Raw genomic sequence first — 120,168 nt, forward strand, 5'->3', positions numbered from 1 at the left:
TAGATAGATAGATAGATAGATAAATAGATAGATAAATAGATAGATACAGACAGACAGACAGACAGATAGATAGATTCCATGAGATTTCAAGCTCAGGTATACAAGAGATTTTGTGATGGGTTGGTTCAGGGATTGGTGGTTATGGAAGAGTGTGTGTGTGTGTGTGTGTGTGTGTGTGTGTGTGTGTGTGTGTGTGTGTGTGTGTGTGTGTGTGTGTGTGTGTGTGTGTGTGTGTGTGTTGGTGGGGTGGTAGGCCAAAATGTGTTGCCCCATGGGACCAAAGTGGAACCTCACACCAGCCCCCACAGAAAAGGATAAGACCATCTGCCCTCCTCAGTCCCACCTAGAACACACACACACACACACACACACACACTGACTGCAGGGCAGCAGTATGGACAGGCTTTGGACACCGTGTTTGATCTGCCTTTCATCCAGTCAGTAGCATGCAGGCCGCTGAGCCTCTCTGTGTGCCTCCCAGTATTACTGTCCACTGTCCCAGTGGAAATCACTGACCCACAATAACAGCTCCAACCTGAGGCATGAATGGCAGGACACAAGCTGATCTGCCTCATCTCTTGACTGGGGGGAAAGGGGTGGGGGGGCACATTTAAGAGGATCCATTGAGACTAAATCACTTAACTCAACTGTTTCTTTAAAGGCAGAAGTCACACCGATATCAAGCTATGATCACGGGAGGAACGTGAAACTGAAAATCAGGAGACGGAACTCATGCCTACTAAAACTGCACATAAATTCTAAAGTAAACAAGACAAGGCAAATTTATTTGTATATTTAATTCTGGAGAATAAAGCATTAGAACGACATTAAAGGAGAAAAGGTATCATCACTACTGGGCTCAGGAAAGTCCTTATAACCATTTAAATTGCAAAGATTAGGCTGTTTCTGAATTCTTAAACAAATTAAAAGCTGCTACTTTGGTTTCCAGAAAAACAAGACACACAAAAAATAGTACAAAGTTTTAGAATTCTCCTTTATCTTCATCACCACTAAGGTTTCATGTGGTTTGAGGGCGACTGAGGCTCAGATTGACAAAGAGCTGGGGCGGTCACGGTTTATGAGTCCACTCAGCTCCAGAGTCTGAGGCCCGTCTTAAACAGGAGCTTACCTCAACATCAGCCAGACTACAGCACGCACACACACCACACACACACACCACACACACACCACACACACACACACACACACACACACGTACACACACACAGGCACTCACGCACACTGCATTACATTGACAGCTATTAGGTAATCAATAGAGGCTAATACATCAGAGCATTTGACCACTCAGCTCCACTGGCTTAGCAGACTGAGAGGAAGAGAAGAGAAGAGAAGAGAAGATCATACTGTATGATGCATGATGAAATGCATTTCACAACCCTGATGCTCACACCTGGCCTCAAGCGTAAGAATATCCCTGCAAGAGCAATGTCTTCTTTATATCAATAAATATAATAAATTAATTACAACATAGAATTCAGTCGTGGGCACATTTATGAGATGGATTTGAGTGTGCATCATACGTTGTTTTGGAGAGAGTTATGGCCCCTTGCTTCAGCCTCAGAGGGAATTAACCTCAGCAAACCTAAGCCATAAAACTTTAATGCTCCTATCATTAATATCACATTAATATAGATATTAATCTGATAGATAGTCCTCCAGAGGCCCCTGTTAACCTGCCTGGAGGTTAAGTGTGAAATCAATCCATATAAACAGCCTAGATACAAATTCTTCCATGCTGGAGGGTCGAGCCCTAAATCAGCCAATCAGAGAGGTGCTAATAAAACCAGTCTTTTAGCACGACTCGCTAACAATCTCAGTATTTCAGCTCTGGCAGCTCATTCTCCCTTTTCTCCTTCTGTCTTTCTTTTTGTCTTTGTTTCTTGTCCCATCCTTCTCCTCCACCCCTCTGCTCCTGGAGGACCACAAAAGGGAGTATCCTCCCTTTTCACAGCAGGCCCCTTCATGGAGGCTCGGGGGTTGTAAACATGGGAGGGGCAGGTCCAATGAAGGTTGATCTACACTTGTTCAAGCATCCATATTTTGGCTATTTGAAGGGAGAGGGAGGCTGTTAAACATTCAGAGAGGAGGTGACCCCTGACCCTGAAGCCTGCTGTCCATCCGTTACAGAAAATAAACAGAGAGCCTGGGCTGAGTGGTGCTTACCTTGCTGCTCTTCTCCCTGCAGACAGCCCAAGAAAGAACAGCGTGAAGTCTAATCTTCAGCACTTTATCTCTGTGATCTGGTGGGAAAACAGGAAGATGTCACATGTACAGAATATGTGCAGGTTGAAAAAAAATGCAGTATGGAAAAATGAAAAACTTTTTTCAGCTTTTTCAGTCACTTCATTTCTCTTCTTTTTTTTTTTTACTTTATGTTTCTTTCCCCTCTGCTTGAATCTGTGCTGCAGCACTGGACACTGTAGCACTGTGTTGTTATGTCTGATAACATGTCTTTATTGTGAAGCGTGGCGACCCAGAGGTTAAAGGTGACATAACAGAGCATCAAAACAAAGGGTGGACACTGTGTCATCTGTCAGACCTCATGCTGCTGCCACCACCGCAGTACCAATTGGGGCTTTCCTCAAATTAACCCCAACACAGTGACACACACTGACACATACAATTCGCTCTATCGAACTATCATCAATCTATCAGTCTATCAATCTATCTATCTATGTATCTATCTCTCTATCTATCTATCTGATCTCAGGAGAACATGTGGGACAGTTGGTGACAGTGTGAGGACAGATGTCAGTCATGGAGCTCCTTTGTGTCTGGAGCAATAGACCACCTTACGGCCGCACTCCATTGTCATTCATTTGGTCCAGTGGGGTTTGTTCATTTTTACTGTGGGCATGCAGCTTCCAATTCATCACCCGGCTAAAACACACCAGACAGTGGGGAGGGGGGGGGGGGGGACATGTGGATTGACTGATGCACTGACTGGACCGGTGCAGAGGTGGAAAAATGGATCACAACCCATTCCAAAAAGGACAACAACACACAAATGTGCACACACACACACACATGCAGCTGTCTAAACATTCACCCAGATCCCATCAACCATCGTGGTGCAGAATTTGAATAGTTTAAGAACTTTATACTTGCATTTTAATGTGACTGGTGGACCTTAATTATGACCCTTGTGGAGAGAGGACACAAAAATAAAAATAAATATATATCTCACAAAAATAAATAGCTCACCTGAAAAAAAAAACCCCATCTGATTTATTTAAACTGCTGTGGTAAAAATAATCCATGTTCCACTTTGTTTCCTCTTGCATTTAAAAACATGTTATTGTCACATTTCAGACAAAAAAATAACCAAAACAAAACATGAGGTTTTCTCTCAAAATGTACAATTATAAATTAGGTTCTAACCCTTTTATTCATTCTCTCTGTCTGTGACTGTAAGAGTAAAACTGCTCATTTCAGACATAAACCAGGACCAGCAATCTTGTTTCCATGCTCCGATTTTTTTTTAATTTGTTAATCATGAAAAAGCCACCGCTCACAGAGAACAAAGACACTTTGGATTGCTTTTGCAGCCTTACATAACAGTAAAAAATATTATCATACATCATAAATAAAAAGAGCGTATAACATTTATTTTATACACAAATAGGCTCAAATCTACAATGATAAAAATAGCTTTGCTTTTCAAGCCTGAATCGATGCACGGAAACCCAACGTATAATAATAATAATAATAATAATAATAATAATAATAATAACCAACGTTATTATTATTATGTCATCACACTGAGCTCACAAAACCATTGCAGAGTGAAAGCTTTAAGCCACAAAACAACACACAACATAATTGAACATATTATAAATAGATTTAGACACTTTTTTGCCAACAATTTAAATTATGATGAGCATATTTAAATAGGCCTGTTATAGAACAACAACTTTTTTTTGGTCTTAAGCAGCATTACCTTAAAGAAAAACTACCGGCTCCTACTTTATTGTAGGCCTTATTTCATTAATTAATTAATTTATTTATTTATTAATCAATCTCTCATGTTATTACCGCATTTATATCGTTTTGAATCCCCTAAAATAACACACACGATTAGAGCGGTTTTCCTCTGTCAGGAGTCACTGAGTGTAGTTCAGCTCACATGGCCTAGTTCCAGGGCCGATACTCCTGGTTTAAAACGGTGTACGGAAAGTTTTGTCCGGCTTTTGCCTGCACTGTCGGCTTGTCCTTCACTGGAATCACGGAGTCCTCCTGTAATCCGCTCCCCGGAGAAGACGGAAGAACTGTGCTGTCTGAGATTTGTCTTTCTGTAGAGACAGACAATAGAATAGAAATAAATAAATAAATAAACTGCTTTCAAGGCGGAATATTACAGCCTATAATATGTTTTTTTTAATTGGCTAAAGATAAAGAAGAAACCAACACCACAATCTGTAACCAGCTGATTTTTAAAAATAATATCATTAATTCCTATGCATTTATATTTATATGGTACATCTGCTATTAAAATATTCACATTTTAATTCTCACATTTATGGCAGTAATGTACTTGTTAGGAATCATTCATTTATTACTATGGGATAATAACCGATGCCAATTTAATGTAACCTTTTGCTTAAATTACGTGCATTATTTTCTTGCATTATATTGTTTTCATGTCTTATTTCACCCTGGATGAGCAACTTCGAATTGAATCCACAAAATAAAAGGTCAAAAGAAGCTTGAAATTAATCTGCCTTTAATGCTAAATACGAGAAGGAGGCCTATAACTGTTAGGCCTTTAACTGATAGTTAAAAATCCCTTTCTTACTTTTGTGACTTTTCATGTGAAATTTCAGCTCCTGCTCCTCTTGGAAAGAAGCTCCGCACAGGTCGCAGGGGTACGGCTTGTCCCTGGCGTGTGTCCGCCGGACGTGGCTGTCGTGGGCGGCATGGGAGGCGAAGGCCTTCCCGCAGTGCTTGCACTTGAAGGGCCGCTCTCCGGAGTGCTGGCGGATGTGTGTGCGCAGAATACTGGAGGCAGTGAAGGCCTGGAAGAGAGGAATTTCAAATATAAAGTATAATATCATAATATATTCGCTTTTTCCCCCCATACAATTTCACTATTGATAATCATGGCTGGTGCAAAGACTGTTTTCATTAAAGGCCGGAAATCAGGAAAAGGGTTTTAGCTTAAGTCTGTAAAATAAAAGTCTTAAAATGTCAAAATAAATAAATAAATAAATAAAATCAAAGCCCATTATTATTAACCCATTAATATAGAATATCTTTAAATTAAGTATCACTTTATCAGCGACGTTTAATACGTTCATGATTATTGGTTAAAAAAAATGAAGACATTTTTGATTCTCATTTTCTCTTCAGCATTATTATTGAAGCCAGTGACTGTAAACCTCTGGTCTCGAGGCCAAAGTGTCCAGATAAGCAGGAAGGGAATTATTCAGTTAAACAAACCCTTCTTCGGGTGCATTTAAAAAAAAGAGGGAGGATATCGAGAACCAAAAAAAAAAAAAAACAAAAAAAAAAAAAAACTTCTGCTCATTCCGGGGTCGTAAATTAAAAGTATATAATCTCGGCGGACAAAAGGGTGGGTGTACATCTGGCGATAATTAGCATGTAAGTGTCTCCGCGGAACGTGCCCGTCGAGAGAGACAATAATGAGGGGGCTCGCGCCAAATGCACCATGAAACGAGGCAGAGCTAAATGGATCCAAATACAGCGGCTTTAGAAAAAGAAAAAAAAAAGTGTGTGGAAGAAGAGAAGTGAGGAGGAGCAGAAAGAAGGCCTGCTGCTCCTGTACTTCCAGAACCATGCGGGGCAATAAAAAACATTGTTATCATGGAAGATAAAAGCCTTAAACACTTCCATTAGGGGGAAAGTTCCCCGGCAGGAAACAAGGTGACTATTGCTGAAAATGAGTCTTTATTTTGTTTCCTTAAATTAAACTGTCTAAAGTTTTTTTTTTGGAAGCTTAGCCACTAAACTCATGGGCCAACTTTTGATAATTATGGTACTAACGTCTCCATAACTTTTAAATACAAAACATTTCATAGGTTCAGCTTATACTATTACTAGACCCGTTATGTAGAAGTAGTAGTCTATTAGTACAGATAGAAAGGAAAAGGAAAAAAAAAAAGCTTCTTACCTTATTACAGTAGACGCACTTGTATGGCCTTTCTCCAGAGTGCACACGCATGTGTTTGTTGAGACTGGACGACTGTGAGAAACTCTTTCCACACACCGAGCACTGCAGATCAAACCAACATGGTACATCAGCATGAAGGAAATGTTATTTAATCATAATAATAATAATATATCATTTGGGGTTTTTTTTGTTTTGTTTGTTTTTTACCTAAAGAAATATCCTGCAAGATAAACTAAACCTAATTTACATTTCAGTGGAGTTTACCTGTTTACAATGAGAGTGTATATAATAATTGGCTTCTAAGGGAAAAAATAATGTATAGGTTTTTATAATAAGTAATTTTATCTGTATTGTCTCGTTGTGATTCTGTAGGCTGTATGGTTAACATCAAATACAGCTCTTACATGAATTTTCCTTTTAAAGAGGGCTAATAAAAATCTGAAGTATCCGGTTGTGAGTGTCGCTGCAGGGAGCTGTTCTTTCAGCACCACGCATCTATCGACCCTACTGCGTGATTGCATTGATGTAATGCTCTGCAGCGTTGTTTACCCTTAGAGTGAATCCAGACAGACGTACGCACCTTGTGGGGCCTGTGTTTCTCGTGAACGTGTAAGATGTGGATCCTTAATCTGTCTCTCTTCTCGAAAGATCTGTTGCAGAGGTGGCAGGGGAACTTTCTGTCGCCCTGGTCCACGCAGCGCGTGTACTTCAGATGTTTGTCTCTGTAGTATTTGTATGCGAACACCTTCCCACATCTGTCACACTTGAAGCCCTCTCCAGCATCTGGGGGATAATACAGGAAATAAATATTTAGAGTGGTAGTGAGATAAATCAAGCGGGTTAAAGCTGGGTAAAGCAAGATAATCTAAGCAACATAAGGTTAAAGTCTGACCTTCAGTGGGGGGAACCGCGCTGTTGTCCTCTCTGGGGTCTTTCAGGGTAAGTGGGATGCCGAGGAACTGCATGTAGCAGTCTCCATACCAAACCAGCAGCTCCTGGCCCGGCCTGATCTCCTTGCAGGCCTCATAGAAAATCTGACCCTGGACCTGAACAGCAATCAGGTTCTGCTCCTCTGGGAAACGAGCACACTTCACCAAGGACATCCAGTTCCCTGATCCTCCTCTGCCATCCACAAAATGACTCAACCGGCCGTTCTCAAAGACCTGCAGGAGGAAAAATAGATGAGAGAGGAAACAGATTATTATTATTATTATTATTATTATTATTATTATTATTATTATTTTAGACGGGATCAGGGATTTGGGATCAAATTCAACACACACCTCCCACATCAAGGTGTTGTCATCGTATGTCTTAATCTCACTGGTGTTGACCAGTCTTCCTTGGAAAGGACCGAAGCGCGTCCCTTTAGGGATGCTGCTTTTGTCTGTGAAAACTCCACAGTGGGACACGTTTCCCCAAGCAGCCTGGAGGATAGTTAAACCTGCAACACGGAGTCAAAAACACCGTCAGACTTCAGCACTTCAACATGCGTCCAAACGCACAGTTAAATGTGATTTACGCAGTTTTGCGCACATACCCTCTGGAAGTTCGAGCGTTTCTTTGTCCAGTGGGAGAGTGTGAGAGTCAGAAACTACATGAAAAAAAAAAAAAAAAACAAGTACAAATGAGCAAATCGGGAATGAATTTAATAGTTAACTCACAACATACCAAAGCCTAATTAAATATTATCATCTGACCTATTGTGACCAAAAAGATGTTAATCTATTTTCTGGAGATTTCTCTTACAGGATATAAATGAAACCAAAACTGTAGCTCAAATTAAACAGTTGTATATTTTCATACAAAACTAAATTAACATCTAGTTATTTTATTATTCTATAAGCAGAAGTCTCACCTGAGTTTTCGGGCAGGGCCACTCCTGATATGGCGTGACCCACGCTGCGCTCCTGGCTGCCAGAGTAACCGTAGAGCACCATGAACAAGTCGTCCTCGCTAAAATTATAAGACGTGCGGGTTTTTTCTGGCGACAGGTCCGCGCCTCTGAGGCGAAACAAACTCTCCTTGGGTGGTGAAGTGGAGGAGGAAGAGGCGGAGGAGGATCGCTCACTGTTGGACGGGCTGCTGAAGTCTGAGGACAGCGGACCGGCGGCGTGCTCGGTCACCACAGCAGCCAGCTCCTCTGGTTTGGAGTACAGAGGGTGTCCGGGCAACATCTGGCTCAGATAGGGGAGGCCGGAGGCACTCAACATGTGTTCGTGCAGGACCGAGGCGTGGTGGCCGCCCTGGCCAAGGAACGGAGGGGTTCCACCTTGCAGGCTAAGCGGCAGAGACGCCTGGGTGTCCGACACCAGGCGACCGAGGGACTTGAGCGGATGGAGGAGGCTGTGCGTCTGCGGGAAGAAGTCCATGAAGTGATGGGGGCCGGGGAGAGGGGCATGGTAGAAGCCCCGAGCGGGGCTACCCTTCAGCATGCTGGCTTGGTAGCTCTTGTCCTTCAGCACTACGGGGATGCTGGACAGGGACACCGACATGACAGCACGGAGGTGAAACAGAGGTGCAATGAAGACGGTGGTGGATCCTTCAGTGGGTGAGAGATTGAGAGAGAGAGAGAGATAGAGAGAGAGAGAGAGAGAGAGAGAGAGAGAGAGAGAGAGGAGGGGGGTGGGAAAGGAAGTGGGGGGGTGAGTTATAAAAGTTTAATGGAAGGAAACTAAAAAAGGAAACATGACATCAAAAGAAGTTGACCACACCTGAATTGATTATTTTAATTTCAGCAACCTTTTGCTTTAGAACTTCAACAAGTATTAAACAGAGCTAACAAATGTAAACTTTAATAAGATGAGCAGAATTCAAATAAGCTACTACATACGGATCTCTACAGGAAATAAGGACATAAAAATGTCATGAACAGAATCATAGTCCGTAAACCGTTACATGTTAGACAGATTATTTATCCAGTTGTGAAGATCACAATAATAATAATAAAAAAAGATCTACAACTTATCCTGAGTTTTTTTTTTAATGAACAATTTCATTTTTAAAATTAAACTTGCAGAAACTTGCAAATTAAGCTGCAGATGAGAATATTGGACAATTACTGAACAAAACATAATTATTGCATAATAAGGAAAAGCAATCCGCAGTGAAAGCGGACAGCCGATTTTGCAATATTTCCAGCTGAGAGGACACAAGGCAGACACACATCAAATGCTCATCAGCGGCTTTAAATGACCGGCTGGAACATGGAGCATGTGTATGTGTGTGTGCGTGTGTTTTTTTTAGGAACCGTTTACCAATCAGCCAGTAAATAGAAAGACAAATCAGGGTCATGACACTAATTAAAGGACAGTCGGCTCGAGCAGAGGTCAACATTAATGAAGCTTTAAATGGACTTTGAAATGACCGTGCAATCATTAAAAAGCAGAGCAGAGAGCTGGAGCAAAATCAAGGCGTGAAAAAACTGTAAACCTATGTAAATGTGCAGCGATTTTTTTTTCCAGGTGGAAAATGAGCTTACCTTTTCAAACGAAGCGGAGATGATTCACAGTGAAGTTGTCTCTGTCATGTCCTCGGGCTTCAGTTTCAAAAAACCCTCCCGTTGAGTGAGATTATGAACAAATCTGCTTGTTCTGCAGGTCCTAAACTTCAAGAGTGCGTTTGTGTTCTGCAGGAACCGCTCTCTCTCTCTCTCTCTCTCTCTCTCTCTCTCTGTGTCTGTGGTCATCTGAGGGCATCTCTACTGTATACAGTCAGGTCTGCTGGAGAAGCTTCTGAGCACCTTCTTCCTATTGGCCAGGAATCAGCTCCAGTTCATGCATCTCAATGCCCCACAGGAATACATTTTCTCAGGGACAGCCCACCCCGCTGTAACTTCTCCACACCGGTCTGTTTTCTCTGCTACAAAGGAGCCTGTTTGAGAGACGTTCCCCAGACATTTCCATATGAAGATCGTCCCCCCACCCCATTACAAACGCTTGATAAGATTTTATCTGAGGGGCCCCCCAGTGGAGTAAAGATATTTACTGTTATGACTTGGATGTGGTGAATTAGGAAGAGCGCAAACAAAGGACGAAATAGACATTTATCTGCTGCGTCTTTCTCTCTCTGCTCCAAACTCCACTGACAAAATTAGCTAAACTATCAGTGCTTCGTTCTGAAAGGTTCGTTATTGGGTTTTGTAACAATTTAATTTTACTGAAACCTTAATTGCTCTTCTACGCACGAGTATTGCAAACTAACTTAAGCCAAATTATATAACTAAATTCTGTTCTGTGTCAATCTGAAAAATACTGAAACAACAATCAGGTCGTGGGCCTTTAAAATCTTTAAAATGCTTCATTTTTGGGGGGGTATTAAATTGCATTAAATTACATAATAACCTGTGCCCAAAACTTAAGCTGGATAAAAATATTTCTGAAGAAATTTGCATTAAATCTGTTGTGATTTTTGACTCAGATAATCATTAATGCTATTTCTAATGCATTATTATTGTCTAAAAATGTTTATTATTTGAACAGGGCTTCTTTCTTGAATTTACAGTTTCTCAATGGGAAAACTAATTAAAAAGCTGCCAGTGGCAAAATTATAATGTTTCAGTCAAAGCTAAACATTTTGCTTCTCAGTGAAAAACACAAAGACAGATACAGGGATACCTTAAACCTCCTCCTCCTCTCTTCACTTTCAGCCACCTGGAATGAGAGTCACTTGATTAAATATTGCAATAACAGAATTCTTTATTTACAAGGCAAATAGCATCAGCGAAGCCATATTAGTTCACAACTTGCATAACTGTGGTTTTTAACTTCTCTTGTATATCTAATTTTGCATAAAACGCTCACACACTAGGGGTACAAAGGTGGATGCGGGTGTACAGTGTGATTCCTGTGAACAATGCAGAAAAAAAAAATATCTCGGGGAAAACACAACAGTAAGCTTTCTGCTGAAAGTCCATATAGTATATTACATATTGCTTCAATATCCCTATGTATCATCTTTTCCATACAAACAGTGAGGGGGGGGAGGTGAAATAACAGAGTGTTCAACCCAACACAGAACAGAGAGCAATGATGAGGGACAGTCCAACTGCGACTGAGTCTCCAGTAACTGAGAAGAGTTGAACGATGATGCACCCATTCAATATTGTACACAGTCATTATACGAATTTATACAGACAGCGGTGTAATGTACAACAACGAGAACGGACGAAATCTAAGGCATTATGCTAGGGTTTTTAGCATTTCAAGGTTGCATTTTAGCTCTAAGAAATTGGCAGACAATACAAAAGGGCATTTAAAGTTCTTCAAAACCATAAGTTAAAGAGAAAAAATATTTCGTTTAGTGGGTCCAAAGCCTGGATATTTGTAAGGGGCAAAATCATTTCTTTGCACCTGTCCTCATTATAAATGCTAAAAAATGCATTGCTACCACATGGCTTTAAGTCTTCAAAATCTTGACAATCTTTGGAAATTTGCAAAGGGCTCTGAATCATTCTTTAAAATGGCTCAAAAAGGCTTGTTCTGCACGGCTGTATTTTACAATCAAAACAGCATTTATCAAAGAAGTGTGATCTCCTGTAGGCCTACAGCAAAAAAACAACTGCACGACGTCTGCAACGATGACAACCGAAACGATAACGCAGACTTCCTTTGTCCCAAAGTTGACTTGCTACAGCTTCAAATTTCATAGAACTTTAAAATAAAAACAAAACAAACCAAAAAAAACCCCCAAAAAACAGAAGCAACAATGGGCAACTTCCTCCGTAAATGCTGAGAAATGCACGGTGCAACTGTACAACACCACGTCGTCAAAGTGTTGACAAGAAACACCATCAGTCACATCCTTAGGCCTTTAATGACAATACATTCAGAATGATTGTTTTCCTGTTTTATGCTGCAACATCTACATTAGACCCTGTTAAGTGACATCATCATAGATTTCATGTTTTCTGTGGGCCTCAGAGCCTGTTTTAACCAACAGGTTGTCTCTCGCTATGAAAATAAAAGCTGGTAGAATTCAGAAATCCAATTGAAAGGTGAGGATTATTTGGCTTTGCTCCAAGACCGTCCTGGGTTACATAGCTGATATAAAAAGTTTTTGTTTCTTTGAAGAAAATGTACTTTTGAGGTTAGAGAAGATGACTTGCTTTAGATCTTGTGAAGGTCAAACCAAACCCCTACCGGGGCACAAGAATAGCTCGTCATTACTGAACACTTTATAGTTGAACTAACTGCCTGAGGTCATAAAATATGGCTAAGTGTCTGTCAGAGCAGCTCTCGTGAACCGTGCAGTCTTAACTCTGACCTCTGCTATAGAAGAATGGCTGGAGGCAGAGAGGGCGTGTGTCAACAGGGGGGATCACAAACTACCTCCCTCTCCTTGGCCTCAGCCAATGCTGCATAATCTAATAGGAACGCTGTGTGTGGATGTAGACTTTCTTGGTACAAACTGCAATAAAAAACTGTGTTTAATACTGCATCCAAACATGGAGCAAAAATGTGTCCTTTTTTTTTTCTTCAGGAAACTGTACAAAAATTACAAAAACAAAAACACAAAAAAACCCCAAGAGATTCTCAAGTAATCGTTATTGCTTGTTTACATCACACCAGAACAGTTTGCACCTAGCAGCTTGTATGAAGCATTTTTCACTCCAGACAACATAGAAAGCACACTTCTGTTATTTTTTCTTTTTTGAGTTATTGTATGGCTGTGTTGAATTTGTCCTGTTTTTTTTTTTTCTTTTTTTTTCTTTTTTGTGTTCTATGCTAAAGGCAGAGAAGCAAGCGATAATCTGTACACTGTATACACAGCACACCCCCTTACAACCCTTCCCGGCTTCCCACCCCAAAACCCCTGTCTGCATCGTACCAGAACATCAGAACACGAAGGCTCCCGCTCCACTTCCCAAAAACCAAAACAAAAATGGAAAAAAAAAAAATTGAAATAATTAAAGAAAAACAAAACAAAACAAAACAAAAAAAAAACCTGCTCTGCCTCACGAGGCAGTTGTGACCAGACAGGGGGAACCAAAACCTTAAGGAATAAAATAAATAGGAAAGAAAATGTTTTACTTACTGGTATGTACAATCTCTGTAATTCATTTTTAAACCATATCTGACTTTGACTTTGAAATTACAGGACCAAAGTATAATCCATTATTCAGGTTAATAGAAGAATCTTCTCAGAAAGAATACAACCATTACTGTTAAAATTATATAAAAAAAAAAAGTGCCTCTGTCACACTTTTAGAAATATTTTTTCTTGTCTTGCTACTAGGATAAAGAATCATCTACAATAATTAAAATGAATCTATACAGAAAAATAAAACTTAATTTAATACACTATAGAAACCTCTTGACTAAATTAGTCTAATCATACAAATCACCATTCCACTCAAACCATTCTTCTGCAGTGTTTTTTCAAGATTAGTTTTTTTCAACCATATCTTCAATCTACATCTTATTTCTCACAAGAAGAAAAAAAAAACCTAAAATAAAAATAATTAAAATAAAGAACAGCAAAAAGGCAAAACCGGCTAAGTGTTTGAGCTCCATCCATAATTCTGAGCGTAACTTGGAGTCTTTGCTGCCATTTTGGAAACTATGTGGAAATGTCACAAACGTGTGAGAAAAGTAGGACAAAAAAGAAAAAAAAAAATCAGTGTACATCATTTTTTTTTTTTGAGATGAGATTGTAAATGGCCGCTGTCCACTGAGAGGAATACATTCATCAGAACGAGGGATCCCACCCACTGCTGCCCCCTTAAGTCAGTGTCCCCCACCAGGAGGCCTACAGTAAGTCACACTACGGTGAATGCAGCTGGACAGGCAGACAGACTGGCTCATCGCGAGGCTCTCCTCCAGGAGGGATAGGCATGTTGGACAGAGATCCACGATCCCTCCCCAGCCCTTTTTCACACTCCCCGTGTCTGTTCTGGGCCGGGCGCCTCCAGGGCCGCTGCAGAGGCCCAGCCGGGACAGACGGCAAATTCTGGGCTGGGGAGACGGGGTCAGGGCATGGCCTGGCTGGTTCAAGGGGCCGTCGGTTGGTTTTTATGTGTTTGTACAATTTTTAAAGGGCCGACGCGCTCCTTGCACCAGCTGATCACTGAGGTTCAGGTTAAGAACTCCATGAGGGTCAACAGTATTTCTGCAGAGAGATTACAGACATGAAGTCACAGTTTGAGGAGTATTCAGTAAACACACAATTCAACAGCAGAGGTGACTGGTTAACTTGAACTTGCAGAGCTTAAACTTACCTGGGGTAAATCAGCCACTTACACAAAAGACTATAAACAATTATAAAACATCTTAGAACACTCCATCAAGGCTAAAACAAGTCAGTAAATCACAAAAGGCTGCACTAATGGCCAAACGGTAAATAATTGAAATAATCTAAGTGCCAATATATTTCTATAATCCTGGAAGGGGGATAAATCAAGTGACAGATATACTGGTATGTTACAACTGTCTGAAGTGCAGACAATCAAACAGCAGCACCGTGGTTAAATATTCATGGCCCTTTATTGGGCTTAAAAGCATCATGGACAACAACAGCGCGTTCCACATACTGAGCTAACAATACCAGGGAGACAAAGGAAGAAGGATTAACTTGGTTGACATTAAATGAACGATAATCACCATAAGCGGAGTTACAGCAAAGTGAAAATATTTTTACGTTTACTGGAATTTCTGTAACATCAGTTGTCCATGAGCAAAATGAATATTTGCCGTGTCATCTTGCCAAATCAATTAAATCTAAAAGTACAGATTTCACAGCCGTAAGGAGTCAAGTTTTCCGTGTTGAGGGACCCTTGCTGATGAGTCCACGGTCCAGACAGGCCGGCCTTTGACCATCATACGGTAACGTCTATATGGTCTAAATGGTCTGGCTCTGAAGTGCCTGCTGCTAATTACATCATTGTCCTCTAAGTTCAAGTCAAGTACCAGAACTCTGGCTAGAAGAGTTACGTAAACTGCTGAGTAAATTATTCACTAGCGCGGCTGTTCAATAAGTGTACCCAAACACTTAGGGTCTTACGATAAGACAAACACATATATAAGCAGCCTGGAGTGGAAAGAAAGTAAGATGAACCTTTTAGTTTTTTTCTTGGTCCCCTGATTACTGTGTAAAACTGCAAGGGGTCCATTTTGTTAACCTCTAAGGCTTAAACTTTCAAAAGTGTCTGACTTATATTACTAAAATGGGCTGATGTAAAGGGACACCCTATATTATCGGGCCCAGGTTTAATGGTGCCCAGCTGAAAAACACATTTCTCTAAAACTAAATTTTGGGTAATTCTTTATTCTTCCAATTCTTAAAGATTCCTAATTTTGGACCCCATTATTTACCTGTTCCTGCCCCATGGAGGGCAAGCCGGGTGAGGGCCCTGAGGCCATGGACGTGACACTCATCTGTCCAGCCATCTGGCCCATGCTGCTCATGCTGCTGGTTGCCATGTTGGTGGCCATGGAGACATTGTTGAGGTTCATACCATTGCCATTGTACATGTTGCTGTTATTCTGCTGGGTGAACTGTGGTGATGCCTGCTGCTGTGAGAACATACTGGAGGAGAAAGGAGGGAAAAAAAACTCATGTGTAAGGTGACAAGTGAGCTCAAACATTTATGCAGCATGGAACAGGAAAGTAGAAAAGAAGAAAAGGAACTTTCAGCCATATTTACCTGTTGCCTCCCATGTTGCCCTGTGGCCAGCCGTTTATATCGGCGGAGGCCTGGAAAGCAGCGCTTCCCTGGCCCTGCTGCATCATCGGGGACTGTGTGTGGGCCATGCGGGGTGAAAGCAGGGGGCTCTGTGGCGTGCCGGGACCTCCGAAGCCTCCGTCTGCCTGTTGGCTCATACCTGTGGTGGATGCATCGAAAGAGGTCAACCACACCGGACCTGCAGAGACTCAACTGCAAATCAGTGTGCTGAGTATTGTTAACGTTAGCATTCCATGCGATTTACACAAACATGCCACATGAGGACAAACATTTTGACAGACAATTGCAGAGAATGATGCAGGATTGATGGTTAGTGTGAACGGGGACAGTACATTCCAGTGAGCATCTGGGATTACTGACAGGCAGCTAATGTTTCCTACATGCACGCAATTAGAGAACGGGCAAGCAACTAGGAAGTAAGGGAATAAGGAGATGGCTTAGGAGAAAAAGGGAAAGAGAGGAGTAATGTGTAGCTGAGGCTGTCGCTCTGTACGAACCCCTGGACCAGAATCAGATTAAGGAGTGAAGGATAAATCAAACATGTCATTAGACAAAGGAGTATTATCCTAGATTACAAGCTCAGACAGACAGGTAGAGGCCTGATTATTGCTCTGCCTGGTCACAATCTTAATCGTGTGTGCTGAGTTGAGCTTTCGATTATTGTGTCTTGGTGCCCTCTGGAGGAGAGAGGAGTGTATAGCCAGGACACCATTTTGGACAGAGCACGTAATGATAAGTACAAAGATAACACTTTCTGATCACTACTCATATGTTATAAAGTAACAGTAAACTATGCAGCATGATTTGGATCATTCAATGGCAGCTGATTAATGCGGTCATCAGTGCAAACCATTACGAATCAGATGATTGCCTCTATTAAAAAGCATGTGATGCTGTGCTGCTATTGTCACATCACAACACAACAGACACAATGGCGTACACAGACACACACACACACATACACACACAGGTTGTAGGGTAAAGTGTGTGGCAGGCTGGGGGTCTGGGAGCAGTACCTGAGTTGGGAAACTGAAAGGCACTGTGCTGCATTTGGGGGCTGAGTACGGCCCCGTACTGTCCGCCCATCATGTTTGTGTTTCCCATCATCATCTGTGAGGAGGAGGAGGAGGTGGAGGTGGAGGAAGAGGAGGTGGTGCCATGCAGGTGTAGCTGAGGGTTGGGGGGGAGAGAGGGCAGGCTGGGGGAAAGAGGGGAGGAGAAGGGGCTGGTAGGGGGAGGTGGCGAGGCCAGGCCTGTACTGGTACCGTAGCTGGGCGGGTAGGGGAACTGCTGGGGGTTGGCCTGGGGGATCCGGGGGTTACTCATGCCTCCAGCGGCCATGTTGGGAGGCAGGTTGAGGCCCGGGCCCCTCATGGCCATGCTCCTTTGCTGCTGGACCTGCTGGGCCTGCTGGACCTGCTGCTGCTGCTGCTGCCTCTGTCTCAGGTGATTACTCAGCAGCTCCCGCTGACGCTGCGCCAACATCTGAGCATTGATGGTCCCCTGGAAGTGAGAGGGCAAGGACACAGGAAAAGACAAAAATATATATTATAGATCCACATCAGGCATATTCACTCTATATCTGTGTATCTACTAACACTGAAAGCCAACAACAAAACCAAACACTACCTACAGTGATAGGAACATGTTGGTGCGGACTGATTACATGATGTCAGCGGTGACTTACCTGGTTTGGAGCACTGGCTCTAAGAGGTAGGTTCACATTTGACACACTACTCATCTGACTCATCATTGGCTGACGGTTCTGAGGGCGACAGAAGAAGAAATTAAAACAAACGCTATCTGCTAATGAATTGAAATTTCTTTAAAACCCATCATACCTGCACATTTTCATTGATTTTTTAAGACATACTGCGTAATTCCAGCTAATAGGCAATCAAAGAAATAAAAAACTATCAATAAAACAATATCCTACATGATGGCTGGATTTGAATGATATTAAAGATGAAAAAAAAAAAAACAATTACACTAATGAATCAAAATCATCTTTTCAGTGGTGGAATGTCACTGCAATGATGATGAATATTATTCCAGTAAATGGTAAATGCATCAAAAGATCAACAGGTGGCAGGCAGACCTACATGTCCTGACCATTTCCTGAGTGCACTGACGATGTGCTGCAATGTCAACCTCAAAGATAATCATACAGCCCACATCTGTGTGTTCAATCACACAGCTGCTGATCAAACAGTGTGGTAATTTCATAATGAAATGGACAGTATTTACTTCCAGCACTGATAGGGCAGTGTAGATGCAAGCGTACCTGCTGTGACTGTAGCCGGTGCTGAAGCTGCAGCCGTAGTGTGTTGGGTTGGTTAGGGACGACCCCAGTGGGCCTGAGTCCGGGCCGTGCCTGCATCCTCATCATGGGGTAACCCGGCCGCGGACCCATCTGGCCAGACATGGGGTGGAAGCCTGGCTCTTGTATGGGAGCACTAGGGTAGCCCCTCTGGGCCATGTGGGATGCTGGGGGACCGAATTGCTGCGTGTACATGGGGGGCTTCTGGTCTAACATCATCGAGGGGTCCTGGGGGAACTGGTCCGGCTGGTCCAGGGATTGGCTCTGAAACAGGCAGGCACAGAAACAGATCAAAAAACAATGTAAAGACATGAAAGATGCTAAAGAAAAGGAACACAAAACCAACAAATGTGTGTGTGACTGTGGATTGTGAAGGATGGATCTCACTTGTTCTACCAGAGCAGGGATCCCGAGGGCACGATCAATCTCTTCCAAACCATCAAAATCTTTTAGTGCGGTGTACAGTTGGGACATCAGGGCCCCCTCGTCTACTGAACTGCCATCACCAGAGCTGAGCCCTGTACTGCACAACAAGTCATCCTGGGGCGCTGAGTGCACCGGCCTGGGCAGAGAGGAGACAGAGGAGGTGTTTGATTAATGTACTCGATGAGAAAGCTTTCCAGTGTAAAGTCAGCCAATGACAATACTCAGAAAGGACCTTTGATTAGAACAGTAAGTTTTTTTTTGCATTATGAACAACATGTAATGGTAATTTGAAAGTAAGTGCCTTACCTGTTCTGATTAACAAATGCCTGGTCAATGGGCATCATGCTGTCTGGCCATGGGGCTGTCTGGTTGGGTGGAGCTTGCTGCTGGGAGAAATGGTGGCCAACCATCCCAATATCCATGTCAGGTTGGGCTAAACGGGGAAAACAAAAATACATTCAATGCAGAAATTTTGGTTATTATGAAAAAAAATTAAAAAAAACAAACAGGCAAACAGGAAACAGGTCCATTTTCTCTTAAACCCAGTTAGATATTATTCACAAACTGAGTGCTATACTACTGTAAACCACAAGATGGCAGCCTTTAAAATTCAAAGAGGCAGTTATAAAGTATACTATATGTGTGAGATGAGGTCTTTCCATCTGTGCCTGCACTGTAGGTTTTAGATGGACCACAGCTAGTAAGCTAGATCAATTCACTAAAGCTGATTTCATAAAAGTCCATTCTTACGGCTGGTTTCTATATTAAAATGCTTTAGAACTTGTTGTATTCTTAGGGAGACTGGCTCTATTGTATCTGGTCAAGCTCAAATCTTCTGTGTAGATTTGAAAACCGGTGCAGCTTATGTTTCTAGGCTAAACCACTCTCTCACCATTGTTTATCATTGGGGACTGGAGCATCTGCCGGGGTCCTGGCTGGCTGTTGGGCCTCATGGGAACACCGTTCGGCCCCATCCTGCCCTGCATGGCACCTTGCTGCCCAGGGCCGGATGCTCCCAGAGGAGGGGCAGAGGCTGAACCCACCCAGCCCTCCTGCGGCTGCATGCCCGGCCGTGGACCACCTGGAGCCATGAGTCCTAAGAGGAGGAGGAGCAAATACACACACACACATAGGGAGACAAGAAACTGTGAGAGATGCCTCAAGACAGAACTCAGTGGATGTTCTCTATCACCATGATGCAACGGTGCAATATCAAGGGAGGATGTTTGACAACTGCTTATATGTGGGAGTGACAGTGAGAAAAACTTTGTGCCAGTGCAGGCGGCTGACTATTTCCTGTGACAGGAAGTGAGTCATTATACCATTAAATGACATATTATAGTCTGAGAGTGACACTGATAAAGGGAAAGAGGTCTTTCCCCAGAATTCGGAAAGCAGCACTTGTGTCAAAACCGTCATTCAAACTGATGCCACTGTGCTTCATCTACCGGAGGGCTGCCGCGGTGAGACCGAAATAGAAACCACACATCAGTAAAACCTGACATAAAGAGCAAAAAGGTGATTTACATTTGATAGCGAGCCAAAACTGAAACGGGGCCATTGAACAACTATGCTTCTATGTTAAAATGAATACAGTTGTAGTTAAATGGCTGGTTAAATGGCTTTTCTAAGATTTGCACGAGATCACTGTATGTTTTCTAATACTCGTGTTCACAAATTCCTAGGGATATTTTGTGTAGGAAGTCCAAGGAAGTTAGTCACTCTGTGGGCAGGTCATTTTTATTCATGATAAACAACTAAATCAGAGCATGTGTCACAGTTTGACCACAAACAGGTTCAACAGTTCATTAAAAAAAAAAAAAAAAATCATCAATGATAACAACACACACACATTCAGACAATAACATTACAAACCGCCACTATAAAAACATGACCATTACACCTACCTGTGTTGACCATACCGGCCTGGTTAGCCATCATGCCATGATTTCCCACCATGCCTTGCTGCTGCTGTTGCTGCTGCATAAGAGTGTATGGGCTTGTGGCTCTTATGGGGTACTGTAATGAGGGCTGCTGGGGGGACACATTCATGTCCAGAGACACGCTCCTCACAGGCAGACCCCTGGCTGGCTGGCCTGGTCGGACACCCCCAAAGTCTGAAGACAGGAATACATGGGTTTCAGCCAAATGCACAACAGTGGAAAAGTCAATAAATAAAACTTCATAGCTACATATTTACAACATTATCACCTTATGATTAGAGTATTTTATGAACCCTGTAAAGTTTTAATATAATGTCCACTACGAGGAAACCCTTGTGTTCACGTCTTTTCCAAAAGGGACTCACTATTTGGGCCCATGCCAGGGCCGATGGCCCTGTGTTGCTGCTGCGCCACCATGGCGGGATTGGTCTCAGACATCTGCAGGATGTCATTGATGATGTTCTGTTTGTCCATGGGACTGGGCAGCGACACAGGCCGCGGCTCACAGAAGAGCTGCGGCTGAGCATTCTGCAGGTCGTTCAGGATGTCATCCAGCTCCGACGACTGGAGGGAGGACAGAGAAAGGGAAAAAGGGAAAAGCGTGAAAACGAGAAACAGATGGACCACTTAGGCCTTTCCATTTAGAAACCAATTGCTGCTTCACCTGCAGACGCAAATATACACGTGGCGGGCATACACACTTACTGAGTGCAAAACTGGTGTGTAAACACTATAACACTTGTGTGAGGAGTCTTTATCTGGGAGATGAGAACAGCAGGCCTGGCCTTGTTTATAATAACAGCAGTAACCCCGGGATAAAATGGACCACTTTCCACCAAATCTAGGCCACACTTCACTTTAACTTAGCTTATCAGACTCACATACCACTCCTTGCTTACCGGCCGCTATTGTCAGATGAGAAACACTTCAGCTGCTCCCCTTTTTATAGTCCCCAATTCTTAAGCACGCAATCAAGGATGAAATACTATTATAAATAATATTTTCTACACACAGTAAGTTGAGGAAAGAGTAAAGATGGAAAACATGTGGCTACTGAAACTGCCTTCTGCTGAGCAACATGGGAGAGCAGCATGAGGCGGCAGGAGTTTGGCTGGTGCCAAACTTTGAACTGCTCTCTGCCCCCCTACTGTAAACAGCTGGACTGAGCCAGCCCAGTACAGCCTCAGGGCTGCATTTTTATACAGCTGGGCTTTGGACTTTCTGGCCAGTTTTTGTTTAGTTTTTCACACAACTATCTTAAACAAAGACGAAGCCATGCTGGGATCTGGTTTCACTTGCTGAACTGAAAAACTGCTAGGACTACGAAAGATGAATCTCTTGGAAACAGATTTTTGTTTTAGGGCACTGGCACTGTCTCCTCTGTCTTTCGCTTCTTTTCTATGACACATAGGGGGTGGACAAAATAACAGGAACACCTAAGTGATGCAGTCAAATACACCCCAACAACCTAAAGCCTAAAAAAAAAAAAAAAAAAAGGCAGAACATAATCAGCAAACACCAATCTGACACAATTTCACCAAAAGTGAAACATTTTTAAATTAACAAAAGACAACACAACCTGCAGCATTGTTGTACTGAAATTCACTGTACTGATAGACACAAAAAACGTAGGGTAAGGTCACAACTGAACTGAAACATCAACATGGGTAATTGTAGGGCTTCCGAGAGGGGCCTGAGGGACTTAAGGTAAATAAGTTGCACTGGCTGCAAGTGGCCACCAGAGAGCAGCACACTTGGAATCCCTGACATCTCCTGATTGTGACATACTGTACAGCAGGAAAACAGCACACCAACCACTGTTTCACTGCTGTACTTCAATGTTCTAGACAATGACATGTATTTTAGGTATGTAAATGCTACTAAAAATAACTACGCTGCTGAAAATGCCTGACAGAACAGTTATCTGCTGCAGCCAAGGACTAAAGCCTCGGTCATGCCTGCAAGCACTTCTTATTGTTAGGTCTCTTGCTCCTCCACCTTGGAAGATCCTGTTTACAAAAAAACGTCTCCATATACACAGAAGCAACACAATGATGATCACTGTACACAGAAGACAAGCATACAGGATATGTGGGAGCGCTAAAGAGAGTAGCAGAGTGAGGGGTTGGGGGGGGGGGGCAGTGGTGGGAGAGAGAAAAGCCCTAATGAGGTCAGGAATGATGTAATGCTCCTGTACGCTCTCGGTTTGCTCTCTTCCTCCTCCTCTCCAATTCTCTCTCCTCCCACTTTCTATTCTCTCGACTTCTCTAGTTGCTTTTATCCTTAATGGGTCCTATTTCTATCAATCCCTGTTACTCTTTGCTTTCAATGCATGTCCGTGCGTGTAATGCAATCCACGTCCTTCTTTCCTGCATCTCAGACCAGTATACAGTATTTGTTTAAACCAGCAAGGATTTGCAAGACCAAATGACCATTATTAAATATTTAGTTTGAAGCCATGTTCCATTTATACATCACAGTTTAACATCTTGACGCCAGAACTCACTCTGGAAGAGCAGCTGCAAACACATACATTACAAGATAAAGTTTGTTTAAGGTTTCACATGCATATTTAAGAATCCTGTATGCTTTTCGCATCGGGGTTGATCTGTTTATTCATCTCCACACCCAATGCACAAACAAGCATCGCTACCTAGTTGAAACACTGTGTGGTGATAAGGGACAGAAAGGAAAACTTAACCTGAATCGATCCTTATCGTAATAAATTAAAATACAGATCGAACTCTCGGCAACACTCATGTGCTTTTGATTGCAGAAACGAACTGTACAGAGTGAAACAACTGACGACGCATCATACATTTCAAGCGTGCTTGATACAGAAGGCACAGTTGCGTGCTTAGCAACAGCAGAGGCCGACTCTCTCACAGCAGGGTGGTGATGAGGCCCTGCCAAATCTGTATTCTTACAATTTGACTTGCGTCCATCTGGAACTCAACTTAAACCAATCACGTCTGTAAATGAGCAGTGTGTAATTTAGTCATTTATTTCAAATCTGTCCATAACATGTACAGTATGTGTCCTAATGTCAGTACAGACTTCAGGGCAATAGGTCTGTTGTGTCCTTATGACCCAGTCCATGCCATTTTATAAAGAAAGGGAACTGAGACACGGGGTGGGTAAAGCAGAAGTGCCAGTGTCAAATGAGGCTAAAGGAAAAGTCATTTCACCCCAGAACTGGGTTGGCCTTTGGTGAGCAAAAAAAAAAAAAAAAAAAAAAAAAAAATTAAAATTCAACATGCCAAAAATCTATTCACTGTCTGAAAGAACTGAAGTGGCAATTATTAAAATCACAAGGGTGGCAGTCCTTCTGTACTGCAATTTGAAGGTTAACTGCCATGTCGGTAATGTTTCTAGTGAGTATTTTTTATTTATTTATTTTTTTTGCGGCTGATATATTTTATGAGATAAATGCCATTACATAATTTGAAATAACTGATCTCTTCGCTTTGTGACATTTTGAGCTCTGAACCAGAAAAAGTGTCCACAAAAAAGGGAAGTTAAACACAGCGAAGTTGCAGATAAGCTGCAACAACAAAATTCTAGGAACCAGATTTTTGTATGTTCACATATCCACCAACACGTTCAGCGTAACATGCCCTCATTCTTTTCTGACGGCAGTGTCTAGTCTTTGAGTAATGATGACTAATGAGTAAATAATATTAGTGATAACTACTGAAGTACTCCCTCCGTGTCTTCCTTTTTTGATTACTGGGTTCGTCCGTTGTTTTTTTTTTTTTAAAAACCTTTCACATTTACTGTACAAAGGCACCCATGTATGTCTGGTAAAGTAGGTACATTTGCCTGCAAGTAAGCACCTATTGAAATTGCATGTTTTTGCATGCAGCTTGACTTGATATTCTGCCTTACACTGAAAGAAGGAAGGAAAACTGAAGTACTAGGGCCAGCGGAAACTACTGGAGGACGTATTAAAATATAATATCAGACTGTGTTGGCTCTTATGAATTCATTCATTTATTTTCTTTACCCGCTCACTCATATCAAGGCTCAGTCAGGGCCTATGGCTTTTGTGACCTACATCTGTCACACTTTAAAAAACAAAAAACAAAAAAAGGAAACACTCAAAACTGAGCGGAGCTTAAGTGATTTCACATGCCAAAGCAATGAACAACTCATGCTACCACAGTGGAATTTAGGTTCTTTTCTACAACTCTAATATTTCTGATAATTATTTGCTTAATTTGACAGATTTGATAGATGTGATACTGAAGGTTTGGTGTTCGGTTTAGATTTGGGAGACAGTTACGTGACTGTTTGCAATAGCCCTGGGAACACACATGCATATAAAAAAAAACGCACAGTTAATCCTGCCTCCCGTAGGCCACATGGGACAAGTGAACCATACCTATACTTCCTTTAGCCATCAGCTAAGCCACTATTGCTGCTCTCTGCTCTGATTTCCCATCTCACACTGCTCCAGCCATCAATCAAAGCCATGAATTATTCAGCCCTCAAACAATCAAGAGGAGGAAAGTGGCAGAGAGAGAGAGAGAGAGAGAGAGAGAGAGAGAGAGAGAGAGAGAGAGAGAGAGAGAGAGAGAGAGAGAGAGAGAGAGAGAGAGAGAGAGAGAGAGACAGCGAGCAAACAGTGGGTGAGGTTAGCAGAGAGAAGGATGAGTGGACTTTTTGACTAGTACAGTCAGCCTTCACACATGACCAAGCAGCACTTCACCAGTAAGGAAGAGAAACCCACTGACACACGAAATGGCTCTAATGAAGCCATGGCTTAGTTCGTGTCTAACAAATGCCCTTTTTGTAGTTAGCAGAATCCATTAAACTGGAATGAACGGCCACAGTCACTGTTTGAAGCAATGAACACTTTGATCGCCATCTAAATGCGAAAACCCAGAATTCGCCCGTTTCATTTGTTGCCGCCAACACACGGCAGAAATGAACCAATTTATGTTATTTCATTTTTGCCACTTACAACAAACAAAAGCCTCGGCATCAAGACGTACATATTAAACCTCTACTTCTCTCCATTTCTGTCTCCTCCTATTGTTTTTTCGTATGTTTCTTGCTCTACAAACACACCACTCCCTCTCCCCTCTATCTCCATGGTAGCAGAGAGGACATGCAGGAGCATATGGCTCATCATTTTCACTCTGCCTGCCGAGGCTGGGCTCTCCTGGGGGTATCTACACCTCTCTCATCTCTCCGTCTTTGTTCAGTTCAACAGCAGCTCTTATTATCCATCCAATCACCTCTTCCTCTTCTTCGTATGTACCCGAGCGGCCAAGCACATACTGTACATACACAGCTAGCGGGCACAGCTAGCTGACATTCTGCACCACTGTCCCTCTGTGCGAATAGGAACAACAGTGCTTTCTACAGGATATGCCACAAAGAAGGAGGGAGATAATAAGACGGCAACACAGTGATTAAAAAGAAAAAAAAAAAAAACGGGTTTTCCCATTATCTTGGTTAAACCCACACTGGTGCACGTTATGAATGGGCCAATGAATACTTTGTACACAATGTGTTTTCACACCCTTCTCCAGACCAGGATCAAGATCGGTTTGGGCACTGCTTTGCTGTTTTATGAAAGGGTGAGCATGCATTTCTCAAAAAAACTTTTGTTCAGTGTAAGTGACATGTAAACAGCATCTACATAACTTGATTACTCAACTGGTGTAAGAAGAGGAAGGTAAAGAGAGAAACAGAAACAGCAAATAGTGGAAGGGAATTTGTGTAATTTTGTGTAATTCTCTGTAATTCTGTGGTTTAGCAGCAATGTGCGTGATACAGCTACACTCGCAGACTCATGTCTTGAACGTGTGTTGAGTAGAGTCGTACACAGGTTTCCTGTATGAAAGGTTATGAGTCTCACCAAACACTGGTTTTCTTTCCTGCGTTAGAGAATCAAAAAGCGTGCTTCACAGAAATGTTGAGTTCTACCAGCAATACTCTCCCTGCTCACTCCGTTCTACTCTTTTCTCCTCTTCTCTCTTTCTGTGCCAGGTCTGACCTGAGCTCGGTGCCAAACCTGAGGATTCTGGCCAAACGCAAACAGGATCAAATGGATGGAGAACCACAGGGGCTCCTTCCAAATGTCACAGTTGTTTGAAGCTGGCGGATAGCTTCCCTCAGCTTGTACTGCCAACACATAGGCAGTGAAAGGACCAGATGTGTTTATATATATGTGAATAAAAATCATGTGTGGTGCCTTCAGTGCATATGACAGGACCGTATAGTTGAATGGGACTGTAGGTAGGCCACAAATGCTGTTTGACCTCTACACTGCCAGACCATTTGTGTGTTTAGCTGTAACATACTGTGTGGACATGGGACTTGGAGAAGCCAACATCTGCTACCTAACCCAGATTAACGCTCAGACAGAGAGAGGAGGCAAGTGGAGCAGTACAGGGCAGAAAGTTTGGGTTTTTGCAATGGGCTGAATAGAAGGAGGTTACAGAAACACTTGTAGGGCAGCTCTTGTACATTTAATACTTTCAAAGACAGAAATGATGGAGCTATTTTTCGATCAGGAAGACAAAATGTTTCTAAAACTGAATTGCTGTGCACACAGTGAAGAGTGTGCTGAAAACTGACCTGCTCAGCCCGGTCGTATCCTGCGTCTTGTTTCTCTGCCTTGACGTGGGTGTTTTTGGCCCCTTCGACCTTCACCTCGCCAGGCTCCAGTTTAGCGACCTTGTCCTTCAGTACAGTGTCATCCTTATCCAGTAAGTAGCGTAGAAGGGCATTGTCCTTCTTCTTGGGGCTCAAGGGCTCCTGCTTAGGAGTAATTTCTGCCCCAGAAGCTGTACTACCAGCACCCTGGGTTTGGTCTTGGCCCAGCTCCTTGCCTGTAGCCTCCGCAGTGAGTTTGGCCAGATCTACAGGAGACGTACTGTTCTGAAGCAGTTGGTGGAGGATCTTGTGTTTTTCTTTGAGGGATGTAGCATGAGCGTTCCCTCCCGTGTGGCCGCCCCGGACCCCTGTCCCAGCCAGGTCCTTGCCCTCAACTCCTGCGCCAGGGGACAGGGGCGTTTCAAGAGGCTCTGGCTTGGTGGTGAGCAGTTGCAGTAGCTTGGTGTGACCCTTGTTGTCATGAAGACGGTTGTGAGTGTCATGGCCCTCAGAGGGTCCTTCCCTCTCCTCCTTGGGCTCAGCTACATTGCTCTCTGTCTGGCCCTGGGTGTGCCCCTGACCCACCTCTGTGTGAGGGCCAAATGAGTCTCCTGTACCTCCAGCAGTACCACTGCCTCCGCCAATTTTTGACATCAGATGAGAGTTTACTCCTGACCCTTGTGTGACCCCAGCAGGGGAGCCTATCTTCCGGTCTGGAGACCCCAGTGTATGTGCATGAGGGGGTCCATGCCCGTGTCCTACACCATGGCACTCACTTAGGGCCTGCAGAGCTGACAAAGAACTGCTAGTGTAGCTGTTAGCATGGGCACTAGTTGTGCTACTACTGCCTGCTCCTCCAGGTCCTCCACCACACATCCCCACTGGGGAAGGTGAGTGCAGGCCTCCTGCTACACGAGGGCTGCCTGCCCCACCAGGACTTCCTCGGTGCCTGGGCGACAGCATAGAGTTCTGTTGAGGTGGATGGGGCCCTCCGGCCGGGCTGGGGCTGGCACGAGAGGGGCTGTTCATTCTCCAGTTTGGGCCCTGCTGAGGTGGCTGCATGCCCCCAGTGTGGTTGTGTGGTGGGGGACAGCCAAAACGGTAGCCCTGCATATGACCCATGGCTGCTGGTTCTCTGGGGCCAGCGGGGCCTGGAGGGGAAAAAGGCGTGCTGTTGCTGCTGATGGTAGTGTCTTGGCCCTGAGGCCCCGAACCTGGCAAACTGCCTGGGGTTGGAGGAGTCATGGAGGGAGTGGAGGAGTTCATCGGTTTTGGAGCCATCCCTGTGGCCTGATTGCCAGGACCCATATCCTGGCCCATTGCACATACTGCCTGCTCCCTAGAGATTCAAGACAACACAGATAATACAGCCGATTAATTCTTAAGTCTTGGGGTTTACTTTGAGTAAGTGCAACACTGTTTTTAGAAAACTTGATGCTGATTTTTTTCTAAATATCATTTTGCTGTTCTTTGAGCACAACAAACTAAAGCTGGTTGTTTAAAATCAACACTGTACTAGTGACAGACGTTTCAGTAGAAACTGGGTAAATATAGCCACAAACAAATATCTGCATGTGCCACAGGAAAAAAGGTGGAAAAATGTGTTTTATTTTTCTTTTTGGACAAACTAACCTTTATGTCTGATTTCATTGCAATCCCTGAGACCCAGACCACTGGCAAGCATGAATTACACATTATCCCATCCACTCAGAATACAAGAAGCCATGAGGTTGTGCTGCGGGGCGTTAACAGGCTAAAACATGTAAGCAAGTTCATGCTGCAGATTTGTGTCTCTGGTTCTGACACAGCTGTAGGTAGTAAGGCATACCTCTGTAGAATGTGCAGGGACATGTAAAGCTGGGGTTCGTTGGTGGAGGGCGAGCGCACCAGTTTGCTCTTGGTGTGGGCTGAAACGATGGTTCCATCAGAGAGGGAGAACCGGTAGATGGGGCTGAACGCTTGGCCATGGCGGAGCACTGACGACACATATGCACTTACATCAGAAGATGCACACACAAAACATGAGGATCTAAAAGCAGAAGCCTGCAATTTTACCATTAGCTTTGGTTAGAAGAGATCCATGGTTTGACCCAGGATCAAATCACCATTATATGCCCGTGCAGTTGTCTGACAATGGCATCAAAAAAGACTGAAGGGAATAATTAACAAAAGCCAAGAATTAAACAGCACAGTCCTTGCAGTTAACAGTATTACCTTCCTGCTGATGTCTCTTGGCAAAAGACATCTCTCCATCATTCTGTAAGTGGAACCTCTGGATGCAGCGCCTCACCAGATCCTCCCAGCCTGGTTTCATGGATGCCCGCAGCAGACTGGTATCCAGGGACGTTATCTTACCTAAACACAAAGGACCGGATTAGGAAGGCCTTAGTCAGACATGGAAGCAGGGATTTCTATACACATGCACAAATCCACACTAACTGAGCTAATGGAGATTTAATGTGTCCCTGAAACATAAATATGTAGAGCCGCTTGTTGACCAGAAGATGTTCTCCACTTGGCCACTCTGCAGCACAACAGTATTGTGGTGTGATGTTGGTTGAAGAAATACAGAGGATTTATGCTTTTTACATTTTAATTATAACTTGTCAAAAAGTTTTAGCTAGAAATTTCTTCTGTGGTAGTAAATATGTCCTGGCTACAAAAGATGAGACAGACAGACTTAAGTACAAATACTGTCAGTATAAATTAAGGACGATAGCCATCTAGACACTTGATACTACAGGTAGAGGGACTAATTTTAAAAGTCACCAGGGCAGCTTAGGCTCAACTATCTTTAGAACTCGACAAATACACCCATGCTATGTGTGTGAACACACACACAAACACTCATTTGTAGCGGTGTAACAGTTGTCCCTCACCGGATTGCACTTTAAATGGAGGTAGTGATGCATTTAAAGGGCTGGCAAGCAGACTGCTGTGTGAATGACAGCCATAGGGACTGAGTAAAGGCTTGTCACACAATCACAACAGGAACTTTTCACAATATTATACCATATTCAGTCAGGCAAAAGAATATTTCAGAGATAAGATTTTTTTTTTGAGAAAAATGTTTTCCAAATAACCATGAGAGACAAATCATGCTCACAATCTTAAATAAGAAAACTATGATCACTATCTGGAACCAAACTAACAGACAGGAAAACAAACACAGACATGCACACGTGCACAGCTACAGAAAGTCTGGGTGTGGAGCTACACTAAATTACTATATGTAACTATGTGCGTGTGTCTGTGTGTTGCTTCTGTGTGTACGAATGCCACACACAAGTAGTATGTTCACATCAAAGACCAGGTGAAACAGACAACTGTCTGCATCTCTGCGCCAGTGTTCAGACAGGTACTTTACCTCCCACAGCGTAGACAGAGGTGGGAAATGGGTTCAGCTAACACACTCAATCCTGAGGACCTTTACCAAGGATATAATAATCTTTAAATACCTAAACTGTAGTGTGAGATGATTTATGGACTGGTAACATGGGATGAGGTGGTGCAGGGGGCGGTACCGCACTTGAGGCACTATAATACTATTTTTTGCAACTTAGGGCAAAGCTTTATTCACACTGCTGTATATATGATCTGCCAAACTGGTAATAGGTGAGTCACAATCTTAAATGGTCACTACGCTTGAAAAAACTTTTAATAAAAATAAATAAATAAATGGTTTAGCGTGGTGGAGGAAGAAAGTGTTTTGTTTATATTGGGTTATATTGGGTTGTAGTTTGCAGATCCTGGCTGTGTGACTGGTTTGTGTACCTTGCAGGTCCTGGCGCGTGGTGAAGCTCTCATGCGTGGGAAGCATGGGTCTTTCCTTCATGGGCACCCGGCGAGCCACACAGATCAGGCACGACTGAAAGTCTAAAAAAAAAAAAAAAAGGAAAGAGAAGAAGAGAAGGCGAATAGAGCAGCAGACAGAGGGAACGTACAGAGGAAGAAAAAAAATATAATGTAGGGGATGTAACAAAGAGGACAGGACAGAGACGTAAGGGATGAAGGGGGATGGGAAAGGCGAGGAGAGGGGAGGAGAATGGAGGATAGGGGCGTAAATGATAGAGACAGAGGGAGGGAAAGAAAATGAAATGCATGTTATTCCCAGGCAGCATAATTAATACAGTTATTAATGAGCATGGGGATCAGAGCTCCGCTCCTTTCATGAGGAGGAGCATCTATCGCTGGCAAGGGAAATGATGAAGTGTGACCTTTGAAGGTGTGTGTGCATGTGTGTGAGTGCATGCATGCGTATGTGCGCTTGAGTATGTGTATGTGTCTCCGGCTGGTCTCACCTACAGTGCCATCTCACACTGATGACACCTCCCCCTGGCCCAACATTAAAGATTGCCATCGCTCAATCATGACAGTTGCCTCTAACACGCACACAGATGACAACGCCAAGTCCAGGACTGGGGTGACCCCAAAAAGTCTGCCATCTAACTTTCCTGTGCCAGTAATACCCACAATCCCACACGTGTTTTTGGCTAAGGAATGCGTGCCAGGGCCGACACACGCACACACATACACACACACACACACATTCCTCATTTTGACTTGTAAACAGTGCCTCTTGGGTGGTCCAGCCGATAGATCTGTGAATCTCTCTCAATTCTCTCTTGCTTTCTCTCCCTCTCTCTCCCTCCTTCCTTCCTTCCTTCCTTCCTTGTCTGTCTATGGCTGGACAAATTCCTGCAACTATAACCGCTGATCTTGCCTTGCCACTTGCTCACACACGGACACATAGACACACACACACACGCACCTCTGGCCTGGGTCCTAGTTACTCTATTTGCCAAAGTATGGCTGGCAAGCAGCTGGTGTACAAAGGAAGTCAGAGAGGGGAAAAGACAGGTTGAGACTAGACTTGGAGAGAAACATTTGCATTTTCACTTATTGTCTTAATTAACTACAGATTTATAGTTTGGCAGTGGGGAATTATGGCCTCTCATCAAAGCCACTGAGCAAACAGGATTTAGGTAGTTAAGATGTAGAATACGGCATTCGTTTTAAGAGCATTACATATCTATGCTTAACAAAGTGCTGAAAACGTTTGGACAGTCTCTTGTGATGGAAATTTACTCAAACTGCAGGATCTCAAGTTCCTGTCTAAAGCCATGAAGACAACTGGAAAAGCCCAGTGACCTCTCAGCGACTGAATACTGACGGGAGATCAGAGACAACATACAATTTAAAGCATTTCCGAGGAAAGGCGAGCAGATGTTTGTACCGGTGGCCACCACAAATGCAGCTTCTTTCCTTCTCTACTCTCATATTCTCCAAAACATGTTCAGAGTGTTCACAGGCCGCTGTGTTGAAACCTATTTGAAGGTTATAAGTACTCTGATGCAATACAGATGATTAAAACACATCCTTCCCTTGGAGTCGTAAGCTCTGATTTGTGAGGAATGTACATGAATTATAGATGGGCTTTAATGACAGCTGCCCAGCCTCTCGTCTCCTTCGTGTCACTTAACTTTTCATGGATGTGAGCTGAGTGGCACCAGCACAGCTCTTCATCAGTTGCTTATACCCCCCTTTTTTCACATACAATGCCAGTTATAAGGCTAAATCTCAATGATCTGCTCATAATAAATATAAAAGGCTGCAACTTGAGTTAATATTTAAAACCATTTTCCATTTTGCAGCAGACACGTTCACATGTTACTTTGACCCAAGAAAGCCTCTTAGCTCTCTTTTGTACCAATCAAGGTTTAAGAATTCTTGTAAACTGAAGAAGGCAACAATCAGCTGGATGTTACATAAAGAAGAGACACTCATTAATTTGCCCTCTGATTTTGTTGTTGACCTTGGTCTGCCAGACTACTTTAAGTTTTTCCCACTTGCTATAGAGGCCTTCTTATCATATTCTCCAGTATTCAAAGATAACTTTAGACTCTCTAAAGTAATCTTTCATTTCACAGAAATTGATCCATCAAAGACAGGTGATTAATCAAAACACTTCTGAATTCACTTTTCACAAGCCCATTTTGAAATTTCATAATTGCGAAGGTATTTAGAACTGTTCTAGATTTAATCATGAACATTAAAATACAAGTTTTAACAGAAAACTAATCTTGTCTAAGCCTGTTGTGTCAAACCCTCTCTCTTTCCGTACCATCTCCTTCCTCCTTGATGGACTTGGGCTCCGAAACGGCGAAGCACTGCATGGTCTCGTATTTCTGCTGCTGAGGCTCATGGTCGTGCGGCTCGTCCTGGCTCTCGCTGTGGGGATTGACCAGCATCCGGCAGTTGAATGTGTGACTGTTCCTCCTCGGACCCTCGCTGGACCATGGGACACCATTCACTACAGGGGAGCATGAAGGGGAGAGGGAGATTTTCATTGTAGCCTCCTGGGGATTTTATTTGACTAATTTTTTTTTACGGGCAGCCAAAGCTGAACAACAAAACAGGGGAACCGGAAGCTGCGACGAGTGAGCCAAGAGAGGCTACCACATTGCAAGTCATAGAGACATAATGAGAGCAAGACAGAGAGAATGAAGGTGGAAAAAGTGGGAAAAGGAGAGAGCAGTTGCTGGGTAGAGATCAGTCATAATGAGCAGTTAGAACCCTGAGCCATGTGCCATCTATCCACAGCCTTGCCAGGCTTCCATATGCATGTCCTCTAAAACATCATTGCCAATCTTTTTTCTTCTTTCCAACACTTACACAGGCGCGAGCAAACACGCATGTACACACATGTGGAAGCAGACATGCACACACATACACACACATACATACACACACACACAAAAAAAAAGACATATACAGTCACACACACAACTCATTTCACACAAACTCCCATCACACTCCATCTGGTTTGTGATCTCATTCATTGCATTGATAATCTCCCAGTATCTGGGACACAGCCCACTGATCGTTTCCAGGGTACTCCACTCTGTGCTGCTCTCCCACCCAGATGGTTGGGCACTCAGACCTCAATCCGAAGCACCAGGAGAGGAGAGGAAGGGAAGAAGGGACTTAGAAAGAGCTCCTGATGGGGTGTGCTGACATACATTACAATCACTGCTCGAGTGGAGGAGATGTAGAGGTAGGATGTTAAACAGACGTGGGTATGAGAGAAGAGAAAGAAGAGAGGGGAAAGGAAAGAGCAAAACTAAAAGACAAAGAAAAAGGTAAATGTCTGTCGTACAAAAATAAATGGCCTGTTTTCACGAGATGAGTAATACTCAGATAAAGACAATGATTGGCATGGGCAGGGTGGGGTGGGGGGGTGCGAGGAAATGGGAAAGTGAGAACATGAAAATGGGAACTTGATGAGGGTGTGTGGCAGAGAGAGCGAGAATAACATACAACATGAAGAGAAGAGGGAAGGAAGGGCGTGAGATGAGAATACAGGGAGCGATGCTGCTGACAGGGGAGAGAAACAGAAAAAGGAAGTTAATTAGGTGAAAAGAGAGGGAGGAAGAAGAGAAGGAGGAAGAGCAAATGTCTGGTCTGAGCATCAGCAAAAGAGAAAATGAAGAACCTATAGGTTTTATGCACCGTGCCAACCCTATACATAAGGCTTACATAACACTTTGTATTAGCAAGCTTTCCCACATCTTATCTGAAGCTGTTTAACCAACGACCGTTCCAGTGTTTTAATTAAACTGACACGACTATCAAACAGCCACCTACAACATACCTGTCTCAGAAGAGAGAAAAAGAGAGGTGAAAACAAAAAACAAAAAAAACACACACACACACACATACACACAAGAGATGAGGCCAGGGTGTAAATGAGAGCAAAGGTGGGAGTGATGCAACACAGACGACATACACGCGGAGTCAGGAAAAGAGAGAGATGTGGAACACAAGTGACACAGTGAGACAGAAACCGACAGGTCGAAAAAAGCCGGAGAGCAAAGCGAAATGCTGGCAGGGAAAATAAGCTTGAGGCTAACCAAGGGATTTGGGCAGCAGGTTCTTGATGAACTCAGCATGATCACCGACGTGCAGCACGCTGTAGACACTGGTGTTCATCAGCTCCTCCTGGTTGTAGCGCAGGTACTGGGTCACATTCTCAGACACGAACACAATGTTACCCTCCATGTTCACCACGAAGAAGAAGCCGTCCAGGGCCTGGAGGGGGAGAAGGAGAGTTCAGAACAGGCAGAGTTTGTTTACTGAATTTCTTCACACTGATGCATAAATCTCTGATGGGGAAATGGAAGCCAACTTAGGAGAGCAACAGCACCTTTATCTCCCACCAGTGCTCACTGCTAATACAAATAATACTGCAGCTGAGAAGGTTATTAAAAGCCTAGTCCTACCCTAATGTGCTTTGCCTACTCACAGATTATTGGGGTCATTTTACTGTACTGGTTTGAAACTCTGATATTCAACACCACAAGGTTAATGAACAGGATTTCCAGGGCAGACAGAGACAGAGAAGCTGGAAGCTCTGCCGAGTTTTATTTTATGTGCATGTGTGGTTGTCTGTGGTCAACGGTAGCAAAATTTGAAAAAAAAAATGTAGGGCAAAACTATTCAAGCTGCACATCTGCATTGTGTCTAAAAAAGAGGTGATTAGTACTCCATGTGCTGGGTACATCCATCACCACTGCAGATGCTCCACATCAGCGTGTCTGATAGAAAGCAGGATAAGAGCATGTGCCTGCAGAGAACGGAGGATGTGAAGGAGGAGCAGCACTTAATTGAAAGAATACAGCCCCAGGTCAGCCATTACACACAAGATGGTGTCAATTAGGCCATCAAATCACCCAGAGCCCTTAAAAAGGAATTCTGGTGGTTGTAAAGCTGTAAAAGCTAGTGTCAAGATAAGAGACAAGAGACTCCTGCCAAGGTGTCTGCTCCTCACCTCTCTGCTTAAATAATCATTGCCTACACACACTCAGTTTAACCTCAGTTTCCATTACATGTATTTACAGCACATAATGAGGTTTTTTTTTCATGTATAAACTGTCTATGAAGCAAACAGTCGTATATATTTTCATGATATCAGGCTTATTGGCTGCTGAACATTTGGTTGTCTCACCCTTCCTCTACCTATAATCACCCGTGTTTCTGTAACCACACTGCGTAACGTACCTGGAATCAAACAGCAGGCTAAATTTTGGGGTAAAGCAAACACACACGCATCCCAGGTTACACTTGATCTCGCTGGGATAGACGTTTTCCCCTGCCTGCATTAACACAGCATGAGCTGAAAATAGACTTAAGGAGATCTCATCTATCACTGCATGGAGCGGAATGGTTCCAAAATGCAACATGGTTGTGTAAGTCCACCCTGTGTGAAGAAAGGCCATGTACTGCACAAGTAGGGCAAACAGAAACAGAGCAAACACACTCCAGTGCCAACTCTTGCCTTCTTCCAGACACTCTTGCATAATGCTGTTAGCCAGTACCTTAATTTACAATGCCCTGATTAAATATACACCATAGAGATGACTAAAGCTTTTATAAATGAATGTACTATAAATATACATGTATACTATAAATATACTCTGAGCCAACACACACGCACACACTGTGTACCTGTTCCACTTTGCACCTAGCCTATTGTCTTGATATATGATTCTATATTACTTATCCTCCCAATGCAATATAAAGCAGGTAGTGAATTGTTATAGTGAAGGGAGCAGGGGTCTGGTCAACTTCCCTCCCCTGCCCTCCGCTCCTGGTGTTGCTGTTATTTATGATCTGATTCAATGCAAACAAGATCTCTCTTCACATATGTGCTTGCTAAACATGATACCTTTTCAGCATGACAAAGCATTACTGTCTTGCTAATAATAATTCTGGTCTCTAGCAGGGCCCGGTATAGTAGCTCAAAACTTTTTTGGTACTGACCTAAATGTGTGTAAAGCACTGAGTATTAAAAACTGGATGGTACCAGACTATGGAACTGAAAATCTGGTTGAAACACTCTTGATTATTTATTTTTTTTAAAAATCAGATATTTATTGATTTAAACCAGAGTTTCAGGTTGTAGTTTAAGGCAAAGTGCATGTATGGCTGGTTGTGTTTCGAAAAAGCGGAGAACTTTTTCTTCTTTTGTTAAATAAAAAAAGGAGTTTGAAAAAAAAAAAATCATGTTTATAATTTTCAAAGTAAGATATCAGAAAAGGTATAACTCCGGAAACTGTATTGTAGCTTTAAAAAACATACTCAGTCCGCTAATGACGTCGTCATACCCTGAAATGGCAACCATACTGTGTAATCTAACAGGAATGCAAACTATATGTCACAACAATCATGTGACAGAACTAGATTTGCTCCCAGAAGGTTAAAACAACAGCGCACTACTGTTTTTTCACGGCCTTTGTCGTCTCTCTGTGTTTGCATGAGAGTGGGCGGCGGATGAGCCTTGGAGGAGGGTCATGGGGCATGTGGGTGCATTTCCTGCCGACAGCCATTCTCCTCAGACCATCCTGTAATGAGCCCGGGCTGGCGGACGGGGACATGGCCAGAGCGGAGCGGGTGTGAATGGCCGATCGCTGTGTTTTGGGGCTGCTGACAGATGGGAAAGCATGCAGGCTGCGCTGGGCTATATTTAGCCGCGAGTTAGCATGTCAATTCAGTGACGCTGGACCAGGAGAGCTATAAATATTCCATGACAGGACAGATCTAGAGGCGAATGAAGAGAAGATGGGGAGGGAGGGAGAGAAAAGAGAACTGAACAAGTAAGAGAGAGAAAGGGAGGGAGGAAGTGAGTGAGAGGGCAGGCTCAATGGACTGATTCATTCGCCAGGCTGTTGCTTTCTTTCCCATTATACGTAAGCACTTCAGTAGCCCTCCGCGGGACAACGAGGCCATTGCTCCGCAGATGGGGGTACTTCAGTCTGAGTGTTCGGTGTGTGGCATTTTGTAAAATTTCCTTCCCAGATATGACACTAAGAATAAGCAAGACAAGCCCATCTACCCACCTCCAGCATCATTGGTCCCAAGGCATCTTTGTCAATCACACTTTGGCCTGTTGAAGAGACGTCGGCCTTCTGCACCTCCTCCTCATTTGCTGCGGCAGCTTTTTCTGTTGGGAAAAGCGCACGGCCGAGGTTTAGAGACAAGCAAACAAACAAAACAAATTGGATTCAAGACAGCATGGATGTTAACTTTATGAATCCGATGCCAGCATTGATTGTTTTAGTTAGAATAAGTAAGAAATTCTGTTATTATGGGAAACAAAGCTGAATCACAAAAACATGACACAAAAACATGGAGGTCCACTAGAAAAAAACAACAACAAAAAAACAGAGAAATTCTGCTTTCCCTTGGTAATTGACCCACATACTTTTAAGAGGTCACTTGTTGACAAGACTTTTAACAAATATCTTTGCGGTTACAAAGCAAACACATTTTGTGCCGTTGTCAAAACATGTTGCCGTGGCTCAAACCCAAGCACAGAGCAACAAGCGGAGTGAAAGGTTATTGTAAATGAGTGTGTCAGGGCACGCAGCTGCCACGCTGGTGGCAGCCACTGGATGGATTGCATTGTCGTGTGCAAAAAAAAAAGGCTATTACGGAAACAAAGCGACAGTGTGTAAACAACTCTTGTTCCAAATAGAGTAGCAAGTTGTAACTACGTGGTCAAGCAGCACAAGCAGTCCTAAGAACTTTTTTATCTGAAAAAGTGACCACAAACCTCACTATAATTAAGACAAGTTGTTAATTATCATGAATAATAGTGGAAATTAGTATTAATAATTAAAATAATAATAGTCTTCATTTTGAGCCTTTCCTACAAAATCTTTTCACTTAGGAAAGTACTTCAGTGAGACTACTCTTTAGCAAGGGGTTGTCTTTCTTTTCATATGGACTTCCTTTCTCAAATAACTTTGCTGCAGTGTTGCCTTGTGAGCTCATACGCCTATTGGATTTCCAAGTATGGATACAGAAGATATGACTTGTTGCACGTACAGATACTTATGGCCTTGTAGTATAACCAAACTGGACTGGTACAAAACAAAAATCAAAATAATACGATGGGTGCACACTGATATTTGAAAATGCTAAATGTAGTACATTTGAGTCCACAACACCGTAAACTCCCACAAATCTTTAAATGTAAGGGTTTTGTGACTGGTTTAATTAGAAGTGACAATTTAGAATATCATGTAAGCTCCTGTACCTGCACTATGGTGCTGTGCATTTGTCCATGTGAGTGATTGGGTTAATAACCATGCAGAGAAGCCTTATGTTCCGAGCGTAGGCTGCCCTACTTTTGGAGATGATGATGAGAGGCGGAATATGAGTGGGCTGTTGAGGGGGGGGGGGGGGGGGGGGACACACATTTAACTGTCACACCATGCCAAGAAGAGGGCTGACCATATGGTGAGAAAATGTTGTGGTGAAAAGCAAACAAAAATCACGTTCTTCTTTTTTTTTTTTGGATGTGGATGTTTCAAAGCTGACACAAATGCAGGTTTCCCCCCTTCTCTGTAGGCTCGTGCAACAGCACACAGACCCACATTCATCTCTTTCAGCATTAATGATGTGTGCATCAGCAGGACCTCTCCAGGCCCAGCGGGGCCCAGTATACCGGCACAGCTGCCCTGGGTACAGACCCATCACTCAATGTCAGTACGGCCCTCACTGGCTTTCTGCCCATCTGCAGAACTGTGCCACAGATAGAGGGAGGAATTGATCACTTATAAAGGTTGTATCTGGTGATAAATTTATTAATAACAACACAATCTGTAACTGGTAAGACATTTACCTGTTACAGATCCTTTCTGTTTTTAAAAATGTTCACATGTAACGCATATATATATATATATATATATATATATATATATATATATATATATATATATATATATACTGAACAAAGCACTGGCTGCAGCACAGCAACTACTGTACATCCCAGCCACCAGCCAATGGGAGTTGGGCTTTTACTGTGTTGGCAAGAGTGAGCACAAGAGTGTAAAGGAAGCTGTAAAACTCTTGGCTATGACATTATTTTACAGGCTCTATAAAGTAATCATTACTCAACATATTGTCTTTTAACATGCAACTAAATGGAAACAAAAAAAAAAGCTGCAAAGTATATGCTAAGCACACAATGCTACCATGATTTCAATGGAGAAAATGTACGCAGACAACAAAAGAGGAACAAACAAGGACAAATTAACAGCTTTCAGTCAAAAGGACACCATCACAGCATTGTACTCCTCTTGCAGGGCTATGACACCAATCAGTGAAAGTTATTAAGTCACATTAGGGCAATTCAATATATTCAGTAATGTCAGAATAAACGGAGAATATCTCTTATCATTGCACTGTAACGATGCTGTCAATGGGAAAATAATCCTTGGCCTGTAGAAAAAAAGAGATGCGCTATAAACAATCCTTTACAGCCTCGGATCGTAACACTAAACAGATGACAGATGAGGTGCGATGACGAGAACAAATGGTGGCGCTAAAATTATGTAATATCTACTCCGAGCATAAAGGCATCTACATGAACTTTCAGTGCGTCCCCTGGTTCAACAAGAAGTAAAACACGAAAAATAAATGGCTGCTGAAATTGCTGCCCCTCTGAACTGTGGAAGAGGTGCAGGAGATTATTATGTTAAGTATAAAAAGGTGTCTCCAGTTGGCCATTGAGGCCTGGAGAACAAAGCAGAAAGGTAAGTACTGTTTAACCCTCCCCTCAGTGGTAGCTGTACAAACACAATTATGCCTTTAGATGCAGGCAGGGGATGTCACTCTAGCCTAGTGTTAAAAAAAAAAAAATAATAAAAAAATGAAGAGGAAGGGTCAGAGAGAGGGAGGGGAGAGTGGAATAAGACAGCAGAGTGGGGGAGGGACGAGCAGACGGTAGTCAGAGTTTGTGTGTGATTTTTGCATCACATTGGTCATCGTTACATAACGCGTGGCTCTGTGAGTCACATAAAACAAGATGACATCATCAGCTGGTCTGATTCATGTATACCTCGAGTGGGCCACTCTTTGTCTACCAGTCACACAGCTGCTTTTCAAGCATGCACGGTCCAAGCTTATTCATAATTTAGTATTTGCCTTGATGTTTACCTTTTAGATACATCTGGACCTGTGAGACGGTTAAAAAACAAAACAAAACAAAACTGGGATTTCATTGATCTTAGTCTGATAAACCCAACATGAAAAAGGTAAAAAGACAGACTTCAAGTAATTGCTAAAGGCTACTCAAAAGGAGGAGAAGCTGGCAAGTACAACCAAGCACACTACTAATCCATTTGCCTGATGTTCTGGCTCAGAATGTGAAAGTGGGAAAGACGAGCAGCCAAAAAAAAAAAAAAAAAAAAAACTGCTCTGGTTCATGCATCGTATGATGAAGTGATCAAATCAATTGTACTGCCCTTTAATAACAACATCAGTTACTGTGGTTGAATCAGATCCCGAATCATAACATTTATACCATAAAATCTGACATTTCTGCCAACATAGTGTCACCTATGGCACATGTGGTTGGATCAGAGCCTTGAAACCACAAGACCATCCTGAACACATTCATGATATTGTAGCACCTTATTCACAGTATAAATAGCTAAACCACTGCCGAATACATCTCCAGATATTCACTTAACTTGGTATATAACTAGGCCGCATGTCATAAAAAAACAGATGGGAAATGCTGTAGATGAACAAATATTGTGAGTAAAGTTATTCAGACAAAGCGGAAAGGGAACTCAGTATTCTTTTGCACCTTTACTGTTTCTTAAACAGACATAGACAGTGTCAAAACCCATTACGTGTTGCCACTTGTACCTTGCTCCTTTATTTGTCTGATTTGTTTCACAGTTTCCTTCAGGATTGCACATTTGTCAGGCTTGACATTGAAGTTGTCGATGTCGTTGAAGTTGGCGAAGATCAGCTCGGCGAGCTCTTCGATGTATTTGTTCTCGTGCTCGCGGTTGCGCTTCTCGGTGCTCCGCTTGGGGCTGCAGAGACAAAGAGAACACCGGGGTGAGAAAATGCAATAAAGGAGATGGTAACAGCAGGGGAGCTGAAGATGTATGGTAAAAAAAAAAAAAAAGGTTTGAGTGTGTCTAAACGCATGTGCAGCAATCGCAAATTCTACCACAATGAGAGAATAGATAGGCAGTCAGAAAGCACCGAGAGCAGGGAAGCAAAGAAAATCCATCTAAAAAAAAGGGTTGAATATTCACACACATTTCTGGACATGACTAGAGAGATCTCTCATTTTCACAGCTTCCAAATGACAGTGTGCAACATCTACTGCAAACCTTGGCATAGAGGAGAGTCAGAAGAGGAATAAGGCTAGGGTCAATTAAGCTCCATATGGCTTGATATATATCTCTAGGCCTCTTCATTGCGCCAACATGGAGAGCTACATCAATAAAGAAAACCTACATTCTTGGCTGCTTGTCTACAGATGAATTATGCAGATTTATTGTACAGATTTCAGCAGTGCTCCAGGGTTAGCTGCTACAATAGCACACTCCTATTGTTGGTAACTACTGGGTTGCTACTGTACACACAATGGAGGCTGGAGCTTGACTTTACAGGCTTGCAGTTGGTTAAGAAGTGGTGCAGGCGGTTTTGAACCTGACATTTTGGCAAAGCAGAGGCCAAGATTTCTGACAACTTACTCATGATGGAGTAGGAATGACCTTCTTTGGGAAGTCTGTCCTTATTTAAGTGGCCATGTGGAAAATTCTTACCTGGGTCCTAGAAGTTCGGCAGGACATTCTTTGCGTTTCCGTGACTCTGCCCTGGCAGGGTCAGATGAGTTTTCACCGACTCCACTCATCCTCAATGCATATCAGCGTCTGGAAAACAAACACACAGAGGCAGAGACGGTTTTACATATGAAACGACGAATGCAAAATCTGATTGATCCATTTCACACTTGAACAACAAAATGATGTGAAAACCACTCGTATAAAGGGGGGTGAGCATGCCAACACGGACATCTGCATACAACACACACAATAGTGCGCTGGGGGCACAGGTTGATGCACTCAACCTGGAGAAATGAGTGAAAATGGAGCGGAGAAAGCGATTCAATCATTTCTCTCTGATGGTGCAGCTCTCCCCAGAGAGGCTGAAATGAGAGCACGGCACTTTGCCCACAGCACCAGACTGCGCGCTCAGCCATGTACCAAGAAAAACCCATTCGTTACACGAAACCAAGCAAAGCCAGCTCACAGTAAGCTAGAGTGGCTTTACAATCACAACATGTGTCTGTGTTTACTGAGTGCCTCTGAGAATGCTTTACCTGTATCAGCTTGAAAGACTCACTCAAAAATTAAACACAGGAATCATATCTTGTCTGCTCTCCCTGAAATCAAGCTAGCGTGGTGCAGTGAGTGCAAGATCTCGGTAAGAATTTATGTTGTGATTGTTTTGCTAACATACTGCTGTCTAGGGTTTCTCTGCAGTTTAAGATAAAATGCCATTAGGCTATGATATGAATTTGTATTGTGTCTGTTGTTTAAACAGCTTGGAGTCATTCGTGACAAGTCGAGAGCCTTTGGAGAATTGGGCAAGATTGCCCCTCTGCAGATGCAGAGCATCCTCCACGCTAACATATATTTTATTCTGCTGCTCCTCCTCTTACTCTGCGAGTCAGCACAGGCTGAACTTCTTACCACTAAATGAAAGACAATCAATTATTGATCAAAGTAATGTCTTATTAATTACCACCATCATCTGCATCAAAATCTGATGAGGGGCTAATGGACTTCAGGAGGATTTCTGCTGAATATAAGTTATGAACGCTTGTCGTCTTCCAAAACAAATGGTGACATTTAAATATATAGGCATGAAAATAATGTCTTCTTGATTCATGAGGGGCGATTTGCAGGTCTTTGCTTTTGAGAGAGTTGCGGAGGCGGGAGAAGAGAGAGATATATCAGAACTGAAGGAGAGACCCAAAGAAAGAAAATAAAGTCTCTCCCCAGAACAGCGCACAAGGCTGGGGCATGCTGTGTTGTGATACACTCTCAGCCACTCTAACCATGGAAACGGCTATGACACACACCGCTCACTGCTCAGCCATTACATAAGGCAGAACAGAGTACAGCACAGTACAATGTAGAGCAGAGTGGAAGAGCATAGCTTAGCAGAAGCAGGCTAAACTAAAAAGGGAGCTAGTGACCATGCAAACTTGAGTCTGGCTCCCTCCTGGCCTGGAGTGACCTACTTTAAGCTAATGGTAGGGTCTGCGCTCAAATGGATGAAGTCAAAGCAGCGGTGACTGGCCGGAGAGGCAGAGGAGACTCTGAAGGGTAAAACGCGTTTCCATCGCTCTGTTGACAAGTGACTTGAGTACTATTGCCAGCCTGTACAGTGTATGGACAGATAAATGATACACAAATGTCATCAGGCATGCGTCCTTGCATTATGCTCTTTTGAATGCCATCAGGGTGTCTTTATGCTGTGGCACTGTGCTGTCCACTGAAATAACAACAGTCGCTATAGCGGAGGTTATGTGCTTTTATTAATGACAACAGAAACAGGCCATTAAACTCTCATAGCTAAGTGGCACTCTCTGTTCCTATTGGCTGTGCCCGGGCTTTCCAGCACAAGTTACCATGGGGATTCTAGACCTGATTGGTTGTGCCTGGCCCGCTGGGCCGGATATGATTGGTTTCCTCCGTCTCCTTGACATGGCAGTAATGATGGGTCATTGTACGTTGAGACAAATAAGAGAGACTGGAAGTACCAGGCACGTTTCAATGACACCAACGCAGACAGCCAGACAGCTCCGGCCGGCAGGCTGGCAGGCTGTTTTTGTTGCTGGGGGGCCCGATCTTCACATGGGCAGACTAGCCAGGGATTTCTAATCCCACCGAATGCCCTGAATCCCTGGGCAACTATAAACAGCTGGGCACTGGTGTTAGCACTTCATGCACGGAGCTGTGTCACTGAGTTAATTGTCAACATCAGCCACTTGGGGAGCGTTCCTCTTAGAACAAATCTCCAACCGTTTTGCCAAGACTCTCAGGCCACACTAAGTCTGGAAGCAAGTGTACAGTAGCATGTTGCCTCCATGTTTTTGTTTTTTTTAGGACATGAACTCTCATTCCCTTCCACACCTATGTACTCTATAATACATTTATTTTTCCTCTTTTTCTCCTCTAAGAAACAGCATCTTTTCTTGCTCTAAATAAATATATAAAGGAATATGACCTAGAAAACTGCACATCTGATGGGACACATTGCAGATGTATTATTAACAAAGAAAAAAAAACTAACACACAGTATACTATGCATCCGTCTGTTACAAATTCAAAAACAACACACACACACACACACACAGAAACTCAGAGATAGTGAGGTGGCGATATTCAGGATGAAGATAATGGAGCTGTCCATGATAAAACAGACAATAAGGTTTATGGCTGTGGATAGAGGTAGGGCTCTGAGCTTAGTCCATGGTGATGCCTTCCAGTCTACTTTATGTATGAAACATGCATATAAATTATTCAGTCACACTTCAGTCACTAAACAAAAAGAAAAGCATAACAACCTTTTTCACCTCTTAAAACTTACACTTACATGTGTTTTTTGACTTGGTCTGGTTAAGAAAAGGAAAAACATTTTTAGTCTAATGTCCTTCTTCATTTTATTTACTACAGTGCAAACACAGTGTAAAAGGAAGGAGTGTGAAGGTGGAAAAAACACCAACCAACCAAAAACCACCAACTCAAGACTGAGCTAGCATTAGCTTTAGCTAGCATGTAGATGATGCAATTACCTCAAAGCCATGTTAAAAGCTGTGGTAATACAGCTGCACATAGATTCATGCATGCATAAGAGACTACCATCTATTGGTACACCTGTGCTGTGTGCAGATAATCACTGACTCGGAGCGATGTAGGGTAAGTGGGGGGTGGGGTGAATAACCTCATTATGTATAGGACTGGCTGGCATATTCTGGAAGGCACCTACCATATTTACAGTTCATCAAGCTGTCAACTCATTTAGTTCATTAGTAGCTACCTTATGTTAGTCATAGATGGTGCGAAAACAGTGTGTGATTATGATCAGAAACAGTTAAGGCACCCAGTTTTACTTAAACTTGCCCCTGTACGAATATAGACGGTGCATACCTGTTGAAAAATATCAAAGGAAGGGGAAAGATGACACCATCCTACTGACAAACATTAGCCCAAAAAGCTTTTGAGGGAAAGGGTCATCTATAAATGGATGCCACAGAGAAAAAAGGAAAGCATTTCACACTTTGACTACGAACTGCTATTTACAGTGAGTTTGGCCAACTGCTTGCTGATGTTGGCAAAGCACTGGCATACTGACGCTGTCACTGGGAAAGTACAAACTCAAGACCTGAGTGGGGTCACGAAGTTTACAGGAGCACATAACCATCCATGCAGTTGTTTCGCAACTCTGTGAGATGTGATGAACTTAGGTTTCCGTTTACATATAGGTAGTAAACACCTCCCCTCTTCTCATCGCTCTCACACACATATACACCTATAAGACAGCAAACATAATTGTATATTTGTGTGCTGACAGGTCAGCCCTGCTGGTGTGAGCTCAACAATTCTCACTTGATTACAGGTTTTCATCTTCATCATGGCCTATCAGTGTGTCTGACTCACAATGCTAAATGAAGGGTTTGGTTACTAAACCACTGCAATAGCCACAACACTGCCTCAGCACTCTCTACTACCACGTTGATCATTTTCCAATATCCCAACCTGTTTATTAAGCAGATGCACCACAAATGAGATTTTGATATCAGGGCTAAATAATATATTAAAATATGTGAAATACGAATTAATATTTACTTTGAACTGAATATAACAACACAGAAATGAAGTAATAAACAGGTCATATGACCAAACAAGAAAAAGAATACACACACACATAAACACGCAAGTAAAAGTTTTAAAAATCAATTGACTTTGAAAGCACTAGGCGCACTTGAGGGGGGTGATCATAGGTGTGTGTCATTGCTTATATCTTAGGTGTCACAAGAGAAGACTCTCTAGGACTGAGCTGGAGCCAACCAGTCTGGCCAGCGAGGAATGCAGAGACAACAAGGGGCTGCTGCTGCTGGAGCTGGAGACAACAACATTTCCTCCTTGTCCAACTCAGCTGGTACAACCTGTACATGACATGGTGTATCACACTACAATACACACCTCAAAAGCTCAACAAATTAAACCTTTAACTGCACCAGTGAGGCTGTAAGGCTGTCCAAATCACTTGACAGACCTAACAGAGGGGACAGTGCCAGACAAATTTACGTTCCAGCTGTTGAGTTGGGCTAAACAGTGAAACTACACCGCACAGACTTGTCCGTAAAATGATCATTTAAAGTAAAGGTGGAAACGCCATCAAAATGCCGAGACATCTTTCTACGCAACATGGACTTAAAGTCCAGGTATGCCATGTATTTGTTACTCCACGTGTGAGTGCCACCTCTTCCCAACTGAGAATCACGTCCGTTATCTAAGGCAAATATCCTATGTTATAACACTAGTGCCACCCAGGCAGGATTAGCAGGTTTATTCTTTGACAAAGAAAATTTAAATGAAAACGGTTAAACGCTGATGCTTCTGCACACCTGAGGCATGCGCTGCTCAAAAGTGGTGGCATTGCACTGGACTAGTTTAATAGTGACATATAAAACATTAGAAACACCTCCCAATATAATTTAGCCCTGTTCAACAACATTACAAACCTCTCAGTATTGGACTGCATTAGATTTTACAGGTTACCTAATACAGTAGCCACTGCGTGAATATTGGAGCTGAAAGATATCTTCATTAATGCTGTGATATTGTGATTTTAGCTCTATCACCCAACCCAAGATAACGCAAATGTCCTTTCCACATTAGATGAATCTGTATAACATTACTGTAATGTGTTTCTCAATTCAGCTGACACAACCACACAAAGCACGCGCAGGGGGAGGGGGGGGCTTCAAAAAACACTGAATCACCCATTCCAGTCATAGTATAATGGAGGGGAAAAAAATGGATGCAGGAAAAAAAAAAAAAATCAGTGTCTGATTGCCAGGGGGAGAGGGCATGTGCCAGTGTGCCATTCCTGTAATCATGTTGGTTAGCAGGGCTTTGATTATAGAGACACACCCAGTGCTTCTGGAGCTCAGAGAGTGCTGAGCATGACTGTGCATTAAACTGCATCAAAAGCTATTGGGGAAGTGTTTGAAGTCTCCTGCGCTATAATAATGAGGGCCCTTCTGGAAAGTGCAAAACCACTGTGGGGCACTGAACAATGTCTTGCTGGTGTGTAATCTGTCCTCACATGGCTTCTTGGCACAACAGGCCCTGAGAGAAATGGAGAACAAGAGCACACCAATAAAGACTGCTTCTGCAGGGCTTCAACATGGGCCATTTACACCGCGCCCCCACCCCAAAAAAACCCCCCAAAAAACTGAAGAGGAAATCATGACAGGGGAAGGGCCCAGAGGACCCATGTCTTCTCATTTTACGTCTCAATATTTGCAAGGGTGAGAAAATGTGCTGAGAGAGCCAAAACACACAGAAACACGTTGGAACCATGTCAGATGGTATTAAAGACAAACATGTATTTTAAAACAATATCGATTTCAACAGAACGCAACTTGGGTGGGGGTCTGCCGTGAACTTTGGCCCTGCTGACAGCTGCCGTTACCTTGAACCAGATGTTGTGATATTAGGTTTGGGTCAGGGGAGAGGCATAGGGAGATGGAGGTAGAAATGTGGTGATGGATTGAAATAGTTTAATAGCAGTTGAAACCTTGAAATCTTGGGTGAATTTAACATGACTTGAGTGATGGGCATGTCACTCTGAACATACAGGGGAATCAGATCAATCACTGAGAGTGGGCTTGGGAGAAAATGAGAGATCAGACTGTAGAGACAGAGAAGGAAGATGAGGAAACAAAGGGAACAAAAATAGGTCATGGGCCTTTTTCACAGACAAGGTTTTGTGAGTCTATGAGGTGCATTCAGTAAATCCTAAGTATCATTGTTCGGAGACTCCAATATTTAGAAAAGCAAATCTACTTTATTCAAATGACGTCTCCAAAAATCTGACACAAACACACATGAACGCAACGCTGCTGTTTAGCAGACAAGCAAAGTATGCACCTTGCCTGCAAACCAAGTCCCCGCTCAAGAGCTTGTCCACTCTTGAATCACTGCAAGGTAATGGCTCTAAAGTGCCGGAGTGCAACCAAGAGCCAGGCCCCCCATTTACTGAAAGCTGATCACGCTCATGAATCTTTAACACAGGCAGTCACTTCAGGATGTCGCAGGATGGGAAGGGGAGGGCTTTCTGTATAATAAGCACAGAGCAGAGTCCTGCATGGTGCCAATTTTGCAAACCAGCACCCACAAAAAGCTTGATACTGGAAACGTCCTGTTGCCCGCAATTATCTCTAAATCAAACCCGGACCCGACCCGAAACGTAAATTAAACACACAGGCTACAGAGGGACTCATTTTAAAACTCGCCCAGGTTTATTTAAGCGGAGCTTGCGTGATGGCTGGTCTGACGTTATCTGCCGTTTTGTGTGATGTACTATCCCACAGTGATGTGCTGAGTGTAAAACACTGACTCAGTGAGCTTCAACTTGTTGCTGACGTAACGAGACGTGACACAAAGACAACCAATTTTGCAGTAATCATCTGTCTGCACATCCAAAGTGTCTGCCCTGTTGCTATCAGTCAAATGCATTCTCAGTTCTGTAATGATGATGAACTGAGAGGTTGTGTCATAGGCATTCACATAAAAAAAAAATCATGGTGGCTAATTAGGTTTGATAAAATCCCGTTTGTTTATATGTTTTAAAAAAAACGCACCTTTACTTTCATTTGTTTCTTATTTTTTGCTTGAATGTTCATTTCACTCGCTGACCATCTGCATTCTGTTCATTTTTACCAACTAATTAATCTATTTTTTTTGTCCATTACACACAATTTTTGTGGGTTACCGGTGCAGGAATCTAGTACAGAATGCTGGGCTTTGACTGTCAGAAAGAAACACTAAGAGGAGAAGAGAGCAAGAGGGGGAAGAGACGGAAGCACGGTCAGCACGGAAATCAGATTATTGTATAAGGTGAAATATAGGGACATCCTGAGCTGATCTCTCAGGGTTATTTGTTTTAATTGAACCGGACTGCTATATATCTATCTGTGATCCCTTGTTTATTGTAGCACTGGACACTTTTCCTAATTCACTGTGCCACTGTGGAGCGGCACAAACAACGAGCGAGCAGCTTCAATTTATGATACTGACAGAGCATAGCTGCTTTAAGCAAATAAATAGATTTGCATTTTTCAGCTGTACTATGAAGTGATTCTGTTTGCATAAAAATGCATTTAAATGTCGGTATTTTGTTTATGACACTCAACAGATATACAAAACACTGCAGGACTCTACAATAAATTGAATTAGCTTTGCCATTTTGTTTTTTTTTTACTGTTGGTCAGCTTTAAGCTATGTGTGCACTGGATCAGTTATATTACATGAGAAATGTAAACACTGGGTTGAGACTCTGAACACAGACTATTAGATGACTCATACTGAGGGCAAGGGGGGAAAAAAAAGCATTTTGCACTTGACCACAACAGAAGTACACACATTCTGATACACAACTCACTAACTGACTGCAACCAAACTCAGGTCAGCCGATGCAAACCATTATTTTGTTGATGAATGTGTTGAAAATGGTGTTGTAAGAACTTCTGGCAGGACAGTAATCCTAAAAGACACATTCTAGCCAGCACCATCTGAACTGTAACCTGTAACGTAACACAAACTTGCAGAAGGATTGATTTCAAGAGTGAGTGGTTTTAAGAGTGATGTGTTTTTTTTTGTTTTTTGTTTTTTTTTAAACAGAAGATGGATGAATACTCCAGACCAAAGGGACTATTGGATGCAGCCCTCACTATTACAATTGGGCTGGATCCGGACACTACCAGGTGCAAAGAAAAAAAAAAGGTGGAACTGTGTGGAAATGGGGAGATAGAGTTCAGCAGGCTTCCATCGCTCAGTATTATCTTTACAAATCAGGGAGATAGATCCTTAAACCAAAACATGGTTAAAATACTGAATTCTGATCTGTAAACAAAGTTCTAACTATGTGGCTCATCTGATGGAAGTGGAAAAACGCCTGGAGGCTTTTATGTCAAAGCCACCATCAGCAGTCTTCCCTTACAACTAGAGAAATCATCAAGAAACAGCTTAGAATACAAAGCATGTACTGGGAGCACTTATCCCATTAAATAGCATTGATGGGGACACAAGCCAATAAAACAAATGTTGCAGGAGGGGCCACATGAGGCCGTTTTTACTGACACTAATGAGGCCAAGTCTAATCTTAAAAAACAAAAAATAAAAAAAGTCTTTTTTAGTTTAGATGTTTGCATCATCTGTGCAACTGGTCATTTGGTGTTTGGACAGGAGTATCCAGTTGCCACACTACACAGTGGAGTTGCGTAAAAGAAGAGCTGGCTCTGGCTACGCTTCTCACCTTGGTTTCAGTCCAGAGAGTCCCTCAGGCCATTGCTGCAAGACGGTAATGCTAGGAAACCTTTAAGCATCATCCACTTCTCCCTGCTGAAAGAAATAACAGCAAAATTTGGTTGCACAGCACATGGTGTGAATCAGCACAAAGGTAAAACAGTGTATAAGTGAGGGAATGCTGTGCAAGTGAAGATGTAATAATAATTTCATTATTGATTAATCTACAGATTTTTTTTTCTAAATTAATCGATTAATATTCCGGACTATGAAATAGCCAAAATTTGAAAAATGTTTCACGAGATGAAGAAAAGCATAAAATCCTCACAATTGACAAACTGGAAGCAGAACATTTTTCACAATTTTGTGTTAAAAATTACACGTTTGAAATGAGTCAACTCTAACTACACAAAGGACAATTCTTTTTATTTTATTGTATAGCTTTGATCCCCTGATACAACTTAACAATACTTCAAGAGGTGCACGTTTTGAAAACACCATCACCACCGACAGACCCTCAGCTCAAGACAAGGACAGCTCCTATAAAAACCTCATCAGACAAACCAAGAGGAAATCCTTGAAAGAACTACTACTCAGAGAGGAATACAAGGATGCTTAGGTATGTTGTGGGGTCCTGATTGGATAAAAACAATTCAACCTCGTGCCATCCACATTTTATCATTAATAAAAATAACAACGCTAAACTCCTACAGTGAAAACTACAAAGGATCCACACAGAAAAATGATAAAAACAAAGCAATGCCACGCACATTACAAATCGTACTGCAAGCTCTCGCAGCCAAACCCCACTGAGTAATGTTTACTGACTCATCAGTTTCAATACACAGCTGAAAAGGGCTAATTAGAAAGAAAACAGGTACTCCAACACAAATTGTTGTACTTTTGTATTATAAGTGTATTATAATGGTTTGTGTAATCAGTCAGAAGAATGCAAAGCCCAAGTACATGCACCAAAATGTCAAACCCTTTCTCAACAAGCTAACTTAAGCAACTTTATTCAGTTAACTGTTAATGTGCTCACAAACTCTCAACAAGTCATCTAGTGCTGTTTGCATTGACTTAGCAAGGAGCTGCAAGTTAAGTGTCTGCAGGGTCTTTTCATCTCCCTAGGGACCACAACGCCTATTAAATTGTGGAACACACTGTGCCTTTTTAATCAAGACACACAATTAATTAGACAGGAGAAAAGTTTCAATTTTAAATCATATTCCCATTTAGATAATTAGAAAATGCAACTTTTAACTAAAAAAAAAAAAAACGTCTTTGGCAGTTTTGGCCATGGTGCAAAAAAAAAAAAAAAAAACGCTCCCAACGACATGTTTCTGTGGAAGAGTTTGTCTCGTACTACGTGTAGCCTGATGCGGCGGGAGAGCCAGCCGGCCAGCCCCTCTTGGCCTGGGCGATTTCTCCCAAATACCTGCCAAGTGAGCCAGCTGAGGAATGCACTCACGTGATGTCATGTGCTGACATAACTGAGTGTAAACCGATTCCCCTTTTGAACCCTGCACAAGCCCATAGCTGGAAGCCACTGGAGAAAGGTGATATTCAGTATTCTGACCTGCTGCACACGACACACACATGCACACACGCACACAAACAGCTGAAATCTGTGATGAGTCAGGGTTCAAAACAGAAGCTGACAAAATCAAGACCTTAAACAAGAAATCTTCTGCTTCTGTATACAACCAAATATCAAATATAGTAAAACCATAAATTGCCTGGCAGTCTTGAATGCTACGGTCAATCTGATCTTTTTAACGTAATTTCATAACTCCGTATTTCTTAACTCCGTATTTCTTAACTCCACCTTCCTCTTTTCCTTTTCCCTTTCCTGCATGGCTCTTAGTTCTCATCCTCTAGAGGAATTTCCTCTGGGCTTTAATGCTGTCACATGCTCAGTCTCAGTCCAGCCCTTGATCTGCGCACTGAGTGACAGAGTAAGGCAGAGTGTGAAAACACTCTATTGAACTAGTTTAACAGTAATCTTTTTTTTTTTTTTTTAAATGGCCAAAAAAAAAAAATACAATGAAAAATACAATCAGGAGCTACTGCAGGAATAAAAAAAAATAAATAACAGAAAGACAAAACAAAAATATTGTTTTGCAAGCAATACTGAAGGGAGCATTTGTCCATCCAGCTAAATTATTTTAAACTGACTGCTGGCATCCCTGGACCCTGTGCCATTGATTCACTTTAATATACTTTTATATGTGAGTTTAAAGCCCCATGTGAGCCAGTACGGAAATTATTCACTGTTTAAAACTGTACCAAATCACCTCTAACATATTAGGCCAGCTGAGCCTTGTCAGTGATGTCGGTGATACTAGGGGTGGGGACCTTCTGGTGACATTAGTGGAGCGAACCAAGACCAGTCGCATCAGAGTCAAACTGAAAGTATGCATGCACAAATGCCTGCATGCAAGTGTGCAAATCACTGAGAGACGCTGCAGCTGAAGATCTCACAAAGAAAAAGACTGTGTTCCTTGGGGAGCTGCCTAACCTTGAAGGGCTATTCTGCTTGGCACAATAGCGTTGAATGACACATGGTGGAACCTAAACAAAAACAAACCACCCTGCCAAGCCTGTCACTGAACTTTAGCTGCAACATTAATAGAGTTTTATGTTACCTTTGAATATTTGCATGACACAATCAGTGAAGCTACTTGAAAATTAAAAAGGGCTTAATTTAAAAAAAAAAAAAAAATCAATAGGAATATGCAAAGACAAAAACATAGATGAAGCCAGAGAAATAAACACCAACACAGCAAAGCTCACAGCATCACCAAAACCTGATACTGGATCATGGCAACATTTCATATGCCAAATACACTCAGAGTCCAACCATCTGTTGGTATTTAAAGGGAGGTCAAAGATCATCGGGTTAAAAGTTCAAGCTCCCCTTAAACAGGCTGCAGCCAATTAAACCGTAACTGGTAATAGACAGTTTCATTACACCATACAAAACACACATCCGTAATGTTTGTGACAGGATAAAATGATCTCTATCAGGCCTAAGTGAAACAACAGCGTTTGTGAATTGAAACCGAACAGGGGGGGAAAAAAACCCATCGTAAACTGAGTCATTTCATGACTACAACAGTTTTCATGTTCAAGTTCACACAGTTTTGAATCTGGTGAACTCTCATCAAGACAAAAAAAATGGACATGGGAGGTGAGCAGAAATGTTGCTTAAAGCCAAACCTGGGGAGTAGTTCTTTCTCTCAGAGTTGGCAATGGGTTCCCTCTGAGTGAAAGGCTAATAAGCTGGCTAATCAGGTTCAGATAGGACAACGGGTAGATAGTTCATGTGCTAGAAATTGACCATAATGGTCAGGTCACGAAGGGGCTAAACACCAATGGAGCACCTATTGGGTGCCTTCTGAATGGCCCACTGATGGCCTTCAATTCAATAAGAATCAAAGCTGATGTCGATCCTAATGAAAACACCTGACCTTTTAGCTCGAGTCACGCCAAGCTTGGGTCAAGATTGCTTCCTAACCAATAATCAATAGATATTTGTTGGTGGGGGGTGGGTTTGGTTGATGTGTGGTAAATAACACAATTAGCTTATTCAGCCAAACAGAGATTTCGTCGCATGTATAACTTGAAACGAAGTGACAAAACTGTTTCATCAGAAATGGAGATTGTGACAGCTTACGGGTTAAGAACTGTTGTTTTATAAGGACACAGCAGCCGGTTTAAACAAATGAACTGGCCATGGGACTTTCTCTAAAAAAACTTTGCTACCTCAGTTATGTGTTGGGTTGCCCCTGAACAATTATGTCAGTTGAGGTGTCCACTAGCAAACAATGCAAGAATGCAAGAATGGTTGTACTAGGTTCGTCTGGGAAGATATTTAACTGTCAAGCTTTAAAGAAAGGCATATCTAGAAAGCTCCAATGGTCAGGAAAACCTTACTAGATACTAAGATATTAAGAGTTAGGAAGGATCTATAGACGAGATCTAGTTTAGAATTTTTCTCTGAAAATGTCTGACATTAAAAAAAAAATAAATACAACAAGAAATTCTCCTTGGCCTTGATGCTCACTTCTAACTGTAAAAATGAAAGAATCGATACTGCTTCAGGCTGTTTGTTTCACAAACAAACAACATTAAGTACCAAAGTCAATCTACAAGATTTATGGGAGCAATAGGTTTAACAAGTGGATTGTTAAAAAGTGCACATGAAATATTCACACTTGGCTTTAGGCTATGTTTGATGCATGCCAAACAAATCATAGAAAATACTGACCAACCTATAAACAAAGTGCTCTTACTTGTGTTATTATTAGCATAAACATAGCTTAAAAAAAATAGGGTTATCCATTAATGTAAACAATACCACTCTCATGAATCAAGTGGGACATATTCAATGCAATTTAAAAAGTTCTATTTTCCAAGCAAGTCTGCCAAATGTTATTGAAACACACTGTTGCCAGTCACAAAAAAAAAATTACATAAAAATAATCTCAGTTTCAATTTAAACGAAACATCCAGAAGGAAGGAGGCTACTGAAACTTTTTACTGTTTTGACTGAAACTCCTTGAGTCTTGGTGAGATCAGTACATACAGAGATGCTCACATAAAAACACTATTATTTCTTACACTATGGAACCATGCCAGCAGATTTCAATGGGCAACCCTGTGCCAGGTGCCCATACATCTGTTGCTCTAATAGCAACAGCCAGCTCCTTCAGCTGCGACCTCGGGGACAGTAAACACAAATGTGAAAGAACCATAATGAGACTGATAAGATGTGTTGTAAAAAGGTGAGTCATAATGACAAGAGAAAGCAAACGTGTATGTGTGTAGATGAAACAGCCATGTAAATGCAGAGCTAGAATGTGGGAAAGGGTGTGGGCTGAAAGAACAATTTGTATGAACAGCTGATTGTATCATGCTTTTGAGACAATCTGGAGCTCATCTTGTGACTGGTCTGCATGTCAACTGCATATCTATTGTGCTTGTGTTTGCGTGCATGTGTGTGTATGTGTGTTTGTGTGTCCACCATCTTTTATTGCCTGTCACAGTTTGTAAGGAATTAGTTCCCGTGGAGGCCTGAGGCTATACAGTGGAAGCAGACTAAGGATAAGGAGGTGCCATGTTAGCAAAGAGGGGAGGGGAAGAGGAGATCAGCTGACACAACTATGTCACTTTATCAGCCAGAGACTGAGACAATGTGACAGGCCAATGCTCAGTCTCACAGCAAACGCACAGACAAAAGTCTGACATATCTGCAAGACACTACTAAACAAAAGTAGTTCCATTTAGATTTAAATTAGGTAGAGGAAAGTAGATAGGACAGAGGAAGAGGTTCTTAGCGGTTTTTCTGCTCCACTGAACCAAAGTGTGAGCAGGGTAATAATCTGTGGAGCACGTTTAGGGGGATGACTTTAAACCCCAGCATTACCTGATTAAGAGCGCTGCTGCTCTGACAGTGGAACATGTAATTGGACCAGACAGAGCAAAGTGAAAAGTGAAGCAGCCTTCTCTCCCTCTCTCCCTCCTTCTCTGTCATTCTCTCCATTTTCACAGTCCCCGAAACACTCAGTGACAGCCAGGTCAGGTAGACCCTACAACTAAGGCTATTTAACCTCTATTTAGTGAAGCGGGTCACTGACAGAGCCAGAGCTAAAACAGTGTTTTTTCAGATCGAGCTTTCTGTGAAATAACTGATTATATCACCACACATTCGAATGGTGCTTGCCGATATCAAATATGGACATTAAAGAATTAGTTAAGAACGACAGATATGGTATCAACCTGCTAAGAATGAACAATGTGAGGTACACTCCTCCATTTGCACCAAAATCAGCCACCGACCACTGATGAAATCCCACCAGGTCAAACGGGACTCTGGTCTTCTTCACTTCTGGCACAGGTAGAGTCCAAAATGCTGATTCATTATCTATTTTTTTTTTTTTTAGGGTGGAACATGTGACTATGGGGAGATGTGAAGAACAGGATGACATCTTCTGAGATGTCTGAAATTCTACATCTCCTGTTTTGAAATCTACCTAGGGTCAAAGATCTCACAAGATCCCCCACAATGTGCTTTCAAATAGAGATACTGTCACTCAGCTCCTGTAGCAGGAGCATCAGTGTAATATCACAGCTCTGCCTCTTTTGTGTAATTCCCTCTCCAATGAGTGCCTTTGTTTTGTACTCCACTGCCAGATGAGATGGGAAGCGGTTTTGTTTTGACGGCCCACATCTTCAGGTGCCAAAACCACAAATCTCTGGAGTAAAGGCATGAATAGAAGCTCTTTAACATGCAAACAAACACATGCACACTCACATAGTCCATGAGGGACAAATATAGGTAATTTGCCTGTTCTGTTTAGGGGAACAGTCTAATTAAATTAGCCAGCATTTCAGTGCTTGGATGTATAAATCACAAACACAATTAATAAAATTCTGAGTTAACATTAGCAGGATAAAAATATAAATACCAAAATGAAAGGATTTTTAAAATTTTAAGTTTTAAAGTCTTTCTAAAATCTTAGGAATTTAAGCACCCTTTGATATTAAAGATAAGTTTAAGTTTGAGTTTATACTTTATTGATCCCTCCTGGGGAAATTACTCTCTGCATTTTACCCACACAAAGTGGGCGAAACACACACAAGCATGCACATGCTTAGAAGCATGAAGGGAGCTGGGGTAGATCGGTGCCTTGCTCAGGGGCACCACGGCCATGGTCGCAGAGGGGGGGGCGTCTCCACCCTTGTGCGTATCCGTTGTGCTTGGTCGAGGAATCGAACCAGCGACCCTCCGACCTCCAAGTCCAAAGCCGCACGCTTAACTTGCTGCGCCACGGCCGCCCCCATAAAATAGCCTTGAGCTTACGAAGATGGGGAGGGGGTTGTACTCAGTATCTTGATTTGTAAAACATAGGTAGGGCATGGGCTAACTGTATGAAGGTAAAGTGGGGAAAGAGAATGCTTTCTTTCCTCTCTATGCCACATTAAAAAGGACAAGACAAATCTATCAACAAATCCCATAAAAAACAATCTGCCCAAGAAAAAAGAAGCGAAAAAACAAGTGAAAGTGCCATATTGCTGCTCATTACAATCAACACAGCAGGTGCAGTGCATTTCTCTCAGCTTGCAGCCTTGAAAAATAGAGGAAGCACTGGAGCTTCACGTTTACATTAGGTGAGCATCTTAGACATAGAATCCATAAAAGTAAAACCTCAATTCTGTACAAGTGGATCTGAAGCCCTGACAATCTAACTGTATCTCACACATCAGTGAAGGAAAACTCTTGATGGATATATTCTGCTTGCATGACTTTTACTTTACATCGGGCCTTGTATGTTAAGCAAGTACGTACGTGTGGGTCATGTCAGGTCACCACCTAACAATAACCTTTCTTATGTGAAACTCCCAATCATCCCCTCTATGCTACACTCTATGCTAGGCTTTCATTCTTTATTTTCATACTTATAAACAGAATCATTTATCTCTTTTTCTAATCAAATAATTAGCTGATTATACCTTCTCAAATAGAAATTAATTGGTACACTCTGTTCTACATTAATGTACACTGAGAACTTAATGTACTAATTGTCAGGCAAACAAAGTTTTATGATATCACATAGGCACGATGAATATCATTTCTGAAATTATATGGACTATTGCTGGATTACTTGTTAATTTAAAATAACCTGTTAGATACTGCCGCATGTCCGTCAGGTAACTTAATGAAGTGCTCATTTGCATGCGCACCGTGTCCTCGTATCCGTGTTGCTCGTTTCATTCACCATTTATGGTTCATTGCGGGAGTTAACGGGGCGTTATACGAGGCTCATGAACCTGTGCGACGTTTTATGCTCTCTGTGATTGATAAAAGGAAAACAAGTACTTCAGCTGATGGGTTTGGGCTTAATTTAGTCATAACATTAACCTACTGTATACCTCGCCGTACAGCATGGTTTGGAAAACACGGGTCAGCTAAGGAGATTCCCTACCCCCCTGCTCGAAACAGTAAAGATAAAGCAAGCAAAACCATATTATAGGTCACTGAAGGAACACTGCTGAGTCAGCACAGAGCCAGAGACAGAAAGAAAGAGAGATAGAGAGGGAAAGAGAAATCATGCTGGTCAGAATTTGACCCTCACAATGTGTACAGAAATGAAAAGCCTGAAACTGAATCCTCACATTCCTCTGGCTTTATGACAAGCGAGTGAGAAATGCTGCTGCTCTGCACGTCAGTCCATACTACCTAGGCCCAGCCTGCGACGGTGATGACCGGCTGCTGTTTACCTCCACTCCACCATAAGGACTGTATACTAGATTTTCTCGGGACCGATCACGCTGCATATTTTTGGACCACCCACCCGACTCCAGCAGGCGGCTTGCTCAATCCAAGTTTTCTCTCCCTCCCTCGGTGCCAAGGATTCCACCCTGGGCAGTGGGAAAGGTGCCAACCACATGCTAGCACCCTCGCCAGCACCCGATGCCACAAACACATTGTGGCAGAGGGAAAGGCTGCTCTCCCGCTCGCACAAATTAAGACTTCAAAGCACACTCCCTAACCTTTATCTACAACTGCATCCTGTCATGCATCAATTTAGAGAACACCATCTCCTATCTTTATGATCACCGTTTGTTATTCTTGAGGCTTGAAATCTCCTACGTTCAAATATGTGCTATTTAAATTGTTAATTTTATTACCATTATCTTGCCTAGTGTTATTACACCTTTGATGACTGTGGAAAGAGCAAAGGAAGCCTGATAAAACGAGCTACTTACATGTTCAATATAGTAACAGTTTCTAGATGCACCATATTGTACAACTAAGCAATACCAGTCGCACAACACAAGGCAAAACAGCTGCAGAAGCACTGTCATACAGTCATGTGACCTCTGTCATCTCCTCTGTTCAAGCCAAACTGGCTAAGGGCACCTTCTTAGCAATGAGCAACAGACACCACCACCAATATCATTTAGCTTGGGAGATCAATATGCAGTTTGCTGTGGCTGACCTACATAAGTAGAGGAGCGTGGACTGTCGAAATCATTGGATTGCCTGTGAGCCTCAAGATCCTCGGAGCCCTGGTGGAGTCTCCGTGGGAGTAAAAGGTAGAGGCAGTCCACGGTGTGATGTTACAAATCTCAGTTTTAAAAACATTACAGGTTCAAATAACTCTCAAATAACTCGCCATATCATTCTAACACAAAGTGACTGCCAGAGGCAATTACTCCACCTGGAAAATGCTCACAGACAAGTCAAGGACACTTTAACAGAGCATTTGTTTGCTAATATTCAGAGGCCCTTAAATATTTTGACATATTACTTTTGTAAATGTGTACTCTATACCATGGCTATTCACATATTAGTCCTCTTGATGGCCAAACACTGGGTGTGCAAACTAAAGGTGAAAGCTATCCAAGAGCAAATTTGGGCTCAATATTAGCACCAAACAACGGTTACGTCATGGGAATCGCTCCTGTCAAGCACTGTAATTTATCTCTCAACTCTTACATGACAAGTTCTGTACTTGGATCATTTCTGTAGAACACGCAGAATCAGTAAAAGCACAAAAAAAAGGGTCCTGTACAGGCTGCTGTTAACAAGACAGTATCTACTCCCGGCACAGATAGATGGGATGGCTGATTTGAGGTCAGCTAAACAAGACAATGACAACATGCCTTGAAGCAAAGAGGGAGTAAATACTCCCCGCTCCGCCTCTTCCATGTCAAAGCCCTCTCAGCTTTCCATCAAACATCTCTGCCTCGCTTTAGACGTCGCTCGTCTGCCCCCCCCCCCCCCCCCCAACCCCAACCACCATCCTCTTTCTCTCTGCTGTAAAAACCTGGCCATTACCCCACAGCTCATCCCTCACGCCCACCCAGGATCTGTCACACTGCTGTTTCCATGACAACACAAACGCAGAACCAGCAGGGTGAGATGCCCAGTGAGACAAGGCAAACAGATACCAGGGGGGAGGGGTGCATCATGTCAAGAACACACAGTGGACCTTATACAGCATGTGATGGACAGATAACACAATGTCTCTCCATTTGTTACAACTAAACTTGAGTGGAAGCCAAACGGTATCTTGTGTGTTTGTGTTTGTTTGACTTGTCTTATCGCACACCGAAACTCTACTGTATCTTCCAGTTTGGGCTCAGCCGCTGAATGTAATTTATTAATTTGAAAAACATAAATCAAAGAGTGGGAAATGTTAATAATTCCAAAGCTTCACAAATTGCCTTTAACTGCTCTGGCCAGAGTAGACTTTGCCGAAGGCAAAGCAATAACTCCTTGAGTGGAATGTGCAGATTTGAGCAAGGGCAGTAACACTTTGCAACATCCTTATGAAAGCCCAGATTCCTACCAGCCTCTCAGTGCTGTATGTTGTCATTTGACAACATACAGCACTGAACTTCTTTTTTTTTAAAAAGGAACCCAGCAGTACACATTAAAGAGCCTGTGCAAGACAGAGGGGCATGGTGTAGTTCAGGAGGTGGCCATACTAAGGAGTAGAGACAGGGATGTCATTTTCCAGCCTGGTTCAAATGAGTCAACTTAATGTTGTTAGCAAAGAAAAGTGCATGGAAACAAGAGGAGCAGTGTAGTTGACTGGTAAAATGTGACAGGGATTTATGTCATAATTTTATAAGAAATGTTTCTTACATTGTTTAGGTGTCATACGTAATCTTAAGCCTTAAGATGATACAGAATGTGGCACTTCTAAAAGTGCAGGTTTTTCTGAAGAGTTCCAGTAATGAGTCAAAGGCGTAGAGGTGAGTGTTGTGAATGTGTTCATTCTTCTAAAACTGATTATGATTTGAATGGGGCTTTGGTTGCAAGCCTGAAATAAGTTCAGTTGCTTAAATAAACCCTAATGCCCTTACAACAATGGGCCAGAATTACATGGCGAACTCATGCGATTAGGAATTCACCTCCACATTCATTTTATGTGTCATGCAATGCATTTATTTGGAATTTTAAAAAAAACCCTCCAAATTTCACTTGAATTTGTGAGAAAAAAAATTCAATCAATGTATGAATACCAAGTATAAATTTAATTTGACTCAAAAAAGGAAGAAAAAGAGGGGAAAAAAGAAGAAAAAAGGGGAAAAATGAGATGAGAACTGAGAACACAGATGACCTCAAAAATTATTAATTATTTCAGAAGGCCCCTGTATAGGGCTCTGTTTGACATGTAGTCCAAAACCCAAAGATATTCAGTTTACAATCCTAGGAGACTAAAGAAACCTGCAAATATTCACATGGGAGAAGATGGAACCAAAGAAATTTGGCATTTTTGATGTTGTGAAGACTTTAAAAAGCCTACGTAAATCACAAAGGATTAAAGCTACAGTTAATTTGACATTACAGCAGGGCTGAAGTACAAAAAAACTCATTACTGGACTAAGATATTAGTCCAACAGTGACAGGCAACAACCAAAGAACTGGCAGCGTTTGCCACAGAACAAGGGTCAAAATGATTACAGTATCACTCAGGTGATGCAACAAAGCAACCTATCACAGGGCAAAAGTCAGCGATTACAAGATGATAGGTTCGTCTCCAAGTGCACTGGAACCTGCTGCTTTGTTTTACGGAATTATGAACACACACTGAACATGGAGAGCTAAACAGCAATATAAAAAGGTGGAGGTGTGTGAAGGAAACTGCAGGGATTGGTGGAGCACAGAGTGAGAGGACAAGACAACTAACCAGAATGAGAATAGAATGTGGACGTAGAGGTTGTTGTCACCTGTTGCTACAGTAGTGTTTTACAGTGTGTTCAGGGAAAGAACTACTTCTAGATCATACTCATTACGTGAACTGAGCTAAGTCAACATAAGAAAACCTTCAGTCAGTTATAAATATCCACATATAGGTAGTTATAAACACTTGCAAGAATTCCTGGACTGTTGCGATCAGTCATTCTCTGGCATGCAGCAGAACACGTTATTTTATGTTATGCTGAAATGACATAAAACTAATTTTTCCAAGATGAGGCAAAGACAATAGCCCTGTTATATGATTCTTAATTCAGTTTAGTGGGCTTCTACCTAAACATAAAACAACCAATAAAAGCTTGTGCAAGACTACATACTGTATAAACACATGCTTGCATCTGGAACAGACTGCATTCCTTGTAACTAGGAGAGGGGCTTTCACAGAGACACCATATGCCTGCTCCATGTCCTCATCTAACACACTCTCAAAATTAAAATCAGGTCAGTTTAGCAGGAAATTTTACTTCTTGACTTGTCCTGTCTTTCAAGGACAAACAGTTTGATCTCTCACAATCCAAAGAAAAAAAAACTTGAAGAATGTGAGTTTTGTTACACTGCAAATTAAAAAGTCAATAAGTTCAGGCACTATGCCTTGGAGATAAAATGTTTTTCAGGCTGGCAGCAGTAGCCTGTTTTAAGTGGTTAACAGACAACACATGCATGCATTTGACAGGAATAAACACACATCTTTAAACTCCTCATTGTATACACTCTGGCCAAAACATGAAGAACATGCCAAAGGTGTTTCAGTTAGACTTACTGAGAGTTTACTTTGCATATGCCTCGGGGGCAGATCTGACTGAAATCCATCACAACACATCTTCACAGGAGCCCCAAAGTCGCAGCCAAACCGCAGCTGAACAACATGTCATGTTAAATCTCCTATCAGTGATGTGACACGAATACCGTGCACCATCAGGTGGGCAGAGTGATGCAACAGAAACTGCTCAACTGGTTCCAGGGATGCGTTCCCCCAGCATTACTGAGAGGAGCGTTGACAGTCATTGAAATGGCAAAAGCTGTCTGCCTGTATAGTCCTGAATCAGCCGAACAGGACAGCCTTCAGAGGCAGTGCACTGCACTCTCAACACAAGCACAACAATGCAACACACAAGTCAGCCCTCTAAGCTGCATTCCTCCATACTGCATTAGTGCCTTACATTTTCACACATCCTCTTCCGTACTCAGTTAAAGGTCCTGCCTCTGTTTATCTCCACAACAAAGCCTACGCGAGCCTCTAACAAGTGCACTGCCACCTAATTGTTTTAAAGATTATTTTTAAGTTTTCTGACAATTTTGGAAAGCAATGTCCCCACGAGCTGCAAAGCGCCCTGCAGACCTTTCCTCCCCCAGCCTTTGAGCGCAGAACCACGGACAACTTTCTGAATACTTTTCTCAAATGTTTGAAACTGCTGGTGTAAGTGTCAAAGTGTTCACATTGTGGCTTGGCTGCTAACTAGCCCCATCAGTAGAGCACCTCGACAATGCACAGCAACGCCAACCAAACACAAGAGAGCATTAGTTCAGCAAAAAAAAAAAAAAAAAAAAAAAAGAGAGAGAGAACGGTCCCTGCATCCTGAACAAATGTAGAAATTCCGTCAACTTACCTAACGTAGCAAACGGTGAAGAGGCATGGTAAACATCACAACAACCAAGGTTAACAGCCCGCTCAAACACATGGTGGTGAGAACTGTCCTGCCTCACTCATATATTCTGACAACGACGCTGAACCAGTCAGACTAGCCTGCGGCTAAACAGTTAGCATGCTAACTACGTTCCTGCTATACTGGCGAACTTCGCCCGGTGTTGTATGCACGGTCACTTGCTCACTCAGCACAAAAAAAAACAATGACATATGAAAGTATTGTGCAGGGTACATTTCACTTTACGTTAAATGTCCATGTGGCCGTACCGCCACCGAATAAAAAACGACTCATAAACATTGCAATAACTCGCTTGCAAGCTCGCTGTCCGAGCCGTCTAATTGAGTTTGCTGCAGAAAACACTATTGACACAAACGGCGAGCTTAGCCAAGAAGCTAACGCTTGCTAATAAGCTAACGCCGAAGGGAGAGCCTGTGCCAGACAGACACACAACCGAGATTGAAGACCTCGCACTGGATCATGGATTTCACAACCAAAACACCATGTCCCGTCTCTACAACGATCACCAACGCGTGTGGCTACTTACGATTTAATACTTTCGGCCGTGTCCTCGCTGTTAAATTCCGTTTATCAGAAGCAGCTCTGACCTTCGCGGTAGTGAAACAACATTTCTGCTGGCTAACTGTGCCGCCATGTTACTCCTGCTCTGCAAACCAATACTGAGTGTTTATCTGGCTGGTGCTATCCTCCCCCACACCAAACCACATCACGGGGCTCCAGCAGTATCGACTCAGTTACCGCCGGGGGGTTCGTGAGCAACCCCTACGGCGATTTACCTGTTAGGGTGACACGGTGCTCGCAAATTGATTCAGCAGCATCAGTTCGTCGATATTTAATTTGACAGCCTCTTACAGTTACTTGTAAAGAAACAGCGACTGTGTCACGAATGTCAGTAATGTTTTAAAGAATGTGTGTTGTGGTTCTCATTGTGGTCCAACTGTGACCCCCACACATCCTAACTTATGTTTCTAATTATATATATATTTAAAAACAAATTGTATTAAGTGTGATATAAATGTTACGCTGGTACATCTACACCACTGTGTGTGAATTTACGGCCATAAAGATTTATGTCAGCCTATAAAATAACGTGTGAGGGGGAAAAAAAGGATGGTAAAAGGAAAGCAGTCATCACTCAAGCACAATTTCAATCGAGTCTAGTTAATTTTAAGATATCACTGTTGCTATAACACTAATCACTGGCAGTAACGAGTGATGAGGAAAAAAATGTGCAATGGGGGGTAAGATTTTTTTTTTAAAGCCATGTCACTTCGGTGGCTATTTTGAAAAGTGAACTATATGTATTCAAACACAAATGGTAAGCAGAGATTACACGTTTTGGAGAATTTAAAATTAACTGCGTCCCACTTCTTCTACCCGAGCTTGGTTTTCACTGTGTGGTCAACTATCCACGGATCAAAGCAACGAGCGATTTTCTCTCCTGCAAAACCTGTGCAACACCGCCACCATGCGGCGAAAATGCGAAGCGGCACCACCGTGGTTTCTAACTTATCTTAAATTGTACCACAGCCAAATGTGGAAAGAACTGATGACCTCAGTATTTATAGTGACATTTAATTATTTCTCCTTTTTGGTTTTGTTTTTAGCAATCTTGTTTGGTAACAAAATAATGACCAGGCCATCTCTTACATAACACCATGCTCCAATTTTAATAATAATAATTATAATTTTTTATTTTTTATTTTTATTTTTATTTTTTATCTTGTATCCCAAGACAAAATATAAGATGTATAAAGTACACGCTGCTGCTAACACAGCCAAATAATAATTCGGATGGCTCCCGTTTTCAATAAAACATTTTATTCCTTTGCAGATTAGATAAATCCTCAGGAGAAGTTGAGAAAACTGCAACCACTTCTGACGTACGGGGGGGGGGGGCATGACTCATTGCTGTACATCTAAAATTAGTAAATGGGTTTATTCTTTAGAATAAGCCAGTGTTACCTAGGTGATTGATTCTTACAACACAGTTGACTGCACTGTATTGCTTTGTAAATTCATTTTACGCACACAAAAAAAAGGCATATATCACCAACAAATTCAAGACTCATTTGGCACAGTCAGTAGTGGGTTTGGGGTAAAGCCAAGCAAAATATGGTTTTCTTGTTTCCGGTCCATGCTTTCACAAATCATTCTCAGGGACATTTTAAGACAAGCAATAATGTGCAAGGTCAAACAAATACAATGAACCCATTTTACTGAAAAACAAATGAAGGGGGACATACAAGGTTCAGTCTAACTAGCTAAAGGGATGTTTCGCCTGATTCTGTCCTTTCCATCTCTAATAAAATGATATTATAATCACTCAAAACTAAAGCATGAGGTATGTTTATTCATTAACAGTATTGCAGGTGGAACTGCAATAGATTCAATTTAATTGCATGACAAGGGACATGTTCTGTTGTGATTACAAAGCAGTTCTGAACTGTAATAATTAAATACTTTGTCTTTGCTGGACGTTTTGCACAATACTGAGCAGTGAATCTTCTTTAGGATTACAGGGTGATGTCTCTGGTTTTCCTTGGTTATTTCTCCCTTATTCTATCCATGAGCGGGTTTTTGAAAACCACTTCCATGTTCTACCTCTCGTTCCGTCTAAGGTGTGTTGGTGAGTGACGTGGTGAAAACACAGCAACAATGTCTTGCTGTGCGGGTTTGAACAGTCTGTGGTCGTGAAACCCAGCCATATCCTAAAGATGGAGATTATAATAAGACTGTATGCAATCTCCAGTCATGGAAAAATAACAAGATATCACAAGGAAATTCATAAACTTCATACAATGGTTGCAAAACAAGAGACAGAAGTTCATGGAAAAGAAGAAGAGCTGAGCTGGAAGATATCCAAAAAAAAAGACAAAATGGAAATAAAACACAAGCTGGCATATACAGTATTTAGGAAAATCATGAAATGGCCTGACTTGGAGAAACACTAAACACTGAAGTCATCATTCCTGAAATTTTAAAATTACAACACCCTGTACAAAACAATCCGTATCAATAGGCACTTCTTAAATAAGGTCTTTTTTTTCATAGTTTATTTCTGAATTTGTTTTTCTTTTTCTTTTCATTTCGAAATGGCACAGCAGAGCAATGATTCTCAAATCAAGGCGTGCTGGACGACTGGTGACAAGCAAAGCTAAATGCATTCTGGCCCTCTGAAGTCCAGCTGGGAGGTCAGTCCTGTGTGGGAGCTGAAAATGTTTATCATGGTGGAGAACCGGAGGGTCTGTTGGTTGGGCACAGCCACAGAGGCACGGGAAGAGAGACGGCTCTTTGAGAAGGGGGTGATAGGATGGGCTGAGGGGAAATTATTTATGAGGACTTCTCTTTTCTTGCTCTTGGTGAATCAGCTCCATGGGAGTTCACTCCATTTACTCCGTTGGCTGAAAACGAAGCACACGTCTAAGTTAGTCCCATGTAAAGAGCAGGTAAGCACGGATATGATGCATTTAATATGGTGTTTCGTGTGAAGAAATGAAAGTATGACTTGTATTCTCCAATATGCCACCTTATTTTAATACCTTCCTCTTTTTTGGCTTTTGCGTGTTTCGTTTAAGGAGCCTGTGTTTTGTTATTCATTTTACCGTTTGGGAAAACGTGTGGTACTTAAACACACACAAGTAAACGCACTCCATCCTACGTCCTCGTTCCCTCACCTTTGTCTTTCTTTGATTTGCTCTTGGAAGGAACTTGTTTCTTTTTCAAGGTCTGAGGTTGGGCATGCTCTCTCCACCGGCGCAGCTGAAAGTTGATAAATTTCCACATCATGAAGGCCTGAGTGAGGCAGATAGCGGCCAGGACAGTTATTCTGGTAGAAAGAGGAAACAGTCAAAAGGTCATTAAAAGCATGCATGTTACAAAATAACAAATTCTACTCTGAAATGTTAGTCATTCACAGATAATCAATATTCAAAGCAGTCTGTTATGAAGCCATAAAAATTTTAGGATTTTGTTTTCTTACAATGCTACAATAAATTTCTCTAGATCTCTAAATTTCTCTCATTATCTCTAGAGAAAGCGACATGAGATTGTGTGTGTGGAAACAGCAACAGAGGAAGAATTATCTCATTGGCATGGTTACATTTCATTCTAATTTATCACAGCTGGTGTGGGTGAACAACTCTCTTCTTCTTCTTTTACAAAGGAGCTCTTCCTGTATGATTGTTGAACCTCAGGGCTACATGGTGAGTCTAGAAAGAAGCACTTGTTTCTTTATTCTACAGCAAGCAGCTAACCTGATGTTATCAGATGAGCTGGACACGTTGATTTAAGCTCTCAGTGTAATAAAGTGGATGGGTTTTTTTTGGTGGTGGATGAACTGTACATTTTAAAAAAAGATTTTAGGTTTAGCTGTTCCCATTTCTCTTCTCCGACACACTTACCGCACAAAAAGAATGTTAAAGTTTCCGGTAGCCAAATCAAAGCCTTGATTCTCAGCTGTGGCGAGGCCAAAGCCCACGGTGAGGACAGACAAGGACAGGGTGAGCAGCCGTCCGAGGACAAACAACACGGCCCATATGGTGAAACTGGAAGACGAGAGGATGAGCATGGTGATGCATTTGAGACCTCTCACCGTCGGTCAATTCTTAGTAGGTAAAAATGTCACTTAGGGCTTTTTTTAAAACATGCATACAAATGATTAGCATGCACCACAAAAAAAGGAGGAAATGAGAACTCACCCCATTTGTCTGTTTTCATAGCTGAAGTAGATGAGACGGGAAACGTGGAAGAGCAGCTCTACAAAGTAGTGCAACACAAGCAGGACCAGACACAGACGGTTCAGACTGAAAGACACGAGGAGACATGATTCTCCTTTATTACAACTGACAGGAACAACACAGTGGTACACCACTCGAGAGGCTTCAGGTTCTGTTCAGACTGCAAACAGTGCTGCTTTGCTTGTAACTTTCTCCTGAAGGGCAGAGTACAAACACGAGAGAAATGTCACAGGCTCCAAGCAATCAAACACAGAATTTCAGCCTTTCTCAAACAGCAGCTCTTACTTAAGAATGTAGGCGCCTGCAATGTGGACCAGGTACAGGAAGATGTACACAAGCTGGCGCGGAATATCCTCCTAAACCATAAACACAAAGGATGAGAGGCCAAAAATGGTCAAAATATTTACAGCAGTGTGGCTGTGCACATAGAATTAGGCAAAAGGAGTATGACTATTTGAGACAATGCAACACAACCGAGGAAGTCAAACAGGAAATAGCCTTGGGGTCCAAACAGAAGCTACAGTACGTCACATTATACCATGATGACCACAAATGATGGGCCCACCAAACACACACACTTACCTTCTTTGTCTTTTGGAAGTACAACTCTGGGAGAGCGTGTAACCAGTAGCCCAGCTGACAAATGAAGTAGAATTTCATCTGGAATCTGAATGAAATCAGGAGTTACCACATTAAAAGTAATACGATGCACCCACACTTAAATTTCCTGTAAAATAATCAACAAACAACAGAATAACAAGCACCAAAATGCACATCAAATAACCTTCGCACAACGCTGTAGTTTAGAAATAATATGCCTACTTACGGCATCAGTGTATGGGGATATCCCTCCCACAGGGCGACTGGATTGGATAGGAGATTTTCCTAAGAGCAGCAGAGGGCATTTAAATTACAATCACGGACAGTTCTGGGGGCTTATAACATTTGTAAACAAAAGCAATACCAGCTTAGCTACTGTACGTACAGAGAGCAGGATGCTTGTGCCCCAGCCGAAGGAGAATAAGTAGAATGCGCTGAGCTGGCCCGACTCGTTGAACTTGCTGTGCTTGGTTTTAGAGAAATGCTTCTTCCTGTTGATTTTCTGCCAAAATGAATAACAATAAACACTGCTGTACTGGTCACAGAGATTCAAGTCTGTATATTCGAGTGTGTGCACGCTCGTCTGACTTACATCCAGCACATACTCCTGGATGATGGCGTGCATGATGATGGCCACCAGCATGTAGAAAAAGATCGTGGCCAAGTCCTTGATGCCGTGGTGGAAGTGGTTCACAGCTGTCTCCTCTGGGCCTTCTGCAGCGCACGCACACGGACACACACACACACACAAGTTGTGCAGAGTCATCATGATGACCACAATTTGTTTTTTAAATTCTGCTTTTATGTAGTAACGTGTTTCATTCACATCACAACGTGGAATGTACCCAGTTGCTGCAGGTTTCTGACACAAGACATGAACTGTCGAGCCCCTTCTAATTCAACTGAGCCAAGTGATGCACAGGTTTAAGAACCTTAAGTCCTGAGGTGAGGCGTTTGGATTAGGGAGTCTCGACTGTGCTGTATTACACCATCCTGAAAATGCCAGACTCGCAGACTGTATCAGCACAGTAACTATTACACACAGAGCCTCCTCTGTCTGTCCGAAGTTACATGTTATCTATACGGCCTGCAATTTGATATTTGCGAAGCGCTGAATAATGTGATGTGGTGTAGCATAGAGACAGACGATACATTGGCACATAGTTTGAGAAAGCTTGTGGCTCAAGGTTTACGCAACCACAGAAAGAAATCAGTCCAGTCATTTGTAAAAGTCAGGACTGAAAAAACACAACATCATCCCATGTGTTTCACTGCAGAGAGATTTAGGTTCTATGTGTTATTTGCTGTATTTGATACAGGCTGTAAATAAGTTACAGAGGCAGGTAAGTGGTAGATAAGAACTGAATCACCGGCTTGCAGCTTGCAGACCTCCAGCCTGTTGAGCAGAGTTTGAAAAAGCTCTGAGGTTGTACATTCTTTCAGTGGTATCAGAAGTTGGCAAAGAAACTGTTAACCTTGAAATGAGAAGGACTTGAATTGAGAGGCCTATATTACACCTTAGCCCAAATTCGCCCGGCACAACCTTGCCACAAGAGAACTTTATAAATCAGGCGGACTAAATTTAGCTCCAAAGGGAAAAAAAAAGAGCTCTCAAATGGGTTTGTGTAAGGCCACGCAAGTACCGCTCCAGAATCCAAATGAGAGGCTTCCAGCAAGACAACTCTGAGAAAATGCTGCATTATATGTTAAAGCCGAACCTCACACTATTACCCTTAACACATCCACACCTCATCTGAAACAATCTGTTCTCCCCACACGTCCTATAACTATCAATTTAATGCTCAACTTACCGTTTGCTGAAATGGTGACATTGTACTGGACAGTAATGAATAACACTGCAAACTTTGAGGTGACCTGTGGATGTAAAAAAAAAAAAAAAAAAGAAAAAGAAAAAAAAGAACATATTAGTAATGACAGCATGCACACATGCACATATGTGACAGTCACTTAAACAAGGATGTCACCAAACTGCAATTACCCAACAGGTTACAATGGTTACTCAAAATGTGGAGCATTGCATTAATATATAATGGACTCCCTGCAAGACCCGTAATGAAGTGACTGTGATTTTAAGCTTTAAAAACAATTAATTGGTTTCAAAGTCATAGCATGTTTTATCTTAGCAATGTCTTATAGCAAATTGAGGCTTATAATACAAAAAAACAAAACATCAAACTAAGAGACCACATTGTAAGACTAGAAAAAAAGATGAAGAAACAGTGCAAACTCCTTTTTTTAAGGGATTGGGGAAGAGAATAAATAGAAAAAAGAATAGAATAGATACAGGAATACATTAGTTGCTTTTCTTATTTCTGTTGTGGATAATAAGTTGTCAGTATAATAAGTTATTAGTATAATTACATAGCTGCAATATGACTGATATGATCCAACCAAAAAAATGTATAGGAAGGAAAGGGGAATAAAGCTGCTTCAAGACATCTAAATGAAGAGTTTAAAATAGGAAGTTGCACAGTCCTCCTTCACAACAAAAGAGCTACGTGGGCAACAAACTGATATTAAATGCACGCAGCTCTATCCTCCGAAACTGCGGTGGGAAATGTTGTCTTTTAAAATGCTGTCAGCGCGGTACTCACATTCGTTGCAATAAGTTAGTACACGGGAATTTTACTTTGAAAAACGAAAACAGGAAGCAGGTTAAATGATGGGCCCCTTGACGCCAATGGCGCTGCTTTTCACTGAGGATGCAACATACTTTAAAAAAACGAAGCCCAAATATGAGTGAAAGCAGACCGGCGTGGAGCATATCATGCTGTGTGAACAGGTCCCGGTTTTCGGGCCTTCGCCCCCAGGATCGAGTTTTTTTTTTTTTTTTAAGTCGCTCGTTGGTTCCAAGGACAACTTTCAGATTTGGTGCAAGCGGGTTTCAGTGATGATGACAGCCCTCTCAGTCGCTGTATGATTGCCACGTAACACATCTACGCATAAACTAACCGAGTCCAGAGTGTTGCACAATATGGTACCAAGATCGATGCAATGTTGCAAACCTGCAACATACTCAAATACCCCGACTTATACTGTTGCACAAGTAACTTTGCTTTTTTTTTTATATATATATGATCAAACCGCGGGGCCCCTGGACGAGTGCTTTGAAAATATCGATTTCAACATGGGAAGCAGCCAGATGGAAAGTGAACACTAGTTCCTCACATCGCTTTAATAAAAAAAAAAAATAAATTTAAAAGAACTGATCTTATTGAAAATACCAAGCAAAACGAACGAGTTGATAATCTCGTTCAGGGGAAAAAGACAAAACAAAAGCGGGGCCATCGTTCACAGAAAACTTTCGATCAAGAGAGGAAGTAGTGTGAAGAACAGATCGGACAGCCATGTCAGTTTCCAGGAGAACAGATGGGGAGTATTCGGCGTCCTGGCTACCCCGGGTCCCTCTGCTGGGTCAGCCCAGCATCCCCTCGTGGTCCACAATTAAAAACCCAGTCCACATGTGGACGGGACTTACCTCAAACATCAGCCCGAGGAGAAACACCATAGCAACACAGGAAACAATGTCTGCATGGTTCTGGATGACAAACTCATGGCTCAGCACCGGTGGATTCTTGTTAGTCTTTTTTCGGATCCCCATGTTGGACGCGGTTCGGATTCAACTTTTGCTTCACTGCGCAGCGTAGATGTAGTCGGTTTCTAACAGGTAATGTTATTATCCTTCTGTCCGAGAAGGCTCAAAGCTCCCTCCTGCTTCCGACAATCACAAGGCCAGGCAGCTATTGAATGGCGTGTCACTCTTCAATGGTGGGAGGGTCCACGGAGAGAGAGCCGCTGCGCCTGACCAACGAGACTCTTTACGCACAGGAGAGAAACAGCTGGGGCTCTCTATCGCAGCCTAGAGGTTCGGAGTATAAAGACTGGTGACTACAGCTCAGTGATTACAGATCCCGTTTGTCATCCACTTTTTTTTCTCTCTCTTTCTCTTCTCTTCTGCGCCCTCCCAACCACCACTGTCTCACCCCTGGTGAGCCCACACCAAGGCCCACTGCAATTTGCATGTCAGCCCAAGGTGGGGGTTGATGACGCAGTAATATACCTCTGGGCCCTGGACAGACTGAACACCACAGTACGGGTCATGTTCTTTGACTTCTCTTCTGCATTCAACATCATCCAGCTGAGACTGTTGAGAGCTAAGTTAGAGAAGATGCCGGTGGAGGCTCCCCTTGTCTCATGGATTGAGGACTACCTGACTCAGGTCCTTCAGTGTTTGCAGTAGGATGCTCCACATGTTCTCCCAGTCTGTAATGGCAAGCACCATCTTATTTGCTGTGGTGTACTGGGGAGGTGTGTGTATATATATATATATATATATATATATATATATATATATGTGTGTGTGTGTGTGTGTGTGTGTGTGTGTGTGTGTGTGTGTGTGTGTTTATATATGTTTATATATATATAATGTACACACACACATATACATATACATATACATACATACACACATACATACATAAAATTGTCTGCTGCTATGTGTATATGTGTATGTATGTGTATATAATACCTCCTCCTGTATATATTGTATTTCTTTTCCATGTTTATTTTTTCTATATATAGTGTATTTAATTTGTTCCTTGTGACTGCTGCTACAACCGAATTTTCCCACAGGGATTAATAAAGTAACTCTTAATCTTAATCTTAATTAATTAGTGGGATATCTTTCTATCTATCTGATCTCAGGATGAGTTCAAAGCTCAGGAACATGTAGGACAGTTGGTGACGGTGTTAGGGCAGATTTTCAGTCATCTATCCACTCACACTCACACACACACACACATATATATATATATATATTTCACACTTCTAAGATTAAAAGGTACATTTTTCTCTTTCTTTCATTTGTAAAATGAAGTCACATGTTGGAGTGCTGCCCAGGCATTTCATCAATGGCTGGCTAATGTTTAAGTCATTAAAAAAAAAAAAACGGTCAGTGACTGGGAATTGAAAGTGTGAACTGTCATATGTACACACAACAGACACATGATCATTTCTGTAGTTACACTCGTATGGCTTGACCATATAAGGTCAGAGTCACTAAGGTGGGGCCTATCATGAGTTTCAAGGAAGGAGAGAGAGAACTATTGCACGCAGACGTGTTTGCTTCTGTGACTGTACACAGCTGTCTACCATGGGTAAAATATACTGGTAAGTTCATTTGCTGTTTTTGTGTCTATGAAAATACAATAAATGAACACATACGTGACTTAATTTGTTAAAGTGAAGAAAATCTGAATGTAATTTTGAATGTAATTTTGACAGTGTGACGTTGAATTTGTTTGCCCTCGGTCACTTACCTTTATCACACATGGCTTCTTATTAACAGTCTAGAATGAAACTGAAGCTAAAAGTGGTACAGAAACTTTACATGTAGTTATTTTGTGATTCAAGAAATTGGCCTTAAAATGTGATTGTGATAAGTGTGAGGAAAAATACTGTATATCTTATGTACAGTCCATCTGAATGAGCAAGGCAAGTATTTTGATTATTTTATTATTGCTGCTGATAACGCCATTGATTATTTTTCTATTACATAAGTAAGTATGCCATTTATCAAGACTCCATATAATAAAGTGTTCATGACAAAGGTCAAAAAACAGGAGAACATGATGCAGCACCTGACTGCAGTCACACTGCATTTCCAAACTTCAGCTGTCTTATGCACAGATTTACTTTGCTTTGTGGTAAATCTGCACAAGACATTTGCGCATGACTTTTGCATGACATTTTATGTCACATTGTGTTGCTTTCACAGATTGACCACAATGGCACCTGAACCACTGGAGTCAAACCGAAACTTCAAAGCAAATCTACCACATTTCTACCTTCATCACAGACTGAAACCTCTGGTTAAACTTTTCAACTGACCACAAAATGCTTCAGTCACATACTCAGTACACTAAACTGCGCTGGATATTTACCATTGTTGGACTTGTTTTGTATGTGGTGGATATTTGGACAGACATTAGACTGGTTCTGAAATATTTTCAAGAGAAACAATATGTCTGGACCGGACTGACTCTACTGTTTGTTCTGGCTGGACAGCTGGTGAACCAGGTCTTCAGCTATGTCTGGTATTTGGACGACATGGGTGACGTTCTGCAAAACCCTGAGGGAAAAACAACCGTATCAGGCATGTCAAAAGGGAGACTTATTGTCCTGCACCTTTCTGGCATGGGTATCTACACCAGGTATGGAATGAACAATGATGACAGTGATCAGAGCACTGTAGTTTTAGTGGGCTCTGATCCCTGCTATTATATCTGAGAAACAACAAGCTGCTCTTTCACCCTGCGAAAAAAGGTGTGCCTGCATGTAGTCACTCAAAATGTGCAGCATGCTAATCATGCACATTAGCCATGTATTATGGAACGTGCAAACTGGAATAACCACATTTAAGCTGTACTGTATGACTTCAGGAAAACGCCTTGCAAACGCACTACCATGTGTGCGGCAGGAAATGACGTGTAAGTAACAAGTGCAATGAATGGTGGCACCAACCTGTTTGACTTTGTTTTGATTGTGTTTGACACGTTGCTAGGTATTATCACCTGCTGAAAAAAGGATTTAAAGTGCTTTGGACAACAACAACAAATTCTTCTACACTGGAAGAAAGGAGGGATGCGCACCACAATCTGTTTTGCCTGGCTACAGATCTGAGCATGCTCAAACTGTTGGAGGCGTTTCTGGAGAGCGTTCCGCAATTCATTCTACAACTATACATAATGCTGGGCCACAATGAAAGCTCCGTTATGCAGTGTAAGTAAATGCAGAGAGAAAGATGCAATTAAATTTTCTGCATATTCATGAATGTACAATATCGTTATTCATATTATTTTTTCCACCTCTTTCAGATTTATCTATGACTTTTTCCTGCATTAATGTTGCCTGGGCCCTGGTGGACTATCGTCGCTGCTTGCGCAGATCCCTCCCCCACATCAGGGAGATGCCCTCTGGCCTCCCCACGGCAATCTACTTCCTGTACAAGCTCTGTACCATCACCAGCCACATCCTCAGCTACAGCCTCCTCCTCTTACTGAGCACTTACAGCACAATAGGCCTTGCCGTCATCTGGCTGTTGGGGACAACCTGGACACACTTGCTTCAGACCAACTTCTGCTCATGCAAAGGCCTTGAGCTTCTCTACCGGGCAGTCATAGGAGTCATCCTCGTGTTCACCTTTTTCAATGTCAAAGGCCAGGACACAAAAGTAGCCATGATCGTCTATTACATTTTACACTCTCTCATAAACATTACGGCTCCATTATTGCTGGTTCTGTTGAAGCCAGAGTCGTACACAGCCAATTTTTTGCTGACAGTCAGTGGTGTAATCCTTGGCAGTTCAGCTCTGGGGCTGGTGAGTCTCGTGTTGTACTACCTCTTCCTGCATCCCAGGGGGAAGCTGCGTGAGCCAGATGAGGTGGACGGCCTGGATCAGGAAACAAAGGCCATAAGAAGAATGAGGAATTTTTTACAACCCTGATGAACGTCCTTTCATTCTAAGCCTTATGGGAGGGTAGATATGCACTTGATATGAATCTGAAACTACCTAATAAGTCTATACAAAGAACAACCAGAATATCATAGTCATGTTATGCTGTCTATTCATTATATGTTATATTATGCTGCTGTCACTTATCCTCCCCTTGCCTGAGATTAAATTTACTTTCTTATCACTGATATAAACAGCTAGCTAAACATTTATGTGCAATATGGTTTATAGTTTCAATTAATATAATTGTTTTATTTATTCTTGCTTTAGTCAAAGATGGATGTCAGTAATGTATTTATATTTATATTTATATTTATATCATATAATGTAATTCTAATAGCTGGAAACGTTTCCTTACAAAGTTCACTTAAATTGTAGGACGCTCTAACATAAACATTCAATTGATATTAAATTGTGAGCAAATAAAAAATTTGTTCAAACAAGCTTCTCTAATTTTGCGTGTAAGACACACACAAGTATGTGATGTTCTGTTATTTTGTATTTAAATATCCTATCAGTTTGTCATATTTTCTTTCCCTCTTGTTATCATTTGTAACAGCTGAAACCTATTTTGCGGCCATGGGCAGGTACTTTCTCCGAGCCTGTAACACACTGTTAAACACTGGGTGGCGTCATTGTCTAGGCTGACTTCTCTTGGTATGAGTGAGGTCCTATACAGCTCTGGGTTCACAATAACAAAATGTAAAGACTATACTTTTAGTCAGAAAACATTCAACAATATTTTACGACCATGACAAGCCTTTCTGAATCACTCATGCAGCCTCCTTCAATATTTTTGGAGTCCAATCTCAGTATAATTAAGCACTTTTATTCTTAATCTTTAAATTCTAAACTGTAACTGAATGATTTATGTGAATCCTTAATTTGATTTTTCTTATACTCATGTTTTTTTTAACCTAATTTTCCCCTAGAATGTCTGTTAATGAAAAAATATACCAAAAACCTGCTGGATCACCACAGATAAATGAAAGAGCAGGATCAGATCCACTTTAAAAAGATTTGAGAGTTTCCTGTTCAAAGTACACGTCTTACTATCACCTCTGATCTTGAATTAAACTATAAATATCAGCTACTACGCTGATCTTTCTCACTCTAATCCCTAGAAACTCCAAGGTGGCAACTAAATGTTTCCCTCTCCTCAGCAATGATGAACGCAAGGGCCATAGATGAGCTAACTAGAAACAACAAACCAGTGCTAATTTTGTTTTGACTACCAGCAAAATATTGTGTGAGTCAAGCCGGAGAGCTGAGGATGCTATTTCCTCCTGGCCAGGACAAAGGTCGGAGGGGGTGGGGATCGACCGGCCCAGTGTGAGCTCACCTGGGAGGAACGCTGACAAACCGCAGGGTCCAGAGAGCACGATGCTTGTTGGCTCTCAAATAAGTTCAAACCCCCCCCCCCCCCCCCCCCTCCCGATTCTCTTCCTTTAATTCAGCCAAACTCTGAGCTTTTTGATTTGTTTACTCCAAGGGGCCACTTTAACTTTCATCTGTCAGTTGTGCTCTGTCAGAGGCACTCCATAAAATGACAAATTTAAGTGAGGAACTTGTTGTTTGTTGCTTGTTGTTGGAGGGGAAATGAATCACTGCCAGGTAGTTACCACACACAATTCAGTTTTACTGCGGAGCTACAGTGGACAGACTCTAACCCTCTGACTGTGTATTTAGAGTAGGCAAAGGTAGTTATTCTATATTAACAGATATAAAAAGACACATGATATTAATGTTGGACAGAATCCCAAAAGGACGCTGAGAGCTTACCTTGGGAGCCAAAAGAAGAACACTGCACCTGTAGGTGGGACTAGTCATTAGGGATAAAATAAAAAATGACTTCACCTTTTGCATTTCAGATGATAGATGCTCCCCTCTCTGTCCCCTACTGTATATTTCCTTGGGTTCAGTGGGCTAATGCGATGTAAACCTGCCAAAGGGACTTTTATTGGGGGAAGATGCATGTGTCCTGGACTGGAGTCCTAAGCAGTCTCTCCCTCTCTGTCTCCCTTTGCTTTTGCTTGAGCTACACATACTTCTGGCTGTGACTCGCTGCCGATGGAGCTGCCAGGCACCAGTCACAAGCTTTTTGGGATGAAACGTTTTGAGTAAAGCATTACCTCGCTCTCTCTAGGAGAAAACAAGAGAGAGAGAACTCTGGCGTTGACAAGCTCTCTGTAATTTCCACTTCTGGCACTGAGAGCTTAATACCCAGTAATCTCTCTCTCTGATCTCACTGTAATGCACCTCCAGAAGTGCTGGAGAGCATGGTGAGAATCTGAGAAACTACTAGTAAATCAAAGATGATGATATGTGACACTGCAAGATGAATCTCCAGAACTCTACAGGCCAAGGACAGAAACTCCTGCGGTAAACATTGACCACTGAGTGCGTCTTATCACACACACAAGGACAAATGTGCAAATGCAATGCCATGTAAACTCACTGCCGTCACTGTCAGCAACTCAGGTTTTGTCTGACTGAATGGCGCTCAGTGTCTACATAAACAACTTTGACCACTGACCTCTCCATAAACCAGCACTAGACTTTTCACCAAATCTTATCTTTTTGTTTTCCATCACCACATCCTGTAACAGGCGGTCAGGAGGGGGGGCAGTCCTGGCGTACGCCATCCCCACAATTTGTACAGACACAATAAACCCAGAAAGGCCGGCTGTTTTTCATTAGGGCTTCAAAGTCCATATAAACCATGATTAATGAAGCCCTGAGATGCTGTATGTCTTTAATTATTATGACTTGACTGCTGCACCAGCGCCTCAGATGCATTAGCAATGTTGGCGATCTGTACATGTCTGCCTGGCTTATTCTGACATGGCAGCTTCGCCTCATTCTCGGAGAATTCCCCGAATGTGGAGGAGGGTTGGAGGGGAGTGATAGAAGACCCCCCCCCCCCCCCCCCCCCCCTTTTTTTTTTTTTTGCGCAATGGCACAGAAGTTTCTTTAATCACTGTACATGCACACTTACAAATTAGTTTGGGCAGTGACAGATTGGAGAGCAGGCTGAGGATAATTAGGTCTACATGCAGTGGACTAGTGTGTGTGATCAGAGTGTGGCATTGCGTTACCCAGAGGGTTCTGTAAATAAAGTCCTCATGCAATGAATGAGGATATTGTAAAGTATATTATGCTGGATACAATGGCTGCACCATTGTTACTATTTGGATTTTTTTTGTTGGTGTAGAATGACAAGAACCGCAACAAGGGAAGTCAGGCTCGGACAAAGCAGAAAGCACTGTAGATGAGGTCAGTTGTTACAATAAATTTGACATAATGGCACCAATTATCTACAGTAACTAGTCATATGCTATAGAGAATTAGCTTTAGATACACATTGTTATTCTCTGGGTCATGGATATCTGCAGTAACTTTCATGGCTTTCATTCAATAGTTGCTGAGACATTTCTGTGATGGACCGATCAACCAACGGCGAGACCAGCACTGCCGCCCCTAGAGCCAATCAGAGTGGCTAAAAAGCAATGAATACATACTTTACATCCTGTGCTGCTGGATGAGAACAGAGCTGCCTGAAACAACCACAGTTTTATACTGTTGTCCTCAGAGCAACTGCAGTGAAATTTATTGATACTTGTTGAGGAAGGAAAGTGTGGTAGTTAATCACCTCCTGCTTCCCAGATTTTCCCAGCCTGCCCATGGATACAGCTTGGAACTTACCAGTTTATTTCCATAAATGCACGATTGCTTGACACACTGCAAACGGTTATTTTAGTGGCCAAATGAATTTGCAAATGGCAAAGTCGTAAGCCAGTTTATGACCAAAATGCCATCCAAACATATCACTAGCCCTTCTCAAACTCAGATCAGAGTTATCTTAAAAGGACTTCAAAGCATTGTGGGAATAACGAAACTAACCCTCTACGTCTTGTCCAGGCTGCGGGACACGGGAACAAAGAGGAAGCTCATTTGTATAATCCTCATTTAGTGCAGGCGGTTTATGTTTCACAGTCATGGACAATCAGTGAGCACTAACATAATAGTGCTACCCATCCTAGCCCTCACACACACAGCCTCTCTCCAACAGATAGAAAACAGAAGCCATGTTTGTGTTGGGCACACTCCCACAGCACACAGGATGATGGATTATAGAGTGTTCCTGTTTATTTATGCTGCGCTGGGTAGAGGAATATGGGCAAAGACCTCATGCATACAGCCTATGTATGGCAAATACAATCAGCCGTAAAATAAGATTGCATATTATGAATGAGAAATGGGTTCACACATATATACAAACACACTCACACACAAAAGTACTAGGCTGCAATCAAACACACACACATGCACACACCATGCCTTTTTTTTTTTTTTTTTTGCAGGGGAAGCTTGTCTTGATTAACCTGGCCGGGGGAACCCGACATGTTTTTCCTTTTACGTCATGGCCCGTTCCCTGAGTGGCTCAGTGGAAGCCATCAATTCTAGTTTGTCTGCAGTTTGTCTGTTTGAATTTTTTGCTAATCTGTATTATTCACTGATGTCCTGTTGGCCTTGTACAGGAAGTGCTGAGTGAAGAGTCTTGTGGTATTTTTCTCAGACATCATACATCATGCTTTCTTTTTCTTTTACGAAAAAAATTCCAGGGCTCGGCTGGACCACCTCCCTCTGCCCTCCGCCTTTAGGAATGAACCTTTCTGGTTTTGAGAAGCTGCAGTTGTATTTCGCCGTAGATTCTCTGCTGAACAATCTTTTTTTCGCGAGAGCGAGAGAGGGAGAGGATTATCGGCATGATCCGTGAAAACAGTGAGGAGGTGCGCAACGCATCTGTGACTGTGACTATGAGGGACAAATGTTTTTCTCTCATACGGCTACTCTCTGAGCGGCATACACTTACAGCTGATCACCCCCTTGACAATTTTCTGTTTCTCTCAGTATCAGAAGGCCCGTAGATCTTGAGTGGAGGAAAAGATGCTATGCCTGATTATAACAAGAGGTCAGGGTCTTTGATGCTGGTACGGTGAAATTTGTTATACGTTAAGCCAGTGCTAATGTGATTATGGACATTGATCCATTAAATCTACTGTAAAAACGCAGCCTGCACTAGTTTTGAACTCGATACTGAGGAGAAATGTGAGAGGTACTGTGAAACATTAAAGACGCTTTGATGTAATATTTAACCCATCTGCAGCAAACGCAGGGGGGGCGGGTGGGGGCAATGTCCATAAAACGCATTTTGGGCCAGAGTAAGAGGGACAGGCCAGTGTGAGAAATGGGATGTGTGATTTTCTCTCTGCTCTCTTGCAGTGCCGTTGCAGTGTGGGCATGAAAAGGGGCAACTGCCCGTCACGATTACCCTGGGGGCCATTTTATCAGGGCAATAAAATCAGGGTCTGTGTGGCTGGAATACGCTGTGGAACTCCCCCGCCCACAAGGATCAGCCTGAGTCTCAGCCTGTCACCTCACTCCTACCCACATTGTCCACTCCGCCATGGACAATAAGGGTAAAGATTTACCCCAAGTTTGGGCAACAAATGCTAAGGACAATAAAGCAGCAAACTGCAAAACAGGTTGACAGGGTATAATTTCTTTATTTTATTTTTTAAAACAAATGTTAAACAGTCAGGATCTGGTATTAACTCAGTTTGGACCAAATATATCCTGCATTGTGCTGCTGCTCGTAGCCCATACATGACATGATTTTAGGTGATTGCACGCTAATGTCATCACTTCACATACTGAGGATGGAGAGTGTAACTGAGGACTACAACTTCCATCTCTTTACCAGACCACAAGGAAATGACTTAATTCAATTGTGGGTACGTCATTTCTAAGAGGGTATCCCACTTTTTTTTTTTTTTTCAAAGTGTGTCTTTCTCATTTTGTAATTGTAATTTGCCCCGTACACTGGATCTGTTAACATACACTATACGAGACCACCACAGACGTACTGTATGAGGTAGCCTTTAGCTTTATCTGATTAAATGAGTCTGCCATGAACAGTTAATGCTGCGTAACTGACTATATAACGTTGCTCTAACAGTGCCATGTTGTCAGTGATCAAACATTTGATTTATTTATTGAGAACTGAACCTATAGATTGGGATAGAAACCGATAATCTTCCATCCAAGAGGACAGGAATATGGACCTGAACTCGGATTAATGATGATGTCTGCCCATTTTCATTTGGGTGTCAAAAAGCTGTCAGCATTGCGTGTTGCTGAGGCCTCCACAGTGCATGGCCTTTCACTGTGGCCCATAATGCAACAAAGGTGTGGTGACTGAGTAATCTCCTTAAACAGGCTCCCTGGCAAAGCCACACGTTCACTCCTGGGCCCCCAGAGTCTATACCAGAAGAAACTACCCCCCTCCACAAGATCCCAACTCAGATAAACCACACTAATGACATCACCGTCTCCCCCATTTAAAAAAGAAAAAAAAAAACATCCCAGTGATCCTCCCTTATTAGCATGTGCAGTGTAGCGGGCAGCAGGAATAATAATGTGTTCTCCCTCTCACACCGGCTGAACTATTTGGGTTGAAACCACAAAGCCTCAAGCAGCAGCCAAGCTAAATAACAGTCAGGGGGAAGATGGTCGAAGCATCACAATTAGAGGCAGCTTATTTTGTATTCTGCTTATGCCAGAGGGACTGCAGACTATAATTTTGCGCCAAAGATGCTTGAGAGTTTATGTTGTTGGAGAAATCTGTGGAAAGTTTATGAAGGCTGTAGATAGAGAAGTGCGGTCAGAGGTGACGCTGGGTGAAAGTTGACAAGTAAAGTGGAAGTGATACAAGTGCTGTTTTACAGAAAACATCGGCTAGAGTTGGACAATATTCAAGGGAGTTTGTGTGAAGTTCAAGGAACACACAAAAGTGCAAAGAAGCAAGAATGAATGAAGTGCCTTGTTCTTAAAAGGGCAATGGGGAACTCAAACAAACACTCCCCTGTGTCCCAATATTAACAAATTATTCTGTTATAGGGGCTCTAACTTTGACTTATGATTATTATTGATCATTTTATGAACCGTGTGACGAAAAAGTACAATTTATACCACTCAAGGGTCCTGTCCGAGCTGAGCTCAACCATATAAACCCGGAGAGGGCTCTGAGTTCAGGCAGGCACATGTGGGGACCCCCCCCCCCCAAAAAAAAAAAAAAAAAAAAAAAAAAACACACACACACACACACACAGTTTCAGAATTATTATAAACCTCTGTTTGGGATTTTTGGCCTGTGTACAGTATGTTGCTTATAAGGCCCCTTTGCTGCTTTTTTTGACCCACACAGGGTGAAGCGAGGCAGTCGGTGCAGATTACAGATGCAGAAGTAAAGGTTTGGTTTCTAAGATTACAGTTCCAAATGAACCCCTAAGATCCATTGTGACAAGGTGAAAGATTATCTACCTTTGTACCTGCTGTGTTTTTTCCTCTTGGGTTAGAAACAGAATGCAAATTTATTCAACACACTCTTCACTCTTGTGTTGTCTGAACAATGATTGAAGATTAAATGAGATAGGTATGAAATATCTATTATATTCATTTCCACTTTAAGTCCTTAAGGAAAAATAATTATGTGTAGCATTTCCCAACTTAACTATTTTAATGTAATGAGTGGCCGCAATGCAAGACTTGTAAAAGGTAGACAAAATAATGGAAATACCTTAAAGCACGATTCAGTCAAAAAGGAAAAAAATCTAAAATGATAAAAGCTCTGTGAATAGTCTGTCACAAATAATGTACAATATACATTAAGTTAAAAAAAAGAAAGGAGTAGTGCATTATGTTCTCCCTATTTTTTCCAAAACAGTAGTAAACCGTGAAAAAAAGCTTGGAGAGACAGAGGTGCTGGCAACCGCAAGATGAACATCTAGACAGACACAACAGTGTTTGTGGTAGCGACCACAGACTCAGCAAACAAAAAATATATAATATAATATAAAGCATGTTTTATGTTCAGTGGATCATTGGGGTCATCATATCCTCATCGTCAAGCTCATCATTACCAGTGTTTCGCAAAATAATATTTAACGTTTAAAATGCCTTTGTGTCATTCAGAATCAGTGTCCTCTGCATATATAAATACAGATCATTCTGAACATACGCCGAGGTGCAGTATGTGTCATTTTATAAAGTAAGAGACTACAGTCAAACTGCAAGTCCCTGCCCGATATCCGCCCAGTAGATGGCGGTATATGTACATGGAAGCGCTCCCCATCCACGAGAAGGCCCCGGCCTTCGAAGGCTCCCAGTCACTGTCTGCCCCTGTCTGAGCAAAGGCCAGCGGTCAGAGAGACACCTGATCTGGCCTCATTACCCTCATTGCCACTCTAATTAGTCGAGCGGCCAACGCTTCACTTGGTCTCAAGCAAACTGTCCTTTGCCTAATTACGTTTTTAATGAATACCTTTTAGTGCATGCACTGCTTTAAGACAATAAACCTCAAACTCGTGTTCTTTTGGTGGACAGCTATTTTTAAAATCTCTTGTTTTAGTCTTGTTTTAATGGTGATGATCTGAATGAAAAAAATTTGATCATTCGTCTAAATATTACACATTAAATATTAATATAATAAATAAAAACTAAAACTGTAGTTTGAGAAATTGGATCCAAAATAGATGGAGATAATTAGAGTCAAGTGAAATTTTAAAAAATGTAGAATTAATATTACTCTTTCAAGAATAATTTTTAAAGCTGCTAAATGTATTAAATCAGCATCAGCAAGATGAATACAGTCTCATAATTATTATTAAAGAATAACTGTAATTTCTTGCCATTATAACAACCTGCAAGCCATAGGGTGAAACTGAAAAGGTGTTTTATTCTTGTTAGTACGCAACTGTATGATAGACAGTAAAACAGAGAGTATAAATTACAGAAATCGATATTTAAGATTTGTACTTAGAAATAAATTATAAATACTTATTTGTTTAGTTAATATAATGCACAAATTCTAACAATATTCCTATAAAATTGTAAATTGGATTACAGATCAAGCCAACATAATATGTAACATAGGGTATTATTATCAATATTATAATGATTGTTTTTGTTATCATAATTATTATTATTTTAATATTACACTGTCCACATGTCAAAGTGGTTGAATAATTTACCACAATATTATCTATCGATTGACTGTAGCTACAGAGAAGAAGTGATCCGCGCACAGCTCACCGGTGCGCAGCAATATGGGCTACAGTAAATGTCTCACTCACGACAGCGAGTGATCAATAATCTCGGCGGTTTGGGACAGTGGGGGCAAGTCACATGACGGCAGATTCCATGAGAGAGGCAGCAGGACAGGGCCAACCTTGACACTAAAAGGACTATTGAGTTTCAAGACAGCGAGAAGTTCAGGTTTCATACCTAAAATGAAGTGCCCACACTTAATGAAACCGGAAAAATCACAGTTGGTAGATGGATATCAACGCTGGCCTATATGGATTTAAAAATTTGTAATTTATTTTTTGCAAAAGGATGTAGCAGTTAGAGGGTGTGAAAATTTCAAAGTCTGCAATGTGGCATGTCTTACAAATTATTTGCGTTAATGATGAATCACTTTTTTAATGGTTTAAAAAAAAAACAAAAAGTTGGTGTCTAAAAATAATATTTGAATTAAAACCGAAAGCTCCACACAGCTTGAAACAAATACAAAACCATTAAGGGCTGAAAATGACTTTTCACTTTTGATTCAGGTCGGACACCAATACTGCCCTGCCTTCAATAATGTTCCCACCTGTCCTGGAAAGTGATAAAGCTCTTCATCTCGCTTGCATGCTTTGCCAGGAAGTGACGGCCTAGTGCTTCTACTTAATGATTTCCACAGGATAGGCTGCGCATGACAGACGCCAGAGAATTAGCCCTCATCATACACACACACACACACACCAACCAATACTGTCTATCAGAGGGATACTACACTTGGTCCAGCGCGTCTCAGTCTTGCCTGTGTTTGTATAAGCTTGATTTTCACAACTGCAAAGTAATAGCCATCTGCCCGAGCAGGATGGAGGGGTATCGTGTGTGAGCAGGTAACCGATGGCTATTAAAATCACGCATACACACACACACACTTGGTCCCAGGTTCCCCTTGCTCTCTTCTACTCTCTCACACACTCACATACTCACATACACACACACACATGACAAAGAGACTAAAAGAGAAAGGGAGAGAGAGAGAGGACGGGAGACAGATGAAATATAGTTCAGGCGCCGGTCTGCAAGAAACTCTCACACTGGCAGGACATACCAGGCAGAGGAACAGGGCATTGATGATGATGATGATTTATAGGTGTTATATTTGATAAACCTAGAGTACAAGAAGTCTCTTTCTGCTGTACAAAGGCAGACATGAAGGCAAAAGTGTAGACGATATGGAAAGTATTCAGGAAAAGTGAAATATTCCTTTTTAAAGAAATATATCACATTGCTGAAGCTCTTTCTTTTAGAGCCTGTAGTATTACAGACAGACAGATGCTCATGGAGATAGGCAGAGCCAGCCAGATCGGCCCACATAAATCCAGGACATGCTTATGACCAGAATGACAGGTGAGTGGAGTCAGTCAGGCCCCAGGTTAGTTGCATTCCCAGGCCCCGTCTCTCCAGGTAGTGTGGGAAGGCAAACCCCCCTCCACCCCACCGCCCCGACTCCAGCCCCACGGCCCCATAGCCCCTGCTCAAAGGGCGTGTGCGACCCCGTGATGACATATGACCTCTTCAATGGCCCTCCCGAGCCGCATCTGTCATTTCCCACAGTCCTGCTCCCATTTTCATTTCAGGGTAAGCTGGAAATTACAGGAAAGAACAGTGGAAGCTTCCCGTTGCCACCAGACTACAGCACAATCTGAGTCCAGTCAATTTCAACACAGCCGATTTTGGATATAACAGGCACACGAGACTGTGAATAAGCACTATGTTCATGTTTTTGCAGAAAACAAAGTAAACCTAAATGTTAAATCAGACTGATCTTCTTTTGCAGGTTTTATATATAAAGCTTTAAGCATCATTGCAACCAAATACATTTTGGCTTAGTTGCTTATTTCAGTTTTTTTCTTTTTTATTTGTGCAGTTTTTCACCATTTTTAAGAAGGAAAGAGAAAATTCCCAAATGTATTACTAATTGAAAAAAAGTAGCTGCACATTTTAACATCTCATTTATTCGGAGGACACAGGGAGTACTCATTTATTCCCTCGGCTATCTGTAATGGTCTAATTACTCTCTAAAAGCTTCTCCATTGGCGTCTGTGTAATGAGGCCCCTGTAGACTACAGGTTGACATAAGACTGCCTTCAACTCACCCCCGCTGCACCTTAACCCACCACCCCCTCCCCACCTCCTTCCTTCCCTCCTTCCCTCCACCCCGCTCTTGCCCCACCTCCGCCATCCAGCCTCAAGGGCCTATATCGGACAGACCAGCAGCGGTCCATCTGCACAGCACAGGCCGAGCACAGACGGAAACTATTGAGGTGGAACATCCAGGAGAGGTCCTGACAAGATAAAGATATCAGGAGCAGACAAGGGCAAAGGAACATATTGATGGAGAGGGCCTCTCTCAGGGCATGCTGACACCAGATACCTGCTATTTAAAACAGTGGTTTCGCTTGCTCATGGATTTGTCCATGCTGCAGTGCCATAACCTAACTGGGAGGGCCACGAACTCTCTCTTTCTCTATCTCCCTTTCTCCCCACCCCCTCCTCCCTTTCCATATCTTCAGAGTCTACGCCTTAACCCTCTTTTACACAGTGTCAAGCAGACAAACACAGTCACCCCTATAACTGCTAATGCTGCCGACACAAGGCTCCATCTTTGGCCCCTAATGAAATCGGAATATGTGTTATGGAGTTCCAAACTGGATCATATTAAAACGATCCTCCCCTCTCTCCCCCAGACTCTTCCGCGCGGCTCGATTCAGAGTTAACCATTAGCGTTGCTCTAGTCTTTCAGTGCGACAGGGGCCCCAGCTCAGGCTTGTCTGGCTGAGGGCCAATGCCCCTCTGAGGACGGATGCTGGGATCCAGTCTACCCATTGGCCATGCATTGTGTGTGCGGAGCCAAGTGACAGTGAGTCTTGGGCAACAGCTGAAAGACGCTGGCAGTGTGAGACTATATGGGGGGAGGGTTCAGTCTGGTTTGAGCTCTGTCTAAATCTCACAAAAATCTCTCTGTCTAAATCTCAAAAGTGGAAACAGTGTAACAGAAAAACGTAGCTGTTTGTCTTCAGCAGAAGTTGGGATTTTAGCCGCGATACATTTTGGAATTTCTGATTTTCATTCCTCATTCACATATCAGCTAGATTCATTAAGCTTCGGGTTTAACAAATCTCTTCTCAAATATTTAATCCTCTCCCAGGCAAATTTGATGTGTACACTAGTGTTTAAAAGTCTGGGACCACCCAGAATTCATTTTTCTTTTAATAGAAATGTATACGTTTATTCACCAAGGCGCCATTAAATTGAATTAAATATGTAACTGATGTTGAAGATGACTAATGCTGCTGAAAATGACCCATTTATGATAAATCATTCGCACAAAAAAAAAAATGCACCGCTTTCAGCAGCCATGGCTTTCTGATGATGAAGTCCTTTACCTCATCCTTAGGTAGCCTTGTTTACATGATCAGATCTGAACAGTTCAATTGCTAGTGATCAAGTTCTATCAAGTACACAAACATTGCTGAGCGTTTCCAAACTGTTTTTTTTTTTTATTTCTGCCACTTAAATGTTTTACTTTCGTTAGATAATTTTGTCACAGCAAAACTTCATCAATTACTTTTTCTATCTCACACACACAGACACCTATTTCATTGTTTCATCCACCAACCAGACACCCCCGCCTCTCTCCCAGACTATTAACCCTGTCCATCCTTCTACAGTACACTAACCTTTCCTTTCCTTGCCCCCCCTCGCTCCCCTGTGACTGGCCCCTCCCTTGTCCCAAAGCCCATTATAGCCCCTCAGTCCCATTCCCCCATCACCAGCCCTTGTCTCCCCTCCTGCCCCCTCCTGTCACATACCCCTGCCCCTGCCTTGTCACACCCCTGCACTGATGGATGGTCGGGGTCAGTGGTTCAGCTGTGGAGTTCAAGCCTGCGGGCTCCATGGACTCCCCTCCTCACCCCAGTCCTTCTGCCTGCACCCCCCCGCCCCCGGCCCACCCCCACCACCCCTCCGCTTTTTACTACTCCTGCTCTCCCCTCCCTCTCCGATGAAAACAATGTCAGAAACCCAAAGCTGGATGATCAGCTGAGAAAACTCATAACTCTCCCCTCAGCGCCCACCTTCCCCAACACCCACTGTTAACACTTTCATTCCTCACTGGGCACTCAAACAGGCCCCGGCTTACTGGGGCCACATAAATCAATGTTAGGGTCAGGCTGGGCCTAAAGTCAGGGCTCACCTCATGTCGAATGGGTAGAAGCAGGTCACTCACTGTCACTGCATAGTGAGTTATCTCTTTATAATGACGCCCTTTGGCTGTCTATGAATGTGTGTGACTGCGTCTGTAAAAATAAATGAATACTTTCTCAATTTTTTTATGAGAACTCCTCAACTTTAATTTGACCATTGAGTCAAATCAGCACAACTGTTTTAGCTACTTTTGGCTGAGAGCTGCATTAGCTCACCACACTCTTTGTGGTGCTGTTTACTGTCTGATTGCTTGGTCTCACATCTGTGGAGCTCAGGACATGTAGCACCCGCTCAACCCTGTCCTAACGACTCCACAACGGGTGCATCTGGAGAGTCTCAGATCCTGGACTTGAATCTATACTGACACGCACTCTGCTCTTATGCTAATCACAATGTTTAGGAACATTGAGCCGACAAGGGGGTCGGGACAGGGCCCGGACAGAGTTGGGAGGGAGGCCCGACGAATTCCAGTAGTTTTGAAATGTGGCAATTATCAGTATTAGCCTGCACTCCCGACCCAAACCACCAAAGTGAGCGGAAATGGCAGCAATCAGGCCCGATTTCCCTCGGAGATGCTGGATGGGCTGGACACACACATCCCAGAGACATGGGCCCTCCGTCAGGGAGGGAGTACAGCACCAGGGCCCTGAAAGCCCCTGACAGATGGGAGCCGAGCGGGGCAAGTCCTGGGGCTGACAGCAATGTTGCCAAAATTGCTCTTGGATTGACTAACAATTAAGATATCAAAAGAGATCACGGCAGCTCACTGACAGCTGCTTCAATTGTTTGCACCTGCTCCTCTGGTGTTCTGCACATGTCTGGCATGGATTAAGCCGACTCGTGCTGGCCACATTTCACCTTTCCACAAGTGATTTACTCCAGAATCATCCTCCTGACTCCCTAGCTTGTTGAACACACCCTGTAGCTGCTCTCCCATTAGGAAGAGGGTGGGAAGAAGGGAGGGCAGAGAGGGTAATGGCACCATTATCATTCTCATTGTCATTAGCACCATTGTTATGCATCTGTCATTTCTTCTTTTACTACTGTTTAACTGCTACAGTGCTGTGTATGCCTATATGTATGTTCATTTTCTCTCTGAACTGAACGTGACACAACCACAAACACGATGTACAGCCAATCGCTTTTCTGTCTGTTGTGTACACATACAGTCTACATCATATGTAATATATGAGTGGGGGTGGTCTGTGAAATCCCAGGGGTGTTTTCTTCATTGCATGAGAGGCTTTTCAGCACACTTGCAGAAGATCTTGATAAGCTTGTGAAAACCGAACTCTGGGTTTGAAGCCCTGTTGTGATAAAGAAAGCCTTTGTGTGGTGCCCTCCTGCCCGATGGTACATTATCCCTCTATCCCTCTGCTAGGGATGGATGGATGGATGGATGGATGGACGGATGAACAGACTGATGAGTAGATGGAAACAGGTAAATCAATGTAGAACCTGTCCAACTCACCAGACCTGTTCTTGTTGTCCCTCGGAGGTGAATAGGGATCGGCACACACGTAGCACACATTTGGGTGGAGTTAGCTCAGCCCCTGCTGTGATTAGTCAAGGAGAGATTATATGTTATACTGTCTCTTTCCCTGGTAAGCATCTCTTCCTTTTGTCCTCAGACATCTGTTTTGTAAAGAGAAACAACTAAAGGATAAACACTGAGGCACACCTGGGGGGGAATGACTAGAGAATACACACTCACACGCATGCATAGAAGCATGTACACACAGCTGTGTGATTGCATTTGTGTGCGTATGGACATGTGACAATAATACAATCCGTTCAAACATACACACTCTCTCCCATTATCTCTCCATCAGCTTCAGGCTCCATTAAAACTACGCTCCCCTCACTGCACAATAACACCAGTATTCTCCTATCTGTGTGCTGTCATTGTCCAGGCCCATAAGGCTGGTTTTCTTTCTTCCTTTTTTTTTTTTTTTTAGCTGACGGAAAGCTTCCTCTTCATGTGCTTGCATATTTGTGTGCCAGTGTATACCAACAGTATTGCTTATGGACCTGCGGACAAGCCAATTACCAAAGTATGTCCCAAAAAAAAACATGAACAGGAAGGAAGGATGTAGAGGTGGCAGCTGGTACACCCCTCCCACTACCTTACACAACAGAACACACACACACACACACAACCCACTCCTCCCCTTGTCTGGCAGGGGGAGACAAGGCCAGTTGTACCCAGTGCCAACCCCTCTGGAGCCAGGCCAGTCCCGCTGGACCCTCTGGATCGTATTCTGGTCTGGGCCGTTGTGGCTGGTTGGTCCTACTGTGTAACTCTAGCTCAGTCTCTGACACAGTACAGGTATGTCCCCTGTGGCCCAGATTACCAGGGGACTGTGTAAACAGCCCTGCTAATCTGAGGAAGTATCCTGTTGGCATATTTCTGAAGCCTGCCTCACCGACAGGTTTGGTATTTCATTTGGAAAACCACTGAGAGCATCATAGGACTGACAGGAGGGTTTCAACAAATACAATATTAATTTTTTAATTCCCTGTTATAGTGTCACGTCAGAAATGGAAAATCTTATATACAGGTAACCTGAGACTTTGCATATGAATTTAACTTTCTACAATTAAAATCTGTCATGATCATAATTGCAGGTGAAAACATTAAGATAAAAAAAAAAACCTTTTCCATCAAAATAAAATGTTAATTTCTAATAAAATGAATGAAAAAGCAATGAAAATTAGGCTTTGGATTCAGTTTTTCCAAAATTACGGTTTTGTTTGGGCGTGCATTGCAACAAAAATGAACACATTAATATCATTAATGGAAATGAATATTAACAGTGTTTGTACTATATCTAATTTCTGTGGCTTAAAATACAGACAGCCCTTCAAATGACCTTAACAAAATCTCTGTATCACCTACTTTACCTTTGTCATGGAGAATTCGGGTCCCTGCATCTTTAAGTCACTTTAATCTGCTAACAGCTTGGGCTTGGGCCACTCGGTCATTTCTTTGGCCCTCTTTCCATTGTCCTATATGTCATCTCCAGGCAGACACTGTTTAGATATTAATGGCTGCATGATGAGATGGCCTCCTTACAAGGCTGCCCTTACTGGATAATTGATCATGTAGTGAATGACATGATGTGGTTCAGGTTTAGGTCTAGCTGCTCCAACAAGGAGACATGATCAACTTTTTTTTTTCTTTAGGGCACACCTTTGCCTTGAGCTAACAGCTATATAGTGTCAGGTGGACAAATTAAAGTCTATAAAACATTAAGCTGAGAACAAGATTTGATAAAAAACTAAGGGGAAATTTCATTCATACCCAATGTACAAAACAAAGGAAAAGAGAGCAAAAATGGAGGGGAAAAAAACCAAAATTAGAGGTCACTGGAAAATCCTGATGGACATAAATCACGCATTTAAATAATAATTCTTACTGTGTAATGCAAACAAGTTTAAAGAATCTCGGTGTGGTTTCTTTGATGACTTTTCTGTTGCGGTAACTAATCCCAGGGCCAAATGAGAGAAGTAATGAGCATTCTTTTCTGACGTGAGTGTGTTTATAAGAGTGCAACTCTAGCATGTAAAGAGAGATGCATGGAAGCACTTCTCTTCCTTGGAATAAAGTAATTAAGGCTCTCTCCCCCATCTTTTTTTTTTTTCTGCCGCTCTCAGCCAAAGAACATAGCTTTCTGTATGTCAGTCGATCATCGCTGCAACTTGACATCCTGACCCGGACATTTAATTTATTGATCTTCATTTTATTCGGATGTAAGGACCCTTTGCTCTTTTAAATTAATCCAGGTTAATTTGGCCAGGCCCCCTATCCCACCCAGCATGAATGGGCCCTCTGTTGGGCAGAGCTGGCCTTGGCCACCCAGTTTTATGGGAATCTGCAATGAATTAGAAAATCTGTCAATGCGAGAGGAGCTGCACTGCGCGGATATGCCGTGTCACTCCACCTGTAAAAGAACTGCTCTTTGTCCATTATCTCCCAGGCTTACCTGAGGAGAGTTAACCTTGAGGTCAATAACATCTCCATGGTGTTTCATGACTGGCTGGGCCTGGTCCGGGGGTCTGAGGAGAGCCATTGTTAACACGGGGGCTGCAGACCCACACTTCCTCCCTCTTTGGCTCTCCCATCAAATACCTCTGGGAAACAGATCTGTAAAGAGCAGTGACGGGAGCTATAAAGATGTGATCACTTTCACAGGAAAGAACAGCCACTGTACTGGTTTGTCTTCATTGTAGTTAATATAAACGGGTCATTTCTTTAAATGAAGTTACAGCATTAGGGTCTATTCCCCCAGGAGGTAATTTCTTGGCATCCTGCAGAACTTCTACCTGGCAGCCATTTAAATTCAGCCTCATAATTACACATAATATATAACTCCACACTAATACTCCATCCATGAACAACGCTGTACCCCTGAAACCAAGGACGTGGAACTTTTGGCTGCATGCTCTCTTCCTCTTATTTCCCCCTTTCATTTGATTCATGCTCCTCTGTAGCATGGTCTTTGTAGTTAAGCATGCTGGTATTCAAATCTAAGCGTCCCAGATTGGACTGTAATTTGCCTGTGCATATCTGTTGCTCTCCCCCTAATCATCCACATGCTAGAAATAACTGTAAGATTGTAGGAAAGTTTTAGGTAGTGTGCCGGACAAATAAGTATTTTGTCACAGCAGGGCAGCTTTATTGCTCTCAATCCCACCCCTGTTGTGAGTAATAGGAAAGATATTTTTGTTTACAATTGCTAGAGACAGATTTAAGATGATCAATATATATATATATATATTAGGCCTATAGTGGCATTATAAACACTCAGAGATTGTTGCCTGCAGCATTAATTTGATTATTTCCATTTCTGCGTCTGTGGTGACCTTATACAAATTGACTCATAATCACAAGTCAGTTGAGGATGTCTGTTTTGAAATGCTCCTCTGTTTAGATGGAGACATTTGAATAGGATTTGACCTGCATGTAAATGGTGGGTTGGGAGAAGTTTACACTGAAAGCAGGCAAGCAGGTGCAGAGCACAGCAAAGCCCAGGTGTGCTGCTGCTGACAATGACACAGATCCTCTGTGTTGCTGTTTGTCTTCCAGCTAGAAACCAGAGCAATATATAATTTACTCTACTAGAAAATGACTCGGTTAAATTAAGACTCATTTACCTTGCTCATAGCAGTGATATTTTCAACTTTTCAGACTGCGCAACTCGCTGTCAGAGCACATGAGGAACAAAGGATTTGCCTAATTTGAGTGGATATTTTCAAGTCAGTCAAGCATTTGTCAACAAAGGGCAACAAAGTGAGACAGACAGTTCTGCGCTACGCAAGCTGACAGCAAATTAAACAGAGCTGGACTGATTACCGCTTGCCGTCCAACATGGATTTATTTTACCAAACAAAAGCAGAGACAAATGTCTTTTATTGAGGTCCTCATGGGAAACATGTCTTTTTCCCATGTTAAGCACAACCATGCGTGCCACAGTTCTGCAGCTCGTTGGCTATGCTAATCAAGTATTGATCCGTCTTGCAGAATAGAGGGCCCTCTCTGCCTCTGCTCCTTTTCTTGGAAAACTATGTTGTCATTGCATTCACTAACAGCCCCAAGGGGGTGGTGTGGAGGCAAGGGAACATGTCGGGCCAAGTACATCACCTGTTCCTCAAACCAAAATAGGACACAACTTGAGGTTCAATTTTAGCAGCCAGTGGGGCTAACCAACAGCAGCGACAGGGGTGTAACGGCTGGTGATGAGTGACGATCACAGGCCTTCACTCACAATCAGCAGTCCCCAGTGGCCTCATTTCACTATACCTGCCACTTACTGTGTCCTGCCATCAACCGTGGGCACTATTAATATCCCTGTATGCCGGTTTTCTATTCAGGCCTTATTTGAAATTATTTACAGAGCAGAGGAGATTCTACTGTTAAGAGACAGTTTCTGTTTTATGCTCATTGAGTCTTTGAGGATCTAAAGAAGTTTGATCCGTCTAAATATGAGATTATCAAAGTAGTAATAATGGTTATGAGGCCATAGCTGTCATGACAGAACAAGCTAAGTCGAGCAAACCCTTGGAGAAAAGGAAAAAAGGCTCCTATTTCATATGAAATCTGTATCTGAGTAACATAATCAAAAGATTAAAACTCAAATAATCAAACTGGGCAGTAATCACAATCACAAATCTACCTCAAAGGAAGATTAAGTCATGGGCTATTCATGATTGTCAGAGAGACAGATCCATTTCGTTGATTTCAGCAGCTGCATCTTACATTTTTTTCTGTATTTCATTTGCGTCTCGTCTGGCTGCCATATTAAAACACAATAAACCACAAAACAAATATTTGTTTTTGTTTTCTGCCTGGAAGTAGGGGGCTTTGAAATCCAAACCTGCCGCATTGTGGCTCAAACTGGTGCTGTGAAATCTAAAGTGACAAAGCATTTTTCTCTCTCCCTCCGAGCCCTTGCCGGGACTTTTTTAACCTGCTAAGAACTGCAGATGTTTCACTTTTTCATCATTTGGAAAATGTATACCTGCCTTTTTTCTGCTATTGTATATTTAATCCTTTGTGAAGGCTTGTGGTTATTTGCGGTTGTAATTAGGCTGTTTCCATTAAGGAATATTACTGCTAAATGGATCCATTACTCTAGACCCTACTTCGTCATAGGAAAATGCACGACCACCACAGTGACTGGAAGGAGGCCCAGCCTGGATTTCAGAAAAGACTCACACCTGAGAGAGACAGGGGCAAAACTAGAATTCCATATTGTAATCTGAATCCATTTTATGACGCTTATCTGGGTCCAGACTGAGGTGACCACAGGGTAAGCAAAGTAGCTGTAATGTCCTTCTTCCAAGCCATATCTTCCAGCTCTTCCCAGGGACCCTGAAACATTACTGGGGCAACTGAGATATGGGCTGTCTTCAAGTTGTATTTGCCCGTAACATCTAACTGCTTCTAGATATCGGACTGGAGAGTGTCCAGTTTGGTGTCATGGGACAGGTTTTTCTCGATGATGACATAGTTCTGCTCACCTCATCTGGCCATAGACTCTAACAAGCATTGGGGTGGTTTGCAGCAGAGTGTGAAGCCTTTTGTGGATGAGGGTCAATGCATCCAAGTCTGAACGAGTCTGAACTTGCTCAGGAGTGAGAGTAAGATCAACAGGTAGACTGGTGTGGAGTCCAATGATGAAGTCTTTGTATCTGACTGTCATGGTAACAAGGAAGCAGGGACTGAAGCTCTCAATTATGCCTCCCGACCATCATGAGCTCTGGATAATTACCAAAAGAATCAAAGATGCAACAACATATTGCTTTCTAAAACTATTAAAAAGTTTTGGATGTGTATTAAAAGTGATTCGATCTAAAAATAGTTTAGCCAGTCCGACACTGCCGCTCCATGTAAATTATATTTTTCCCACAGAACAAAGTACTGGAGAGACAGACAAGAATAAGTCAGTTATCTCAACCACAGATCATTTTAAGGGACAGCCACCCAGGAAAAACACATCCATCACCGGTTGAAAGAGCGCAACATTTAGCTTGTACAATAAGTGGGGCCTTATATAAGACACACATTGTCTGCGTAAGGTCTGTGTTGAAAACTCTGACTCTTTTCCTCCCTGTCAGAATCACGCCAGCATTGACGGAGCCCTACAGCCCGCAGCGTTTTTTGTCACTGATACGGCTGTGCTGTCCCCTAAATGGGTGACACTGACACTAGGATGTCACCTGGACTTTGTTTCTTAGCATGCCTCCACCTCTCCACCCTCTCCCTTCAGGGTAATTCCCAGCCTCAGCTCCTCTCACTCCTCCCTTTTGTATTGAGAGACTTCACAATGCATCCCCAAACCCTCAGGGCTATTTTTACACCTCCTAGCTTTGTTGTCCTCCCTCTTCTCGTGAAACGTACAAAATGGCAGGGCTGATCAATTGCCAAAAAAAAAAAAAAAAAAAAAATTCAGTAACTGTGGAATAAGTGCATGTAGCTCACAGGGCTGTTCCACAAAAGACTGAAGGCCTTATTGTTGTTGTATGCCATTACGGTGGCAGCCCATAGCGTGACAGCGCTTTGACAACAACTCCTTTCAGATTTAATGCTGAGTGACGTATTGTTGATAATCATGAACAGATTGAGATCCTCCATGTTGCATGTATTAGTGAGTGCTGCAGTTGGCATGCATTATATGGAAAAACGCTGTTATTATGACTATGGTTCCTACAGTGTTTGATTTAGTTGATGGGGAGCACCCTCCTCAAATATGAAGTATTACTGTCCATTTTAACCAGAATGAGCTTGTTTTTATAACTATGGTAGGAGCGGTTTTGGAAGGTCTTTTACACTATGCTGAGTTCAAATCAGTTTCCTAAAAAAAACATACAACTGTATCACAGTAAACCAAGAATCCTCTGGCTGATGGACTATGTTTGACTACGGACCTCAAGTCATTAGAAAATAATGTACTTCCTTAAATTCTCCAGCGAATACAATAAATGCTACAGAAACATATGCCAGTCCACAGTTTACTGGTTATGCGTCAGTGTATGAATTTGGCACTGGTTCTCTCTAACATTCTGCCCTGCCAGTGAAGCGTGCCCATGGATCTTTTTCTTCATTGTTATTAAGTGCCTCGTATCCTTTCCCTGGTCTTAACCGTGATGACAATAGTTTCCAAATCCCAATCATTTAGAATTCTGTAAACAGACCACTGCTTTCATGTGCGCACAAACTACACAGTGGATACCCTCTAATAGCGCATATCAATTGTTATTAGGACCAGGGGAAAAAAGAAGAGGAAAAAAAAGAATAAAAAAAAAAACCAAAACAAACAGGGGGTCCGATTATCCCTGAGTCTCTAACAGGCCAAATAACTAGTACCATGTGAGTGATTTGGCCCAGATGGACACCCCAGTCCAGGGGAGTTAAAGTTGTTCAAAAAACCATAGAGTTTAGGAGGAAAGTCAGAGTACCTGCCTTACCTCAGCATCCCTTCATCATTAAGGGCTTAGTGTCCCAAATGGATTTTACAGTCACTGCTCTGGGACACACGCCGGCGTGGAGGCTACGAGCTGCTCTAGGCAGCACATCCCAATGAAAACCACTTGTGGATTCAGTGGTGCACTTTTGAGTGAAGGGAACTTTTGGATGCAGGACAGTGATCATGGAGTATTACATCATGACCATTTGAAAAAGTGAGCAATACCAGTTTAACGGGTCAGTTCTCCCAGAAAACACGTTTTCTCACTCACCCCAAGGAGTATTCAGCCGTACAGTTTGTTTGGGATGTGCTCATGCAGGTTTTGAGTCATCTGCTGCCATCCTAATACAGTGAGGGGTAAAGGAAATTTTGCCTGTAGTGCTAACTGTGCTGATCAAGCCTAAGAGTCTATGGCACTGCTAGCATTTCTGTGAGGCTCTAAGCATGCTAACGTCCTTATGCTAACATGCTTACAATGAGAATGCTAACGGGTCATCAGCGTTGTGTATTAGCATGCTAACAATTGCTAATAAGCACTGAACACAAAGTATAGTTGAGGCTGTTGGGTCAGGTCATAAATCCACAACCTTATGGTGGTGCTAGAGGAAAAGCTAAAGTTTTCTAATATAATCTTTCAGTTCAGTGAAAACAATAAATCAAATTCCATTCACCTTCACTGCACTGGGTTGACAGAGAAATTGCAGGCTATGGCTACATAACACGTAAGTAAAATATGTGTGAACTAATACTTCAGTTACATAGAATTAATGTCAAATCATCTGACCTCCATAGGAATATACAAAAACATGGACAAACAAACCCCTAAATGGTTAGATACTTTCAGTGGTAAGAGAGGAAAAAATGTATTTTAAAGTTGAGTGATGTTCATTACAGACGGGGCATGATAGTCCTGTCCAAAGCAGATCTTGGCAACCTTCCCATCAGGGCAATGTCTGCCTCTACTGTCAGCCTCATTTGTGTGTGTAAATAAGCCTGATCCAGGACTACACTGGCCTCTGGCTCAGACATCAGCAATGGAAATGAGCCACAGTATGTCAACAGTCTCAGAGCAGTTTAGATCAACTTGCTCATCCTGCTTCATTTAGGATTTGCTGTACCATGGGGACGGTGCTGACTGCCTGACTTGATAGCTGCTGTTGTAACATCTGTCAGCTCCTTTCTCTTACAGATTTTTGTTTAGTTTTTTTTTTTTGTTTGTTTATCTGTAGCTTATTTTTTTGCTTAAAACATCTCTTGGAGAGACAGTGAAAGCAGCCACCATCTGTCATCTACCTGTCAGCCCCAGTGACCCGCTGATATGAGTCTGACTTAACTTAATATCACAGAGAAAACATAGTGACCTCGTATAGCTACCAGCCTTCTGTCACAGTGTTGCAGGGAGTGTAGTGAAGCCAAGTGAATCCGGAGAAACCGAGTCCTGCTTCCTAGTCATGGGCCCGCATGTCTAAATGCAGCAGCACATGGAAATGGTTGCAGTGGAGCTGTGACCCCGAGCTGCCCAGTCAGTGCTGTTTGTGAGACATGGAGCCTGTCTTTTATCAGTCCCCATTAGAGGGGACAGGAGTCTAGTGTTAGTGTGAGCCTGTGTTCATGTGTATGTCTCCGTATGTGTGTCTTGCTTGAGCAGCCACATTAATCTCCATGAGTGAGCACTAGCAGGTGTTAACCTATGTCACTCCTAATCGTCATGGCAACAGAGTCATGGCACCTGGAGGTGTGAGGGTCTGTCATGTTTTGATCATCTCCCCCACCACCCCAATAAGTACTTTTTCTCACACACGCACACACACACACACATATAAGATTAAGTTAATTGCTGATGGAAGGAATATTTCCCACATTTTTGGAAATATGCCGATTCACTTTCTTGCTGAGAATTACTGAGAATACTGACACCACTCTCATGTCTGTGTGATAAATATGAAGCTTCAACCCGTTAGTTTAGCTTAGCATAAACAGCTAGCCTGTCCAAAGGCAACAAAATCTGACTACAAGCACCTCTAAAGAACCAGTTAACACATTTAATCTTTGATGTTTACTCAAAAAAAAAAGTTAAAACAAGTTCAGCTATTTCCTAGCTGGGAGCATTGACTTCCTTCTTATCATTGTCTTTCTGTAAGAAAATAATTGAGTATATTTCCCAAAATCTGTAACTGTTCCTTTAACATTGAATGGTGGTATTTTCATTAGTCTATGCTGAATGGTTATTAAGTAAGGAAGTACGGCTTTCTGAGTGAATCAGACATCTCCTGAAATAATAAGCAACTGAATGCAGGCACAGACTCATTTTCTCCAAGGGCAGCATCAATTCATCCCACGTAGGCCTTTAAGCACATGATGAGACTATCTTTTGGGATCAACTTCAAAATATCTTCCTTACAGTGTAATCATTTCAGCTGAGGTCAAGTACTGATGGTTTTTGGGAGAGCTCTCTTAATGCACTCTTAAGTCCTCTGGCTCTTTGGCTACGTTCGTCTGGCAGACAGAAAGTAAGCGATGGCTTGTGGAGGAAATGCTTGGGGAGGACTTTTGGCTGGAATGTGGCGCGGTGCACTCCCAGAAGGCCGTGCTGCAGAGGCCCCAGTGTGGCTGCCACACGCCGTGATTGCCAGGGGTCACCGCCCGAGTGTGGACCCTTGAGCTCCAAGCTCACTGCGCATGATTTGGGGTTCACATGTCAGAATATTTCTCAGCTCGCTGACCGGCCCCCACATTGTTCCTCCACCCATCATCCTGAGGGACCGTAAAAAGTCCAGGGATGTGTGCCAGAGGGAGGCCAAGTGTCAGATAAGCACATTCAGATCGAAGATAGAAAAAGAAAAATTAGGAAAGCGATAGAGTGTGACAAAGAGTACAGTGATCTCGCAGAGGGCTGTGTTGCCGCAGTGTTGTTTACCTTCTGAAGAAGGTGATGGTGAAGCCAAATGCAGCTAGCTAATGCTGGGTGGCAGCTCTCTGAGGCCGGGCCCCCGGGGCTTTCTGTTGGCTGGCCCAGCTGTCATCTTTCTAATGATTTCTTTATTTTGCAGGAAGAGCTTGTCGCCAGGGGAAACGCGCCACTTCCGGCATGGGGAAACCCGACGCTGGGCCAGGCTGACGCTGGGACCCGCTACGTCTGCAGCCACATCACAAGGGACCAACACACCCTTTCATCCCGCTTGTGTTTCTTTGCTTTCTTTCTCCCTATATCCACACAGTCATCAGTATCACCCTTTCTTTTAGAGCTCCCTCTTGTCCTCGGGGGGTTTAACTTTACTCCTCAGTAGTAATAGTTTTCTTTTGACTTCTAAATGATTATTTAGCACGCCATTTTGTAACGCATGACAGTGTCACTGATACTTTGATAGGATCTAATTACTCTCTCTACAAATAATTTTATTTTTTCCTCCATGTAGAGGAGTAGGCTGGGTAGTATACAAGAAATGAACAGTACTTTCCAATGTACATGATGTCAGTCTTCTTCACTAATTTCTGACAATTGCTGTTTGAAAGTCAGCTCTATTAAACTGATTATTAAACCTTTTTTTAAAAATTTGAACATGTAAAAGTTGAAAAGGAGCGTGTATATCTTTAGACAAACTCAAAACTATTACTAATCATTGAGTTAATCATGACTGAATGTTTCCGCTCTTCCTGAAATGGTTGTTGTAACTCCATGGCATACAAACATACAAATTTCTCTCATAATCGGTCACATTAAAATGTTTTTTGACCACATTTGAACCTTGCGATTGATTCTGTAATGTATCTGAAATCCATTAGTGAGTTTGGCCCTGGCCAGTTGGATTGGGGTGAACGAGGTTACAGGCCCACAATGACTGATCTCACCCTGGTGAAGCTTCTCTCTGAGGGCGAGCTTGTACAGATCCCCTGAGCCCTTGCTTTCTTCCAGCCCTCTGTCAAAAACCTTGAGAGGGCCTTGAAGAAAAGACCCCCCTTTCCTCCCCTTTGCCGAGTTGAGCATAATCAGGCCCAGCCTCCCAATCATGAAACCTAAGTTGAGCGCAACTTACAGCCGTTCCCTGTGTTTCTCTCCAGGCCCCTGCTGCTGATTGTTCCAGAAACAACAGATGAACAGATGGAAATTGTGAGCGTAAACATGTAAATATTGCAGGAGTCATGGCTGAGAGCAGCGAGGAGCAGAGGTCCTCTCCGCCATCACAGGGAAGCTATTACAGCACGAAACGGAGCAAAGCCTTCAGAAAACAAGCACTTTGTGTCAGAAGTGATAGCTGTCAGGATCCAACACACAGAAGCATAAACACACACGTACACACGTAAACACATGCAGTCCAACCAAACTGACATAAAAGAAAGGCTGAAATCGAGCGCATGCAAATGATTCGCTTTTGGTCAACACAATCTGATGAACAATGCTGCTAAGTAGACAATGATGCAGTTTTTTTGAAGTAAAACTACGGGATTAAAAAGTTCAAACAAGCCGAAGTTAAAATCATAATCATGAAAGCATAATTTTTATGTTGCTGTTATTTTTAAACTATGGCTTATGAAGTTCATCTAACAGAAGAACGAAGACAAAAGGTAAAACAAAGGGAACATGTACGTTTCTCTGTGTATATGTGCTTGTGTTCTGTATGTAAAATTACTCTATTTTGATAGATCTTAATTGTGGTAGAGCAATCTATAGAGGGGCACCTGAGAGTCAAAGCATGCAGCACAGTTGAAATGTAAACATTTTCAGAGACTGATTGGTATCCAAACCACAGGACCGTTACCTGTCAAGTCTGAGCAGCACTTACTAACCTGATGAGCTGTGTGTGTGTGTGTGTGTGCGTGTAAATTTGTGTGTACGTACATGATTATGTATGATTGAAACCGAGGCCTGCCCGAGACACTAAAAAAAAAAAAAAGCTCTGGTTAAAATCAGAGAGTCTGCTCTGCTCCACACTGACAACTCCATCATATAATCTAAATTCTGCTTCATTTGATTTCTGACAGCACAGGCGGAAGAAAAAAAAAAAAAAAGTAAATTTGCAGAGGAAAAATCAGCCTTGATGAACCAGACAAATGTTTTTTTCAAGATTATGTGATGGTCAAAACTTGGCAGCAGACATTTGACATTTGAAACTGAAACAGTAAACATATCTGAGCTGAACAACAAGAAAAATATGTGCATTGCAACATCCATGTACATGTTAATAAATCTCTTCTTAACAGAGATCTGCAAGAATAATTTGTAAAAAAAAAACTGCATATACAAAACTTACATGCATTTACAGTATATAAACTTATAACCTCATCAAACACTGAAACAAGATAGTTGAAAATGAATCATTAACATTTTTAGTAATTGCTTAATTGATTTTTTTAATTAAAAATTTAAAACATCTAAAATCTCTTAATTATATAACTGAAGACAAAACTTTGGGCTTTGATGTTTTAGTCACTAGTCATTATTTTCGAACATTTTACTGACTAAATGTCAAATTTAAAAATCATAGATTTGTCAGTAATTAAAATAATTAAAAGCTGTCTGGTATATAATTAGCATTAAAGAGTGCAAACAATGCAAAAAAATTTGAACTGTTATAGCAAATCAATCTAAATCTGCAGATCTTGACATTGTACTCGGTCCCTTGCCCAAAACTTATCAATCCACTTCCCTTATTTACTGGAGAGGTAACTGGGAGTTCTGCTGGGACTATATGGAGCTCACTACATAGCATTGCGTTGTGTTTGCGTGTCTGTGAGCTGCACCATTAAAACCCAGTGACTGACAAGTGGGCCCCGCGTGGAAACTCTGCTGGGGGCTCAACACTATGGGGGTGGGGGGGGGGGGGGGGGCTGCCATTGATATCCGTTGTGTAATTTTCTATTGGCAGGTGGGTGATGGCTGTGATTAAATCTGGGCTTCAGCCCCTGCCATCAGCATTATTGTGTCGGGATTCCCCGAGTCCCTGCTCTCCGGATCCTCTGTCACATTCTGTCATGCCAGCTTTGGGCCCTGCCAGCTGGCCCCGTGGCATGGCATAACACAGACTATGTTAGCCCCACAAGGGCCCCCGCCTATGCGATCCTCTCTCTGTGCCTCACACTCACACATACACACACTCTCTCCAGTCGTGCCTTCTCACCCCCCCACCATTATTTATTTTAGTCTTCTGTCGTTCTCTCAAGCAATGCATCTGTCCATCATCCTCTGCAGATCAGCTGGGCACAGCCACGAGTGGAGGAGAGGGGTCACGCCAGGTTTATGATGTATTTCGTGCGGGCGAGCTACGTGGGTGTCAGTGATTACTGCTAAACGTCTGGGACGTGCAGGTCTGGTCTTGGTGGGCACAGGCTGGGTCGGCGGCTAAAGGTCAGGTGTGCTAAAACAGAGACGCTTCCTACTGATGTCTGACTGGAGTGTTTGTTTAAGAGCAAGGAGGCGAGGAGAGCCACAGCCCCTCTCATTGGCTTTGGCTGAGGCCTCTTTACCTCACACATGTAATTGGGGAGGCTTCAGCACAAGTTTGAATCATCTCTGGGCCGTCAACATCATAATTACCCTATTTGCCCTCCAAACACTGACAAATTATTCTGAGGTAATCTGACCTTCTCTGAAAGGACAAATACTGTTGATCAAGAAATACTTACACTGACATAAAAAAATAACTGCAAAATCCTATAGAAAATGAGCTTGAATCCTTTAAATAGTCAAGAATTATATAGTAGCAGCGTTTCTAAATTAGTGTTTAGAAGATTTTATTATCAGCTGAGTGTATCGATTTCAAAATCAACATAGCTTATGCTATGAAATAATTTAGTTGCACTCATTTTCTTTGGATGCTTAATGCCTGAGCTGCAAATGTGCAGAAACTTTGGTTTACCCCCCCCCCCCCCCCCCCCCTTCACCCCCAACATGTGGTTTGGATGAAAATCTGTCAGCTACAAATAAATGTGCAGGCACCTCATGGGATTTCTGTTTTGGTCTTATTTTCACTTTTCCCATAAACAAACATGCTTGATCTCTAAAGAAAAATCTCATGTATCTGACCAGACAGCAAATGCAACACATAAAGTTGTATTAAAGCATACACACATGTGCATCAAACACATGGTCAAACAGCCCCTAAAATATATTTATGCATACTTTTTCTCCAGTATTAAATGATAATATGAATACATTTAAAATATATATGTTAACATATAAGTATGTTTAACTTATGCTTTAAAATTTTAAATGTATATGTAATAATACATTTAATTTATTTATAATAAACCAGCCTGTGTGTACATACTGTAAGTGTGCATGTGTGTGTTATCTCTTAGAGTTACATTAGAATATTGTATTTCTGTAAGGCTCAGCTTTCTTTCATTTTGTCTCGTGACCGAGGCAGTTTGCTGATTCAAAATTAGCCTGTGACACGTCAGGTGCGTACAGTATATCATCAGCGCGGCGACCTCTTGAATAGCACACCTCATGCTGTGAATGTGTCAATATTATGAAGTGCTGTCATCTGATCTAATGGGGTCCATGTCAGTGGACAAGCTGTGACCCATGCCTGCACAGACACACACACACACACACAGATGGGGACAGAGCCCGTGTCACCCTGCCTATTCCTGACCATTGTTTTAACAAAACGGTTTACCCATGCGCAATTTGTTCAATGTCGCATTGGTGACTGAAGATATATCTGATTACATTTTTCCTGCCATAAGATCACGGCTTACTCGGGCGCTCTAGCTCTGTTGACAGGAGCATTTTCCTTCGTATTTGCAGATTCTGTGACAGCACTCTTATTCTGTCAACTTAAAATCAAGACCAGACAGCAAAATGTATCGCAGTCTATCCTTTGCCTCGTGTAATGAAATGAGTGGTTTTGGAACACACCGTCTCTGGATGAATATGGGAATACTGGTCTAAAATCAAAACGTGTGTGTGTGTGTGTGCGTCCACTGCCTGTGCGGTAGTGCACATTTTCATTTCTGTGCGCACATGTGTGGAGACTGCTGTGATGCCTGCGAAAAGCAACAAATGCCAAAACACACAGGAGACATTGGATGTGTGCTCAAAGGGAGCCTGTCTGCCTAATTTCAACATCGCCGACATTTACAAAGACGTGGAAAAATAGATGTTGAAAATCATTATTATCGTTTGTTTTTATTTCATCTGCTGCAGTGCAGTATCAGCCATTGATGTTGCCTACTTTAAACTTACTTTATTGTTTACCTTTAGTATCTATATCTATTTACCTTGGGTGTGGGTGATTCCTTTGGGTGCTTAAAATGATTTAGCCGATGACCTCATTCAGTATACACACTTGTCAACTGAAGTAAGCGTGGAATTGGTTCATAGAGCACATTTTGGTAGAGTGTTTTTTTTTTTTTTGGGGGTTGTTTTTTTTTAAAGTACATGTAAATGATATATTTTCTCACATAGTTGAATAGTCTGGGAGCCGGGAGGGTTGTCACAGAGGTAGCCAGCAAAACTCAGCTGGCCCTGCTAGTAGACATGCATACTGGCAATGTGCTCATCACAGAAGGTAATACTGTCAAGTGGAAGGGTGTCTTAGTGCCACATGAGCATACCAAAGCTGTGACATACACTTCACCCACAACCTTCTCAACAACTGACACCAATGCAAACACATCAGACAATCAGATTCATGATTGTTGTAAAGCATGAAATAACTCTCTATGATTCTTACAAGCACACCCAGACTCACACACCGGGCCGCGTCTGGGACGCGATGAATCCCAACGGTAAAAAGCCACATTAAAGGTGAGCGTTGTTATTCTGCTTTCAGTCCTGCTAGACTCATCAGTTATCCTCTATGGCCTCCAGGATGTCTGCCATCCCCTCCCTCCCTCCCTCCTGTTTGTTTTAAGAAAAATCCCACTCTCAAAGCGGGAGTATAGAGAGGGTGCGTCTGACACAAAAGTAAAAACACATCTTTCATGTCTAAATAAATCTGACAAAGAAATGCTTTATGAACTGCCACCTGAAGGTAGTCCTAAAAACAGCGGTGAGCAAAGTGGCCATAACGTTTAATCCAATTGGCTTCCTTGCTCCGAAACCGTCTTAGCAGATGGTAGGCTGTAATATGAAAGTTATTCACCCACTCACTACGGCAGTGCGTCTGTTATATCACCATGTCCTGTTATTCTTTATGGCTTCCATAGGCACTAAAGAGGAGAGAAGTTATTTTCTTTTCATTACTTTTCTCTCTTGGGGGACTGGGAGACTTGGTCCAGCTCTTCCCCTTCAGTCCAGAAATTCTTTTCAATTAAAGGCCTATCCTACCAGATGGTAGAGACATTAGGCCAGCGCTCTGTTGATGTGCTGCCCCTGCAACCGATGGACAGCCATTTCATTTACCCGGCAGTAAATCTTAAGGCACCTAATGCCCCCAAAGCACAGGCCGCTAGCACCCTGACAACGCACACCAGCCCAGCCAAAGTGTTACGCTGAACTTTTACCGTGCAATCCTCCGCTCTCTCGATCACACATGTATTGTCTTTGCCACGGATCAATTAAAAGGATGAGGTCTAAAAAAAGGGGCCATTTGTAAAATGGACGTCCTCTAAGAACCGAAACAGCAGCAGAGAGCATTGGAAGCGTGAATAATTTATCCCGAAACCCTATCACAGTGTTTGTATCAGTTTCCATCATAAAGCTTGGCGAGGGAGAGGGGGTGGAGGGGAATACATCAGCCTGTGTGACAGGCTCTGCAGGGAGGGTACAGTAGAGGGTCTTCTGGGCAACCACATACACATAAATCCACTTGCTGTCACATGAGGAAGAGGCAGAGAGGAAATGGCACAGTGAGAGCGTGGCATAAGGACTTCGCCAAACCTTGTACTCTCAAGAAAATCAAGTTTTTAAAAGGAAAAACATTCCTTTTTTTTCATAGTGACAACATTGGGTTTTTGAAGCCATAAAGGCCTTTGGAGAAGATCATAAACTAAAGCATGAAAATCATCAATTTTTTCACACTTTTTTTTTTTACACGACAGCCACAATTTACGACATGTAGTTGTATGGAGGCATGAGAAAGCACAAGAATTGCCAGGTGACGCATATGATTTCAGCCGTTTTTTGCGCAAAGCATAATATCTACTGCAGCTACTGCAAAAATATACAAGGTGAAACGAGAAGCCTCTGGAATCACAATTAATTTCTTCCTGTCCTAATCTAGACTTTGTTTAAAAATGAATGGTATGTATCTGTGTCAAAACAGTTCACAGACACCACATACTTTGCTCAGTTTTGGGGGAACTGGGATGAACTCCTGAGTTGTGAGATACGGTACATGTAAGTGAGAACTAGGGCATCTCTCATTGCTCTCTCTGCTTTCATTTGTGTTTTCACTGACATGATGAAAAGGTCATTTTGCGTTCGGGAGCGAATCTGCTCTGAAGCAACGTCTGAGTCCATAATACATATACCAGACACTGATTGCTTATCAAAGGAAATTGCACGTTTTATTTCGCATGTGTTTTTCTGAATTGTTTTAACTTGCGTGACATATGAGTGTGTGTGATGAGCAGCAGAGATGCTTCACAGGCGGGGGAGGCAGAGAGACATGGAAGTCAGAATGCAGGAAAAATATTAGGTTTGTTGTTTGGTAACACAGAAACACCTTTTCTCTCCTAACCTGCCAAATGCAGGACACAGGGTAAAAGACAAAGATGAACTAGAAGTTGTTGTTGTCTGGAAAGAAAAGATCTAGATTTAGATGTATAATGTTTCCAGCTTGTACACCTGATTTTATGGTAATATGTGAAGGCCAGCTATTGTGTAAATACTGTCTCCACTGTTTCCTGAACATAAACGCAGGTTGGATATTTGATATCTGACAAATACGAGCAGGTTCTCTTTTACATGTTGATTTATACATGTTCATTATATGTCTGCGTACAGCTTGAAATCTAAGGATAGATGTAATTGAATGATATATTTAGCCTGGGAAAACAGAATTTTAATGTAGTGTGTTTTGATGAAGGACATCATTGCTCATTTGCTACCCATTTCCTGTCACGTTTGGAGACTTGTAAAAACAGAGCTCCTGGTGAGTGAGTGAAAAGCAGCTAGTCTGAGCTCACCTCGGCTCTGTCCTGGCCAGCAATCACAGCCCGTAACTCCCACTGTTCCCAGCTGCCAGGAGAAGAGGAGCTGGGGACCGACTGGCTGCTACTGCCAGCAGGCTCACCGCGATCTGCGTCTGAAGCCCGAGCCAAACCTCGCCTGTCCCAGCGGAAAGTGCCATTTCTGCAAGAGTGAGTGAAAGCCTGGTTTCAGACGAGAAGGCAGCTTGTTAGGCTGCTCTCTCTTTACCCACTCCTCGTTCAACGGGAGCGTTGGGATATTGGAGGAAATCCCACAGAGCTGAAAAGAGACTCAGTCAAAACAAAGGCTCCTGTCAGGGCCAGAGCCCGCAACCATTTTCACACATTGTTCTACCTGGTAAAGGTGTTTAAAGTCACTTTACTTATTACATGGATGAGTGGAGAGGGAACTAAGTTAGTATGATGTATTTTACATTGAAGGGAAAATTCCAGTTTATTAAAATTTGGGCCTTAGCTCAGTAGTTTCAGCCAGTTGATTGATATCTGTACCTTAAGTATGAAACTAGAGCTTGGAGAGTAAGATTAGTTTAGCACAAAAACTGGCTCTGTACAAAAAAAAAAACCTCCCACCAACATCCCTAAAGTTAACCAATTAACAAATTATATTTCATTTAGTTAACTGGTAATGACAAGTTACAGTTTCAGAGGGAACAATTTTATTCCGTTTTTTTCATTTGTTGTTCTAAACATCAGGCAGGAAGTGATTCATTGATTTGTTTTCCAAGACATACAGATGTTAACAGAAATTTAAATGTTATCAGTGAAATATTCATATGTAAAAGACATCACAGTGCCGGGCCTATCTACGGTAGTAACCAAAAACGTCACAAATATTGAAACAGCACGTATGTTTCACGCTAGACTGTTTTTTTGTCCTCAGACAGAAATTTGACAGCATTGACTTTCTCGACGGACTTAGGCACACCAGTGCTGTTACATCAGACATGACTCCTGCTTGTCCATCGCTTATCCTAATCTGTCCTGCATGTAACATATGAGAGTGGTCTCTGTCTTTTTTTTTTTTTTTTCTTTCAGACAGAGGGGTTTGAGGGTTAAGTGTCATTTTACTCAGCATCCATAAATAGAACGTGCAGAGCATATCCCCCATGGAGGTGAATGCATATCATGTTAGCAGGACTGAGGAGGTGCTAACCTGCTGCTGGCAACCTCCACACTAAACAATACTTGTTACAGAGAAACACAGAAATTGGATCACTGTTGTGTGAAAAGTGAACTAATGTTATGTGGAGTAAAACACAAGAAAGTGTAACACAATCTAATGCTTATTGTTGTCAAGTGCTGGTTCCCTTGACAGAATTACATTACAAGTAACTGAGTAACAACAAGGATGTCTTTAGGTCCTATAGTGTGATATGTCTGATTCAAAATCAGGCAATCTGAATAATGCTGAAATCAAATTTAAGATGTTTTCCCACTGCAAATTACCAAAAAAAAAAAAAAAAAGAATAAAAATTCAGCAGGGCTAAGAAAATATTTTTGAGTGTTACCCGTTTTCATTTTCATCAGCGTTGGAGAGTTACCAAAGACAAACAGTGAAGATCAATTTCAGCTAGGGGTGAAAACATGCAAATACAACACACTATTCAAATGAGGTGCAATTTGTGAGGCTGGCTTAGTTACAGTTGAACAAGGAAATGCTGTTAATGGACAACATTTCCACACAGGTGTGACTGTGACCTTAAAACTAGCCTGTCTAACTTTTGCTGAATAACAGATAACGCTAAATGCTAAACTATTGTTTAGTTAAATGCTGTTAAGGCATTTAGCATCGCATTTTGCTAAGCGTGTAGCTAAACTACTAAGCTACAGTTACAACGGGACAAGTGGAGAGCAGCCATTAAAATCAGCTAAATGAATCAGTGCTTTATTTAGGAAAATTAGTCACCACAGATTACTCACCAGACACGTAGAAGCTAAACCCCTCAGTGAACTGTACTGAGCAATAGTGTGTTTTATTACTTAGACCTCAGCTTTTTAATGTTAAGAGGAAGGATGTGTTGTTTGTTCTGCCAAAAGTTATAGTCTCGCTTTAAAGATTAGAGATTGACTGTAGGATTGTTTGAAATTAAGAAGGTAAATGTCTCTCTGATACTATCTTGTAGTTTTACTAAACTGTTGCCAGAGTTAAATCTGTAACAAATGATCTGATCCTGTTTGTCCTTTAAAGGCTTAATCATCTCAAACCCTTAAATACAGGTTGGGCCTTGTGGTTAGTTGAATAACAATGTGTTAAAAAAAAAAAAAAAAAAAAGGAAAAAAATCACACGTGTTAAGACAGTGTCAATTACAGAAACCTCAACACTGCTATTAGCATAGAACAGACACGCCACCATTTTGAGCTTTGACACCCTACATGCCCTGATATTTACCTGTGCTCATATTGGAAAGTCAGACGCAAACCAAAAAATATCCCGGGGCATCGAACAAGCCGCCTGAGAAACCACTAACAAGTCTGCTTCCTTCCGAAGGGCCCTCCCCCGCCCAGTAAAAGTCTCCGAGCCATGCCAGTGAACATTAAGACATAAAGACGTGATAACTAATATAGTCTTGGCTACCTCAGTGTGCCCTGCAGTCACAAGTCTATTGTTGCCCTGCTCTTTTGAAGCCTGGGAAAAATATCAAAGTGTTGGAGGCTGACAGAGCTTTGAACAATTAGATTTTGGCTCGGTGACAGGAAAACCTTAGACAACAGGGGAAAGGGATGGAGTGAAAAAAAAAAGGCTCACAGATAGAGAGAGAAAGTACTGAATGTGTGTGTGTGTGTGTGTGTGTGTGTGTATGTGTGTGATTTTGGCTTTCCCAATTTCTGAGTGATGGGGCTGAGGTGCAGAGACTGGGGGGGGGGGGGGGTACCTCAGATATTACTGTGCTGAAGCATGACAGCTTGACAAGGAAGCCTCCATTTGAAGCTTTACAGGAAGGAGCAGGCCTCTCACAAGCCCTGACACATGAGTGAACTGCTGCAGATAGACATGCAAACACACAATATGGACACACACCCGCATGCATATAGACGCGCTCGGGAATGCGTGTCAGTCTGAAAAACTGTGTTAAAAGACGGCCTCGGACTCCCGTGCACTGAACAGAAGGGGAGACGAGGCCAGCGAGGATGCCAAAAACCTCCATTCATCCCATTTCCAATAGGAATGAGGCTGTCAAACTGTTATCCTCCATCTGACAGACAGAGAGTGAGAGAGGAAGAGAAGGAATGGCAGAGGAAGAGGGCGAGAAAAGGAGAATGTCTGGTCTAGCTACAGCCTGTGCTGCTCCCCTGTTCTCAGCCAATGCAGGAAATGAAGAAATAGGATAACATCAAAATATGTAAGCCCTATCATCCCGAGCACACCTTTCCAAAGGCTGCAGACAAGCCAACATAGGATTTAGGAGATTAACCTTTTGCCAGATGAAACAATTCTATGGAGTTTATTAAGAAATGTGTTTTAACAGTGAGCAAAAAAAAATGTACTGATGACTACAGAAAAATAAGCCCAATGTCTAAGAGCGGTCAGTCTGCCAGCCAATAAGAAAACTTCCATAAAATGAGATTATGAAGCAATAATTCAACAATCAAACCAAAGAAGAACAAACGCTAACCGCTGTTTTCAGCACTGATGAGGTGAAGAGAAGTAGCCTGTAGCCTTCTTTTGAGTTCGCATACATGTTGTTGGTACAGCAAATACACACTTGTGCATCAATTGGGTATTAATCCATGGCTGAAAACTGTCCCCAGTAAAAGCAAATTTACTTCTGTTTGAGCCATGTTTACTAAAAAATACAGATGTTTTAGGAAACTATATATTAGTGACCTGTTTTTATAGATTTACATCTTCAGTGGGAACGAAACAGCTGGGGGCTGAGTGCCACAGACAGGGTAGAGAAGTCAGTAAGTACTGAGAGAAAGAGGATGAGAGATGGTGGGTGGGCAGCTGCGGTGGGATGGTGGCATAAATATATAACCCGAGCGAAAACTGTGAGATGAGGAAGCTTGCATGCAACGGTTCTGGAGCAGGTGGGGCTGTTTCCCTCCTAGTGGGCAGTGATTACTGTTGGCTGAGGTCCACCCAGCCTGCAGCTAGCAAAACATTATCTATGGCTCAGTAAATTCCCTTTTATTTGATTTGATCTTTTTTTTTCAGGTCGAGAGTTTCTGTGGTTCCGTGACAGAAGCCCATAACGCATGCATGCTTTGAAACCCTAAAAGTTTAAAACTTGCCTTCATAAATCCCACTATAGTTTAGAAGTTTGTGTGTATTGTATGATGTTAAGGAGGGGAAAGTACATTTGCGGAGTGTAAACATATGTGTCACAGTGTAGATCATCTGCGCTATAATCAGGGGAGCAAAACCCCAGCCCCTGATTAATTTACTGCTGGTTAACAAACACACACACACACACACTGCTCATTGGCTGAATATTATTAGTGGGTCTGTGACATATGTAGACACATACACGCATACAATATTTATCATGATTAATAAGTGTTTTTTTCTCACAGTAACATAGCTGTTAATCTCTCTGAATAGTACTTGTAAAAAAGATGAGTGTTTTTCTTTTTTATTACAGGTCTTCATAAACTGTGGATGTTTATGGGATACACTCTGAAAGGGGAAGAAAAAAAAAAACCACGCACATCCATCAGCGTGGTTTCATTCCTCTCTTTTTTCTCCTTTCCGCTGCTCTCTTCATTGAGACGTGGGGAGCTCATAAAGAGGCTGAGAGATAGAGAGAGAGAGAGAGAGAGAGAGAGAGAGAGAGAGGATCTGGGTGATGTAATTTGCTCTTAGCGTCAGTGAGGAGCAGTCCGGTGATTTAGCAGGAGTGTGCTGAAGACATGACAGAGACTAATTGCTTTCATTAATCACGTTTTGCAGGGCCCATTCCGAGGTAAACTAATTGAAATCCTCTTACCTGTCAGGGCGCCAACCATTGTGCGCCTGGCAGGAGTCACGCAGGGAGGAGGGGCGGCGGGTGTGGGGGGGTGGTGGTGGTGGTGGTGGGTGGGGGGGGGGGGGGGTAAAGGTGCAGGGAGAGAGTGCAGGAGAAGGAACAGGCAGGAAATGAAGCTTTAACTACAAATAAACCATGTCTTTGTCTAGACAAATCTCTTTTCAAGCCGTAATGCTCTCTGAAATGTGTTAATGTCATGTAAAGTCTTTCAGGGGGCTGCGGAGCTGAGGAGAAGCCAAGCGCAAATGTGGCTTGGGAAGAAAGGCTCTTTTCCAGCATAAAATACCAAATCAAATTATTCCCCTGACCCAGCTGCCAGTGGCGTCGGAGAGAGAGAGGCTTTAGGCCTTAATACCTTTGTGTGTGACAGGGGCCATTACTGAGGCCCCTTTATGGTGGAACACAACAGAGACATCAGAACAGCCTGGCCTCTGCAGACAGATGGACAGAGACAGACAGACAGCGTAGAGATAGCGAGTGGATTCCCTGGAAAGCAGGAATCAATTACTCTTCTCTCTACGTCCAATAAAACTGGAGTGGTGAAAAGAAAGATCACGTGAACTCGGTGTCTATAGGTGTCTATAGGTGGTCTACAGGTGTCTATACCTGTCCACCTCACTTTTATATTTTATCTCACCGCCATTAAGAGGGGGTTTGGATTTAAAGAAGCGGTCACACCTGCACATAAGCACGCGCACACATAAGCACGCACACACACACACACACCATCTTGGCAGTGCTTTTCAGGAGTTGCATAGAGGACAAATCCAAAAGTGATTGCCGTGTGAAAGGCCCTCCTCCTGCCTTGAGTGTGCGTCTCCAGTTACGAGGTCACAGACAATTAGAGAGAGAGGATCAGACAGCCCCACTGTTGTCATGGTGCTGCAGAGTGACTCTCTCCCTCTCTTCGCACACACACACACTCACACACACAGAAATAGGTTCACTGATATGATACAGGAAAGGCGTACAGACATTCCCTCGCATGTTCTTTAGTCAGATACAAAACACTAAAATTCATGTATGCAATGCAGCAAACTTGCACACGTGCATACACACACACATACACACATTCATAAAGACAGCTTAGTGCCTAGGATTGCTGTCAGCTAACACCTTGCACTTCCTCTTTCCTCTCCGCCTCCCTCTGTCTCAGACAAACACAGCCTCAGGCTTTGAGAGCAGACATTTTTTTGAGAGGTGAAAATGTAATTTAAGGTTCAGGAATGAATTTATTTGCCAAAAAAACATTATCTACTGATCTGCAGGGTGTTACACTGCTTCCTGAACACCTCTTGTCACTGCGCTGCCTCCCCTTGCGGCGCAAGCAAGGAGGAGAAGGGCCTGCAGGGACACGGGCCGACTCCAGATCTTATCGCCACTACCATCCCGTATTAGGTTACATTCATTTTTTTTAATTTAGCATACTGGGAGACAAGTCAGCATTCACAATGAAGCCTTTATGATCTGTGTCAACTCAGTGCCAGGGATGAGTATTTCTCTCCATCACAAAGAACAGACAGCAGTCCAACACCTCCAGCTCTGACTAATGAGGACACTACAGTAGCCCTGCTAAAGATGCTATTTGATGCTTACAATGCTGTAATTGTTATGGGAATAATATCAGTGGGGTGTTGATTTAACTAAATGGTCATTTGACCTTATAAACTCTTTACATAGTTTTATAAGAGCATCTCTCCTACCACAGCTCCATGCACCCTGACGTAGCATGTGGAGATGTCAATAAGTCCTCCAACCTAAACAATCATACAGGCCATTTGTCCCTACCCTCTGATACGACATCTCCTACATTACTCTTTTTAACTCTTTCTCATTCTCCAATGCCAACCTTTACAGTATAACAGTAATAGGCCTAGCAGCTTTTTGTCAGGAATAATAACCTTCTAGTATGCTAAGTGCTGAAGTGAATTGGTTGTGTAGCCGAACATCATGAACTAACTGAAACAATTAACATAGTGAACTCTGTCAATGCTCTAATTCTCTGGGCTGGTGGTTCAGGGGAAGAATCATGAATTATGGATCGAGGTTTAAATACTCCTGTCTCCGTTTTATTCGGCCTATGGGACGCGAGCCATTACATTACGCACAGAGAGCTTTCATACCTGAACCGAGTGACGACTTCTGTTGGCTGAAGTGAACCTCAGCGCATTCCCTTTGATTTGAAAGTGAGCTCATACAACTGCACGGTTGCACATTCAAACTTTGGGAGAAGAGACAAGCCAGTGTCCCCTTATCAACTTTAGGCTCTGGCTCTGTTGTGTATGTGTGTGTTATAAGGGTATGAGTGATCAGAGGGTAGAGAGTGAGCAGGGTGGCAAAGAATAAAGGGCATAGCAGGGGGTGAATATTGGGTATGTGTGTTGGGGGGTAGCTGGGGGCACAGGGGAAGGGAAATGGGTGAGGTGTGGGGATGGAGTGAAGGTGGGGGGGTGGTGGGGGGCTGGTTTCCTGTTCCCCAAATTCCCAGCTCCTGTCTGCTGAGCAGGTACACAAAGCCTCCCTTGAAGGTTTTGGAGAGGGGCGGCAGGATGAAACGCAGCCACTGATGGTTAACAGATCTGTCCCCCTGGACGCCACCCCCCCTCTTTCCCTTCTTTCCCCTCCCGCACTGCTAGCCAGCATCGCGTTTGTTTACACTCTCCCAAGCCTTTTTAGCATTTTCTGGCCAGACCCGGAGACTTGGCGGGGCTCCACACTGTTGATTGCCATATTCCCAGACCAGAAATATCACTTACCACTTTGCTCTCCTTCATCCGCCAGTTAAACCCTTTGTAATCCCCCAGAAGAGCGGAGTCACCCAGGATATAGAATATTTTCTCCTGTACCAGCGGCTTCTTGCCCCGCACTGCCCCTCCATCCTCTCTGTGTCCCCTGTCCAGAAAGAGGCAGAGCACAGAAACCATTTCAGCCAAGTGGAACGAGACATTAACATTCCTACTGGGGCAGTATGGACTCAAGAGAGAGAGAGAGAGAGGGTCAGACCAAAGAGAAACTACCATGAGAGTAAGGGAAATGCAACATAAAATAACTCTCATGTGGATGTCCACCTTGGTTTTTATATTTTATGAAAAGACATATTTTCTTACTTACCCCTCTATCTAGGTATGCAAACAGTTTTGTTTGTAAGGCTCTGAGATATATGTCTCTGAGATTTCTGTCACTGTAATACAATGCAGATAAATGGAATTTCATTTGTGCAGTTTACAGTTTTAAAAATACTGTAATGATTTAAATTTTTCAGCAGCAACATGTCAGAGTTACTGTGGATAATCCACAGACCTCACTGTGGATAATCACTTTTCAATTCTGCAAAGAATTCTCCATAGAAATAGTCTTCATGATGCTTGTTGATATCATGGTCTGCAGATTACCCAGCGTTACAAGGGACACTGCTGATAGTGAAAGAGATGCTGATGGTGAATTTTTTAAAAGTGGATGTTTTTAATGCTGTGAGCACCACTTGCAACATTTCAAGTCTCTTTTGCACCAAGGTATCCACTGCTTAATAACTGGCTGGAGCAGTAGACACATCCATCCCTCCTTTAAATTCTAATGTAAATTCTCAAATTGCACTTTGCTCCTTGAGTTTGGTTATAGATATGTAGAAAAAAAAACATATTACATATTACTCCAATATATGTGGTTGTGGCTTCAGTCATGATTACCGTCTAGTCTTGTAAGTATAAAATAATGGAATGAATTATCTCCACTGTTGTATTTCAGGGCATAAAATGGCAACAGGACAGAGTTTCAGGGCTTGGGAAAAAAAATCCAATGAGAAGGAACACACAGCCTACCTACGAAAAAGGGTTCACCTTTCCTTCATTTCTACATATAGAAAAAATACAAGAG

The 120,168-nt window shown here is 42.4% G+C and overlaps 4 protein-coding genes across 9 annotated transcripts; 1 reads left to right on the forward strand and 3 right to left on the reverse strand.

Moving 5' to 3' along the window:
- Positions 1–4,152: 4,152 nt before the first annotated feature.
- prdm14 (PR domain containing 14) lies at positions 4,153–8,646 on the reverse strand. Its single transcript, XM_041066083.1, has 8 exons — positions 8,010–8,646; positions 7,692–7,745; positions 7,435–7,595; positions 7,044–7,314; positions 6,732–6,934; positions 6,152–6,253; positions 4,817–5,036; positions 4,153–4,313 (listed from the first exon to the last, which is right to left on the reverse strand). The coding sequence occupies exons 1-8, from the start codon at positions 8,644–8,646 to the stop codon at positions 4,153–4,155; spliced, it is 1,809 nt and encodes a 602-aa protein (XP_040922017.1).
- Positions 8,647–12,778: 4,132 nt separating this feature from the next.
- Positions 12,779–65,642, reverse strand: ncoa2 (nuclear receptor coactivator 2). 4 transcript variants are annotated; one of them, XM_041065500.1, is made up of 22 exons: positions 65,523–65,642; positions 51,564–51,649; positions 42,770–42,877; positions 41,853–42,025; positions 38,030–38,133; positions 35,045–35,222; positions 33,256–33,444; positions 30,906–31,007; positions 29,346–29,486; positions 28,960–29,107; positions 27,114–28,470; positions 20,888–21,086; positions 20,487–20,696; positions 19,472–19,675; positions 18,886–19,012; positions 18,541–18,715; positions 18,118–18,417; positions 17,521–17,598; positions 17,099–17,336; positions 15,795–15,972; positions 15,463–15,676; positions 12,779–14,260 (listed from the first exon to the last, which is right to left on the reverse strand). In XM_041065500.1, exons 3-22 carry the CDS (start codon positions 42,856–42,858, stop codon positions 14,249–14,251), a joined length of 4,416 nt encoding a protein of 1,471 aa, XP_040921434.1. In that variant the 5' UTR covers positions 42,859–42,877; positions 51,564–51,649; positions 65,523–65,642; the 3' UTR covers positions 12,779–14,248. The 4 variants fall into 4 exon arrangements, with proteins under 4 accessions (XP_040921434.1, XP_040921431.1, XP_040921432.1 ...); XM_041065497.1 differs by having other exon boundaries at positions 16,850–17,336; XM_041065498.1 differs by lacking the exon at positions 65,523–65,642 and adding an exon at positions 64,093–64,180 and having other exon boundaries at positions 16,850–17,336.
- Positions 65,643–66,663: 1,021 nt separating this feature from the next.
- Positions 66,664–74,123, reverse strand: tram1 (translocation associated membrane protein 1). 2 transcript variants are annotated; one of them, XM_041066150.1, is made up of 11 exons: positions 73,835–74,123; positions 72,147–72,210; positions 70,928–71,046; positions 70,721–70,837; positions 70,562–70,620; positions 70,318–70,402; positions 70,021–70,091; positions 69,697–69,801; positions 69,400–69,543; positions 68,674–68,825; positions 66,664–68,400 (listed from the first exon to the last, which is right to left on the reverse strand). In XM_041066150.1, the coding sequence occupies exons 1-11, from the start codon at positions 73,955–73,957 to the stop codon at positions 68,330–68,332; spliced, it is 1,110 nt and encodes a 369-aa protein (XP_040922084.1). In that variant the 5' UTR covers positions 73,958–74,123; the 3' UTR covers positions 66,664–68,329. The 2 variants fall into 2 exon arrangements, with proteins under 2 accessions (XP_040922084.1, XP_040922083.1); XM_041066149.1 differs by having other exon boundaries at positions 70,928–71,049.
- A 1,333-nt stretch (positions 74,124–75,456) lies between these two features.
- Positions 75,457–78,296, forward strand: xkr9 (XK, Kell blood group complex subunit-related family, member 9). Of its 2 annotated transcripts, none has more exons than XM_041065942.1 (4): positions 75,457–75,525; positions 76,133–76,568; positions 76,919–77,136; positions 77,232–78,296. In XM_041065942.1, the coding sequence occupies exons 2-4, from the start codon at positions 76,252–76,254 to the stop codon at positions 77,858–77,860; spliced, it is 1,164 nt and encodes a 387-aa protein (XP_040921876.1). In that variant the 5' UTR covers positions 75,457–75,525; positions 76,133–76,251; the 3' UTR covers positions 77,861–78,296. The 2 variants fall into 2 exon arrangements, with proteins under 2 accessions (XP_040921876.1, XP_040921877.1); XM_041065943.1 differs by lacking the exon at positions 75,457–75,525 and having other exon boundaries at positions 75,555–76,316; positions 76,423–76,568.
- The last annotated feature ends 41,872 nt before the right edge of the window (positions 78,297–120,168 follow it).

This window comes from Toxotes jaculatrix, chromosome 20 (genome assembly GCF_017976425.1).
Source record: "Toxotes jaculatrix isolate fToxJac2 chromosome 20, fToxJac2.pri, whole genome shotgun sequence".
Taxonomy (NCBI): domain Eukaryota; kingdom Metazoa; phylum Chordata; class Actinopteri; family Toxotidae; genus Toxotes; species Toxotes jaculatrix.

Excerpts from the sequence above, each read along its gene's own strand:
- ncoa2 (XM_041065497.1), bottom strand. The coding sequence starts at position 42,858 with ATGAGTGGAGTCGGTGAAAACTCATCTGACCCTGCCAGGGCAGAGTCA. Across the intron at positions 35,223-38,029 it reads TGGGACCAATGATGCTGGAG|GCCCTGGACGGCTTCTTCTT; the intron begins GTGGGTAGATGG and ends CTCCCCCTCCAG. Across the intron at positions 15,973-16,849 it reads CTTTCAGTTTCCCAACTCAG|GTATGAGCCAACAGGCAGAC; the intron begins GTACTGCTCCCA and ends CATCCACCACAG.
- prdm14 (XM_041066083.1), bottom strand. The coding sequence starts at position 8,646 with ATGTCGGTGTCCCTGTCCAGCATCCCCGTAGTGCTGAAGGACAAGAGC. Across the intron at positions 7,315-7,434 it reads ACAACACCTTGATGTGGGAG|GTCTTTGAGAACGGCCGGTT; the intron begins GTGTGTGTTGAA and ends TTCCTCCTGCAG. Across the intron at positions 6,935-7,043 it reads CGCGGTTCCCCCCACTGAAG|ATGCTGGAGAGGGCTTCAAG; the intron begins GTCAGACTTTAA and ends ATTATCCCCCAG.
- tram1 (XM_041066149.1), bottom strand. The coding sequence starts at position 73,957 with ATGGGGATCCGAAAAAAGACTAACAAGAATCCACCGGTGCTGAGCCAT. Across the intron at positions 70,092-70,317 it reads ACTTCCAAAAGACAAAGAAG|GAGGATATTCCGCGCCAGCT; the intron begins GTAAGTGTGTGT and ends TTTATGGTTTAG. Across the intron at positions 69,544-69,696 it reads TATGAAAACAGACAAATGGG|TTTCACCATATGGGCCGTGT; the intron begins GTGAGTTCTCAT and ends CTCGTCTTCCAG.
- xkr9 (XM_041065942.1), top strand. The coding sequence starts at position 76,252 with ATGCTTCAGTCACATACTCAGTACACTAAACTGCGCTGGATATTTACC. Across the intron at positions 76,569-76,918 it reads GGCATGGGTATCTACACCAG|GTATTATCACCTGCTGAAAA; the intron begins GTATGGAATGAA and ends ACACGTTGCTAG. Across the intron at positions 77,137-77,231 it reads TGAAAGCTCCGTTATGCAGT|ATTTATCTATGACTTTTTCC; the intron begins GTAAGTAAATGC and ends CACCTCTTTCAG.